At 43.0% G+C, this 144179-nt stretch overlaps 4 protein-coding genes across 4 annotated transcripts; 2 read left to right on the forward strand and 2 right to left on the reverse strand.

The window, feature by feature from the left end:
- Nucleotides 1-13996: 13996 nt before the first annotated feature.
- SARAF (store-operated calcium entry associated regulatory factor) lies at nucleotides 13997-38068 on the reverse strand. The gene is made up of 7 exons (XM_043454189.1): nucleotides 37923-38068; nucleotides 32788-33208; nucleotides 23207-23385; nucleotides 19228-19645; nucleotides 17233-17362; nucleotides 16047-16198; nucleotides 13997-14809 (listed from the first exon to the last, which is right to left on the reverse strand). Exons 2-7 carry the CDS (start codon nucleotides 32888-32890, stop codon nucleotides 14784-14786), a joined length of 1008 nt encoding a protein of 335 aa, XP_043310124.1. The 5' UTR covers nucleotides 32891-33208; nucleotides 37923-38068; the 3' UTR covers nucleotides 13997-14783.
- A 50-nt stretch (nucleotides 38069-38118) lies between these two features.
- On the forward strand, nucleotides 38119-47943 carry LEPROTL1 (leptin receptor overlapping transcript like 1). Its single transcript, XM_043454190.1, has 4 exons — nucleotides 38119-38511; nucleotides 44156-44231; nucleotides 46466-46652; nucleotides 47632-47943. Exons 1-4 carry the CDS (start codon nucleotides 38496-38498, stop codon nucleotides 47746-47748), a joined length of 396 nt encoding a protein of 131 aa, XP_043310125.1. The 5' UTR covers nucleotides 38119-38495; the 3' UTR covers nucleotides 47749-47943.
- A 15786-nt stretch (nucleotides 47944-63729) lies between these two features.
- On the reverse strand, nucleotides 63730-78038 carry MBOAT4 (membrane bound O-acyltransferase domain containing 4). The gene is made up of 4 exons (XM_043454365.1): nucleotides 77937-78038; nucleotides 72465-72637; nucleotides 68482-68706; nucleotides 63730-64693 (listed from the first exon to the last, which is right to left on the reverse strand). The coding sequence occupies exons 2-4, from the start codon at nucleotides 72584-72586 to the stop codon at nucleotides 63730-63732; spliced, it is 1311 nt and encodes a 436-aa protein (XP_043310300.1). The 5' UTR covers nucleotides 72587-72637; nucleotides 77937-78038.
- A 139-nt stretch (nucleotides 78039-78177) lies between these two features.
- On the forward strand, nucleotides 78178-98717 carry DCTN6 (dynactin subunit 6). The gene is made up of 7 exons (XM_043454366.1): nucleotides 78178-78297; nucleotides 82931-82995; nucleotides 92379-92484; nucleotides 93839-93927; nucleotides 95219-95266; nucleotides 96438-96580; nucleotides 98126-98717. The coding sequence occupies exons 1-7, from the start codon at nucleotides 78275-78277 to the stop codon at nucleotides 98222-98224; spliced, it is 573 nt and encodes a 190-aa protein (XP_043310301.1). The 5' UTR covers nucleotides 78178-78274; the 3' UTR covers nucleotides 98225-98717.
- The last annotated feature ends 45462 nt before the right edge of the window (nucleotides 98718-144179 follow it).

A 144179-nucleotide genomic window follows, 5' to 3' on the forward strand; every position in this document is an offset into this window, starting at 1 on the left:
AGCGAAGCCAAGATGCTGGAGGGAAAGAGAGAGGACACGGCTCAGAGCACTGGCCCCTGGCCACGTGGCCGTCTCAGAAGCTCACATTTGCATGGCTTCTTCCGGCCCTAACACCAGACCCCGTCAGCAGAGCGCCCAGAAAACAGGTGGCATGCGTGCGCGGCCTCTGGCGCATGCGCTGAACGCCCACCGCCGATGCAGCGACCCTTTCCTGGCAGGTTTCTTGGCACCTTCCAGCCCTTCCTGAGCCGGAGGCTCCCAGGAGCTGGCTTCCACCATCCAGGATCCGTCACTCACCCCCACAGGAACTGGGCGCTGCCTTTTCTGGGTCATGAAAGCCTCTGCCTACACCTCCCTACCCACAGCTCCTTCCAGATCACAGAGACACCAGGCCCAGGACAGACCCAGGTCATGGAGGCCTCCAGGAGGAAAATCGTCATCCCCGGCCCCTGAGCAGCAAATAGAAGATTCTGGAAACTTCTGGAACACAGGTCTCCAGGTCTAACCACGTACTGGTCCCACCCTGGACCAGTCAAATGATGCCCTATTTTCACAAAGGTCTTCTCACACCTGGAAGTTTGACTTGTTGTTGTTGTGTTGAAATGGCTACTGTTAGCTTTCAAATTTTAAATCACTGGAACTTTCTGAGCATGAAGTTGTTGACTGAAAAAATACAAAAATACATGCAACCTAAAAGTTGAGAGTTATAAAATATGTTTTATTTGGTGGAAATTTTTAGTCTAGGAGGCAGCATCTCATGTAACCCTGAGAGAACTACTCTGGGGCCAGGGGGCCACGGGGGTGGATGTTGGAGAGCCAGGATATGTAGAAGTTTTGCAATGAAGGGCAGGTATTCCGAACATCAAAAAGTGTTGCTGTAAATTAAAGAACACCAAATATCCCAAATTAAGGAATTTAGGGCTTTTCTATGTGTGGAAAAATGCAAGAGTTAGGGCTTTTCTATGTGCGGAGAAATACAAGAGTCTTGGCTCACTGAAATCCTTCCTTTGATATGCACTTCAGTTATCGGGGCCAGTTCCTTGTGTTTTTCACATCCTGAACTTCCTCGGGCCTCGCTGTAGGGAGTGGCTGCAGTTTGACGGCTGCTAGATGGAGGTATTCTTTCTTTGCTGAGTTCCCTCAGGCTCACCAGCTCACCTTCCCTGGGGGCTGCCAACTGCTGATGACTGTGACATCCTTTATTTACTGATATGACAGAAAATATTCCATCTTTCAAAGTCAAGTGCCTAACCTCAAGGCATCTATGTTCTCACAAGAGAATTCAGGTGAGCAGGTGTAGGTAATGTATGTGTAGCCGGTTTGTACAGCTCCGTGACATGAAAGACATTAAAAGTGCCAGTTTCTATATTTTAGTCAAGTGAAACCTATTAAGACTGTCCTTTCCAAAAGTGATGAAGACTCTAGTGTCTGTCCTTTCAGAAGGTCTTTCCATCTCCCATGAGCATAAGAAATCATGGCGCTTATGATTAAAAAAAAAATAAAACAGGCAGCTTCTGCTTATCACGCCAGGACACAGACGCTGCCTTGTTCCTTGTCCAGGCTACATGCTGGGTGTGTTCAGTGGCAAGCACTTTTAACCCTCCTTCGTGCCAATTCAACCATGAGGGAGAGTCCTCACTCAGCCCAGCAGCCACAGCCTTTGTATGTCTTTCCACCTCTGAGCTATTGAATTCAAGTGAGCTCAGCTCTTCCCACTTTATGAAACTCACAAGCCTCTTTCCAGCCCGGGGGGACTTAGCTTCTGCCTCCCCATCCTTCCAGGCCTCAGTTCAACAGCTGTTCCTGGCGTTCTACATTCCACAGCCCAGTCACAGCTTCTTCATAGCACAGATCAGTATCTGAAACCACTTGATTTATGGACTTTGTGTTGGTTTTCTGTGTTCTTTGGAAGAACGTAAATCCCCTGAGAGCCAAATCCTACTTTCTGGTATGTATCCAATGCCTGGGCTCTCCAGGTGGTTCAGCAGTAAAGGGCCCGTCAGCCAATGCAGGAGACGTGAGTTTGAGCCCTGGGTGGGGAAAATCCCCTGAAACAGGAAATGGCAACCCACTCCAGTATTCTTGCCAGGAGAATCCCATGGATAGAGGAGCCTGGCAGGCTGAAGTCCATGGGGTCACAGAAGAATCGGACATGACTGAGCAACTAAAACAAGAACAATCCATTGCCTAGAAAAGTGCCTGGCACATGTCAGTGACAGATATCTGTTGAATGAATAATGGAATATGCCAGGTCTCCAATCTCCTCCTTTCCTTATACCATCCGTCCAACATTCTTCTGCCAACAGACCCCTCCCCTAATGGATCTAGGTCTTTAAAAACAACATAACTTAGGAATAGAAAATGGAAAAGTGTTTTTCGTTCTTTCTAGCTCACTCCACAACAGAAGGAAACAAGTTATTAATTTTCCAATTACTATCACACACATGTATACACAGATGTATCGTTAATGTCAGGATTACTTTAAGGAAATAGTTGATTATAGTCTGAGCTGGACCACATCACAAAACTGATCTCAATTCAGTGATTTTTCAGAATGATGATTTGGGCTTAGTTTAAGGTTGTTTCTGCTTTTGCTTGGTACTCAACCACCCAATGAGCAGTGAAGTGAATATATACAAGAACAAAGCTATAGATGAGTAGACTACTTCCTCAATTCAGTTCAATCGCTCAGTCACGTCTGACTCTTTGTGACCCCATGGACTGCGGCATGCCAGGCCTCCCTGTCCATCACCAACTCCCGAAGTTTACTCAAACTCACGTCCATTGAGTCGGTGATGCCATCCACCCATCTCATCCTCTGTCATCCCCTTCTCTTCCCACCTTCAATCTTCCCCAGCATCAGGGTCTTTTCTAGTGAGTCAGTTCTTCACATCAGGTGGCCAAAGTATTGGAGTTTCAGCTTCAACATCAGCCCTTCCAATGAATATTCAGGACTGATTTCCTTTTAAGATGGACTAGTTGGATCTCCTTGCAGTCCAAGGGACTCTCAAGAGTCTTCTCCAACACCACAGTTCAAAAGCATCAATTCTTCGGCGCTCAGCTTTCTTTATAATCTAACTCTCACATCCACACATGACTACTGGAAAAACCATAGCCTTGACTAGATGGATCTTTGTTGGCAAAGTGATGTCTCTGCTTTTTAAAATGCTGTCTAGGATGATGACTACTTCCTGATTGCTCCTAATTCCACATGGAGAGGCTCCCAGAATTGAGTGGTTTCATCAGATCAAGTAGAGTAAGGAATCCACCAAACTGGAAGAGCCCAGAATCTCAGGTTGTCCGCTTTCATAGGAACTTCCTAAGCCATATGAGCAACTCCTGGATGCACAGAGGGACATACTGTCTGCTATCTCCAACAGAACCAGTGGGCCAGCTTCAGGTGTGGAGAACTAGGCTTGGTCACCACCCTCCATAGAAATTATGGTAGAAGATAGCTTAGTGTCATCAAAAAATAATAATAAATTATTGGGTTGAGTCTTCTTGTTTAGTCGGTAAGTCATGCCTGACTCTTTGCAACACCATGACCTGTAGCCCGCCAGGCCCTCCTGTCCATGGAATTTCCCAAGGAAGAATACTGGAGTGGGTTGCCATTACCTTCTCCAGTAGTTTAAACAAGGAGAGGATTGTACCATGGAAGACAGAAAGAAGAGGCTTTCAAGCCTATGAAATGGTTTTGTTTAAAGACTTGGAGGAGTGTCGAAATTGATCGTGCAGAGGGGAGTAACCCACAAAAGCAAGCCTGGCTCAAAAGCTGGCTGTAGGCAGGGTTTACATTGAGAGACTAGAGCCACCTGGTGGAGAATATTGAAAGCAACCAAGAAAAAGAAATCCACTGAAGGTTCTTAAGCAGAAAAGGAACTTGCTGAAGGATATTTAGACAGCCATGAGAATTCCTAGGAGGGGTAGAAAGCCAGCCACTGAAGCTAGGCGAGCAGGAACAACACCCAACCACATTGCAGAAACTTCTAGCCAGCCACCTTTGCTGTCTTGCTCGGTCTATGGCTCTCGACGCTAAACGTTCTAAAGCTCCACCATTGCTTCCCCCAAGAAACCAGCCATCTGTCACCATGCTAGTCAAAAGAGTAATTTCACCACGTAGTTGAACTCCTATGCACTCACCAAAACCCATGACTAGATTATATTTCTGTTGCTGTTAGGTGTGGTATGTGCCTGAGTTCTGGCCAATAGGATATATCAAGAAGCATACCACTTCCAAGAAGAGCCCGTAAAATCTTCCTGCAAATGGTTCTCTGTTGCTTCTTCGAGTTCCTGAGTTTCTGAGAGCCCATGTGGAAGTCTGCTCCACCAAGAACTCCAGCATCAGACTTTGTTATGAGAAGTAAGTGTATATTGGGTTTCAGTGCTGAGGATGAGGTTTTTTAACAGGAGCTACTGTTTTACCCTAAGGAAATCACTCAAATTGTTCACTTCTAAACAAAGTCTTCTATGGGACGAATCTAGGTTAGACACTGCACTCTCGTTACAAGAGAGCCTGACATGATTTTGTTTTCTGACATCATCCTTGTGTAAGAAGAATTCTGCATATGGACAGTTATCAAAATATAGAGAGAATTCTTAGAGCAGTGATAAATGAAGCAAGATCCCTACAGAAAAGAACAAACAGTAAATGAAACAATGGCCAGTAAATATGTGAAAGGATTGTCAGTTTCACTAGTCATCATGGAAATGCAAATTTATAACAAAAATAGACTACTTTATACACAATAGATTGCTTTTTTTTTTTTTTTTGGCCAATTTGCCACATGATTTGTAGGATTTTAGTGCCTCAATCAGATATTAAACCCAGTCCCACAACAGTGAAAACTCAGAGTCCTAATTGCTAGACCACCAGAAAATTTTGGCAAAATACTTAAAATTTTTCAGAACTTGGGTGATGATGTGGAGAAATGGCCCTTTCTTATCACCTTGGGCAAAATGTAAATTATTGCAACTGGTACAAAGAGCAAAAGTAGACATTATATAATATAGTTGAAGTTGTATGTGACAACACAACCCAGCAAGTCTGCTTCTAAATATTAGCTAATGGAGTGTCTCATACAAATGGATAAATGGTGTGGACCAGAAGTGACAAGTATTGCTTTTATTCACATCTCATTGGCCACAACTAGTCACATGAAAGAGAAAAGAGTATTCCTTCCACTTGTCCAGAAGGGGTTAGAAAACTGGAGATCACTTAGCACTAGAAATCTCTGCCAAGCTTTTTCAAAAAACGTCAATGTTGAAGTCTTTCTTGCATGAATCACCCATGAAAGCGTCAACTACAAATTGGCATACCAAGAGCATTGCCAACGACTGAACAACAAAGTCGTTTGCCATCTGCCTCTACAGAGATTGAACCCTATGCTGCGGTAGCCATTGACCTTCAACAACCCCTGAGGGACTTCCGGGTGGAGTGAGGCACTCGGTGCTCCAGGGAATCTGGTGGGACAGCTCTTTAGATAGTTGGATGTTTTTAGGAACAGACTTTATGATCTCAATCCTTGTATCCCCTCATATCTAGAGAAGCACTAAATCCCTTCATGGTGACATCAGATTCTCATGACTAACATGAAAACCTTTTGTAAAATGAGTATTGAACTCCCCCTTCACCAAAACCTTATATATTGACTTTCCCCCACTGCCGCTTTGGAGCAGTCTCTCAGAGCTATCTGAGATTCTGCCTTCCGGGCTGCAGTCTTCATTTTGCCCCAAATAAAACTAAACTCACAACTCTCAAGTTGTACATCTTTTTAACAAAAGCCTGACTACAATAATGAAGTAAAAAATTCAGTATCATCAGTCATTAAGTAAATGCGACTCAAAACCACACTGAGATGACACTTCACACCCAGTAGGACGGCTGTAATTTTAAAAAACTGGAACCCTCATACATTGTAGGTAGAAATGTAAAATGCTGCAGCCACTATGGAAAACAGTTTGGTGGCTCTTCAAAAAGTTAAGTCACCATACAACCAGCATATCTACTCCTAGGTATTACCTAACATCTGAGCCACCAGGAAAGCCCAGACAGTATGTAAGAGAGTTGAAATAAAAACTGTACAGTGTTTAGAGCAGCGTTCTTTAGAGCAGTTATTATAATGGCCAAAATTTTCCACCAAAAGGCAGAAGCAAATCGAATATCATTAACTAATGAATGGATAAGCAAAATGTGGCATATCCATACAACGGAATATTATTCTGCCATTAAAAGGCATGAAGTGCAGATCGTGCTACATGATAAGCCTTAAAACAACTGAAAGAAGCCAAGCACAAAAGACCACTTATTGTGTGATTCCATCTTTATGAAACGTCTGCGAGCGCTTAGTCGCTCAGTTGTGCCCGACTCTTTGCGACCCCATGGACTGTAGCCCACCAGGCTCCTCTGTCCATGGGATTCTCCAGGCAAAAATCCTGGAGTGGGTTGCCATGCCCTCCTCCAGGGGATCTTCCCAACACAGGATCAAACCCAGGTCTCCCACACTGCAGGCGGATTCTTTACCATCTGAGCCACCAGGGAAGTCCATACGAAACGTCTAGAACAGAGAAATTCACAGAAACAGAAGGACAATGAATGGTTGCAGAAAGCTGGTGGGAAGGGAAGACAGGAAGTGACTCTAATGAGCATAGAGTTTGTTTTTGCAAGGATGAAGTGGTCAGAGTTGGACAGTGGTGATGGTCAAAAAGCCTTGTGAATGTACTAAAAGCCACTGAATAATACACATTAAAATGCTTAAAACGGTGAATGTATGTATGTGAATTTTATCTCAATTTTTAAAATGTGTGTGTGTATGTGCACACACACAACTCAAGTGGCGCTAGTGGTAAAGAACCCACCTACCTATGCGGGAGACAAGAGACGTGAGTTCCAGTCTTTTTGCCTGGAGAGTCCCGTGGACAGAGGAGCCTGGCGGGCTACGGCTACAGTCCGTAGGATCGCAGAGTCGGACACTGCTGAAGTGACTTAGCACGCATGCACAACCCGTAGCACACACATGTACGTGCACGCGCCTACCATAGAATTAGGTTACTCAGGCTCTGGATAGTCTATAGTCTAGGCTGTATTTGACACTCAGCTCTACCAGGTAGGTGAATGAAAGCAAAACACTTAACCTCTCTAAGTCTCAGTTTCCTGTGTAAAAAATGGGGATGATGATAATGCCTGCCTCATAGAGTTGTCATGAGGATTAAATGAGCTAATGAAAGTAATGGGACTAGAACATTGTAAGCCCTCAGTAAAACATAACTAATAGTGCAAAACATAACTAAAAGCACAGATAATGATACCTGTACAGAGACAGAGAGAAAGAAAGACAAATAGACTGGGAAGAATGTGCTGATCAGCCCACAGGAACTTTCTTGTCTTGAAACTTTTACCAGTAGGACTTTTGTAATTTATCACACATTCTTTTTTAGATTTGCCTAGAATGACTCAGTCCCCTAAAGGCAAAGTACCTGATAAAATGACAAACGGAAGTCATTGAATTAAAATGTCAGGATCCTGTACACACACACACACACACACACACACACACACACACACACACCCCTTTGAGAGCTTGTCTGACATAACAAACTAGCTATGTTCCTATAAATCAGCAATGACTGAGGAAAGCTATTTATTGCAAAGGAAAGCAAATGTGAATTTTCACTGTTAGATGCATTCACCAAAATTACAGCTCCACATAACTTGCAGCTTCTTTGCTCATACAAGTCTTTCCAGAAAGTGAAAGTGAAAGTCGCTCAGTCATGTCCGATTCTTTGCGACCCCATGGACTATACAGTCCATAGAATTCTCCAGGCCAGAATACTGGAGTGGGTAGCCTGTCTCTTCTCCAGGGGATCTTCCCATCGAGCCGGCGTCTCCTGCATTGCAGGCGGATTCTTTACTAACTGATCTATCAGGGAATACCCACAAATCTTTCCAAGGCCAGCTCAAATCTCACCTCATTGAGCCTTTCCAATCACTCTGAAGAACTATACTTCCTCTTCCACTGAGCTTCTCAGTGAAAGGAAGGACCTGAGGAAGGAATGAAGGAAGGGAGGGAGGGGATGAGTTAAAGGCACTAATTCAAAAGCCTAATCTCCTACCATTACCTTTGCCTTCACATCATTTTCTCAAGTTCCTCCCTTCCCAAGACCAGAGTTCTTTGGCCTCATCAATGTCACCAACACACCGACACTTCCTAACATTTTATCAGTCATGTCCCTCCTCATTTAGCTGCAGTTCCAGAGTCTAACACTGCATTTGCAAACACCTTCAGTTCCTTAATCTTCTCCTTCCAAATCAAAACCCTAACTATGCATGGATCTGAGACCACCCACCACCTCTGGGCCTCAACCCGAAGCCCTAGTTATTGCTGGAGAAAACCCCCAGCTAGGCAGGATGCTACCAGGTCAAATTCATAGTGACCGAGCCCAAACTTACACTCAATGATGGAGCAAGTCTTCCGAACTTCCTGTGCTAAGCCCCTCTCCCGTTTTATGATTTCTTACCTCTCCCCTCCACTGAAACTCTGACTTCCTCCTTCTCTCCATTGTCCGCTGGTGCTCGTTCCCGAAGACTACAGAGCCCCCGTGCCTCATCCCTCGTATTTCAGCCACCAAGCCTCTATTCACAACTACTATCTTGTTCTTTCTATTACATAGAGAAGTGCCTTTCCCTTAGTGAAACTCATTTTTCTCCATGCGTACTCCGGACTGAAACTTCTCTCCACTCAGGGTCAGACTGTCCACCCAAGGTGTTCATCAGGCCATGTCTGAGTGATCATGGGGCAACCGACTCTGGTTTTTTCTTTTGTTTTTATCATGGAAGTTATCGCTGATGACTTATGTAATTTTTTAAAAGAAGAATTTAAGAGAAAGGTATGAGCCATTGTCTTCTGGGAGATGTGGTAATACCCACCCTGTCATTTGAATCAACATTCAGTCCCCATTCCATTTGAGAGAAGAAACAGATACTAAATCCTGCCAGCCACGAAGCTAGATGGGCCCAAGTCTTGAGGCAGTTTTATTTTTTCTATTTTTTTGGCCGTGCTGCACAACATGAGGGATCTTAGTTCCCTGCCTGACCAGGGATCGAATCCATCCCCCTGCAGTGGCGGTGAGGTATGTTAACTGGTTACTGGTCTCTTAACTACGGGAAGTCCCGAGGAGATCATATTAAGTGCGACTGAATATACTAACTCAGTCTCTCCCATGGCAGATTTGTCACTAATTGGGTTTCCCAGGTAGCACAGTGGTAAAGAATCCACCTGCCAATGCAGGAAACGCAAGAGACGCAGGTTTGATCCCTGGGTCAGGAAGATCCCCTGGAGGAGGAAATGGCAACCCACTCCGGTATTCTTGCCTGGAAAATTCCATGGACAGAGGAGCCTGGCGGGCTACAATCCATGAGGTCACAGAGTCGGACACAACTGAGTGAATGAGCACACAAACAATTTTCTAATTTACCTTAATCATAAAAACTGAGTCAGAGAGGTTACCTAATTGCCAGTCTCTGAAAGAGGAGGGAATTCAAAAGGACTCTGAGAGCATGTGAGGGGCTGGAGTGTGGGAGGGTTTACCTCCGCGGAGCCACTTCTCTTGTGTCTGTGAATCACACAGTCAAATTACAGAGCAAGTGACAGGAGCTCGGCTAGACTCCAGCGCCTGCTGTCAGGAGGTTATTCATCAGCCCTACGGCACTAGCTCTCTGTTTGGCCAGGGATGTTGGTTCTAATTAGGTACTGCTCCCCGTGGGCCACCTGGCAGGACCTTTATTCTCTCCACAATTATTAATCAGCTCTCCGGTGTTAACAAGATCAGATGGAGAAGTATGTAAATTCCGTCTCCATCCTTTGTCCCATCACCCGGCAGGCCACCTTACCAGCTCACTAATGAGGTCCCGGCCAACTAACTAGCAAGCTGGCCAGCTCCTGTTCCTAATGCTCACTTCCAAAACGGGATTTTTGAAATTTTGAATACGTAAGCCAATCCAACACACTGCGATATATAATCTTCCTGCAACTTTCTGATAAAACTTTAAACTAGGCCAAGTTAAAATCAAGTAACTAAATTACAATAAAATTGAAGAAATGCCTAGCAATTGAAGGATTAAGGGGGAACAAATTCAACACCTGGGGACTTTTCTGTCTGTCCCCAGAGAGGGAGCCCTCATCTGTATTCTATTATCAAAATTTCATCCTTCTGCTGTTTCTTCCTCTCATCATTTCAAAATAGAACTTATACTCTGAAGCAAGTATTAGATGGAACCTTACGAAATTACCAATTTTTGATGATTTTTGACCTACAATCATGGCAATTTCATACAGTTCAACACATAATGCATGAGACCTTGGAAGGGTTTTTGAAGGGGATTGAGTTTTTTGAGCATAAAAATAAATAATCATAGGAATAAAATAGAGAGCCCAGAAATAAACCCATGCATATATGGTCAATTTATCTACAAGGGAGGCAAGAATATACAATGAGGAAAAGATAGTTTCTTCCATAAATAATATTGGGAAAACTGGACTACATGTAGAAGAATGAAATTAGAATATTTTCTCATGCCATGTACAAAAGAAACTCAATATAAAGTCCTAAATGTAACACCTGAAACTATAAAACTAGAAGAAAATATAGGTTGTATTCTCTTTGACATCAGTCTTAACAATATTTTTTTGGATCTGTCTCCTCAGGTAAGGGAAACAAAAAACAAAAATAAATAATTGGACCTTGTCAAACTTAAAAGCTTTGGCACAGCAAGTGAAACCAATACTATAATATCCTATATATTAATACTAGTTATGTATATAGTTATCATATACATATAGATTGAATATATATACAATAGATTATAGTATCTATTAGATGGATAGATTGAGAGGTCTGAAATAGATATGACAAAATTTTGTCATTTGGATGGTAGATACAAGGATACTTGATAAACTTTTCTCCATACTTTTCTCATACTTGATATATTCTGTAATACATTTTAAAATGAATAACTATTCATGAGAAAATCTAAAACTGACCACAGAGGCTGAATTTGCTGCTTTGATCTCTGCCGATGCCTGACACAGGAGAGAGAACAAGGCATCCAGATGTTCCACAGTTTTTCACAAAATTTCCGTGACATCACTTGCAAGAAAACAGCCTAGCGCCTGGGGTGGGGAGGAAATCGAACTAAGGAAGATGGATATAGTATAAACCAAGGCAGAGATTCTCAGTCCTGTTTCCCCTACACCATATCTGAGAAAGAAAAGTCACATTTGAGACACTTTCAAGAAGAGGAACCCAGATGTTGTTTAATAGCTAAGATTAGCTATGGTTCATGAGCAGCATCATAATGTGTTGATTTGCCAGCTGTAAGTTCACTCTTCTCTTCCTTTGATCAGAGAGAACAAAACCCCGACCCAAGGTTTGAAAAAAATGAGGCATTGCCTTTGGATATCTGACCTTCTAACCCGATGGGACCAGAGGACCAGTCAGATTCCTGGCCTGGGGCGTGGCTTGTGAGCGCTGGTGATGCAGCCTCTGGGGCTTCCTGCCGGCTCCCCGTCTCCCCCAGCTGCGGTTCAGAGTCAGTCGTCACCCGAGCGGGGCACATTAGGGACTCTGAGAAAAGGCTGAAGGATTGAAAAGGATGCCACTCCCCTGTGCTGGGTCCAGCGGTTGACAGTGGCGGTTGGCAGTGGGGAAGGGGGAGGTGCGGCCAGAAGAGTTGTCCCGTCATCTTTCCTCTTCCTCTCACTACATCTTGTGCTGTCCTACCAACACAGTCTCATTAAACTCCCCCAAGGCTCACCCTTTCACAGAATGAAAAGAAAGAGGAGTGGCCGCGGCAGAAAGAAGTGAGGGACCCAGAACGGAAGGCACCACAGACAGGAGAGAAGGTCCCATGACTGGACCTTTTCCCCGCGGCCGTACAGTGAGCTGGGTCAGTGCAGGGTAGAGGACTGTCAGACAGACAAAGCTAGTAGATAGGGAAGAATACACAGGACAGTTGTTTCAAGATACTGATAAAAACTTTATAAAATGGAAATCACATAGCAACAAGGATTTACTGTAAAACACCGGGGACTATACTCAATACCTTGTAATAACCTACAATGGAAAATAAACACACATATATATACATACCTGAATCAGTTTGTTGTATACCTGAAACTAACACAATATTATAAATCAATTATACTTCAGTTTCTTTAAATGGAGGTTGGAATTCATACTTTAGATGATGCTTATATTTTTGGGCTTCCCTAGTGACTCAGACCAGGGCTCAGGTAAAGAATCTGCTAATGAGGGAGACTCGAGTTCCATCCCTGGATTGGGAAGATCCTCTGGAGATGGGAATGGCTACCCACTCCAGTATTGTTGCCTGGAGAATTCCATGGACAGAGGAGCCTGATTAACTATAGTCCATGGGGTCGCAGAGTAGGGACACAACTGAGTGACTGATACTTTCACTTTTCTTTCATATATTTTTAAGTGAAGCCAAATGAGGTGTCTTATTTTTAAAAAGCTTGTCCTATTGGAACTCAAAAACCTTAGTCAATAGATGTTTCTGATGTTCTTGAACAGGTGTTCATTAACTTGAGGAAATCTGGCCATTTAAGAATAGTGTGTGATTCTCCACACACCCTTCCCTTGTGACAGCCACAGCAGAACATGCCAGGAGGAGGCTCCAATCAACCAGAATCCCTGAGAAACTGTGATGAGCAGAAACCCCTACTTGTTTGATTTAAGCTAGTCGGACTTGGGAACTGTTTGTTACCAGTCCATCCTAAGGGATGCGAGCCATCAGCGTAGACTTAACTGAGTGACAGATGATGGTGGCTTGAGCCTGAGTGGCAACAGTGAGAAAGATGAGACGTCATCCGAATGTGGATGTACTTTCTTGTATAGAAAAGAATTAAGTCCTATGTGACTGAAAACGGGAGACCAGTGTCTCGGGTTCTAATAGGTCAGAAACATCTTGTGTGAAAAAACTGTAATATAAGCAAGCCTTATATTCTGGTAGCAGGCCGGGAGAAGCTTATCTCCTTAATAGGTCTACAGCAGGTTTACAGCCCACAAAATATTCAGTCACTGCCCACTAACTTTGTATAGTGGAGCATTACTGCCCTCTAGTGATGAAAAGAAAAAAAGACTTTAGGAAAAGCTAGGCAGTGGCAACCAATGCTGCCAATATACATTTTGAAGTTTTAGATTCTCTGTGCCATGACAGGTGACTTCTTAGTTTTTGATTAGGAGATACCATGAGCCATTCTATGTCAGAAAAAATACAACCTGGCATTGCTTTCCAAAGTTATCCAATCCAAAATTTTCAAGGAAGCAAGAAGCCTGGAGGAAGTTTAAAAAAGCAAGAATCCTGAAATCCACTGGTTAAGGTACAATGACTACTGTAGATACAAAAATTAGTAGTAGGCCACCTGATGCAAAGAGGCGACTCATTAGAAAAGACCCCAATGCTGGGCAAGATTGAAGGCGGGAGGAGAAGGGGACAACAGAGGATGAGATGGTTGGATGGCATCGCCGACTCGATGGGCATGAGTTTGAGCAAGCTCTGGGAGTTGGTGATGGACAGGGAAGCCTGGCGTGCTGCCGTCCATGGGGTCACAAAGAGTCGGACATGACTGAGCAACTGAACAACAAAAAATAAGGGGAGTTTAACCTTTAAAAATTGTGAGTCACTATACTGTATATCAACTGTTATCGCAATAAAAGAAAAAAAAAATTTTTTTAATTAGTGGCATATGTAGTGATAATAACAACACAAATCTGTTCCTGTATTCCACAGCAAAATAATGATGTTTAATGAGTATAACTGGGAATTCCTGAACTGAGGTTTTGTGTGTGACGGGTAGCTAAAGCAAGACTACCACAGGAAACTACTGTTTAGGGATAGAGGACTTCTGCATGAATCCCTTTTCCTTTGGGGAAAAAAGTAACACCGACTTGTGTCGAGGCTGATAGAAAGAACAAAACCCTGTTTTTATTTTTTCTGTCATTTTAATGTAAGATTGAAACACTGCTACACAACATTTGAGATTCCACAGAAAACTGCATGCTTCTGCTATTAGAAAACTTTGAAGCACTTGAACTTTCCTTCTTTAAAAAATGAACATGGAGGTTTCAAGCCTTTTTGTCAGCACAGTCATTCATGACAACCTTCTAGATACTTATTTTCTACCTTTTCCTAAAAAAAGGTAATTCTCATTTACCAGAACCCCACCCACCACTGACAGATTCAAAGCTCCTGAGCTCAGAAGTGATCAAAACATACATGTAAGTATAATTAGCAGTCCAAAGCTTGGTTTAAATGTTTGGAGAACAGCAAACACTCAATGATACATACCAAATAGCTTATTATCATTTCTATGATATAATGAATCAACAACTAAAACCACCTAAAACTGCAAATTTCTGATTCAGTGTCTACTGGTATAAAGCCTTCATTCTTATTCTTACAGCATCACAGGTTTTAGAAATAACACAATACATTCTTAGCATTCCACAGGAGTCATCACTTTCAAATACAATACACATCTGCGTGTTACACAAACATACAGTTGTCTTTTTGAATGACATAAGCATTCTGTCATATGTCAACTCTTAGCCTCAAATAACAGAATACAGAAAGCCACACAGGACAAAACACCACAGAACTTTTGCATATTCCCTTTCCGCAGCTGTTAGTAGGGAGCACGTTTTATAAGAGAAAGTGATGAAACATCAGAACTTTTGCATCCAGTGTTTGACCCCAACTTTTAACTTTCTCATCGTCTTCTGGTTCCACCATATCCTAGAAGGAGAAGGAAAATTTCATATTAGTTTTCTGAAATGCACTACAACTGCTTATAAAATGACAACAGTAATACACATTTACTGTCAGCAAATGAGTAAGAGATACGAGGGAAGAAGAGAAGCAGCTTGTGGCCCAGGGCTGTGCATGACACAGAGCATCCGCCCCGGCCCCCCAACAGCCCTTCCAGTCCTCCCATCAGCATCACAGTTGCTGTGAATAACTTTTAAGCAAGAAACCAAAGATGTGTTCTCTGGGGGCAGCCTGACATAGTACAGGCAATTCTCAAAGTCTAAGCCAAACAGCAGAAAGGCCACTGATGCCTAGGTCAGGCACTGCTGCCTCTCATGAGTCCAGTGGTAAACAGAAGTAACCTGGGGGACGGTTATGGACTTTTGATGGTAAATGTTACCTAGTCAACACGCATGCGAGCACTCACACACAGACTAACACGTTACAAGACCACAAGTGTTTCCATCTGTCCTCATTCTTTTTCAGACTTTCCTGTAAGTTATTTGCTAATGTTTATGATTTTCTTCATTTAAGAAGAAAAATTTCTTTTCTAATTGATATATATGGTTTCTTACAATTCTTGTTTCCATGGAGAATGAGTTTTCTACTCTCCTAATTTCAAGAATTATTCACTGTTCTCTAACTTCTACTCTCTGCGAAGAGAAGAAAAATCCAACCCAGCAATCTATTACTGCTTCATCATCCACTACCCCCATTCTGCTAATTAGCTGGATGCTTAACCCCAAGTAATTTTTTTATATATATCTCATTTCTGCTTCTTTACAAAATTTCCTCTTAGCAACTGCAATAAACATATTTTTGACAATAATGTAAATGGAAGAATGGCTCAATACATTTTTATTGAGCTTTACTGAACTGAAATGTTCAGCCTTCTACCTAGAAAATTCCCACTTTAGAGCTTAAAGGACCCCTAGAGATTTAACAGAATTAAATATAGATGGATACCAATGTTCAGGAAGGTTTAACTTAAAACCCTGACTAGCAGTAGAAGGGAATCTCTAAACCAAATTCCTGTTTGAGTTTTAAAGAAGAGAAGTGGAAGCAAAGAATGAATCTGAATTGTACTTTTATCGCAATTAATTATGCAATTAATATTTCTGGCAGGTATACCACCTAAACCATAACTGCTAAATATATAATCATCGTAAGGTCCAAATTACTTCTGTACTCTACTGAACATGAACTTACTGATTTTTGCTCTCACCTGATGCTGTTCTGGTTTTTGGCTCTGAGCTTGAACATGCTGAATAGCTTCCGGGGCCTCCCCGAAGTGGTGAGTAAGCCCGGCTATTCCACGTGCTGGTGTATGACGGAGGATAGGACGGGTACCACGAGTCTGAAAAGGGGGTTGCTGCTCTAGAAGGAAAAGAGCGGGGCAGGCATTTTCCTTGTGACTATGATTTTTAAATCCCTTCCTGTTCCTAAACTATCAGGAAACAATTTTTATCGAGTATTTTTTTCCATAGTGTTTCTGGTACATGAGGATTTGTTGTTGTTATTTAGTCGATAAGTTGTGTTCAACTCTTTGGTAAAGAATCTGCCTGCAATGCAGCAGAGTCCAGTTTGATTCCTGTGTCGGGAAGATCCCCTGGAGAAGGGATAGGCTACTCCAGTATTCTGGCCTGGAAAATTCCATGTACTATACAGTCCATGGGGTCGCAAAGAGTTGGACACGACTGAGCAACTTTCACTTCTCACTTTTTCACTTTGCGACCCCATGGACTGTAGTCCGCCAGGCCCCTCTGTCCGTGGGATTCTCCAGGCAGGAATACTGGAGCGGGTTGCCATGCCCTCCTCCAGGGGATCTTCCCAACCCAGCATCAAACCCACGTCTCCTGCACTGGAAGGTGGACTCCTTACCACTGAGCCACCAGGGAAGCCCATCATATGAGGATTAACATGAAATAAATATTGTTTTATATTTCTGCCCTTGTTATGGTCATTGCTATGAAGGATGAAAATGCCATGAACAAAGGCTCCTTTCTGAATTCACACTCAAATACAATATAAACTTAAACTACAGTTAACACTGAAGACATTTAAAAAAATGGGTCCCAAGCTGTTTCAACCCTTGCTTCTGTAATTCTCCAACTAACAAGAATACCAACTGTGCCCCAAATGCCGTGTTCTTTCCTGCCTTCTCAGACGTCAACATCTCTCTCCTATCTCATATCTGTAAGCATGACAGATGAAAGGAAACAAGACATTTAACACTGGTTGAAGCACAGACAGCATTCCTTCCCCACCCCCAGAGAATCTGATTTAACAGGGTCATGTCACCAGAATTTACTTCCTTAATAAATCTAGTCAAATTTACAAGACTAGTCAAATTTACAAGCCGCTAAAGAAAGGCTGAATTGAAGAGGAGCTAAGATGAATGCAAAGCCTACCTGTTGCTGCCAAACAAATATCCTAATATCCCTCCGGTTCCCAAGCCAGTCCAGAACCCGGGTCCTGAACGTTCGTGCCCTTGCTGTCCGGTGAAAGCATTGCCAAAACCAGCAGTTGCACCATGTGGTCCTGGAAATAAAAATGATTTTCTTATGTATCCTCTCTTAAACAAATCATCGCCTACAAAACTAAAGGTAAAATATGACATTTCAATTGCTTCATGTGTATGATTTAATAATAATACTTTGGTCTCAACTTATAAACAAGTTATATTCAAAAAATGTACTCAAAAATCATTCTTATAACTAAGGAGTGCCTCCCTTTCCCACACACATGGAGGACGAGGGATGTGTTTCAGGACAGTGGAAGGAGCTTTCTTCCTGAAAGGTCACATCCACCCTGCTCCAGATCAGCTACTGGAAGACGACCACACGTGTCAGTTACTTCCCTTCTACCTCGTGGGCATCTCCAGAGGCGCCAGGTGAGAGCCGCACCTGAGTGTCAAGCGGAGGATCCAAGTGGAGGGTATTTGTTAGTTGGGAAGTCAGGTCTTTAAAGAGACCCAAAAAATATCGTCTGTTCAGAGGAAGGTTTTCTTAAACTGCTGTGTGATATACATAAAAGAAGGCACGAATCCTACGTGTACAGTTCTTACAGATAATCCCGTGTGTAATACATTTGCATGTTCTACCCATGCGCGTAACCACCCCCCACATCAGTAAAACCTTTCCAGCACCCAGAGTCCCTCATGACAACTCCCACGCCAAAGAGAAGCCGACTCTGACTTCTCCCACTACACTTTGGTTTTACCCTGTCTTGAACTTTTTATAAACAGAATCATACAGAGACATTCTTCTGTGTCTGCTATATATTATGTCCATGAGAGTCGAACTTCACCACTGCATGTATCAGTTTTGTTTTCGTTTTTTCTAAATTTTTCTATAGTATTCTAATGTGTGAGGGAAAACAAAAAAAATTTGTCTCATCCTAATGTATACAGACACTCTATTTCCAGTTTTTGGCTGCTATGAATAAACTGCCCCGAGCATGCCTGTGCACATCTTTCTGTGCACACATGTGCATTTCCCTTAGGTGTGCATCTCGGAATGAAACTGCTGGGTCACTGGGTGACGTGTGTCTAGTTTCAATACATACTGACAGTTTTCCATAGTGTTTTATCATTTTAACCTCTTCCAGCAAGTTCCAGTTAACTACATCCTTGCCATTACTTGGTAGTCTGCGCTTTTAATGTCAGCCATTATGATTAAATGGTAGTTAATTAAGAGCTCGGGTTTTAATCTGCATTTTCCGGAAGATGAATGATGCTAAGCACCTTTTCAAATTTTTACTGGACATCTGGATATCTTCTTTTACTATTAAAAAAAAAAAAAAAAAGGTGTTCAAATCCTCTGTCCACTAAAAAAATTCAGTTGTCTGTCTTTTCTCTATATGGGAGTTCTTTATTGTAGACAAACGTCCTCTGTTGGAAATACGTTTTACAGATACCTTCTCCCAGTCTGTGGCCTGCCTTTTCACTCTCTTAAAGTTGTTTTTAGATGACTAGACATTCTTAATTTAATCTAACTTACCCATCTTTTCTTTTTGGCTGGTATTTTTTGTACTCAAAGACATTTTTGCCTATTGTGACAAATATTTTCCTATGTTTCCTTCTGGAAACCTAATTGTTGTACCTTTTATGTTGAACTCTGTAATATTTAATGAATAAAATTTTGTGTATGGTATGAAACAGAGTTCAAGGTTATTACCAAATCTAAACAAGTCTGACTAGGTAATTTATAATTTAATCACACATCCTTAAAATAGTAATCACAATTGACTTAAAAGAGAAAACCAAAGCAGTAAAAAAAGTCAAAAGTAAAAAATAAGAAGACAAATCTGCTTTGGTTTCCCAATGTGAGCATTTTTCTACTTCAGAAACCAGCACAGGTTTCTGACTTCTGACTTACTCACTGCCATTGCCTAGGAAAACATACCTGTGAACTCAGACTTAAAGCCTGCAGGAGGAGGCCCGGCTGAGTTGGTGAATCTCTGATAACGATCGGAATATGGAGGATACTCAGAATATGGTGGAGGTGACTCATGACCATCACTGAGGAAGAATTTATAAACTCCAAAGGCAATAGCAAGCAGCACCACGATGGTAACCACTCCACTGAGGTTACAAGACTCTGGGGAGTACAACTTATTATAATAGTTAGAGAATGAGTTAAAGCCATGCTCTTTTCCAGACTCTCTCAATTTCTTCAGGCCAAGTTCCGTGTAATCTAACTGATACTCCAAGCCACAGGAACCTCTAAGTACATACTGGTCTTCAGAGGATTCATAGCCTTCGCAGCTCACCACAGTTTTTCCAAATTTGTATGCGACATCTAAATCGGTCTTACATTCCCACTGTGACAAAAAAGTAGAAATAGGTTATTAGAATCATAAGATTTTTTTTTTCACTCAATATACATTATTTCGGCTGTATGAGTGAGTGAAAGCCTCTCAGTCGTGTCCGACTCTTTGAGACCCCATGGACTTCTCCATGGACCCCCTGGACTTCTCCAGGAGAGAATACTGGAGTGGGCAGCCTTTCCCTTCTTCAGGGGATCGCCCCAACCCAGGGATCAAACCCAGGTCTCCTGCATTGCAGGCGGATTCTTGACCAGTTGAGTCACAAGGGAAGCCCAAGAATACTGGAGTGGGTAGCCTATTCCTTCTCCAGCAGATCTTCCCGACCCAGGAATCAAACCAGGGTCTCCTGCATTGCAGGCAGATTCTTTACCAACTGAGCTATCAGGGAAGCCCAAACAATAAAATGAAGCAAGGGAATGATAAGCAAAATTCAGAATGAGTGTTTCTGTGCTGGGGGAGGGCAAACTAGGAGCTTCAGAGATATTGGTGATGTTCACGTTCTACTAAAGCTAGGTGGTGGGTACAGGAGTGCTCATTTATTACCATTCCTTATTTCTTACATATAAATGTGAAGAATTCTTTTGTACATATTAAGCCTTCCCTAATTTACAAATTTTAAGCAAATTTTTTAAAATGTCAACTTTTTAATCACTGTTGTTGAAGCAACTTTCTTTAAAAATAGAGGTTTTTTAAAAACATTTAAGGTTCAAAAATCAGCATCATATATGAGTACCTGGTAGCTCCATACAGCATTAGAGATAGTATATAATCTTCTGAGAAAAACTTTCCATACAAATTCTACAAAAACCATGAACTACCATTCCCAAGGTCCAATCCAAGAAGCAATGTGCTTAAAGCTTTTTCTAAAGATACTTAGAAAAACACAAAAAGAATCTATGTTAGCCTCAAATTTTCCAGCTTAAAAAAAAAGTCCAGGCGTAGTTTGAATTTTCTAACTATTTTCAGCTGAATGCTTCTCTAACAACTTTTTTAAAAACAGAAGCTAAAATAGATCTGCTTGGTTCTGTTGCTTTTCTCTTTTTTGGACAATATCTTCCTCTCTCAGACTTCAGGTACACTGTAACAGCTTTATTCATATACAATTCACATACTAGACACTCACCCGTCTCATTGGTCTGTGGTCTGTTCCCAGAGCTGTGCAGCCATCACCACAACCGATTCTGGAATGTTCTCATCACCCCCAAGAGAAACCTCATCTCCACGAGCAGTCACTCCATTTCCCTGCCAGTCTCCCAACTTTAGGCAACCACCAATCTGTCTGCAAGGATTCCCCTATTCTGAACATATCACATAAATGGAAATATACAGTATGTGGTCCTATGTGACTAGCTTCTTTCATTGGCAGAATGTTTTTAAGGTTCACACATGTAGCATGAATCAGCACTTCATTCCTTTTTGTGGCTCAGAAATCTTCCCTCGTATGGAAACACCCCATTTTGTTTATTCGTTCATCACCGAGGGACGCTGGGCTGCTCCTGCTTCTTGGCTTTTCTGTGAAAAACGCTGCTGCAAACATTTAGTATGTGGACACAAACGTGTGGACACACGTTTCCGGTTCTCTTGGGTGAACACCTACGAGTGGAATGACTGGGGCATACATGTTTTAAACTTTTGAGAAACTGCCAGTTTTTCTAAGTGGCTATTCCAGTTCACATTCCCAACAGCAGTGTATGAGCTTCTCACATCCTCACTGACATTTGTTATTGCGTCTTTTTGATGGCAGGCATCCTGTTGGGTATGAACTGGTATTTTACTGAGGTTTTAACTTCTATTTCCTTGAGAGCTAATGATGTGGAACATTTTTTTTCCACATGTTTATTGACCATCTGTATATCTTCTTTAGAGAAATGTCTAGTTAAATGCCTTATCCACTTTTAAATCTGGTTATCTATCTTCTGAGTTGTAACAGCTCTTCACATACTCTGGACACAAGTTCCTAATCAGATGTATGACTGCAAAAGCTTTCTCCTTTTGTGTACATCCTTTTCACTTTCTGGAAGACTAAAAGTTTTTAATTTGGATAATATAATATGTAATTTTTCTATTGTGCAGTTGCTACCACTACTCCATTTTTTAAATAATTTCATTTGAAGGAAGATTTAAAAGCTTGTTGATTTAGGTAAATAAGACAAACTCAATCTCTATTGGTATTTCATGTTAACTGTCATTTCCTTAATAGTATATACTAGAAGTGATTTAGGTAAATAAGACAAACTCAATCTCTATTGGTATTTCATGTTAACTGTCACTTCCTTAATAGTATATACTAGAAGTGGCTTTTAATTATTATATTTAAACTCTCAGAGTTAAAAAAAAAAAAAACTCTCAGAGTTAAAGGAGGCTCTCTCCCGCTACTAAACATAAATCAATGTATGATGGCATCTAGATTTCTTTGCTCTGCCATTCACTCCCTTCTCTATCTCTTCAGCTCTAAAAATCTTATCATTCCTTACTAACACAGCACATCACAGTTTTCCTCTTGAAGTCTTTCCCAATCCCCCCAACAACACATAACTTTACAATGCTTTGTTGGCACCTAGATGTAATGTGAGTGCTTGGCTCATCTTTTCTACCAGGAAGAGAGGTTCTCGGGGGCTGTGACTCCATTGTTCATTTTTGTACTATACTATTTAATATACGTCGAGTGAATGACTACTGATAGTATCTTTTTTCCATCAAGACTGAAAAGTAATACAAAAGTAATTTCAGCTTTAACCTGAAGATCCCATGGTTCAGTTAGCAAGACTATGAAAATGTATTGTGAAACAAGTATCACCAAGCAAATAAGAACTTTCTCCCTGAATTGCATAAACTTGGTTAAAGATTATACCAAATAAGACTATCACTCTGATGGAACAGTAAATTGTCAACACAAGTTTCTTGCAAGATGACCAACCACCTTAGGTCCTTTTTGAAAGCAGGTATGATACAAAGTAGAAATCTAATAGTACTGATTTAAACTGAATTCAGTTAATAAAATCTATTCCATTTCTAAAGGATAGTAAATTTTGGAACTTCAAGGAGATGGTCGAGCCTAAGAACAAAATACCTGAGACTTAAAGACAATAAACAGAGGCCAATGAAATGTTTTCATTCAGAACCATCCTCAGTTCAAAAACAACTTTAAAATAAACATTTGAAGCATAATAGCGACACATGTAACCCCACTACTTACAATCTACAATGCCTTAATAATCATCGTTATTTTCTAAGGGTAGGTTAATGACAGAAAAATAACAACCAGAAGAAATCTTCCCCCCACCCCCCAAGTATATGAAAAGTTTTAAGAACTTACTAATGTCTTAGAAAAAAGTTATAACATAAAAATTACAATGAATATTTCCAGGCTTTAAAAGCAATCCTTTTCTTTCGGAGAAGCTTTTTTCCAGAGAATGGATGACTGATTTATATTTATATAGTTTAGCATAACCTTAGATTTTCTACATGTGCTTGCCCAAAATACTGAACAACGTCTCAATAAACAGTTTTCTGAAAAAAATTCAATTTAGACTGGCATCGACATAACAATATTACCTGTACATCGTAACCATCCCAGCCTCTGTTCTGACACTGTATGACTTTAGGGGTGTAAGAGTCACATCCAGCTGTACCTCCCACGCATTTCAGCTGCGGGATGGGATCCAACCTCCGGGAAGTGGTATAGCGGTCATAGTAGAGGGTGAGAGCTTTTATGTCCCGCAACAATATTCTGTCTGAAACAGTAAGAACACAGATAAACAGACGGTAACTATTTTGTCCTATAAAAAAGAATCGTTCTAGTCAAACCCTTGTGGTAGGAAATACTTTCAAAAGTCAGAGTCCTGCCTTTTGAGGATGACCACGGAAGAGTAGACGAAGGAGTTTCCCAAATCCCAAAGCCATCACAACAACCTTCAGGTCTTTCGCACAAAATTCAGAAAGTCACACCTCTGAGGCCTCCCTTCATTTTAGGATGGATGCCCCCCTAAACGGCTTCTATACTGTAAGTTCTACATAATTTTTGCAAATCAGAGGCAAAAGTACATTACCCTGAAATACTGTACTACTGTATGACAACATCGATGGTTAATTTAAAAAGCAAAAAATATACACAAATGCTCCTGGAGCATATTTAATGACTTGAATGTCTGTCAAGAGGTAAATGGTTTAATACAATTTTGGCCTAGTCCCAAAATCTACGGCAGTTAAAATGAGTGAACTAGAATTCGTGTATCACAATAGAAACAGTAAAAACATCTCAAGCAAAATGCATGCTGTAGAATGTTTAGCAGGACAGCTTTACATGAACCTTGAAAACTGGCCACACAGCACTCCTTACTGTTAAAGTTGATACATGTATATAATAATGTATGAGAACCACACAGGACTGACTAAATAGAGTATCTCTGAGGAGAGAGGGAGATAAGAGACTTTAGCTCTCTAATGTTCTATTACTTTGCAGGTGGGAAGAGACTTGCTGCAAATACAGTAAAATGTGAAGATTCAATAAAACTGGGTGGTGAGGATATGGGATTTTCACTGTATACTTCTGTGTGCTTAAATATTTTAAATATTTCAAAATTTTAAAAAGTTAGAAACAGTTACATTATCTTACAAGTTAAAAACCACACTGACAAAGCAGTTTAAAAAGAAGACATCAAAACAAGGAAATTAAGTCCAGCACTGATGTACATGAATTAGTTCTGAAGTGTTACTAGACAATGAAAAATCTTCCTACTTATCATCTTTGGATTATGATGGAAGATACTGTGGATTGGTTCACTCAACATCCATTTTTCCCTCAAACTGGTGGTACTTCTTGCAAAGCTAAAAGACTCCTAAAACCTCTTAAAGCTACAGTTCCCGAAAGTGATCTCAGTTCTGGCAACTGGGGGGACTCAAGCAAGACCCAGAGGGCAGAGCCTCAACTCAGACCACGCTCGGGCTAGCAGGCAGCTATGGGGCTCAGGGTTTTTTTGACACTGTCCACTACCCCATAATTAGCTTTGTGGATGCCAGGAGGCTTGATGGAAGTACCTATTGATCACTGCTACAGATGAAGCAGGCATCACTTTCTACCATTTTGTTAGCACGCAATTCCCTATATCAACCTGTCAAATTGGCAGAATGTGCTGCCTCTCAAATTCCACTGAAAGTACAATAAACGAACTGTCTTGATGATGTGAATAAACAAGGTGAGGCAAAACAGGAAAGGAAATGGCAACAGAATTCTAGAAGGTGAAAGCAGACGGACTAGTGAAAGTCACTCAGTCGTGTCCAACTCTTTGCCACCCCATGACTATATATAGCCCATGGAATTCTCCAGGCCTGAATACTGGAGTGGGTAGCCTTTCCCTTCTTCAGGGGATCTTCCCAACCCTGGAATCGAACCCAGGTCTCCCGCATCGCAGGCGGATTCTCTACCAGCTGAGCCACCAGGGAAGCCCAAGAATTCTGGAGTGGGTCATCTATCCCTTCTCCAGCGGATCTTCTCAACCCAGGAATCAAACTGGAGTCTCCTGCATTGCAGGTAGATTCTTTACCAGCTGAGCTACCAGGGAAGCCCCGGACTAGCCGTTAGTCCTAAGTATAAGTCAAATGCCAAACGAGCAGGTGGGAAAACTGAGAACCAACCCGACACACACAATGCAATCCTTAAAAGGAACGGGAAATGGCAGTTCTTGAATAGCAGTCCACGGAAAGTACTCTTGAATAGCAGCCCGTGGAACCTTGAGACGAAGCTACATCCCTAGATAGTTTCCCCAAGTCGTGTATAGTTGTGAAATATACATATGTATTTTATAGTTTTTTAAAGTCTAAAAGTAACTCGTTTTCCCTTTAAAATAAGAGATCCACTCTTCCTCCAACTTGGTACTTCTATGATAACCAAAACTAGCAGCCTGGTAAGTAGCTTCTTGCTCACACAAACAGATACATATGCAGAGGCTGTTTTGATTCTTGTTTATTTTTATAAAATTGAATCATACAGTGCACATGAGTCTTCACATGATTTTCCACCTAATCATAGATATTCTCTGACATCAGCAAATACATATCCTATTTATATTTACCAAAAATAGCTTAATTAATTAGACTAAGCTGAGAATTATTGGCCATATTCTCTTAACAAAACTAAAAATAATATAAAATAATAACATATAAAACAATAGTAAAAAGACAGCCAAAAACCAGTATCAAAAGAAAGGAAAACTGGACCATAGCTAACAAAATATATATGTAATTAAACTTATGTGGTGGTTTAGTCACCAAGTTGTGTCCGACTCTTTGTGACCCCATGGACTATAGCCCACCAGGCTCCTCTGTCCATGGGATTCTCCACGCCAGAATACTGGAGTGGGCTGCCATTCCCTTCTCCAGGGGATCGTCCCCACCCAGAGATCGAACCTGGGTCTCCTGCATTGCAGGCAGATTCTTTACCAATTGAACTATCAGGGAAGCCCCAATTAAACCTATAGTAATAAAAACACTACCACAGGATTAGGAAAATTGATCATCCTGTGCACAATGTATAAAAATTAATCCCTGATGGTTAAACACTCACCATAAAACATACAACCAATTAAAAATACTGGAAGAAAGCCCAACAGAATATGTTTATGATCCTGGGATTAGAAAGATCTTAAGACACCAAAAGCAAGACGGACCAGTAAGACAGAGACTGTACTTCGCAAATCATGTTCAATCTATGAAAACCCAAGAATCCATAATAACACTCAGAGAGAAAGCCAAAAACTCATTTGTCTATACTTAAAGTGGCTACCAATCAATCACCTCCTTTGAAAATGAGTAATTAAGGATTTTAAATTAAATGTTTATCCTGACTCTCTAGCCAGAACTATAATCTGAAACAGTAGATAATCTCAACTTTACTGAAGAATATCAGTCAATAAAAGCAGAGGAAAGTAATAGGAAAATCATCATTTTACAACCCACTAAAGAACAGATTCAGATTCGGACTAATTAGTTTTAAAATCATTAAGCAAATGGATATCGGTATGGTGCCAAGTAACACTACAGGAGTGCTTTCTAGTCACAAGAGGGGGGAAATGTAACTTCACAAAGGAGAAACAGAGCCACTGTAATCCACTTGTCAAACTTAGCACTGCCGAAGGTAGAACAGAGCGTATTACACCATCTCCAGTGATGTAACCTCCCAAAGTATTTAATACGAATCTAATCAATCCCTTGAACCTAGCATTCAGTTTACTAGCTAAATCAATGCCATGAGAAAACAGAATCTAGAGGGTAGGATATTCTGAAGGACAACTGGCCCAATCCCTTCAGCAAAGCAGAGGCATGAAAAAAAGAGACCCTTCTATATTTTCAAAAGACTTAAGGGATAATTCAATCACACGCAATGCATGGTCCTAGACAGGGCCCAGGTTTGAACAAACTAGTTAAGACATTTCAGGGACAACTGTGGTATCTAAATATGAAATAAGTAATCAACTGGTATTAAGAAATTAGGCTTAATTTCCTTAGATGTAATGTTATTTTTACTATATAGGGAAAAGTTCATTTTAAAAAGGTTTATACTGAAGGATTTACTTATGGCCTGTAATTGATATTAAAATATTTCATCATTTTAAAAAAGAGAGGGTTGAAAGAAAAGAGAAATAAGATTAATAATTTTCCATCAAAACTTAAAGATACTTTCCCCAGAATTCCTCCAGTAGATTGACAAGATCACTTAGTGTCAAGAGATTCAAGTAAAATAAGTATTTGACTTTTCCAGTATGTATATGGAGAAAGACAAGGAGAAGAAAGAAGAGAACAGCTTTTGATAATCATCAAACACTGTCTGTCATGTTTGGTACAGAGAGTAAAAGAAATAACATTTTATTTAGAGCTGTTGAACCTACAAAATCCAAGAGAACTTTCCAAAAGACAACTCTGTTATATTAGGAGAATTTGACAAGACGGTTGGATATTTTGTCAGGTTTCCAAAAGACCAAAGCTCTTCTTATAACTGTAATGTCTAATTACAGATGAAAATTTAAAGCCTATCTCAAATTACTGACAAATTACTATATTTTTATATGACAAATTACATATATATACTATATATGTGTGTATAATTGCTATATACATCCATAAAATATCTAGAAACAAACTTAAGGTCAATATGTGATCTATATAAGAAAAATATATATATAAATAAAACCTAAATAAATTTAAGGCACTTGCAACCAAGAACCCAACTGGGCTTCTTTGGAACTAGAAAGAAATTATGTTAAAGGCTTGGGAAAATTAATGTCTATAAATAGTCAAAAAATTTTCTGAAAAAGAATACATTGCTTAAATAAGCTAAAAGGATAGACTATACAGTACAAGGAAATAGAGCCATTATTTTGTAACAACTTTAAATGGAAAACAATCTTAAAAAAAATACCAAACATATGTTGACACCTAAAAACAAACATTGTCAGTCAATACATCAATTAAAAAAAAAGAAGGCATTGCTTTACCAAGTGATAAAGCTTACTATAAAATTAAAATAAGCAAAATGGTATGAACAGTAACAGAAACAGACTAGTGAATCGTGAAACAAAAGAAAGTCTAGAAATAAATCCAGATATACGTGGAAATTCAATACAAGATAAAGTGGGCTTTTTAATTCAGTAGAAAAAGGATGCCTTCTTTAATAAATGTTTTGTCATAACTGACTATACAATTAGAATAGAACCCACCTACAGAAAGAGAGACAGAAATTTTCACTCAGTCGTGTCCAACTCTTTGTGATCCCACTGTAGCCCACCAGAATCTTTGTCTATGGAATTCTCCAGGCAAGGATACCAGAGTGGGTTGCCATTCCCTTCTCCAGGGGATCTTCCTGACCCAGGGACTGAACCCAGGTCTCCTACATTGCAGGCAGACTCTTTACCATTTGAGCCATCAGGGAAGCCCCAGAATAAAATCCACCTAAGACTATATAAAAACTTAATTCCATGTGAGCCAAAGATCTAAATTTCCCAGAGCTACACTAAAATAAACTATTGTATATTAAACCCATACTACCTCCTACTAAATAAAAAATTGTAACAATGAAAATGTTCAATGGTTTAAAAAATCAGAAAGTATTACCAAACTAAATAATAGGAATAATAAACTTGACTTTGTTGCACAAGGGTTGAGATAATGCAGAGAACACTGAACTAAATTCCCACCACCAGCTTGCAATATGACTTTGGCCATGTCACTTTACTTACCTGTATAGAAATTACCAGTAAAGAAAGATAAGATTAACCAAAAAACTGGCTGTGAAGCTTAGATATGATTTACTAAAATTATCTAACAGAGTTCTTGACACATAATAGGAGATCAAGTATAAAAAATATTAGCGTTCCCAGGTGGCACTAGTGGTAAAAAAAAAAAAAAAAAAAAACCTCTCCTGCCAACGCAGGAGACTTAAGAGACCCAGCAGGTTCGATCCTCGGGTTGGGAGGATCCCCTGGAGGAGGGCACAGCAACCCACTCGAGCATTCCTGCCTGGAAAATCCCCATGAACAGAGGAGCCTGGCAGGCTGCAGTCCATAGGGTGGCACAGAGTGGACAAGACTGAAGCAACTTAGCACGCACACACATCCCTATGGGTTTTCATCACCATAAACTCCACAGCATCTTTCCTCCTAGAGATCCTAAACGCCGCTACGTTTTGTGTCCCCCAAAATTCGTATGTGAAGCCCTAATCCCCAAGAGATGGCATTTGGAGACAGGGCCTTTGAGGGGCAATAAGTTTTATATGAGGTCATGAGTACTGAGCCCCAATGATGGGATCGGTGCCCTTCTAAGAATAGAAAGAGACCAGAGCTCCCATCTCCCCACCCCCGCTCTGTAATGTGAGAATGTTAACAAGACAGCCATCTGCAGAGCAGGACGAGGGGCTTCACCAGACACCAAATATGCTGGCACATTTATCTTGGACTTCTCAGCCTCCAGAATTTGAGGAATAAAAGCTGCTTACCACCCAGTCTATGGTATTTTGTTACAGAAGTTTCAACTAAGACAAGGTCTAAGAACAAAATGCTCACAACCTTACTCCACATCAGTCAAGGGTCACACAGAGTTCCCTGAAATCCAGACTCACAAATCGAAATTTACTCACAGGAGGTCTCAAGCTTAAGGTGAATAAAACCCCAAACCTGATTCTCCCACAATCCCACATCTCAGGAAATGGTAATTCCATCCTTCTAGCCACTCAGACCAAAAACCTTTTAGTCATCTTTGTCTTTTCTCTTCCTTCCACCCCTATGTCTAATCCAGCAGAATTATCTTGTCATTTCTACATTCAAAACAAGTAAGAAGCCAACCATTCTCATCAACTCTACGGCTTCTCCCGTGGCCCAAACCATCACCTCTCTTGAAACTTCACTGGCCTCCCAGCTTCCCCCCGACCCTCACCCACTATGGTCTGTTTTCCAAGGAGCAGACAGAATGAGCCTCTAAAATACTGGTCATATTAAATATATATATAAATACACACTCACACATATACACGCACATATGTGTGTTGTGTGTCCTGTTCTTTGTGACCCCATGGATTGTAGCCCACCAGGCTCCACTGTTCATGGGGATTCTCCAGGCAAGAATACTTAAGTGGATTGCCATGCCCTCCTCCAGGGGATCTTCCCAACCCAGGGATGGAACCTAGGTCTTCCACATTGCAGGAAGATTCTTTATCCTCTGAGACACCAGGAAGCCCATGAAGAATGGAGTGGGTAGCCTAACCCTTCTCCGGGGGATCCTCCTGACACGACCAGATAGAATAGAGTAGGATAAAATAAAATACAGGTCACAGCACATCTGTCCATTCAGATTTCTCATTAATTATCACCTTAAATGTGACTTCTTCCCTGACTAATGTATATTTTGAAACTCCCTGCTTCTACCTACACACTCTGTTCTCCGTATCCTATTTTTATCAATGTCCACACCACTATTGAGGCTTCCCCAGTGGTGCTAGTGGTAAAGAACTTGCCTGCCAATGCAGGTGATGCAAGTTCGATGCCTTGGGTCAGGAAGATCCCAGGAGAAGGAAGTGGCAACCCACTCCAGTATTCTTGCCTGGAAAATTCCACAGACAGAGGAGCCTGGGGGTCTACAGTCCATGGGGTTGCAGAGTCAGACACGACTGAGCAACTGAGTACACATATTTAAATAGTACCACTATTTACAATACAACACGATTTTTTACCTGATTTGTTTATTGTCTATTTCTCAACAGATGTAAACTCCTTCAGGGCAAAACACTGTTTGTTCACTGCTATGTATCCAACACCCAGAAGAATAACAAATACAAAGTAGCTCAATAAATAATTTTGAAAAATTTTAGGTACTCTCTTTAGAACTGGTACAATTTTTCTTTTCTGGGCATATTATTGCTTTGTTTTAGCTAAGGACAAAGTAAGTACATTCAAAGTCAAACAAAAGATAAACAGTTCCTCAAAAGAAAGTTAAGGCCAAGTAGTTAAGACTGTGTTTACTCTGAAAATATTTCAGTGCCTTTTGTTCCAGAACAATAGTTTTATAGAGCAGGCAGACTAAGAGCTACCAGGAAGCAGTTCACCATTGATTTAAATGTGGTTCCTGTTTTTCATTCCCTTGACTCATCTGTAAACCTCACTTCTTTATTTAAGAAAGGTTGAAGGTTCAACTAATTAATGTTTTAATCCAGTTTATAAATTATAAATCTGATCAAAGTCTCCTATCTATATAAAACTTTCTAGAAATACATATGTAAAATGTATAGACATTTAAATCCAACTTGACTTTTTAGTAAAACATCAACATCAAAAGAGTAGTCAAAGTCAAGTATTTACAATAACACCTCCTCTTTTTAGCATTTAAAAATAGTAATAAGAAGCTAAGAAAATAAATCTGTCCCTGAAGTTCAAAACACAGTCATTTCCTATCAGCAAATCACTACAGCAATACTGGTACACTTCCCATGCTTTAATACTCCGCAAAGCAAAAATGATGTTTTCATTGTTTGAAAATCACTTTTTACATCACTCCAATTTAACAGCATGCACCACTAATAGGAAAGACTGTGTGTATATATACACACATACATTATTAATTATATGGAATATTACGGTTCCCATAAAACGTCATTAGAAAATTCAAATAACACAGTGATATAAAATAATTTTCTTAAAAATCACTTATTATGTACCATCACCAAAATATAATATATATATTTTTTAATTCAGTGAGAAAAGCTGATGTAACGCAATGGACTTCACTGTAATAGTCAGAAGCAGCAGCATGAGTTGCGCTCACATAAACAGCACAGTCTATGTCTCTGCTAACCTTGAGAGCCCCCTGGACAGCAAGGATATCAAATCAATCCATCCTAAAAGAAATCAACCCTGATTATTCACTGGAAGGACTGATGCTGAAGCTGAAGCTGAAGCTCCAATACTCTGGCCACCTGATGCAAAGAGCCGACTCATTGAAACAGACCCTGATGCTGGGAAAGACTGAAGGCAGAAGGAGAAGGGGCAACAGAGGATAAGATGGTCGGATGCAACATCGACTCAATGGACATGAGCTTGAGCAAACTCAGGGAGATGGAAGAACAGGGAAGCCTGGCGTGCTGCAGTCCATGGGGTCACAAAGAGTCAGACACGACTGGGCGACTAAACAACAACAACAACAACAACAATCTACCTCCAATGTCTGCAGCCTGTCCGCTAAATGTGACTCAGACACTGCGGGTGCTGTGGCAACCGCCAGGTATAGCAACAGGCAGCCAAGACAAATGCCAGCGACGATGACGTCAGGGAGTCTTGACAACAAAGCAGGACGCGCAGGCGAGGGTCGAGCTTGCCACCCAGACTCGGGGGACAGGGGCTGTCGCCCGAGAAAGGAGAGGGTGGGCCAATTCCGGGCGTCCAGGGAGGGGAGAAGGAAATGGTAACCAAGCCAGGATCGACCCGCCCCGCCCACTCCCCATAGTCCACCCGTCCGGGAGGACGTCGGGGAAGCGCACGCGCGACAGGCAGGAGGACGGAAACGAGAAACTACGGCAGAAGGGCTCAAAGGGCGGCGAGCGGAGATGATCCTCCACTGGCTGAAGGCAGCGGGAAGGGGGGAGTGTGGGCGGCACTCACCGCGCTCGTCCCAGCACCGGGCTGTGCCCACGACCAGCAGGAGCAAAAGGAGGCTGGACGGAGCGCAGCGCCCGGTCGTTGCCAGCCCGCCGGCCGCCGCCATGGCGCTGAGCGAAGATGGCGCGCGGCAGCCGGGCACTCGCGGGCCAGAGCCGGGGCTGCAGGTGTCCACCCGCCGCTACGCACTGACGCCGGTGGCTCGGGCCGCCGACAAACGAAGGTCTGCCGCAGAGCCGCTGCCGCAAGACGGTCCGTGCGCCACTCTGACGTCACTACCGCTGCGCCGCGTGTGGGGACCAGAGTGGTCACCGTTGTGGGCGGGGCGTGGGCGGGGCGCCGTCATTGGGGCGGAGCCAAGGGCGGCCGCACAGGCTGTGAGCTGGGCTGAGGGCCGGCCACCTGAGGGTTCAACGCGAAGGTGCTGTGGTTGAAGAATGAAACCATTATTAGGCAAAGTCTTTGTGCTCTGCTATGCTTAATCGCTCAGTCGTGTCCGACTCTTTTCGAGTCTCTTTTGACTGTAGCCTGCGAGGTTTCTCTGTCCGTGGGGATTCTTCAAGCAAGAATACTGGAGTGGGTTGTCATGCCCTCCTCCAGGGGATCTTCCCAACCCAGGGATCAAACCCAGGTCTCCCGCATTACAGGCGGATTCTTTACCGTCTGAGCCACCAGGGAAGCCCAAGAATACGGGAGTGGGTAGCTCATCCCTTCTCCAGGAGATCTTCCCTATCTGGGAATGGAACCCGGGTCTCCTGCATGGCAGGCGGATTCTTTTACCAGCTGAGCTACTAGGGAAGCCCCAGGCAAAGTCTAACTGTAGTCAATTATGTATTTATAAAACCTCAATAACCTTCCCGACAGACGTTACTGTGTCTTACTCAACTTTATATCTTCAGCCCCTAGCATGGTATCTGGCGCAAGATTTGTGTTCCATTAAGTGTTAGTCGCACAGTCCGACTCTAAGACATCATTCAGTGGCTCAGTCGTGTCCAACTCTTTGCGACCCCATGGACTTCAGCACACCATGCTTATCTGTCCACCACCAACTCCCAGAGCTTGCTCAACCTCATGTCTATCAAGTCGGTGATGCCATCTAACCATTCAATCCTCCGTCATCCCTTTCTCCTCCTGCCTTCAATCTTTCCCAGAATCAGGGTCTTTTACAGTGAGTGCGACCCCATTACTGTTTGCTAAATACAGAGTGGATTTGAGACAGAGGTGGCGTGGAAATATAGTTTGGTTTCCGAAGCTCAGAACTTTTACATATTTCCTTCTACGTAGAGGCAGTGGCAATTTACAAGATATTTGGAGGAGAAACTACCACCTAAATAAAGAACCAGCCAGAGAAAACAGTTATGTGCATAGGCGTTATCTTTGAGGTTTGAGAGGCCTGGGTTTCTCTCCATTCATTCATTCCTTCAACAAACATAGGTTGAGTGCCTAATATGTATCTGGTGCTGTTTTAGGCTTAGAGGATACAGACAAGGTCCCTGTTCTCATAGAGTTTACACTGATAAGAAACAGGACAAAAGGAAATAATAAATTAATAAACAAAGATAACAGTGATAGTGCATTGATGAAAATAAAACAGTAATGCAATAGAGACTGGGGCTTCTCTGGTGGCTCAGCAGTAAAGAATCTGCCTGCCAATACAGGAGACCCAGGTTCACTCCCTAGGTCAGGAAGATCCCCTGGAGGAGGACATGGCAACCCACTCCAGTATTCTTGCCTGGGAAATCCCATGGACAGAGGAGCATGGCAGGCTACAGTCCATGGGGTCACAAAAGAGTCGGACACTTAACAACAGCACTAGAGACCTAGGAGGCAACTTCAGGGAGAGCCTTGCTGAGGAAGTGATTTTGAAGCTTTGAGACGGGAATGATGAGAAAATGCAAATATCAGGGAACAGCCTTCACCATATGGGGAATGGCAGATGCAAAAGCCCTAGCTTTGTGTTTTGAGGCACATCCTTCACTAATTTGATGAGTACCTTTCTATATTTAGCATCTACTAGTATCTAACAGTACCTGCAAGGCAGCGTTCTAGGCACTGGGGATATACAGTGAATAAAACAAAACTTGGAGGTTGGGAGAGGCAAACAAAGGCAGTGCAACTGAAGGAAAGTAGGTTTGGGAAAGAAAGGAACGAGAAGAGGCATAACAATGGTAGCATGGCGTAGGACCAAGCAGGACTGGAATAAAGATAACAGAGAATTCTAGTCTCCACATATTAGGCTTTTTTTGGGGGGATGGGGGTGAAGTAGAAAAGGACAGCTTTATTGCTTTGTCAGAAAAGGGGGACACAGCGAGCTCATGCCCTTAGAATCATCTGTCTCTCCACATGGTAGCTTTGAGGTGACTGTTAGGAACCCAGATAGACATGTTAAATAGACACTTGGACAGACAAGTCTAAATTTCCAAGCTAAGGTGAACTTTGTATTTATATTACCAAAATGAAAACAGTATTTAATGTCATAGGAAGAGATACAATTCATAGGGAGAGAATTTCGATATAGCAAAGACAGAGCGAAAGTGTGTTAGTCTCCACACAACTCTTTGCCATCCCATGGACTGTAGTCTGCCAGGCTCCTCTATCCATGGAATTGTCCAGGCAAGAATACTGCAGTGCAGTGCCATTCCCTTGTCCAGGGGAATCTTCCCAGCCCAGGGATTGAACCGGGGTCCCCTACATTTCAGGCAGATTACTTCCTCTGTGAGCCACCAGGGAAGCCCAACAAAGACACAGGCCCAGGACCAAATTAAGAGAATACGAACATTTGAACTTCTAGCATAAGATCCTGGAAAGAATCTGAAAAGCGATCTCTGGTGAGGTATAAGAAACAAACAGGAGAGTAGTGGTATGGCAGTTGAGAAAAAGAATGGTCACCAGTGTCCACTGTTGTTGAAAGGCTGGATCAAAAAGTGACCTTTGGATTTTGCAATGTAGAGGCCACTAATTACCCTAAAAGAATTTCTGTTATTTGAGGTCCCATCATTGGCCACATACACTTTTAGACAGTAGTAAACAAAACATAAAGGACTGACCTAATTTACATTCTAGTGGGAGAGACAGCCAACAAATAATATAGTTCAGATAAATAATAAGTGCCTTCAAGAAGGAAACAAGGTAATATGACGTGAAATGCTAAAATAAAGAGGATGTCCAGGAAAGGTTCTGAAGAGTTTTCATTCAAGCTGAGAGCTATATGATAAAAGGCAGTTTTTAAAAACATCTCTGATTCATAGCAATAGCAATATATGAAATCAATTTGGACCTTGATTCAAATAAACTATAAGAGACACTTATGCTCATAAGTGGAAATGTAAGCACTGACTAGATATATAACAATATTAAAGAATTATTGTTTAGGTGTGATAAATGTTCTGTAGTTTTGTTAAGAATCATTTTCAAAACATACTGAGCTATTAAAATCATATCTGGAATTTTCTTCAAAATAACCAAAATAACGTTGGGAAAAATACTATGGGAGGTAAAGGAAAGTGAATGTGAATATAGATAAAACAACATTGTGTGTTAACTGTTGAAGGTAGCTGATGGTACATGGGAGTTCATTAGACACTTCTGATTACTTACTATTTTATTACTTTTTTATATATTAAATTTTTTCTACAACAAAATATTTTTTTAAAACTTCTCTGAGATGTCTCTGACTTGATCTGTAAGAGTTAAGAATTCCAAGCTTACAAAAGTGTAGAGAGGATTAAATTAGATCAGTGTTTAAAGCAACAGATAAGTGTTTATAGCAGCTGCTCGATAAAAAATAGCTCTCTTCCTCTCATCCCCATCTTCGCAAGTTGATTTTGGAAGATAGGAAACTATCTGAATGAAAAGTTTTTGAAACTATAAATTTATGTAAGAATATTTAAAGGACATTTAAAGGATGTAATATTAATGCCTGAAGTGAAATGAAGTGTGGAAGTCACTCGGTCGTGTCCAACTCTTTGTGACCCCATGGACTGTAGCATGCCAGGCTCCTCTGTCCATGTAATTCTCCAGGCAAGAATACTGGAGAGGGTAGCCGTTCTCTCCTCCAGGGGATCTTCCCTCCCAGGGATCGAACCCAGGCCTCGGCATTGCAGGCAGATTCTTTACCATCTGAGCCACCAGGGAAGCCCTATTAATGCTTAGGATTCACTTGGAAAACTGATGAGAAGAAAACTCCTGACATTCCACCTTCTTCAGACAATTATTTTCAAGCTTTGCATAGGAAATCTTTGGGAAGCTGGTTAAAATTTCAGATTTCTGGGCTCTGTCCACAAAAGTTCTGAGCCAGAATGTCTGGAGTGGAACTTAGGAATGTGCATTTTTAAGAAGCATCCCAAAGAATTCTGTTTTAAGTGGTCTTTGAAATACATTTGGAAATACTGTTTTTAAGGTCTCAACTGACTCTAAACAACATCTGTTGTCCAAAAAAATAGTCCTTAGGGTAGCGCTTTTTTTTTTTTTCTTAAGCTGGAAACACTGGATCTCATGGAAAAAATCAGAGCATATTCACTTAGGATTTCCTCATGACCACGGATGCAAAAGAATATAGACCCCTCTAATCTGAAGAATAATCCCAGTTGCCCACTAATGTCATGGAGAACAAATGTCTGCAATGCCCAACCCTTTTGTATTCACAAAAGCAAATTAGGGAAGATGCACTTTACTCAGCCACCAGGGCTTGTGCCCCAAAAGGATTCCTAAATGTGCTCTTTCCCTTCCCCACCCCTGCAAACACTATCTTCTCCCCAGGATGGCTTTTCCCTTTTCTCTCCTACTTATGCACCTGTCCATCCTGCTGTTGTCCCTCAGGGAAATAGTTATCTGACGGATCTAAATCATACTTTCATTGGACTAGTTATCCACTTTCCTAGCAATTGTCCTTGTTGTTATTTTACACCTTTTCGTGTTTGTCTCACTAAACTGCAAGTTCCTTGAGGACAGAAACTGTATCTAGTTTTTAATCACTTCATACTTGGTAAATGTTCAATCGATTTGCAGGACGACTTAACTAAATGTATTTGTACCTCTGCTTTCTCCTTTTTTCCTAGCCCTAGTCAAAACCGACTCTCACAGACTCCCAAGAGCTCGAATTTGTATTAAATCCCGTTTGTATTTGTATTAAATCCCACCTGTTACTGGGTTCCGCCGCTCCTACTTCGGGAGGTGGGTCTCACCAGAACCCCGGTTCCGTGTCAGAAAGTGAGAAGCCAAGTGCAGGCCACCCAACTGGCCTTCCAGCTCCTTTATTACCAGATGGAGCGGAGAGAGAAGTGGGTGCGCTCTGAAGAAAGCTAAAGAATGCCCCCAAAGGCATCACACCACGCGTCCCAAGGGGACGGTTTCCAGTCGCGTTCCTTCTCCTCAAAGGATGTGGGAGGTTGCGGGATTGCCCTTTCGGGGCTTCGGGACGAAGCTGGTGTTTCCACCGCCCCCGAACCCGGACAGGGGCGGAAAGCCTCGGAGAGCACTGATCCCACAGCAGCGCAGCTGAGGAGGAAGGGGCTTGGAGCCACGGTGCCCAGCCCGGCGCGCCCCCCGCGTCCCCCGCGCCCCCGTCGCCCCCGCGCGAGCGCGAGCCGCCGGCGGAAGTGCTGCGTCGCGCACTTCCGGGTGTTGTCTGGCCGCCGCCGCCGCGCGTCTACGGTCTCCAGGCCGCCGCCGCCGCCGCCTCGGGTCCCGGAGGCAGGAGCGACGTCACCACCATGGCCGGCATCAAAGGTGGGCCTGGGGCGCTGAGCCCGGGCGGGCTGGGCCGCCGCCCCAAGAGAGGGGACGGGGGGCCCACGCGGGGCCCGCACGCCGTCTCCCGGGACCGGGCGCGCGCCGCGGGGCTCCCTGCGTTGGCGGCTGACTCCCGGCTCCCCCCGACCGCGACCCCCGCCTACGGTCTCCGGGCTGCGGTGGGCGCGGCGGCCTCCCGGAAAGGACTGGGCAGGGTTGGCGGCTCCCGCGTCAGCCCCCGCCCGGTGCTGAGCTCTGCCGCCTACCTCTCGCCCGTCGCCCCCCGGTGTGAAGAATTGAAGTGGCCCCGCCGGGCGTTCGGAGTCCCGCAGCCGCTCGGCTCCACACACACGCGTTTTGCAGGAGTTTGCATCCGAGGGCGAGGCGGCACGGTGTGGTTTTGAGGGGGTTGAGGAGGCCGCGAGAGATGCCAGTTATGGAAAATCGGTGTCATTTCCCATTTAAAGGCACAACTGCGATCTTTTCGGAAGCTGAGCCGAACCGAGCCCCCAGGAGTGCGCTGGAAGGGCTTTAGGGATGGTTCTTTCCCAGACGTCGGCGATCACGTCCGCGGCAGGACCCGGACTCTTGAGCTTCACGCTCCTAAAACGGATGCGTTTTGATTTGTGGTGTTGCTCTGACTAGGTAAAGCCCGTGAGCGACCCCAAAGGGCTCCTTTTCCCTCCTCCCTCCACAGTTGCACCTTGAGGCTTTTTCACATTTCAATGTTTTTATTAAGTTAGGTTTTTTTTTTAAGGTTAAAGTTTTTTTTATTAAAACTCAATGAAAAAGTTCTCGTTTTATTTGTCTATTTCCTTTAAAAAAGAAAGAAATGTTGCATTTTTTTTTTTCTCTAGGTGTTTGGTAGTTTTGTTAGAAAGGTTAGAAGCAAATAACCATCAACAACGTTTTCAACTTAATTCTTGACAACGAATTACATTGATTTCCTGACCTGCGGCTTTGTTTGAAGGGCAGGCAGGCAGGAAGTGAAGAACTTCAATAACAGTGTTTTTTCTGTTTTTTTTTTTCCTTTAAGGACAGCTTTTGCTGAGCTTCTTCCCCAGAGTCACTTGTTTACTGTTTCTTGTTTATTTATAATGTCTGGAAACATTTCCGGTAGAAAACTTTGTTAGTTGAGCAGTTGGGATAACTTTCCAGTCTCCTTTTGAACTATAACACACCTTTTCAAATACCTGTGTGAAAGGTAGTCATGGTAGAAATGTGTTTTTTAAGATGTTGCCAGTTTCCCAGTTCTTCCCCATTTCTGTACTGTCAGTTAATATAGGAGTCTCTCTCCCAGGAAAATAACTCTGTAATTATGGGCTGGGTGAGTATTAATCAGCAGAAAATATCTCAGACGGAATTGTACTTACACTTTTGGTTTCAGTACAGTTTTCTGATTGTTGTGATTGTTATCAGGATGTTTTCTTCCTGTTGACCTGTCTTTATATTAGGTTGATATAACTGAATCCTGGACTGACTTCTCAAGTCATTTGTCTATTACTTTGTTACATATTGGATTTTTCTGGTAACTCCCAGCTTAGGTCCCTTCTCCTACTGGAGTCTTTTTGTAATCACAGAAACAAAACCCAGTGTCTTGAGAGTTTAGATAATTGGCCTGTTCCACCCCTAACCTGGAGGCTTTGGGAGTAGAAACCAGACTCATCTAAGCTCTGCCTTCTGAATGTTGCATCACTTAATTACAGTGTAAAATTTTGCCGTGTTGATCTGTCATCTGGGACATCCGTTTATACATAGATGGCAAGATTTGTATATACCTCAGCCTGGTTGTTGATTCATAAGACTGGAGGAACTTTACACTTTGGAGAACTCTTTTTGAGCAGTTTATCTAACCCCATTGGTATTTATCTTATCCAATATGACCCAGAGGTGAGATGTCACACAAAGTAATCTTTTGATACCTGAATCATATCTCTTTTCAGTTCCTTGTTTGTTTTTTCTAATAGGTCATCATTAACTTTTTAAGAGCATACTAAAAAGAATTTAGACTCTTTTTTGATGATAAGAATGTAAGTAATTTTTCTCTGTCATAGAACAGTGTTAACCACAGCAACCAAGTTCTAAGGTTACTAACATCTTGGCCAAGATTATCACAAATCTGGTATGCTTTTTGAGATTTTTATGCCTGATTTAACTGGATTTTTTTTTTTTCCAGTTTCTTCCCTCCAATCAGAGGGCAGTTCTTGTCTGCAGCTCTCCCACCTGTTTCTCATCATTTTCAATATGGAAAGCAAAATAAGCTTACAAAATTTTGTGCTCACACGATACAGATAACAGTAGTTGCTTCCAGGAAAGGAAGGTTACTTTTCACTTAACTTTGTTCTGGGTACATGAATTGCCTATTGAAATATATATGTATAAGTGAGCGTAGGTGATTCTTTAAAGTAAAAAGGTTTCATTCCAACATACAACAGTTGTCACAAAAATCAAATAAACAACTTCCGAATAAGAGAGTAAAGAAAAAAAAAAAAGGATAAAGAATGTTAGCTTTAACCTGTGGGCTTTGTGACATCTTGTGTGGTCTCTCTGTTTCCTCCAGGTTTATAAGCTATAGTCTGCATAAGTGGCTTTTGTATAAATAAGGTGTTACTATAGTGACGAACTGAGCTGTTAGGCAATTACCTTGCAAAAAGCAGAGTTGGGTTTTTTTGTTTGTTTTTTTACTTCTTCAGCATGTCTTGTAACAAGTATCTTAGTGTTCAGAGAATTATTTGCATTTTAGATCTAGTACACCCCTTATTTTATAGAAGAAAGAACTGATGCTCAGATGACTTACACAGTCAGATAGTAAGTGGCTGGTAGGAGCTGGGCCCCAGTGCCTCTTGACTCTCACTTGCAACTCTTTCTGCCCAGCTGCACTGGGCTCTCTTCTCATGTCTTCTTTTTTCCATCTCCCCACCCTTTCTCTTTTCCTTCAGCCTACTTTCATTCATTCCACACATAATTATTATGGAGTGTTAAGAGCTGAGGCCTGAGAATCAGTAGAAAACCTCTGTTCTCTGCTCTTGTGGTGTGAACAGCTTAGAAGGAAAGACAAACAAATCTGTATAGCATTGCATAAACATTTATACTGAACCCTTTTCATGTCTGGTTGTCCAAATGTCATGGTAACTTGATAGCTTAAATGTATTCAAAATCGGTTACTCTACTAATCTTTGTTTACCAAGCGTGTATTTTATTTACACTTCAGTTTAAGGAAATTGTTAATTGATAATGACACATAAAATTATATTTTTTCTGAGAACAAACAAAAAACCTGGCTGCTATGATAAATGAGCACAGGGGAGGCACCCCAGAGCAAAGAGAGCCTCCACATGTGTGCCCCAGCCGGAAATGTCCCCCCACATAGCCACAAGGTTGATTTGCTTCTTCACTTCACGTAGATCTCTGCCCAGATGTCTCCTCATCAAAGACGGCTTCAAGACCGATATATCTAGAATAGCACTCCTATGCCCTTAGTTTTTTGTTTTTTTTTTAATAACATTTGACATTTGTTTACTTAAAAAAAAAAAAATCACTTTATTCTCCCACCAGAATGTAAGCATGAGAGCAAGAGTTTTCATTTCTCTTCATTGCCCTATCTCCAGTGTCAAGAACAGTGTGCAGCACTCAGGAGGCACTCCGTAGATATTTGCAGAGTGAAGGGATAAATAAACATAATAGGGGGAATAGGTCTAGTCAGGGGCTTTGTGAAAACTTCACCGAGGAAGAGGTAACTGGGCTGAGATCTAAAGGAAAAGCAGGAGCTCATGTGCCAGAAAGAGGCCAGAGCTGGGATAAGAATGCAAGCTCCTTAGTTGTTCACAGCCTTGCCTTGTTCGTTAACACCATCCCAGCACCTGTTAGGTATTTGACTCTCTGTAGACATTTCTTGAATGAAATGAGTGAATGAAAAAGTATCTGAGATAGAAAGGACAGCATGTGCAAAGGGCCTGTGGTTGAGAGAGCCGCTGACTTCCAGGGGAGGAAAGAAAGCCAGTACAGACGCAGAGGCCAAGGGGTGCAACCTGGGGTGAATGCATGTCCTCACAAGCAGGTAAGACCAGCTTCTGAGGACCTGTCTTAAACTGAACAAAACATGGTAAACTCAGTATTTACCTCACTGTTGACGTCACATTCCCTTGGAAACTTAAAGCTCCTCCTTTGCCACAAATTAAAGTGCAGATATTTTTATTTTTCTTTTCCTCATGCAACTGAAAATCTAATGGCATTAAGGACATAAATGTGTTCAGGGTTGACATGACGTACATCAGTGATCAGAATGAAAACTAAATCTGCTCAGCTCCCATGTCTGTGGGTGTCGTTGATTATGACCATTTTAATTCAGAGAAGTATATCTATTTCTGAGCAGCATTTAACCCCTTGAGTGTTAATTTTGGTTTGTATATGTTGGGTCTTGTCTTGCTAACTTGTAGACTTTTGACAGCTCTTTTGAATTTTAATGTTTCTGTTAAGGTTAATAGACTGCATCCTTGGACCAAAAAAGAAAGTTATTTTCTTAGCCACTATTAGTTGCAGAAATAGAGATTATGTGGAGCTCAAATTGATCATTTATTTCTTTGCTTAATTCTAGACTATTGATTAAGTATACTTTTTCAAGAACATTGTTTCTACTCACTGATATATGTGAAAACACTATAAAATATATGCTTTGTATAGGGGGGTGTGTATGTTGTGTGTGTGTGACCTCAGAAACTGTATTTCGCCTACAGAATGCATCTATGGCTTGTGATAATGTCTTAAAATGGTAATACAACTGAAGGATTGTACCTATGATCCTGAACATTTTCTGATGTGTAGCAGCTTAGGGGAAGAAATCTGACTGTAGTTTTGCAAGCTATTTAAAGATCTGTAGCAAAATTAATTGAGATTATTGACCATAGGTACCCTTGAACACTTTCATCTGTACACGCCAGGGGCGTATATCCAACAAGCAGGCGCTGATCAGGAGAGGTTTTCCCATAGATGAGACCTCTAAAGTCCAATAAAGCTGACTGCAGAGTTTCTCCACAGACTGCTTTTGAAAACTATAGAGATCTGTGGAGTAAATGTCATATTACACTGGGCTTCCCCCATGCCTCAGCAGTAAAGGATCCGCCTGCAATGCAGGAGACTCAGGTTCAATCCCTGGGTGGGGAAGATCCCCTGGAGAAGAGAATGGCAACCCACTCCAGTTTTCTTGCTGGAGAATCCCACAGACAGAGGAGCCTGGCAGGCTACAGTCCATGGGGTCACAAAGAGTTGGACACGACTTAGTGACTAAACTACAACAAATACCATACTAAAGGCTGGAGGAGCATTGATCTTCCAGGCTGGGATGGGACTCCTTTGAAATGGGACCATTAATTTGGGAATGTGGTAATGTGCTGGGCATCTGTCAGGGCTTTGAAAATCAGAATCACTGTATTTTGCTTTGAAGATGCCTCAAATAGCTTATTCTGAGACAAGATAACTCCAGCTTTTGAAGATGAGTCACTAATACATTTGCTTTTTTGGTGTGTTTTGTCTTGCTTTTTGTTTCTGGGATTTCAGGGAATATTCTGACTGCTAATAGTAATGTTAATAAAAATAAATGCTGATTTAATTGCTGTTTCTGTTTGACTTTTTATTTACTCTGCAGCTTTGATTAGCTTGTCCTTTGGAGGAGCAATTGGACTGATGTTTTTAATGCTTGGATGTGCCCTCCCAATATACAAGTATGTAACATTTTTGTTTTTTTGTGTTTAAGTGTAAAATTTTTCTACTTTTACCCACTGAGCCACCAGGGAAGCCCTAAGTGTAAAATTTTTCTGCTTTTAAAGTTAAAACACTTCTTTTTTTTTTTTTACTGCAATAGAAGTAAAACTGAGAAATGGTCATTTGCTAAGGATAAACTTTTAAGTCCTCACTTAAAATTTGTTTGAAAGTATCTTAGGACAGCAGCATGTAGAAAAGACTTTGATTGTTATTCCTTGACTACTGCTAAGTTTTTAATGGCCAGATAGTGAAATGGTAACTCATCACTACTGCTTCATCTGGAGAACCAATTGATTAAGTTATAGACACAAAAATGTAAAATGTCTTTTTCAACACAAACAAAAAACTGTAAACAAAAAAAAAAACTGTAAGCAGAGTCAAGACCAACTGACAAAAAAGTTACGTAAACAATTACTCTATAGGACAGAGAGAATTTTTTAAATCAATAGGATAAATTAGTAAGAAAAATATAGACAGCACAATAGAAAAACAAACAACAAATATGTAAAAAGGACTGCCGTTTGCTAATAAGAAAGAACATGAAAAGATACTCAACCTCACTCAAAATTAGGACTTCGCTAGTGGCTCAGTGATAAAGAATCCTCCTGCCAATGCAGGAGATCAGTGCCTGATCCAGGAAGACCCCACATGCTGCAGAGCAGCTAAGCCCACGTGCCACGGCTATTGAGCCTGTGCCCTGCAGCAAGAGAAGCCATGGCGCTCGAGAGTGGTCCCCAGCTGTCACGACTGGAGAAAGCCTGTGCGCCGCAAGGAAGACCCAGCACAGCCATAAATAAATAATTTTTTTTTAATCACATGGAATCAATTGGCAAAGGTAAAAGATACGACAGATAAGCATTGTCATGTACTCTGGGTGGAAGTTCAAACAGGTGCAGGTCTCCTGGGGGACCAGTTTGCCTGTAGCTCTCAAAATGTATCCTTCCACTTCTTAGAAATTACTCATACAAATCTACTTGCAGATGTTTACAAAGATATGTGTAGTCAGGGGAGAGTATGGATGTTCATGATGGCCTTGTTTATAATACCAACAACAGCAAGAAAACTGGAAGCATCCTAAAGGTCTAGCAAAAGAAAAATGATAAATTAGTACAACCACTGATGGAAATACTGGGTCGTCTTATAAGAGACGAGAAAGAGCTGTGGTTGCTAATCTGTTAAACAGGCAATCTTGTTAAATTTAAAAGTGCAGTGATTCATTTGTATCTCTGAAGTTTATCAATGTGGAAATCTGAAAGGACCCACACCAGTAGGAATGGGAAAGAGAAGACAGGGAAGACTTGGGCAACCTTGATTTTTCACTTTTTGTCCTTTTGTATTTTTTGCATGTGTTTTCCCTTAAACTTACGCCCATTTTTAATTTTTTGTTGTCCTCAAAATATTCAGCAAAATATTTTTAGAAGAAACGCATAGATAAATCTTTGCTTATCATGAGCCTTTAAGTACAAGCAAATCTGCATTATGATATGTATTTTATGGCAGTTTTAAAAGCCATCTATTTCATTTTAACATTTTATTTTGAAATGGTGATGGACTGTCAAGAAGTTGCAAAAATAGCACAAAGAAGTTCCCGGCACCCTTCACACATCTTCTCCCAGTGGTAATATCTTACATAAGTGTTTTATATTATCCAGACCAGGAAAGGACATGGCACAATACAATACCTAGATGATTTTTATTGTGATAAAGTTGACATTCTGATTGAAAGTCTTCAGTATTACTTTCAGTTCATTTTCTGTATGCAGCATTTTGGGAGTTCCTAGTGACCCAAGGAAGGTTTGGGGATGTTCCAGCTTCATGCCAAAGCAGGATTTTAGAAGTCAAGGGCATGAATCTTGAATTTTAAAAATTACTGTGTTAACAGTCCCATTTTTCATATGCCTTTTTATTCATAACCTAAAATAAAATATTTTTAATTTTGGGCCTTAATTCCCAACTGTTACAAATCATGAAGCATTTTCTTTTCATTTAAGAAATATTTAATCATTGTATCATAGCTGACTTTAGGAATACTGTGACTCAAAATGTTTCTCTTTTTCGGTGTTCAGCTTATATTTAAACTGTATCATATTTGTACCTTGCAGTATATTTTGGTCCTTTTTTTTAAAAAGAGTATATTCTGTATGTAGGAAAATGACAAAGCAAAAACTACATTAACTTATTTTTCCTTTTCTAGCCAATACTGGCCCCTCTTCGTTCTGTTCTTCTATATCCTCTCACCTATTCCATACTGCATAGCAAGAAGACTAGTAGACGACACGGATGCTATGAGTAACGCCTGTAAGGAACTCGCCATATTTCTGACAACAGGCATTGTGGTCTCAGCTTTTGGCCTTCCTATCGTATTTGCCAGAGCACATCTGGTAAGTGACAGCATTCTCCTACTCACGATTTTGCAGTACACTATGTTCAGTTTTTCTCAGAAAAAAAAAGTCTGTTAAATGACATGAAAAAGAGATGAGGAACATAGGAACCAAACGGTCAGAGAGAAGAATCTTACTTTTGTTGTTAATTGGCAAAAATACTGGAATGCATTGGCAGCAGCAGTTGGCATGTCAGTACTTCACTCTCAGAACTGGGTACCTGGGGACTTCCCTGGTGGTCCAGTGGTTAAGACTCCATGCTCCCGATACAGGGGCCCAGGTCCAGCGCCTGTTCAGGGAACTAGGATCCCACATAGCACGTGGTGCGGTCAAGAACGTAGATAGGTAACAACTGGGGACATGGACTTGCCCCGTGCTGCACAACCGCAGGCCTACCCTGTTACAGCTTAAAACACTGAAGACCCGAGGAAATCTCTGCAGGTGGAAAGGAACCAAAGAGGAGAAGAGACCTCCCTGACTCACCAGTCAGATTCGCTCCTCTGTGTCTGGGAAGATCGAGACGGCAAAGAAGACAGGCTGGCCACCCTTCCACACAGAGAGGGCAGTGACTCCCCCTGCCCCTTTAGTAGACCATACACGGGTACATTTGCATCTCTGATGCTCTAATATAATCTGCTCTCTAGGTAAAATGTTTAGATTCACTAAGGAAGATTTGAAGCAAACTTCTCTGAAAACAGAAAATGATAGAATTCCATGCTGCCTCTTCATAACCCAGAAGTCAAGCTTGCTTTTCAAAAATGATCGTCTTCCATGCCTTTCTGTCTCTTTAAAGGAATCACAGGTCTACAAGAACAGCCAGGTCTACAGGAAGAGCCATTACATGTTCAGTAGGGTCAGAGTCATTATTACATGTCTTTGTTTGGGATCGTGGTTGGCGTATAACTGGAACCTTGATCACTTTTCGTCTCCTTGTGTCTTTCATGTCTGTTAACTGAGCATTTCTGTCTTGCATCCGTAGATCGAGTGGGGAGCTTGTGCACTCGTCCTCACGGGAAACACCGTCATCTTTGCAACTATCCTGGGCTTTTTCTTGGTCTTTGGAAGCAATGATGACTTCAGCTGGCAGCAGTGGTGAAAGGAATCACTGAACTCTTGTCACATGGACTTCTTGTCATTTCTCAGCCGTCCGCGCACACAGGAGACAGGGCAGTGATGCTGAGCGGTGGAGCAGGCCTCTCGGGATGTCCCGGGTGCTCCCTTCTCACTGTATTGTAAGCATACTATTTTCACAGAGACTTGCTGAAGGATTAAACGGATTTTCTCTTTTGGAGGAGCTTGACTGATTTCACACTTATCTCTAGTATGCTTTTTGTGGTGTCCTGCTGAATTTGAAATATTTATGTGTTTTTCCTGTTCGGTTTTTTTTTTTTAATCAATATGCAATGTTAAACATTTTTTAAATGTAATAACCATTTACATTGGTTAGGCATTAGAGTTCTGCTAGCTATTACTGGGCTAAATACATTTTTTTTTCCTTAAAATTGTTTAACCTCCATTACTACACATAGTTATAAAAATAAATTTTTCAGTCAGTCAGGATGACACTCCCAATTTTATGCAAACATGCAGACCATTAGTATACCTTATAGACTATGTACTCAGTGCAAATCTAGCTGCATTTATACCTCAGAGGGGCCAAGTATTAATGCCGTGCCCTCCATAATAGTTGCTGGTTTTGCCAGAAAGCAGGTGTTTTGTGAATTGAAAATTGTTTTATGGAATTGTTGCAAAGGAGTGCTTTTATTCTCAGTTGCTCGAAGGACTTATGGTTAAAGGTAAGAGTGTAAAAACAGATTTTTGAGACATGGTTTTTATTTATGTTTATTATAGTTAGAGTGAGTTGCATGGCAGGAAGAAAGGAGGTTGAAATTCCATTTTTTAAAATTTTGTTTCTATTTATAAGTGAAATTTTTGATCTTTGAGGCTCTCATGTTTTGCATGGGTAGAGGGACACACGTGGAGCTGTGGCTGACACGGGAACGTGGATGCTCGCACCTACACACTGGAGTACCTCTGCCTGCCTCCTCCTTGTGGCCTAGTTTATACACTGTATATATTCAGTGAAATAAATTTTCCCATACAGTTTAGTGACACCTTAAATTAGAGCTGAGTGCTCTGCCATACATTCAGAGTGTCCCTGCCCCACACAGAAGGCCTTGAGGTGATTAACGAGTGACTTCTTAGTCTTGCCAGTCATATATTAACAACTCAAGATCTAGAACATGGGAATGGTAGTACTTATTCCCTCAGGTTATATCATACGTGATTTTAAAATACTAAAGACGAGTTTCCTGTGTACTTCTCAACATTTTTTTTCTTTCACCCTCAGAGATACGCTGTTTCCTTTTATAAATGGCCTTGATATGTGAATTCATGCAAAGCAGCCAAATCCAGCTATGTGGCAGCTTCAGACACAAACCTGACCCCCAGATTCCCAGTAACCAGTCATGATCAAGTTATCGTGGTCATTCGCCTCTCCCACAATGATCAATGTTTGTTTCAGGAGTTTTGAAAATCGTCCAGGTCTGACAGTGTTTTGCTATGGACATTCGTTTGTATGTTTCTTCAGTATACTTACTTAAAAATCTGTTTCGCCTTCAGATGAAACAGTAATCACGACAACTATCTCATTCTGTAAAGTTGATTTCTCCCAAAACACGGGAACAGATTGTGGGTTTGTTCAGCTTTCTACTAGAGATGCCTCAAGGCTTCTTTACCCAACCCAAGTTGTTACTTTGAGCCGTGAGATGGACAGCAGGATGAAACACCCACGTGTGGCTGTCACGTCTACCCACAAGCCAAAGGCGGCTTGCGGTGTCACGAGGTAGGCCTGAGGACAAAGGGACAGCTACTCACAGAGCAGGCAGCTGGGGGTAGAGTTGGGGACTCAGTGCCTGTGATCTACTCAGTTTTTCGTTTTGCCAAAAGTACAGTCTCTGGCCCTTCCCTGTTCTCTGTTCTAGAGTGCCAGTGCGGTGCACTGCTGCTGTCTTACTTACTTGGCCGTGGGCTCTTTCTCGCAGCTGCGGGTCTCTTCTGTATAATAATCGCCCTGGCAGCATTGTGTCTTTGACCTTGCACACTAGCTTGACATAGTGCTGTCTCTGATTTCTAGGCTAAAATTACTTGAGGGCTGAATTTTCCATAGAATATGCACTGACCCTGCATTGCCATTCTTCTATGGAAAGAGAACTTTTGATGATGAAACAATAAAGATTTTAAATATCTGCTTTAGTTTGTGGGTGTTTTTGAAATGAAAATGTACAACACACTTCAGTTGCTGAAGTGCATTATCCATTTTAAGAATGTGATATAAAGCAGGGAGGACATTAGTAGTTAATCTTGCAGAAGTTTCACTTCCAAAATAAAAGTGAAACTGTAGTAATAAATATTACAGTGAAGCCGTATGATATTGAGCTATAGTCAAAGGACTAGTAATTTGAAGGAGTAGAACTTTGACCTAACCTTTTAAAAAAACAGCCATAGGTTTTATTGACATAACAAGGCTCCTAACCATGTAATGTCAAGGTTGTACTTGTTCTTAATTTTCAGAACTCTTTTTTATGACTTCATGTATTATTATAATTTATTATTCATCATTAGAGCATTTTGCTTTTTGCAAACATTTCAAACAGGTAAATGTTAAAAAAAATATTGATCTGTGTTGTACAATGTGAACAGAGAAAAGTAGTGTTCTCTTTTATCAAAAATGAATCTTAGAAAGAATCATGTCCCAAATTGTCCTACTTATAATCTCATTATATGTTTAAAAAAATTCAAATCACAGGGTCTTAGAGTCTGCTTTAATATGATTTTGGGGAAATCAAATAATGAAGACCATAAAACTCCTTTTTCAATTATAGTTCTGTTTTCTTTTGTGTATTTAGAGGCAATACTAAAAGGAGAACTCATGAATTTTTTTATTTCAGTAGAATGGCTAATACTATAAAAGAAAAACTGTCGCAGTTTACAACCATAGGAACCATCAAATAGAATAAAATTTTATAGAACAAACAAGTGTTCCCATATGTATTTGTAAGAGCATTAATATTAGGTTGGCCAAAAAGTTTCGTTCTGGGTTTTCCGTAAGATGTTACCAAAAAAATAAATGAACTTTTGGGCCAACCCAATACTTTATAGGGCTTCCCCAGTGGCTCATCAGTAAAGAATCCACCTGCAAGGCAGGAGACATGGGTTTGAAGCCTCGGTCAGCAAGATCCCCTGGAATAGGAAATGGCACCCCACTCCAGTATTCTTGCCTTGGAAATCCCATGGACGGAGAGTGTGGTGGGCTACAGTCCATGGGGTCACAAAGAGTCATACACTACTTCGCAACTAAACAACAGTACTTTAGATTTATGGTTTGGCATTTAATATCAGAAATGTCTTTTTCTCTTGTCAAATCAATTTAATGTTTAATATTATGTAACTATAGTGTGGAATAAGTGTCAATGAACTTGTGTAGACTTATGAACTTCAAAAGGGCAGATGTTTTCCTGTAAGCTAGGTATACTTACATTGAACATTTGAAGATTGTTTCTAAAACTGTTCACAGCCGAACAATTTCTTAGAATTAAACTAAGTTGGATAGATTTTTCCTTATTTTCATCACGTTCCAAAACATAGGTAAGAATCAGCTCTAAAACCAAGTTATGAGTATGGCAGTGAAGAAGGATTTTAGTCTCCTAATGATTAAGAAAAGCTTAGTTTGAGAATTCCCTGGCAGTCCAGCGATTAGGACTCTGTGCTTTCACTGCAAGGCCGGGGTTCAAGTTCAATCCCTGGTCAGGGAACTAAGATCCAACAAGACAATTTGTGTGCCCCACCCCCCCAAAAAAAAATCCATCCTGGAAAAGTTCTTTGTTCCCTGTGAAACCTATGTACTACAGAACTGCATTCTAGATACTATTGGGGAACATGAAAAGATGAGGGCACGGGGTCCCTCTTGGAGCTAGAAGTCTAGTGGGCTAAGACACAAGAGTGGACCACAGGAAGCTGATCCTGCGCATGCCAAAGGAGAAGTATGTGGGTTCACCGGAAGAAACGATTAGGGAAGCAAAACTGAGGTGGCGGGAGTTCCCTACCCTGCTCTGGCCGGTCTGCTGGGGCAGGCAGGGTTGTGGGGCGGGTCTCCAGGGCAGCGTCCTGATCCTGGTTCTTCAGCTCCCTGGGGTGCAGGAGGCGGCAGGCACAGTAGCAGCAGTGACCACAGGGGCTTCTTGATTCCGACCCTGATCTCTGGGTCCCAGATACGACGGCCATGTGAGAGGTGGTGAGCCTTAGGGTATATTTTAAATGATCAAGCAGATCCGCTGATGAATTTGTGCGGGGGAACGAAGAGTCAAGGGTGGCTACCAAATTGTCAGTTGTGCATGTCAGGGGCTTGGGGGTGAAGAAGATGTAATGAGGTAGGGTTTGAAAAGTAAACAGCAGAGGTGGACACCGTGTCCCAACCACTGGTTCGTTACATTCATGTGTAACCTAGGAATATCATCATTTGCCTTGTTTAAAACCTTTACCAGACAAGACAGTACTATTGACCCTTTGACCTTGTAACTGCTTTGTCAGTTTCTTGAGGGGTGACGTGGTAGCACACATCTTGTCCTCGGGGTTACACTGGGCTCTGGAGTCAGACTGCCCGGCTCTAAGCTCTTCATTACACTAGATGTGTCACACCAGTGTGGTTTTTCTCCTTTCTGGGTCTCATCCACATCCGTAAACGGAGGGTGATCGTAGTAGTTACTTCGAGTAATACTAGTACAAGTAACTACAAGTAGTTACTTGTGGGGTTCAAGGATGACATGCAGAGGGCTCACAGCGGTTGTGCTTGTTCATCGTTAGCCATTATTACTGTTTCTCATAGCAGTTCTCTGTACTGCTCAGCAGTTCCTTCTTCTCACACAAGGAGACAAACTAAAAATCCAGTCTCTTTAGATTATATATTTGCAGACACCTCACTGTCAGCCTCCTAGTACCTCTTGGAAATACTGTTAACCTCCTTGTTCCCTATATATACTGTGTCACAGTACTTCAGGGAGATCAGGAGATCTTTTGACTCTAATAGACCCTGCCAGCTGCTGTGACACGTGCTTCCCGGGGATAAGGACATGTGATCCTACCGCCCCCTCCACTCCTGTCTTGGAACTGAGATGTGGTACACATTTTTTTTAAAAAAAGAATAGAGAAATACATTGCCAATGTTTTTAAAGCAAGAAGGGGAAGTCATGGTGGATGTGAAGCTAAGAGATCCCTGAGAAAATGAAACCATCGGGGGCTGAGTTGAAGAGAGAAGCTGCCGCCTGAAACACCAGTGGCAGGTGCGTGGGTGAACACTACCCTAATAGGTGGCAGTCCTGCTGGGGAGGCCCCGCAAGTGGTGGAACTGGGGGCCAGGACAGGCTTGGGCAACGTACAGAGAGGAGAGTCACAAGGGGATTACATGGGGTGCTGCAGTAGAAGCAGCCAGGCCAGCCGGTCCACCTACACCAGACACACACCCATGCCCGTCTCACACCCTCTAGGGTGGGGAGAACCTGTATCCTGCAGTAGGGAGAACGGGAACATCCAAGTCCAGGAGACCAGCCACCAAGAGGCCCTGCTTGGCGACACGTCTTTTTTGGCAGTGAACACACTGCACCTACCCTTAGGCAGGCTGCTCACACCAGAGCGCAGACGCTCCACCCAGGAGGTCTCAAAGGGGAGCTTCCAGGCAGGGATAACCAAACAGTTGAGGGGAGCCCAATGGAAGAAGACAAGTTCACAGAATTTACCTCCAGGGGAAGAGTCGACAGAACAAAAACACCATGCTTACAGTTCCAAGTACTGGAGCCATCCATTGGCCCAGAACATCTTGCCAAGTATCATACAAAATCGGGATGAAGTCAAGTCACAGAACATTTTACATTTCTTGCACCCAAACCCAATTAGAATTCCCCAGGACTGAACCCTGGAGAAAACACTTTTTCCTCAAGGCTCTTCTTCCTATAACAATAGATTTGACTCAAAGATACGATGAATACAGTAAACTTATTATTGATAAACTTTTTTCTACAATGTGTTCTCTCCCTGTGGCATCCTGTCCTGAGACTGAACCTAGAACCTGCCATCTGCTTGGGTGGAAAGAAGGGGAGAAGCATACCCCATCTCTTGCTTAAATTCCCACCTGGAACAATACATGGCCACGGTCAACATTTATTCATTCCACAGATGTTTAGAACCAGACATCAAAACCACAAAGTAAATGAAAGGTGAATAGGAAACTGGAAATAACATATATACACTACTATATGTAAGATAAACAACATGGTCCTACTGTATAGCACGGGGAACAGTACTCAGTATTTTTTAATAACCTATGTGGGAAAAGCGTCTGAAAAAGTATGTATATGTAAGCCAGTTTGCAGTACACCTGAAACTAATTAATACAACACTATAAATCAACCGTACTTCAATTTTTAAAAATAAATTTTTAGAAATTGTTGTTGGTTAGTCACTCTTTTGCAACCCCGTGGACTGTAAGCCTGCAAGGTTCCTCTGTGCATGAGATTTCCCAGGCAAGAGTACTGGAGTTGGTTGCCATTTCTTTTCCAAGTGGATCTTCCTGACCCAGCGGTTGAACTCACGTCTCCTGCATTGGCAAGTGAGTTCTTTATCACTGAGCAACCAGGGAAGCCCTAAAAAATATATCCTCCCTTAAAAAAGGAAGGTGAAGTGACAACAAACAGGTAAATATCTTGAAGTTCTCTACTATGTAAAGTGACTGTGATTATAGAGGAAGTAGGCAGAGACTAATAGGGGCTAGAGAATCTTAAACAGAGCTCATAAAGTAGCCATTCAAGCCTCCAACCTGTGTGACAGTTAACATTCTTACTTTTATGTTTTTCTTTTTCCAAAGTATTCCTGGAAATCCTAGGAATTCTTCCATGTTGCATAAACTAGTTTTGGTTGTCACTCGTACCTCAGCCAATCTCTAGCCCTGGGCTGGCTTCCACTTCTCTGCAGCCACCTTTTACCATCTTCTAATTGCTTTACAATCTGCAAATTTCTCCCTAAATCCTATACCCCAACCATGGATTTTTGTCCCCTTCTCTTGTGGCTCAGCTGGTGAAGAATCCACCTGCAATGCAGGAGACCTGGGTTCTATCCCTGGGTTGGGAAGATCCCCCAGAGAAGAGAACGGCTGCCCACTCCAGTATTCTGGCCTGGAGAGTCCCATGGACTGTGTAGTCCATGGGTTTGCAAAGAGCTGCACATGACTGAGCGAGTCTCACTTTCACTTTCACAACCATGGATAGGATCCTGCAAAGCACATCAAAAGCCCAGCTGTAACTTTACATTATTTTTTACTGAAGGCCTGAGGAAGAGAGGATTACTATATACCCTCCCCTCCCCCACTCCCACCCCCCACAAAAAGAAACCAACCATACTACTGGGCACTGGACTCTGGCTTCTAGAGTCTATTGGCCATGGGCTTGTTTGGAGGCTGCCCCGAGTCCTACCTCCCTGGTGCTGACCTGTCCCAAGTTGCTGGCACCATCTTACCTCCCCTAGATGGGAGGGATTCTTGGACAGGGTCCCCTTGCCTGGGTCCAGACCCCACCTCCAAAACACCACAAACAGCACAAATGCAACTTGGCCCCTAGAGAAGATAGGGTTACTCATCATTAAGCACATGATCCTTTCAATCCTTTTAATCCAAGAAGGAAGATTTTGTTTCATGTGGCCAAGAAGCTCATCAAAATGTTGCTTCTTCCACTGCACTGAACAAGTGCTGTTAAAATGAATTAAAAATTTATTGATAATGTCAAACACCAGTTTCCGCTACTTCTATCCATGAAGGTACTAAAATGTCAGGATTTGGTATCATCAGAACATCATGCATTCTGTATCAGAAAAACCTTGATTTGCCTATTGGCGTATTCATTAATGTTATGTGGTCAGGTTGTTAGTCACTCAGTCGAGTCCGACTCTTTGTGACCCTATGGACTGTAGCCTGCCAGGCTCCTCTGTCCATGGATTTCTCCAGGCAAGAATACTGGAGTGGGTTGCCATTCCCTTCTCCAGGGGATCTTCCCAACCCAGGGATTGAACCCAGGTCTCATGCATTGCAGACAGATTCTTTACCATCTGGGCCACTAGGGAAACTAATAGTTGATCATCAAACTGGGACCAGAGGTGTTGGGAAATACTCCTGTACCAGTCAGGGTAGGTTCAACTTGCTATAAGAAGAAACAATTGCCCAAATCTCAGGGTGAAACACAACAGAGGTTTATTTCTTACTCACTACATGTCCATAACAGGCTTCCCTGGTAGCTCAGCTGGTAAAGAATCTGCCTCAATGCATGAAGAACCCATTTTGATTCCTGGGTCAGAAAGATACTCTGGAAAAGGGATAACCTACCCACTCCAGTATTCTTGGGCTTCCCTGGTGGCTCAGATGGTAAAGAATCTGCCTGCAATTCAAGAGACCCAGGTTTGATTCCTGGGTTGGAAAGATCCACTGGCAAAGGGAACAGCTACCTACTCCAGTATTCTTGCCTGGAGAATTCCATGGACAGAGGAGCCTGGCGGGCTACAGTCCATGGGGTTGCAAAGAGCTGGATATGACTGAGCAACTTTCACACACACATGTCCATCACAGCTGGCTCTCCTCTGGCATTTTCTCTTGGGAGCCTGAGCTGACAGCTCTTGATAGAAGAGACCAAACATGGAGACCCACGTGGGGGTTCTTAGAATTTATGCCTGGGGGCACACCTGCTCCACCCACCCACTGACCAGAGCCTGGAGTGGGTGTCCAAGCCTGATCTTGAGCGTGGGTGAATTTCACTTAGTCGTGTCCGACTCTTCGTGACCCTGTGGACTGTAGCCTGCCAGGCTTTTCTGTCCATGGAATTCTCCAGACCGGAATGGAATGGATAGTCATTCCCTTCTCCAGGCGATCTTCCCAACCCAGGCATCAAACCCATCTCCCACATTGCAGGTGGATTCTTTACCATCTGAGCTACCAGGGAAGCCCAATCTCAAGAGTTGGGAAGTAAAATTCAGAAGCACAGACCAGCACCCGTCTTCTGACCACTCTTCCCTTATATCTCTTCTGTCCCTAAACCTCTTATCCTGTACTTTAATTTCTTTTTTGATTTAAGCACTCTGGATCTGGTGTTATTATGAATAACAGCATGATACCTAATAGCCAAAAATGAAGTGTCTGTTCTTCGGTGAAGCCTGTGTTCAAATTTTTTGCATAGTTTTATTGTTTTGGAAATAGGGACAGTTGAGAAAGGTCATATCAAAAATAATCACTGCCCCTTAACCCATCAGTGCTGAACCCAGAGATTAGAGGAGACCAAGTTTTCTGTACCGTCTGCTAATTTATAAAAACATGTAAAGAAGAATCTGTTGGAAGTGACTTGAATCTAATTAGAATTAGTCTAGTAGTTGACATTTTATTCAGGATAATTACTCATGATTGCCATTTATTCTTTTCTAGCAATTGGTCATTGCAATGCCCATGCCCATAATCTGCTGCTCTCTACCTTGCTCCCATGAATATGATCGTCAAATCTGTTCTTTCCCAGCCACTGAACCTGCTTCACCATCAACCTGTTCCTCACTGTTTGATCCCCTCCCCTTCACCCAGAGTTGGCAGGTTGGCTGCCAGGGTCTCTCAGGTAACCAAGAAAAGAGCTCATCGCCTGCAAGATGTCAGTCACCTGGGCTGAGTTGCATCCTTTGGGCAGAGGTAGAACTCGGCTTTCAAGATCTCCAAATTCTTGCCAGGACATACTCCTCAACACTTTCCATCTGGGCTTCCTTTTCGATAATTCTCACAGAACTGATGAATCAAAGATTGACGGATCAACAGGCTGGACATGTATGTGTGAATCCTACAATTTGCTTTTTAAAACTACATGGATAGAAAAAAGCAAGATCGGGATCATCACCTTTGGAGACATTGAACAATTGAGGTGGATCACTCAACCTGGTTGCCCGTTTAGAGCCACTGGCTGCCTTCTGGTCATGGCATCTGCCAGCAGATTAAAAGAATGCCAGCATGGGTGCATGGACACACATGCATCAGGGGGACAGGACTGCCCCGTGAGCCTAGTGGATCCAAAACAATAGGGCGAGAGGTGACCGCAAGTTTTCATGGAATATTTACTAAGGCAGTGTTATTTCAATAGACAAATAATGGCATCTATAGTTCCTTGGTCCTCTTAGGAAGGCAAAGTTCATAGCTTATTTTTGTTATTTTCTTAATTAAGATTTCAACTTGTGATGACAAATTTGACAAATTGAAATTATAATTGAGTAATCACCGTTTGGGTGTATAAAAATGGTGGCCACTGAGGATCTGATCTCGGACACCTCTCTGCCTCTCTGAGAAGATGAACCTTCTTTAAACTGTTTCAACCCAAGGACACCACCAGCTGTCTTCAGAACAACACCTGCCGGCTGCAACATTGTGATCTCGAGTCCTCCCCCTTGTAACTATGGAACCCTAAATGGCCCCAATCAGTTCTTACTCAACAAGTATCCTTAATTTTTGCCAGTTCCAATTGTAATTCTTAATAAAAAGTTCATCTAACTGTAACCTTGTGGGTTTTGCCCTTATAAACTCCCCTTCCTGTGATGCCAACATTCCACGCCTTTGAAGATAAGCTTGCCTTCACAGAGCCAGGGTCCTGCTGACTCACTGTGTACGTGCTAATCTGTAACCATCTGTTGAAACCTTGAAGAAGGGTCATGTTTGATGTAGGCTCTACGTTTTGACAAGATATAAAACTATAGTGAAAACCATGCTTCTCCAGAGCACTTTCTTCCTTACTGGAGACTGCCCTCCTGAGCTAGTCCTCAATCTGGTTCAAATAAAACCCTCTCCTACTCATTGTTACAGACTGTTTATTGACTGTGTCAACACGAGCATTCAGAGCTTTTCAGTTATGGCTTATCCCCTTTTTAGGGATTTCTTAACCACCAGAATCTCACAGGATGATGCTTTCAAACAAGATGAGGTCCCCTGTGGAGGGCTGTGGGGAGGATCTCTCAGGGCTCCTCCCAGGCCCTTCAGAGTAATTTGGCGGTTACCAAGGTAGGCGGCCAAAGCTTCCCTGGTAAAGCTCAGACGGTAAAGAATCCGCCTGCCAATGCAGAAACCTGGGTTTGATCCCTGGGTCAAGAAGATCCCCTGGAGAAGGGAATGGCAACCCACTCCAGTATTCTTGCTTGGTGAATCCCATGGTCAGAGGAATCTGTCTGGCTACAGTCCATGGGGTCGCAAAGTGTCAGACACAACTGATTGACTAACACACACACAGAGGGTGGGAGGCCAGTGAAGTGTATGCCCTCTAGGGGCTGACTCTACCATTTGTCCCACAGAATCTAATTCACTTGACCAGGGCTACTGCCCACAGGGCAGAGGCTACTGGCCATTTCCTTGCATTTTTAAAGGGTAAGCATGGTTTGTCAACATACAAGCCAGAAGGAGATAGAAAGTAGGGGTGGCCTGGGGGCCACTTCTAGATCAAACAAGAGGGAAAAAAAAAATCAAATCCAGTTCTGGCAGCAAGGTCAGAGCCATGAGGTTAATAACAAGAGAGGAGAGTGAGCAGGTGCTACCAGTCACGTGTCAAGGGCATTTGGGAGTCTGTGAGCTGGGTCTTGGGAGTGACAATCAGCAACTCAAGGAAAGAGAAACTAAAGTTGCCAAAGATCCAGTACTGAAAGAGCTGAGTCCTAACAAAGGAAACAAGGATGGGAGAGAAGACACAGTCTCTTTTCTCTGCCCTTCTGGGGATCCCAAGGATCTCCCCTGTAGACAGACAGTTCCAGAGTCCATGTCTCCTTAGAGTAATTCTCTCAAATTGCATTGTTCTTTTTTTTCATGTCTTTTTTTTTTTTTTCTTTTTTTCTTTATACTCTCCAGCTAAATGAAACCCTTTCTGGTAGATGCAAATAGAGAAAGAAGCAAGCAGATGTCCTGGTTTTAACCAATCAGAGGAGCAGAAATGACCCCTGGGAGAAAGGGAGATAGATTTGGAAAGACCAAGTTGCACTTTAAAATACTTCATTAACCAACTCCTTTTAAAACTGAACATTCTCTCATATACATTTCTCTAATTATTAAAAGCACTCAAAATTGTTGAAGTGTAGCATATATACAGAAACTTGCACGGATCTATTTTTGGTGTGTATCTTTGGTTTGTGTGTGTGTGTGTGTGTGTGTGTGTGTGTTGCATGGATATTAGGTGTATAGCTTGAAGGATTTTCATAAACTGGGGAACACATACATCCACGTAACCAACTCCCCAGGGATACCTCTAGAAAAAGCATTTATTTTTAATAGCTCTGAAAGAGGCCATCATAATTTGCTTAACCATTTTCCTCATGCTAAACATTTTTCTCTGTAATAAATAATGCTGCAATCATTAACTTTTCTCTGAGTTTATGAGACCACCAGCACCACCATCCCACTTGCTTATCTGGACTGATCCTTAAGATTGCCATTTCAGTGCTAGTGATGGTCTTAGATTTGTTATACCACTTTGAATAATTTTTATTGTGTATTATCAGTGGCAGTTCTGTATATTATTACTGTGTGGTTTGATAAATGCAACATGTATGAGAATCAAAAATTTAAATGATGTTAAAAAGTTGTAATAGACTATCAAATTTATACAGCAGTATTGTTTTTATTTTCCTTTTAAAAATCATTTTATTTATTTATTTTTGGCTATGCTAAGTCCTCATTGCTACACCGGCTTTTGCAGTGAGCAGGGGCTACTCTCTAGTTGTGTTCGGTGCCCAGGCTTCTCGTTGTGGTGGCTTTTCTTGTTGCGGAGCACAGGCTCTAGGCCTCTCGGGCTTCCATGGGTGCAGACCATGGGCTCACTAGTCGAAGCTCCCAGGCTTAGTTGTTCCACAGCATGTGGGATCTTCCCACATCAGGGATCAAATCTGTGTCTCTTGTATTGGCCGGTGGATTCTTTACCGCTAAGCCACTAGGGAAGTCCCTATTTTCCTTCTTAGTAACACCCCCTAGGCTGTCTACTGTATCCTCCTTGACTGTGCCCCATGCTGGAAACCCCATTTGTCCATGTTGCCTCGTCTGGGCTATTGAGTGTAGTGAGAGAAAGTATAGAACTGCGCTGGCCAAGGCCACGGCACATCATCCCATCTGTTTAAGGCACTAACGCTTGTTGCACTAAGTCCTGTGTGCTGAGGTCAGGAGCTGTTCGTTTGCCTTAATGACGGCAAGTGATACTGACATAACTTTCTAAGTGATCTATGTGTCTATATATATTGTAACTTCTTAGCATTACCTTTGTTAAATTGTAGACATTAAAAGCTTTTTGCAATTTTATATTTTGAGGATGAAAATGTTCTGTTTTGGAAGCTTAGATACCTGTAACAATTCTTTCTTTGGTGCGACAAACGTCATCCCGGGGTAAGCAGATGATTTTAAGCAGTACACAAACATTTCTCACTCAAGCAAGGATGTGATTCTTTTAGTGAGCTCGAGAGGAGAATAAAATTAGTACACCAAAGCCAATTTTTGCCAATGCCACCACTCGGAAACAAAGTTTTTTAAAGTAAGGTAAGTTAAAGTTGATTTGAAGAACAAAATAAATTAGATAATAATCCAGGTGGCCCACAGATGTGGTAGTGCCAGGAAAATGCTAGTTAAAATGACATTGCTTCACTGGAACTTGGAGGTCCTGACCTCTTTCTCTCAGTATATTTTAAATCCTAACAGAGGAAGAAACAGAGGAAGTTATACGCCAAGAAAAAGGAACAGACCCTCAAAGTTGTACTAAAACAGTGTTTACTTCTTGTTATAGGTCTCTTCATGGGATATATTTCATGAATCAGTTTTGTATTTAAGTAATTTAAATAATTTAAAGTATTTAATTATGTAAGTGATTATCTAGTCTGCTGGATTTTCAGTTTATTAACATATCTCTCTGAGATAATATCAGCCTTGTCATTTTTAGACCAAATTTTTCAAGTTCTTGGTGGTTTTGGTTTTTGTGGCTGTGCCACACGGCACGAGTGATCTTAGTTCCCTGATCAAGGATCAGACCCATGCCCCTGCATTAGAAGTTCAGAGTCTTAACCACTGGACCACCAGGGAAGTTTCAAGTTACTTGTGATCCTGTGACTGGCTGGGATCTGTGGCTGCCCTGCCCAGCACCCCAGGAGAACTTTGTACCATAAATCACTAGCCAGGAAAAGATAAAAATTCCAAGGATGATTTCCACTGAATATGTATTGCTTTTGCACTATTATAAAGTTGAAAAGTCATAAGCTGAACCATCGTAAGTTCGAGACCATCTGTAGATGCCATTTTCCATTTTGTTCACAGTACCTTATATTTTTTAAAATTTAGGTTTAATTGGAAGATAATTACTTTACAATGTTGTGTTAGTTTCTGCTGTACAACGAAGTGAATCAGCTATATGTATACATATAGCCGTATAACCTCAGATATGCGGATGACTCCACCCTTATGGCAGAAAGTGAAGAAGAACTAAACAGCCTCCTGATGAAAGTGAAAGACATGGGACAATAGACTGGTTCCAAATTGAGAAAGGAGTATGTGAAGGCTGCATGTTGTCACCCTGCTTATTTAACTTATATGCAGAGTACATCATGCAAACTGCTGGACTTGATAAAGCACAAGCTGAAATCAAGATTGTAGCGAGAAATATAAATAACCTCAGATATGCAGATGACACCACCTTTATGGCAGAAAGCATAAAGGAACTAAAGAGCCTCTTGATGAAAGTGAAAGAGGAGAGTGAAAAAGCTGGCTTAAAATTCAACATTCAAAAAACGAAGATCAGGCATCCGGTCCCATCACTTCATGGCAAATAGACCGGGAAACAATGGAAACAGTGAGAAACTTTATTTTCTTGGGCTCCAAAATCACTGCAGATGGTGACTGCAGCCATGAAATTAAAAGACACTTGCTAAAAGCTATGACCAACCTAGACAGCATATTTAAAAGCAGAGACATTACTTTGCCAACAAAGGTCCATCTAATCAAACTATGGTTTTTCCGGTAATCATGTATGGATGTGAGAGTTGGGCTATAAAGAAAGCTGAGTGCCAAAGAATTGATGCCTTTTAATTGTGTTGCTGGAGAAGACTCTTGAGAGTCCTTTGGACGGCAAGGAGATCAAACCAGTCCATCCTAAAGGAAATCAATCCGGTATGTTCATTGGAAGGACTGATGCTGAAGCTGAAACTCCAATACTTTGGCTACCTGATGCAAAGAACTGACTCATTGGAAAAGACGGAATGCTGGGAAAGATAGAAGGCGGGAGAAGAAGGTGACACAGAAGATGAGATGGTTGGATGGCATCACTGACTCAATGGACATGAGTGTGAGCAAGCTCTGGGAGTTTGTGATGGACAGGGAAACCTGGCGTGCTGCAGTCCATGTGGTGGCAAAGTCGGACACGACTGAACTGAACTGAACTGCTTCCTCTTGAGCCTCCCTTCCACCCCACCCCCACCCCTCAGGTTGTTACAGAACACTGGATTGATCTCCCTGTGTTATACAACAACTTCCCACACTGTCTAGTTTACATATGATGTATATGTTTCAGTGCTACTCTCTGGATCCATCCCACCCATTCCTTCCCTCTCTGTGCCCACAAGTCCATTCTCTATGTCTGTGTCCCTATTGCTGCCCCGCAGTAGGTTCATCAGTACCATTTTTCTAGATTCCATATATAAACATTAAAGTACCTTATGTTTTTATGTGTCATATTAAACCCAAACTTTGTTTCCGCACATAAACTGTAACCCCTAAGAGAAGAAATCATGTCTTTTTCCTTTCTGGATCCTCAGTATCAGCATCAATAATAGATCATTAAAGTAGATACACAGATTTCCATGTCAAGACATCAAGTATATACATCCATTACTTTTTTTTTTTTTTTAAAGACAACTTTTATCATGGAAAAGTGCAAATAGATGCACCATCAAAGTGCCATCTGGTACTTTCTAACGTCTGTTTCATGGGCGTATGAGAGGAAGGATGCGAAAGATGTCAGTTACATTTATGCCTTCTCTTTGCTAACAGGAGAAGCAAAATACAGTACACGGTGGGAAAGACACTGCTGTAAGAATTCCACAGCAGCCAGAGAGAGGAGAGGCTCCGGGCCTCCACCGCCAGCATTATGTAGGCGATGATGAGCTGGGTGTGGGCCCAGGCCAGGGCCCTGTAGAACAGCCGCAGGGGCCAGGAGCTGATGAACACGCTGGCGAAGGCGTGAATCAGGTAGTCGGCTTCCACCATGACAGCCCAGCAGAGGAAACCGAACACCTGTCCGGGGTGGAGACCGTGCCACCAGGCCGAGAAGACGAACGTCTGCAACAAGGGCCAGGTCCTGCGCTGCTGGAAAACCAGGCGTCGGAGCCACCGAGCCGTGCTCTGGTTCCACTTCCTGGCGAACAGGGCTATCCTGTGGGTCGTTTCCAGCGTCCAGATGTCCGCATCGGGGAGGAGTCCCTCCTCGCCCGGGCTGCGACCTAACTCAGATCCAAAGCCGGCCGCGCGGAGGAGGCAGTCATCCAGGAGCCAGTGGGAGTAGTAGGTGAGTTTGAAGAGGCCGGCCGTGGACCACAGCACGAAGACGCACTGCAGCTGCCCGCAGCCGCCGAGTCCAGCCCCCGCGCCCACCACCCGCGTGACGACCACCTTCAGACTCTCCAGTCCCAGGATCTGCAGCGCCCGCCAGGTCAGAGCCCAGAAAGAGTGCCTGGACCACGAACTGCTGGGCCCTTCAACTCGAGCCTGAAACCTCTGGAAGGAACACAGCGGGCCTCCTAGGAGGGCAGGGAAGAAGAGCAAGTAGCTGAGATAGGGAAGAGCCGCCCGCAGACGCTCAGACAAAGAATTCTTGTTACCGGCGCGTCCTGATGGTGCTACCACCTTCCCCTCACGAATGTCCAGAGACAGGGATGTGACCCTCTGGGTCAAGAGCATGAGGGAAGAGAGAGTGATGCAGAACCTGAAAGAGATAATTTTTTATTTTTTTTAAGTAAAACATTCCATAGTTTATTTTAGCCTCTTCCCCCCGGGGAAATGGGTGGCTCTAGACAATTGAGACCAATCTGAGACTCTCCTGGATATCCAGAGGGTTAAGACTCCACCTTCCAATGCAGGGGGCATGGGTTCAATCCCTCTTCAGGGAACTAAGATCCCACATGCCATGGGGGGAGGGGTGACCAACCTTTTTTTTTTTTTAATTTTTAAAAAGCACGTAAGACCAATCTAATAGTCTGCAGTGCTGCCCTCAAAGACTCTTGGCTTAATTCAGAGCCACAGGATCCTCTGAGCAGGATGGAAAGGTAAATGGAGAGATGAATCCTTAGAGAGGCAAATAAAAGAAAAACAAGGAATATTATGGGGGAAATATTGAATATATTATCTCTAAGAGTGGCTTATGAAGATCAGGATCAGGGAGAAATTTGCCGCAGAAGAAACAGAACCTTAGAAATGAAGAGACTCTCGGAAGCTGAAGATCTGGACTGTAAGATTCTGCAGGCTTTGTTATGCAGAGTGAAGTGAGTCAGAAAGAGAAAAATAAATGTGATATATTGATGCATGTATATGGAATATAGAAAAATGGTACCGATGAACCTATTTGCAGGGCAGGAACAGAGACACAGATGTAGAGGATGGTCTGTGGACGCAGTGGGGGAAGGAGAAGGTGGGATCAATTGAGAGAATAGCATTGACATATATACACTACCACGTGTGAAAAGAATCGCTAGTGGGAAGCTCTGTATAACACAGGGAGCTCAGCCTGGTGCTCTGTGACGACCTAGAGGAGTAGGTTAGGGGGGTGTGGGTGGGAGGGAGTCTCAAGAGGTAGGATGTATATGGAGAATCCCATGGACAGAGGAGCCTCATGGGCTGCAGTCCATGGGGTGACAAAGAGTCAGACACGGCTGAACAACTAATACTTTCACTTTTCATATATAGAGTTTTGACTGGTTTGAGTTGTTGTATGGCAGAAATCAACACAACATTGTAAAGCAGTTATCCTCCAATTAAAAAAATTTTTTAAACGAAAGATTCTGCAGGCTTTGGGATCTGAGCTGAGGAAGAGTGAGTCATGCTAGAGGTTCAGGGTGTGTGCTAAGTCATTAGCAATTCGAGGCGTGTTCCCAACCAGCCACCTGAGCTCTTGCTGCTTCACCCTCACAGTAGAGAAGATCCTGCTGGCAAGATTATCGTGGAGAAAATTAATGACAATTACAGTGTCACACTCGACAATCAGGATTGCTGTCCTGTAGGGGAGAAAATGGTTCTGTTTCCCAACCAATGCTGTTTCTGTGTCTGAGAACTGAAGGACAGCTGACCTCCTTACTTGACTTATCAAACAGTAAGCAAACCAGCCACTGAATGTCACTAACCCCTGTTCAGTCACCTTCTGTTAAGAGCTGAATGTGTCCCCCCCACCCTCAATTTGTACGTTGAAGTCTTAACCTCCAGCACCTCAGAATGTGGGTTTTTTTTTTCAATTTGTTTATTCGTTTTGGTTTTGGTATGGTTTTGGCTGCACCGCGTGGCACGTGGGATATTAGTTCCCCAACCAGGCGTGGAACCCGCGTCCCCTGCATTGGGAGCACAGAGTCTTAACCACTGGACCACCAGGGAAGTCCCTAGGATGTGTGTATTCGGAGCTAGGGTCTTCAAGGAGGTAATTAAGGTCAGATGAGGTCGTGAGGGTGGGCCCAAGTCCAAGGTGACTGGTCTCCTTAGAAAAAGAGATCAGGACACAGACACGCTGAGAGGGAAGACCATGGGAAAGCCCAGGGAGAAGCCTCTACCAGCCAAGGAGAGAGGCCTCAGGAGAAGCCGAACCTGCCAACACCTTGACCTTGGACTTCAGCCTCCAGAGGAAATAAACGTCTGTTGTTGAAGCCACCTGTCCGCAGCCCTCTGTGTGAGGCCCAGAGCATACGAACGCATCTTCCCACTTCAGCTCTGGCCCGGCCTCCTTCCCATCCAGCCAGATCCTGCTCCACTTGCTCCTCCAGCCCCCCAGGTCCTGGCTTCCTCCTGAAGCCCTAAGTCACCACATCCCAGTCAGGACTCCCCACTCCCTACCCGCCTGCCATCGGGCCTTCTCCTCAGAGAAGCAAGCTCTGGAGCCTTTGGTGAAAATAGAATAAAGAAAAGGATCCTGGGTGTAGAGGGATGGCAGAGTGCAGGAACCAACGGCAGCTAGAATCAGAGACGTGACCCTCCCCTCAATAGGTCACCACTCCAGTTCACCCCGAGACCGTGGAGCCAGGAGCAATAGCCCTCAGGATGGCAGAGGCGCCTGCTTCCCTCTAATCCTGCTGACCTCATTGGATCAGGAAAACATGCCCCTAGACCTCACTTGGCACCTGATTTTCTTTCCTGGATTGGGTGACTTCTCTTCTTCTAGGGGATGGAAGAGTCGTGTCTCAGTGAAAGTAAAACTCTTGCGGAGCAGGTGTGTGAAAATGCAGCGGAGGCTGACAGTCAGTTTGGACCGTCCCTGTCTTACTGAAAAACAGCAGGGAGGCTGCCAGCCGTGTGTCTAAACCACCTACGCTGAGGTGTGTGTCCTCTGCTTAGTCACCTGCAGGCCGGGGGACTGGGACTCCTGGTTCACCCTCTTTCTCGGGCACAATGACATTTACAGCTGGTGCCAGGCACTGTGCTACGTGGGAAGCACGTGGTAGTGACTAGGATGTTAGTCATACATTTACACTTACAGTAAGTCAGCTACATACGAACAAGTTCTGTTCAGAGAGAGCATTTGTGAGTCCAATTTGTTCGATAAGTCCAACAGAGTTAGCCTAGGTACTCAACTAACAGAATCAGCTATATAGTTCTGTACTAGAATGGTGGTGGTTTAGTCGCTAAGCCGTGTCTGGCTCTTTTCACCCCAGGCTACAGTCCATGGGATTCTCTAGGCAAGAATACTGGAGTGGGTTGCCATTTCCTTCCCCAGGGGATCTTCCTGACCCAGGAATCAAACCCGGGTCTCCTGCATTGCAGGCATGTTCTTTTACCAACTGAGCTACGAGGGATACCTCATACTAGAATAAGTTTATACAGTAAATCCCCTGCCTATGAACCTTTAAGTTGCGAACTTTCAAAGATGCGGACACACATGCCATTAACATCAGGTGTGAGTGAAATTGCGGCTTGCCCTCCATCTCCTGTTGCCGACGATCCTTCAGCTCTATCATCTCCCACCTCCTCTCCCTCCTCCTGGCAGTAACTCCACTTGCCTGTTTGCTCAGGGTCAGGCCCTGTGTGCTGGCTGTCAGACTGTACTTTTCAAGGGACTGTACCGTAATATTAAAAATGTTTGCTTTATTTTTTTGTATATTTTGGTTTTTATGTATTGTTTGCGTGACAATAAACCTATTACAGTATATATAGCTGATTGTATTAGTTGGGTACCTAACTTGGTTGGACTTATGAACAAATTGGACTTACAAACACGCTCTTGGAGTAGAACTCGTTCATGGGTAGCGGACTTACTGTATATTCATTACCTCTAACCTAAGAAGCTTGCAAGATAGGTGTTGTTATCTCCCAACACACACACACACACACACACACACACACATCCTTTATTTCAGAAAAAGACATGAAGGCTGAGAGAGGTTGACTGATTCACTCGAGATCACACTGCTGAGATGTGGAAGAATTCGGATTCAAACTCAACGCCCAGGTCCTCTCCACCATCTGGGTGGAAGCAAACCCTGGCGGGCTCGGTACCAGTGCAGGAACGGGCTGCTTTACCTTGTAGAAGGAGCTTCTTGCAGATAATACTCCGTATAGTGCAGACCCAGGTGGCACAGCGTCTGCCAGGTCATCTGAAAGAGGAAAGTCAGCCTGTGGACGTCCCGGGGGCCAAGCGAGTGGATGAGGACCACCGTGCCCAGGGCGGGGATGAAGACCAGTGCAGCAAAGGCACCCATAGCAGCCACGGCCAGGGCGCCGCCTCCCACCAGGAGGAACAGGTACCTGGAACACAGAGGACAGCCTGGCTTTGAGACCGCCTTCAAGCAGTGCGCAGAGGAGTCAGTCCCCATGGCAACCACCTGGGAAGCCCTATGGAGGTGGACCCCACTTCCCCCTAAAGAAGTCACAGTGGTGTAGGAGAGAAACACGGGAGACAGAGGCAGAGTGGATTTGTGAATTACTTCCTCGGGAGGCAAATCATGATTCCTGCCTGGGCACTCCTCTTTGATGTCCACCATAGCAGTGAGGACACTTGTCCCCAGCAGTCCTGTGGGGACAGGTCTGCAGTGCTTCCCGGTAGGGCCACACGCAGCCCTGTGCTTGCTGCCTGACCATAAAGCTCTGGGAATCCAGGCTTGAGGAGCTAGGAGGGCTCCAGATGTCATCTCAGCCAGATGGGTCTCTTCCCTTTGACATAGTCACACCGCCCTGGCCTTCAGAGGGAAGGTTGAGGGGAGGGGTAGGCTCAATGTCTCCCTTTTAAAATTTATTATTATTATTTTGCCACATGACATGTGGGATCTTAGTTCTCCAACCAGGGATTGAACCCATTCACCCTGTATTGGGAGCATTAATCACTGGACTGCCAGGGAAGTCCAATGCCTCTCTCTAATAAATGTTTGAAAATTCAATGACAAAGTCTTTCTGTATCATTTAGGAATTTTTGTCATCTGTGTACACAGTTTAGCCTACTCTCCAAATTCACACGAATAAAATCACACAGTATATCCTTATTCGAGTAAAGCTGCCACCATCCGTACAATATTTTGTTAAGTTTTGTTTTTTAATTTCTTGAAGTAGAGTTGACTTTCAATGTTTCAGGTGTATAGCAAAGTGATTCAGTTTGCACACACATATATCCTTTTTCAGATTTTTTCCATTATAGGTTGTTACAAGATACTGAATACAGTTCCCTGTGGTATAGAGTAGGTCCTTGTTGCGTATCTGTTTTGTATATAGTAGTGTGTATATGTCACTTCTAAACTTCTAATTCATCTCTCCTCCCCCGCCCCCAGCTATCCCCTTCAGTAATCGCAAGTTTATTTTCTGTGACTGTGAGTTTTTCTGTTGTGTAAATAACTTCCTTTGTATCATTCTTTTAGATTCCACGGGTAGGTGATATCATGTGATTCTTGTCATTATGTCTACCCTTAATCCACCCTGCTGTACTTCAAGGTCTCATGACTTAGCACTTTTTATAATGTTGTAAATACCCACATCAACATCGATGGTTTGGGAGCTTGCCTCCCTCGGAAGCCAGTGGATGACTCAAGGACCGGCAGAGGCCCTGGAGATTCCACATTAATGAAAACTCAGCTCTTCTTTCCACAGTATATGGAGGTTTGTTTGGTTTTTCCTTTTCATTGGTGCCAAGTTAATAAATCTGAACAAAAAGTTCAGAAGAAACCATCTGAAACAGGGACCGAGTAGTCAGGGACAGGAAAAATGAATGAACATGCCCCAGGGTGTGGATCGAGGCTCCTCGGCTCATGTGCTTGTGACAGACATGCCTTTGCAAAGACGTCTTCCTTTCTTGAGGGAGATGTAGGCTCCTCAGTGTGAGAGGCTCCATTCCACAGGCCCTGGCCCTTCCTGAACCTATGTGAGTCTATATGTGGGGTGCCTCCTCCCCCAGCCTACCCCTTTGAACACTGTGGCTCAAGCCTTTGCCATCTGGCCATCAAAAAATAAGGGAAAACACTTATTCACAAGTGAAACCTGAAGCAATTGCCCTGGGGATGTGAAAGCACTGTTAAGTCAGAAAAAGAAAAACAGATATTGTTTATTAACACGTGCACACGGAGTCTAGAAAAATGGTACTGATGAACTCATTTGCAGGGTAGGACTAGAGACTCAGGCATAGCGAACAGACTTGCAGACACAGAGCCGGGTGGGGAGGGTGGGGTGAACTGAGAGTAACCCTGACATGTTTACACCACCACGTGGAAAATGGGCAGCTAGTGGGAATCTGCTGAATAGCACAGGGAGTTCACCTCAATGCTCTGTGATGACCTGGAGGGGATGGGACGGTGGGGCTTGGGGAAGGGAGGGAGGTCCAAAAGGAAGGGGATATGTGTATACTTACAGTTGATTCATGCAGAAATAAAGACAGCACGGTAAAGCAGTTACACTCCAATTAAAAAATAATTTAAAGAAAGAAAACAATTTTCTACACGTGTACAATGCAAGATGCAGGATTTTTTGAGTGCTTATTTTATTCTGGGCATTGGGCCAATAATCCATTTATAAGAAATATCTTTATTTAATCCTTAAAATAATCCCATGAGGATTATTATTATTATTGTTGTTATTTCCATTTTACAGATAAAGGCCAAGTCTATTCACATATACAAGGACACTCAGGAAGAGAGGGCCCATGACTCATCAGGCTGACTCCAAAGCCAGAAATCTTAACCTGTGGGAATTAACTCTTATTCTTGCATTCATGTTGCTTTATTGTTTGTGTTTCTTCCTCAATAGGAAACTTTTTTTTTTTTTTACAACTGCTTCCTTCATCTCTGAAATAAAGGTAAAGAGTCACCAACTAGCTGTGTACATGTAATAGTCTACCATAGTTTAATCAAACTCAGCCATCCTGATCATTAGATATAGCCAGATTTTACATAAGAACTCCCAATATGTAAAGATCCAAATTTCAGAAATAAGTGAATTATTAGGAGGTAGAAATTTGGCAATGGACTTTAACTTTGCAAAAGGATATACCATAAAACTTTTTTATAAAATAGGGACTTAATGTATCGAGTTGATTGGTTATAAAACATCATTTTAATCATTATCAAATCTCTGATGTGAAAGTGACTCAGTCATGTCTGACTCTTTTCGACCCCATGAACTATACAGTCCATGGAATTCTCCAGGCCAGAATACTGGAGTCGGTAGCCTTTCCCTTCTCCAGGGGATCTTCCCAACCCAGGGATCGAACACAGGTCTCCCTTGTTGCAGTCGGATTCTTAACCAGCTGAGCCATGAGGGAAGCCGAAGAACAGTGGAGTGGGTAGCCTATCCCTTTTCCAGTGGATCTTCCCGACCCGTGAATTGAACTAGGGTCTGCTGCTTTGCAAGCAGATTGTTTACCAACTGAGCTATCAGAGAAGACCAACAAATCTCTAGTGGCCATAATCACTAGATCCCAGGTTGAGAGAAAACTAATCTAAGAAAATTGGTTTTGACTTAACTTCATTTCTCTGGGAAATCATACAAAGGCACTTAAAAAATCATATTTAATAAAATTTAATTTTATTGAAAATGAGAGAATTCCATGAAACTAAGACTGTTCAAGAACATCTGCAGTGCATGGTTGATTTATGCTGCTGCTGCTGCTGCTGCTAAGTCAATTCAGTCGTGTCGACTCTGTGCGACCCCATGGACTGCAGTCTACTAAGCTCCTCCATCCATGGGATTTTCCAGGCAAGAGTACTGGAGTGGGTTGCCATTGCCTTCTCCGATGGTTGATTTATAGATGCATCCATTTGGGGAAGTCTATATCACCCCAACATTCATCTCTCCCTGGTTTATTTTCACCCTTTTCCCTTTTAATGTGAATTTATCAAACTTAGCTGAGTCAGTGCAGACATGATGTCAATTTCCAATTCTGATTCACTCTATTAGACATATGCATAATTAAGCAATCAATAATCAGTGGCAGTGATGATAACTTAAAAACAACCAGTATTTAATATTTAATATTCACATGTGTACTCCAACCTAGACATAAGAGCAAAATTAGCCATCAAACCTACCTGGCCTGAGTGGAAAATGAATCCATAATGCAGAGATAATTAAACAGAAGTGCAAAAGGAAAAGCAGCTCCTTGATAAAGTGACACAGGATCACGGAAGAACAGCTGGAGCCAATCCATCATAAACTGGAACAAAAGATGCTGTCCTTCCTAGAGGCCTTAACTGATGCTTTCCTGAAAGAGAAGTCTCAACCAGGTTCTCTTTGATCTTTTTATATGGTTTAGGAACGGTGAGCAAAAGGCAAACAAAAGCACTGGAGATAAGCGGTATAAAAAGGTGGCTTTCTGATAAAGGGGACTCACTATAGAAACCAAAACGCATTTGGTGTTATATTACTTAACAAGGACATGTACAAAAGCATTGCTTTCAGAAGTTCTGGTTTTGTTTATATACTGCAGTATTTGCCTTTCCAGTCATCTGACTGTCATATTCTTTTCACTAAGTAAATGAAAAATCTCATTTTCCCATTGAGGACAGTTAACTCACTGGATTAGGAAGGGAGAGCAAGAACGTGAGCTGTGAGAAAGGGAGGCAGGTTCTCAAAGACTAGGAAGACTCTCCCAACCATTTCCTCCCTGGGCTCCTTATACTATTTCCTTATGCTCTATTCTTTTTTATAGTACTGGCCACCACCCCTTGTATATCTATTTCTGGATTAGTTTATTGCCCGTCTCCCTGCGAGCTCTACAGGGGAGGAAATCTGTTTTGTTTATTGCTGTATTCCCTGCATATAGAACAGTGCTAGACGTGTATGATGTGCTCAGTAAGTGCTTGTTAAAATTCCAAAGGTTTTAAGGAAGAAAAAATGTGGAAAGGAATATTTAAAGAGAAGCTTTTCTTTAGGGTGTGGACAAGCAATCCAAGAGACACTGCCTAGAAGCAAGACAAGAACAAGAAGCCTTGTGGCGAATTGAGGTCCATCTCCTGAGCCCAGAGCATTACCACTACGTCCCTGACCAGCCATTTTTCATCTCCGAAGGTACATGCAGGAGGAAGCAGCCTTAGATAAGAGACAGAGAAGTATAACCTGATATAACATCATCTTAAGGAGAAAAAAAATCTTAAAGGCAAGGACCACCTGTTAGTGAGCTACAGCTCTTCACAGAAGAGAAAGCATGAAAGGAAGCCTCCTGTTAGCTGGGGAACTCCGAGCAAATCACTTTATCTCTCTGAAACTGAAAGCCTTCATCTTAAAATTAGATACAATAATGCCAGTTATTCAGCAAAATTGTTCTGTTGTCTTCAAGAGAATTGTTATGAAGATTAGATATCGTATAGAAAAGCATGGAGGATAAACTGGTTGGTTGGATATAGTTGAAGGTAAACCAACTGATTAATAAAAATGAGCCCCATTAGGCTGCCAATTTATGACAGACCTGTGCCAAGTGCTGGGGATAGAACGATGAATACGATATGGCTCCTGCCCTCCAGTAGCTCTGAACTGACTAGGAAGAAGGAAAGGGCAACAAATACTTTCATTAAAGAACTGGCATACTGCAGTGAATAAATAAAGAAGCAATCATCTACAGAGATAAGGAATTTTTCAAATGCAAGGGAAGTAGAGAAGGGGGAATGCTTAAATTGGCTCGGGAAGGATGTTCCCAAACAGATAGTTTTTTCCAGGCCACAGATGGCACAAGACCCTAGACAAACACTAGAGCAATTAATGGGAGAAAAGGGCTCCCTAAGCAATGAATAAGCTCACATCATATTAAACATATTAAAATGCAACCACAACCCCCATTGAATATAGTTGCTAGGTTCAGAAGAATTGAGCTGCACTTATTTGGATAGGGAAAAGTTATGCTTTTTGTCATTGAATTAAGTATTTATGAATACCTACTTGTACTTTTCTTCTTGAATTTTGGAATCAGCACATTTTTACTTTCAGGTCTCAAACAATTTGTAGATTTCTCAAAAAGCTTATAGGCCCTAGACACTGTACCTAATGTTGATAAAACGGTCCTTCTTATAAGCATGCTCTTGCAATTAATTTTGCATCAGCTCAGGCTTTGCTGCCCAGCTCTTTGGTCAAACCAGTTTAAATATTGCAGCGAAGGTATTTTTAAGGTGCTATTAACATTTAAATCAATAGACTTTGAGTAAAACAAATCACCATCCAAAATGTGGGTGGGCCTCATCCAATCAGTTGAAGGTCTGAAGAGCAGAGACTGAGGCTCTCCCCCCAGAAAGAAATCCTGCCTCAAAGAAACCCTGCTTGAATTTCCCACATTTAGGTTTTGGGTATGAGATTGCAATATCAACTTTTCCCTGAGTTTCCAGCCTGGGGGTCTACTTCTACATGATCAAGTAAGTCAATACCTTAAAATTAATGTGTGTGTGTATGTATATTATTGTCCACCGCTTCTGTTTCTCTGGAGAACCCTGGCTGTTACTCTTGCCATGGAAGTCTTTTAAATTAATTTAGACATTGCTTAAAAGTGAATCGGTGTTTACCTGCTTGGAGACAACAGGATGTTCTAAATTCATCCATATATTTATTCAAGTTTTGTTTTGTTTTTTTAAGTATCAACTATGTGTCAGGTATTGTGGCCAGTATTGAGTAAAGAGTAGGGCCAAAGTGGGAATTCCCTGGTGGTCCAAGGGTTAGGATTCTGCACTTCAACTCCAGGGGGCATGGGTTCAATCCCTGGTCAGGGAACTAAGGTCCCGCATCAGTTAAAAGGCCTTGGGGCAGAGCTGGAGCTTCCCTGAAGAAATTCTACCCGTAGACAGTGGCTGCGATCCATGTGTGAGTGTTGCAATGTGCCCTGTAGGTTTCTTACCTGCCTAACCAACCCCCGCGATCACGTTAACCACTTCCTGCAATAAGCCTCTTCTTATATTATCTCCTAATGCTTTTGTTTCTGTGGTTAAACCCTGACTGATACACTGAACATGAGACTTAAACAGTCAGAAGAGGGGTGGGAGTAGAGGGCGGGTGGAAGCGGTTTGGGTCTGAATTCAACCTGGCTTCTTGGAGAATCAAAGTGTGATTATATTACTGAGAGTTGGGGTCCGGGTCCTCACCACTCAGAAGCCAGTAAACAGACCAGGCTGGTGGAAAGAAAAGTTTGCTTTATTTCGGATGCTGGCAACAAGGGTGGGGGTGGGGGGACAGATGTCTGTCCAAAGGTGGACTCCCCGCTCCACTGACAACCAGGAGGGCAAGAACGTTTATAGACTGAGGGAGGGGGCTACATGCAGAAACAGCACAGTCCACTCTGACGATCATCTTCAAGTTGGTCACTGGTGGTCTGACCAGCTTCATCTTGATTGTTTTAAATACAGTTAATCTTCACTAGCAATAACCTCAGATATGACACCACCCTTATGGCAGAAAGTGAAGAAGAACTAAAGAGCCTCTTGATGAAAGTGAAAGAGGAGAGTGAAAAAGTTGGCTTAATGCTCAACATTCAGAAAGCTAAGAGCATGGCATCCGGTCCCATCACTTCATGGCAAATAGATGGGGAAATAGTGTAAACAGTGGCTGACTATATTTTTCTGGGCTCCAAAATCACTGCAGATGGTGATTACAGCCATGAAATTAAAAGACGCTTACTCCTTGGAAGAAAAGTTATGACCAACCTAGACAGCATATTAAAAAGCAGAAACATTACTTTGCCAACAAAGGTCTGTCTAGTCAAGACTATGGTTTTTCCAGTGGTCATGTATGGATGTGAGAGTTGGACTATAAGGAAAGCTGAGCGCTGAAGAATTGATGCTTTTGAACTGTGGTGTTGGAGAAGACTCTTGAGAGACCCTTGGACTGCAAGGAGATCCAACCAGTCCATCCTAAAGGAGGTCAGTCCTGGGTATTCATTGGAAGGACTGATGTTGAAGCTGAAACTCCAATACTTTGGCCACCTGATGTGAAGAGCTGACTCATTTGAAAAGACCCTGATGCTGGGAAAGATTGAGGGCAGGAGAAGGGGATGACAGAGGATGAGACGGTTGGATGGCATCACCGACTCAATGGACATGGGTTTGGGTGGACTCCGGAAGTTGGTGATGGACAGGGAGGCCTGGCATGCTGCGGTACATGGGGTCGCAAAGAGTCGGACATGACTGAGCGACTGAACTGAACTGAACTGAATCTTCAGTTCCAGGGTCAGTTTGTTTCCATTTCTTTGAGGCCAGTTCTTTAAACTGTGGCAGCTTATGTCACGGCTACAGTCTGGTCATCATGTAGTTAGCATCTTCCACCTGGTGGGGGTTTCAGTGTCTGTAAGACAGCTCACAGCATATGGCTCAGAATATCATCCACAGCCCTTGCTGCTGCTGCTAAGTCACTTCAGTCGTGTCCGGCTCTGTGTGACCCCATCCTTGGGATTCTCCAGGCAAGAACACTGGAGTGGGTTGCCATTTTCTTCTCCAATGCATAAAAGTGAAAAGTGAAAGTGAAGTTGCTCAGTCAGGTCCAACTCTTCACGACCCCATGGACTGCAGCCTACCAGGCTCCTCCGTCCATGGGATTTTCCAGGGAAGAGTGCTGGAGTGGGGTGCCATTGCCTTCTCCCCATAGCCCTTGAGAAGGAACTAAATATCCCTGACTATGCTTAATGAGTACATCATTAGTATTTGGTCTCCTTTGACTGCTATCCTTTGTTTCCACATTTTCTCATTTCTCTGATTAAACTAATAAGTTTTGACTGAGATTTCAACAGACAAAAGGCAGGCAGAGGACATGGGGGAAGGCTCATAGGGTCCTGCTCCGTTTCAAAGAAGAGGAAGAGGAACATGAAATTAAAGAAGAGAGAAGTGGGCAGGGGCTGGATCAAGCCCAGAGATAGGTAATGGAAATGAGTTTGGATTTTAAAAGGAATAAGAAGTAAAAAAAATAGCTGAATTTGGTTTTTAAAGGGATGATTTTTAACTACAGAAGAATAGCCTGGATGGAAATGTGATTTTAGAGGTCAAGGGTAGAAGGTGCAGACTACACAGGGAGAGTTAGAGATAGTAAATGATGCAAACTGTAAGAAAGAGAGATAGGAGCAGCAGAGGTGAAAGTCGCTCAGTCGTGTCCTACTCTTTGTGACCCCACGGACTACACAGTCCATCGAATTCTCTAGGCCAGAATATTGGAGTGGCTAGCCTTTCCCTTCTCTAGGGGATCTTCCCAACCCAGGGATCGAACCCAGGTCTCTCGCATTGCAGGCAGATTCTTTACCACTGTGCCACCAAAGCTCTGTTCTGGACATTTTAGGTTTCATAAGACCTCGCAGCATTCAGGTCAAGTAGGCATTCGAATAATCAGGTGTGAAGCTTGGCAAGAAGGACAGAATTAGAGATTAACCTTAGAAAGAAATCAGGTAGAGGGTACTTAATTTACGGTGGGGGGTGGGGGGTGGGGGGTGGGGGGTGGGAACCAGCTTATATTGAAAGGGAAAGGGGCCCAGGTTTAGCAGGAGGATCCTTAAGGAACTTAACTGAGAATGAACAGTGGGGCTTAATGAAGTCACAATGACTTACGTTGGATCTGACTTAAGGGCTGTTTTAAATCCGAGTCCGCCGATCCTTTCACTGCACTAACAATCAGTTTGCGGCCAAAGACCGCCGCCTGGCTGGAGCCGGCTCACGCAGAACTGAAACCTCCACCGCGAGCCGGCCCCGCCCCCGCGAGCAGCGCCAAGGCCCCGCCCCTTCCCCGTCTTCTGTCAGGCTCCGCCCCTTCCCCGTCCTGACAGGCTCCGCCCCGTCCTGACAGGCTCCGCCCCTTCCCCGTCCTGCCAGGCTCCACAATCGCCCACAGAGATCATCGCTGTGCTCAGGCGGTTGTGTCGATCCAACTGGAAACAGAAGCCGAAACCATGGCGGAGAAGACTCAAAAGAGGTGGGTCGCTGTCTGAGAACCTGTCCTCTCCTCCCCGCAGGGGTGGAATCTGCTCTTGGACGCCAGTGGTGGGGACTTAGGTGGTGTCTTATTCTAGGCGCCCCGTTCCTAAGGCCCAGACCTGGCGTTCGCGGAGGGAGGAGGCGACGGGCTGGGGGTAGCGAGGGCCGAGAAAGGATGCGGAATGGGGTGGTGAAAGGTTCTGGTTCGTGGTCCCTCGGTGGCCTCGCTGGCCCGCGGCTACGCGCCCGCGCTGTCTCGGGCGGGCCTGCTGAGGATGCAGGGCGTCCCCGCCTCCTGGGACACAGAGGGACCCTCCCCTTTTCCGCGGCGCTCCTAACCCCTGTAGCTGTCCCGTGTCCCCATCGCCCACGGCCTCCGAGACCCTCCCCGTCCGTCGGAGGCGCTCCATGTATGTGTAGACGGACTCAAAGCGGGGGCCGCGCCTGGGCCAAAGCTAACTGCTTGGTAAACGCGTGGGGACAAGCCTCGGGGCTGCTGGGCGCTGTCAGTGGAAAGGGACAGCTGGGATGCAAGACAAGCTTCAGTTAAACCGTTTCCCAAAGCAGCAAAGTTGAGCACCCTCTGCTGACTCTTTTAGAAAATGAACACCGACAAGCCTTGTTTTGGGGGAGGGCATAAATTAACATTTAGGTTTTTCATCCATTTAGGTAAGTAATTGTAATCTTTTGCATAAGCTAAAGAGGAACAGATATGCTAGGAATATTATGCACAGTATATAGGAGTGTGCTGTGGAGATGCGGGTACTGTTGATATTTTATTAGTTAGGACTTCGGCTAAGTCTTACCTCAACTGCCTGCTCCCAGCTCCGCCCGGTCGCTCTCCGCGGTATTTGGACCACGTTTTAATTGGTCTAATGGTGAGTTTAATTATTCCTGCCTCACAAAGAAATATGCTGACTGTGACGCACACAACCTGGGGCGTCTTCCTTGGGCGTAAAATTGAAGACAGGGCATTTTTGAGTCTCTTCTGTTCTCACTTGCCCAGCTTGAGTTAAATGTTAGATAATACTTTTTTTCATTAAAAAAAAAATTCATAGCAAGAGGGAGGCTAAGGGAATAGAAAACTAGCATCGGAAATCATGTGTAAAATGAGCTGTTTATAGAGGTTAATTTATTTGTCCACGGCTTAATAAGATTTTTTTTTAAACACACAAACCCACCTGAAAGGAAAAGGATCGGAGAAAACGTGTTTCTAAATGGTGATAAATTTCAAGGGCAAAATCATAAAGCTGATACAAGAAAACTGTCCAAAATGACAGGATGTTTCCAGGAAACTTCCAGCTAACAAAAAAGGGATGATTGATGTTCGTGTTTTAGAGTATGGCTGAGCATGGACTCAAACTTTAGCATGGACTATTGCTGTACACCTTTAAGCCCTGCCCCTTTACCAGATAACAGTTGCCCAACTCTTTGTGACCCCATGGACTGTAGCCTGACAGGCTCCTCTATCTATGAAAGTTTTCAGGCAAGAATACTGGAGTGGGTTGCCATGCCAATTGGGGGGGGGGGGGTGCGGTCTTCCCAACCCAGGTATCGAACCTGCTTCTTTTGCATCTCCTGCATTGGGAGGCAGATTCTTTACCAGCAAACCACCTGGGAAGCTGGGTAACAGTTACTGGGCTCCTGCCATAAGCAATCAGAGAAGGCAATGGCAACCCACTCCAGTGTTCTTGCCTGGAGAATCCCAGGGACGGGGGAGTCTGGTGGGCTGCCGTCTTTGGGGTCGCACAGAGTCGGACACCACTGAAGTGACTTAGCCGTAGTAGCAGCAGCCATAAGCAATCAACTGTCAGTGAGCAACCATTAGCGGTCCTGCTCAACCATCCATGGGTGCTGCAGTGGCCCCTCCCACAAGCCGCCAGCTGTCAGTGAGAGACAGTGGTCCTCTCAGTCAGCAGAGCAGTGGTCTTCAGACCTCAGGCAGAGAGCCAGGTAAGAGGCAGATCCTGGGGACAGTTGGGGGCTGTTTCCTGCAGGGCTCCAGAGCCCGGGCCAAGGCCTCCCACTGGCCAGGCTCAGGCCTTGAGCAGCTGCAACCTCTCCCCCATCCCTGTGTCTGCAGCATAATGGCATCGGCGTCTGCATAGGGTGCAGTCTGCAGGACCCAGCCCCTGCCCTAAGGGTGGCTTGAAGAGCCTGAGGGTCTTTGGGGTCCTGGGCGCCTGTCTCCCTCAGCGATGACGGTTACGCAGGGTCTGGGGACAGGCCCTGATGGATGTCTGCCTCCTCTTAGCCAGGACCTGAACTTCGGAGGGTGACAGCTGGGCCTTGGGACCTGGCCCTTTCTCGTCAGAACAGAGAATAACCTTTATTTGGTAGAGATTTACAGGAACATCGTTACCTGACCATGAGCTGACCTCAAGAACAAAGGATCTGACCTAGGATGTTTGCAGTAACTAACCACGCCCCCACCCCAATTCCTAGAAAAGAACTGTGCTGAAAGCTTTCAGGGAGTTTAGGGGTTTTAAGGCATAAGCCACCCATCTCCTTGCCTGGCCCTGCAGTAAACCTTCCTCTGCTCCAAACTCTGACATTTTAGTATTGTTTGGCTGCTCTGTGAGTCACATGGACTTGTGTTTCGATATTATTACGACAGTGATGTCCAGGAATGAACTTTGCTTCAAGAAATTTCAAGGCCCTGGGCTTCAATTTCCTCATCTAGAAAATGAGGGGTTTGGAGCGTTTTCTGTTTTCTACTCCATGTCACTAAAGTTTTTCCTTCTCCTATTCAATAGAAAGGTTATATATTTATTTATTTTTGGCTATTCTGGGTCTTCATTGCTGTGTGGGACTTTCTCTGGTTGCAGAGAGTGGGGGCTACTCTCTAGTTGTGATGTGTGGGCTTCTCTTTGCGGCGGCTTCTCTTGTAGCAAGCCATGGGCTCTAGGCTGGGTAGTTGTGGTGCACAGGCTTAATTGCCCCGTGGCACGTGGAACCTTTTAATTTCAGAGATGCTTGTTCCTTGGAAGGAAAGCTATGACAAACCTAGGCAGCATATTAAAAAGCAGAGATACCACTTTGTCATCAAAGGTCTGTATAGCCAAGGCTACGGTTTTTCCAGTAGTCATGTATGGATGTGGGAGTTGGACCATAAAGAAGGCTGAACACCAAAGAATTGATGTTTTCAAACTGGTGCTGGAGAAGACTCTTCAGAGTCCCTTGGACCCCAAGGAGATAAAAACCAGTCAATCCTAAAGGAAATCAACCCTGAATATTCATTGGAGGACTGATGCTGAAGCTGAAGCTCCAGTACTTTGGTCACCTCAGGCAAAGAGCCAACTCCTTGGCATGGAGCTTGTGTTGGGAATGATTGAGGACAAGAGGAGAAGGGGGCAGCAGAGGATGAGATGGTTGAATAGCATCACTGACTCAGTGGATATGTGTTTGAGCAAACTATGGGAGATAGTGAAGGACAGGGAAGCCTGGCATGCTGCAATCCATGGGGTCAAACTTAATGACTGAACAACAGCAATGTGGAATCTTCCCAGACCAGGAATCTAACCCATATCCCCTGCATTGGCAGCCAGATTCTCAACCACTGGACCACCAGGGAAGTTCTGATGGATATTCTTTTTACTTAAAGCTTTAAAAATACTTTGTGATAGGAAGATTTGTTCACTTAAATTTATAGAAGAAAAATCCGTGCATGTCCTTTTTTAGTTTTACACATCAGTATGGAAGTGGTGATTTTTTTTTTAATATTTATTTTTGGTGTTACTCTGCATTTATATTAGGGAATATTTGGGTGGATTCTGGAATATGAATGATGAAGAAATATGTTAAAGAGTTGAAAAAAAAAAAAAAAAGAGTTGATACTCTGCTGACTCTCAGCTATATTTCTGATCTAGCACTCTCTTATAGCCCCAGATCTAGATATACTGGGTCTTTCTCCATAGGTACCTCAAACTGACTTCATCTAAAATTTAACCAAATAACTTCCATTTTTCATTTTCTTACTTTTCTATGTACTGATGTTTTTCAAATCTTCCAACAGATATGTCAAATGCCTCCTGATTTTTTTCCCAAGTGCTCATCACATAATCTTTCAAATTTTTTTCTTGTTTCCTAGAAATCTTCCCTTTGAAGTCCTCTGCCTTTGCCCTCTAAGACCACTGCACAGCGATTACCCTAATGTTCCCCTCTGTCCTTTTATGCTAGAGCCTCTGATTCTAGTCCCTGGCTTTGATTTTTTTGAGTTAACAATGTAGCTTGGAGATCATCCCAACTCTTTACACACAGGATTATTCATTCTTTCTTATGCTGTATATTAATTCATAGTATACCATAATGTATTAACCAGGTCTCTACTAATGAATACCTAGGTTGTTTTGAGCTTTTTGCTATTTAAAAACAATGTTGGTGTTAAGAGTCCAATGCCTCTTTTCCTCTCAAGCGTTTTAAGAAAACATGATACATTATTTTAGCTTCATGGATGGTATATCACCTGAGAAGTTTATACTATATTAAATCTTACAGTTTACTTTTCATCTTACAGTTTTATTTTTCTATCAGTTTGTTTTAACATTTCTGTGATTACAGTGTCAGGATAGCTTCTATAACAGTATTTTTAAACCTTACCCATGATGCATATTACTTTTTTCTTCCTGCAGTGTAAAGATCGCGCCTGGAGCAGTTGTGTGTGTAGAGAGTGAAATCAGAGGTGATGTCACTATAGGTAAGAAAATATCCTGTTAGTGTTGTCGCTCAAGAATTGGTGTTATTTAGTTTATTTCAGTGCTTGACAGTTCATTAGGTATTATTTTCTATGTTTGACTGAGGTCCTAATTTTATTGACAAAGCAATGTATTTCTCTAAGTGTTTAATATTTCTCAAATAATTTAGTGTGATGGAGTCTATATTTAAACTCCTGTCTGATAAACTAACATGGCAGCATAATAAAGTGATTTATTTGAGAGACATCTACTGTGTACCTACTATGTGCCAGGCCCTATGCTCACATCTGAGCTTGCACTCGGGACCCAGCACTGAATATAGCAGAGCTCACATTCTTCTGAGAGTGTAATCCAGAGTCTGACGGACTTGGGGTTAGCATCCTCACTCTTTATCTGCTGGATTGCCTCAGGCACATCACTTCGTCTCGCTCATTTTCCCCTTCTGTATCGTTGTGTGTGTCAGTGTTAGGGTCAGCAGTTTGCAGTGATAGTAAACCCAGTAGTAGCGTAGTGTACACAGAGTTGTAAACGCAGTGTAGTAAACCCAGAGGTCTAATCTCACATAACAAGCCTGAGGGTAGGCAGAGGTCTGCTCTCTCACATGACAAGCCTGCGGGTAGGCAGTTCACGTCCCGTCAGGTGATTGTCGGAGAGCCCCAGCCTCACAGGCCAGGACGTGAGTGTCTTGGGTAAGAAAGGAGAGGAGTGGAGACAAAAGGTGCACCTCCCAGTGGAGTCAGCTCGCCTTAAATAGTCTTCCTGAAGGTTCCACAACGCCCTCTGCCTTGGGCCTGGTCTCAAGGACGCCGCTAGCTGCGGAGAATGCTGGGAGATGTATTCTGAACCGGACACATTGCTGCCCCCGTATTGTGTTCTCTTACATAGGAAAAGGGAAGAATGGATATCCAGCGGCAGCAGCTTTTGTCACATGCAAAATAAGAATGCCTTCCTCAGAGCTTTTTGAAGGATTAAGTAAGAGAGTATTTATGAAAGTCACTGCCCAATACCTGACCTGTAGTAAGCACTCAATAAATGTTGGCTAGCTGCACTGTAAAATCAGTTTAGCCTTGCTTTAGAGGTTAAGTCCAGCGTTTAAACGAAATGAACAATGTAACATGTGGCAACCTGGGCTTCCCTGGTGGCTCAGTGGTAAAGAATCTGCCTGCAATGCAGGAGATGTGGGTTCAATCCCTGGGTGGGGAAGATCTCCTGGAGAAGAAAATGGCAACCCACTCCAGTATTCTTGCCTGGGAAATCCATGAACAGAGGAGGCTGGTGGGCTGCAGTACATTGGGTCGCAAAAGAGTTGGTTGCAACTTAGCGACTAAACAACAGTTTGCTTATGTGAACATGATTGAGTTCCCCCAAGTGCACATTTTAGCCACTAGATCTTTTCCATATGTTTTCACGGGACATGGTGCCCCAGTAGCTTTATTAACGTGAGCGCGCGTTTACGAGCCACTGGGTGTTCCCAGAGTAGAGCTTTCAGGAAACGAAGTACATGTTCAGAGAGAAAATGTGCCTTGTTCTCTTACACTAACAGTATCTGCAAAAGAAAAAAAATTTTTCTGTAACTTTAGTAAATCTGAGCCTCCAGCCACTTCAGGATCATATCTTATAAAACTAGTTACGATTGTGCCAGTATTATGGAGCATCATTAGGGATTTGCCCAGGTTGGATCTAATTAATTATTTTAAATTGACAGAATTTCAAAGTTTAGAAGGTGACTCTATTTCTTTTCAGTCCTGTATTAACTTTGTTAACTTTTAAACCACTTGCAAACTTTTTACGAGGAGAAATTAGCCACATGTTTCTGTTCCTCTGCGTTTTTATTCTAGTATTTTTATGGTTTTCATCATGATTCAAGGAATAACATCTAATATTAATTCGCAGGGTATTGTACAATTAGAAGGAAAGACTAAAATAATGATATTTCCCTCTCGTTTCTACTTCTTCCCTACTTTAAACAATGTGTTCAGTATCTGCCATGATACACATGTGGTACGGATATCTCTACAGGCGTAAGTGTACACACAGGTATACATATATGTTTGTGTGTGTGTTTCAGATTTGAAACAGCAGGTCCTGTTCTTGCAGAAGCTTCCCTAGAAGAGCAGTAAAGGCTTTATCCTGTGAAAAGAAGAGCTGGACCGCTGCGTAGGATTGGGGCCTGGGGATTTCAGGAATCAGCACTCACTTCACTGTTCTCTCTCTGTCTTTCATATCTTGGTGCTCTTCCCTCTTCTTTATCTCTCTTATCCTCCTACCTTCCTTGAACATTGAAATTATGTAAAGAAATGTGGTATTTAAATCTACTTTCCATATAAACTGATCACCGGCACCACTCTGGTGGTTAAAATATAAAATGATTATTCAACACAGATTTTCAGTGGTGGATTGTAGCATAAGAAATGATATATATTTTTTAAACTAGTGATTTTAATTTCATCATTGAATGGATCTAAGTTAATATTTTTTTGAGTTTATTTTTGACCCAGGTTTTTAAAACCAGAAAATTTGCTCACTTTACAGAAACATCTCAATTTTCAAAACTAAGGAAAAGATTCAGAGTGATACAGTTACCCAGTGTTCCATGTTCCATATATCTTATCTCATTTTCATTGTGCCTGTTTCTTATTCTTAATTTTATATATAAATATGGAAATTTTCCAGAGCTGATACTTAGTCATTTCTATCACTTTTGTATTTGGTGTAAAATAATCTCTAATCTTTTTGTACTATTGATTCCTTTTTCTGATGTAATATCTCAGATTAAAAAAAGCTCTTGGTAGATAAAAAGTTCAATCAAAGCAGAGAGTAGAGATAAGTTACCTGATTAAAACTCACTCTTCCTACCATGTTTTCTTTTTCCTTCTTTTTTGGGGGAGGGGTGTGGAATTTTCTTAGGGAAACTTTTATTTTTTATTTGTTAAAAAAATTTTATTGATGTATAGTTGATTTATGATGTGTGTTGTTAGTTTCTGCTGTACGGCAAAGTGAATCAGTTACACACATACATACACTCACCCTTTTTTAGAGTCTTTTCCCATATAGGCCATTACAGAGGATTGAGTAGAGTTTCCTATGCTATACAGTAGGTCCTTACTAATTATCTATTTTATATATAGTTGTGTGTCTATATCAACCCTAGTCTCCCAATTTGTCCCTCCCTCCCTCCCTCCCTGGTGACCATAAGTTTGTTTTCTATATCTGTGACTCCATTTCTGTTTTGTAAATAAGTTCATTTTTTTTAGATTCCACGTATCATATTATGTGATATTTGTCTTTCTCTCTGTCTGACTTGCTTTGCATACTATGATAATCTCTAGGTCCATCCATGTTGCTACACATGGCATTATTTCATTCTTTACGGTGGCTGAGAAATATTCCATTGTATATATGTATCACATCTTCTTTACCCATTCCTTTGTCGATGGGCTATTGTTTTTCAATTTAGGGCTGGTTTTGTTTTTGCTTAATTTATCAGAATAACTAATGTAAGTCTTCTCCTGTTACAGGATAGATATGGAGATTTCACGATGTTTTACATAACTTTCCATCCCCTCATCAGTTTTACCTTGCTATGTTTCAGTTAGTAGAACTTTAAATTTTCTGTTTTCCTAGAAAATCAAGTATTTGGTTTATCAAAGAAACTAGTCTGAAGCTTTGAAGTGTAGTCCTTAACCAGAAACGCTATGTCTGTGGCGCTGCTGGAACCTGACCTCTTTCATTAGAGTCTGCTAGGAAACAGACCTTGGGAAAAATAACAGTTCTCTCGTTAATTATAATTTGGGTAAATAAGGTTTCATCTTATTTACTATCAAGCCTGCTTTTTTTTTAAGCCTGCTTTTAATTAGACTGCCTTGATTTATGGCTTTTGCATTATTTTCTGAAAATTTTGCTTTAAAAGCTGAAGCACATTTTAGAAAGGTACGTCTGTGCAGTCATGTGGTCCTGTTACAGCGTGAAGGCAGACTCCTGGGGTTCGGACAACACCTAGGGACTCATGGTGTGAAGGCAGAACTCCTACAGTGACGGAGCTTTGTCATGGAAGCACTTTGTCCCACTTTGTTCTTTCCATTAGAGTTTTTAATACAGATCAGAAGCTTCCCTTTTATTGTGGAAATTTTTTTGAATTGAGGTAACATTGGTTTATAATATTACATAAGTTTCATATGTACAACATTATATGGAAATCTTTTTCAATAAGGCAAAACAGTGGCTTTGACTTGAGAAATCCATCGAATATAAAACAGTTGTTAAAAGTACTTCATCTTATAGGTCAAAGGAATTGTTTTCATTTTCAAGAGACCTTGTGGCTTTTGGAACTATTTATTGACATATGAAAATGTCCACAAAGATTGCTTTCTGTGGCAAAGATAGACAGGAAAAATACCCTTTACTAGCTGAAGGGAATGGAAATATGATGCAAGGAATGTCTTTCTGGCTAGGTTGCGTCAAGCCCAGCCAACCATTTAGAAAAATAATTCATCAGCCAGTAAGGCAGCTCCAACTCTAGACACATTTATCCAAACAAGGAGATAAGCCAAATAGGGTTTCAGCACATTTGGTAAGAAAATACACAAACTACCCTGCCAGAAACAGCGCCAAGAAAGTTCACGACAGCCTTTTAACAAAAACTTTCGATGGTGACAGATTTTTATTTTTAAAGCATTTTAACCCCAAGACCCTTGAGCTTGGTTTGAATTCAGACCATCCTAGGTGAAAGTGCCACTTGCATGCAGAGCAGTCTGGAGCAGACCGTGCTCACAGTTCAGCGTGCGGTTGCTGCCCGCGTCTTGCACGAGTACTGGGCTCCCAGGCCTTCTGGTGCCAGCCTCCAGCGCCGTGCAGAGACAAGGCCCCTGGTCAGGCGTCTCCTTTAAGAAGTTCACCAGACTTGAGTCTTAGCAGTCACGTATACTGCGGTTCATGTTGAAAAACTAACCTCTCTAGTCTCTGCCCCAAAAAGCCCTGCAAGAGGTTAAGGGGAGCTGTTTAGTTTGTCCCCCATGACCTTGATGTTACTTCACAATTCAGAGGAGATCACATTGCCAACATTCAGTGGCTCATGGAGAAAGCAAGGGAGTTCCGGAAAAATATCTACTTCTGCTTCATTGACTACATTGAAGCCTTTGACTATATGGATCCTAACAAACTGTGGAAAATTCTTAAGAGACAGAGAAGACCAGATCACCTTACCTGTCTGCTGAGAAACCTGTATGTGGGTCAAGAAGCAACAGTTAGAACCGAACACAGAACAACGGACTGGTTCCAAATTGGGAAAGGAGCATGTTAAGGCTGTATATTGTCACCCTGCTTATTTAACTTCTATGCAGAGTACATCATGCAAAATGCTGGGCTGGATGAAGCACAAGCTGGAATCAGGATTGCTGGGAGAAATATCGGCAACCTCAGATATGCAGGTGATACCGCTCTGTTGTCAGAAAGTGAAGAGGAGAGAGCCTGTTGTTGAGAGTGAAAAAGCTGGCTTGAAACTTAACATTAAAAAAACTAAGATCACAGCATCTGGTACCATCACTTCATGGCAGAGTTTATTTATTTGGGCTCCAAAATCAGTGCAGTGACTGCAGCCATGAAATTAAGATGCTTGCTCCTTGGAAGAAAAGCACGCTAGACAGTGTGTTAAAAATCAGAGACATAACTTTGCTGACAAAGGTCCACAGCAAAGCTATGGTTTTTCCAGTAGTTATGTACAGATGTGAGTTGGACCATAAGGCTGAGTGCTGAAGATTTGATGCTTTTGAACCCTGGTGCTAGAGAAGACTCTTGAGAGTCCCTTGGACAGCAAGGAGATCAAACCTGTCAATCCTAAAGGAAATCAACCCTGAATATTCATTGGAGGGCTGATGCTGAGGCTGAAGTTCCAATACTTTGGCCACCTGATGAGAAAAGCTGACTCATTGGAAAAGATGGTGATGCTGGGAAAGATTGAAGGCAAAAGGAGAAGGGAGTGGCAGAGGATGAGATGGTTAGATGGCATCACCGACTCAATGGATATGAGTTTGAGCAAACCCCAGGAGATAGCGAAGGACAGAGGAGCATGGCATTCTGCAGTGCGTGGGGTCTAAGAGTTGGACACGCCTTAAGGACTGAACAACGACAGTTTCACCTTTCAAGTCACTTCAGAACTCCAGGACTTGTAGTTTGGCAGCGTGACCACCAGGTGGAGCTGTTGTCTTCAACAGGTCTCATGGAAACTGCTCACTGGTCTCCTGTAATGCTTTGTATCCCAGGGAAGGCCCTCAGACTTAGAACCAGCTTTCCAGTTATTTACTAACACTCTTGTTAAGAGTGATAAGAAATAATAATAATAAAATACCCGGCTAACATAGCTCCAACATTATTTTTAAATGGGAAAAAATGAAAATATCAATTGTTTTCAAACCTGTACTTTAGAGGAACTTTTAAAGAAGCATAGGTCCCAGCGTAACCTTTGTCTTATCAGCCTTTTCTCACGTAGCTTTTTGCAAGACTGCTTGTCAAAAGCTGCAGCCTGAGGACCAGCAGAATATCTCGTGCCTCTGGGTCCTAATCTAGCTGTGGTAAAGGATCTGCTTTCTGTCACAGCCAGGATGACCTCTTCCTCCTGTCAGATCTTTAATGCCAGTATGGAAAATTTTTATTAATCTTTTCCACTGTCTCACAGAAAGGTAAAGAATTTCTTCCCTGTTTAAAAGGTTTCACCCTGTTACCTGAGTGTCAGGGGAATAAAGCAGTCCCTTTTCTTCTGTTTCTCAGACCAGAAAGAGTTATTTTGTTTTCTGTGATAAAGTTCTTAGCTCTTAGTGTCAGATAGTGATGAACCTCCCATTTTGAAGAACTATGGGCCAGACCCCACGATTTCCTTTCCAAATATAATCCACACTTCAACCTGGTGAGATAGGCTATCATAGACTTCATCTTTTTATAGATGAGAAAACTGAGGCATTTGAGAGGCTAAGCACACAGCTCTTAAGTGATAAAGGCCAGAGCCTGGACTTTCTAGACAAGGGATGTGGTTGCTGGCTGGGGCTCTAATTATAAAGAACTGAAAATAGAAAGATCGTGTCCCTTTATCATAGAATATCTTAACATAAAATATAAATCTGGCATTGTGCAAACCACAGCTTTAAATTGCTTCACACAGCTGGAAAGACCTATAAGAAATTTCTCATTTCAAAGGAATCCAGTGTTTGTTTCAGCATTGTTTTAGCACCTCTCCCCAGAAGTGGTAATTCTTCTAAATGCCTATTATTAAGGGATTGGTTAAATAAATCATGGTATATTAAAATGATGTGAAATAATATTCAACAATTAAAAAAAAAATGGGCTTATGTGGAAAAAATCACCATAACTTCTTAGGTGAAAAAGCAAATTATAGAATAAGTACCATTCCTTAGTTTTTGAAATTCATATTTTAGTATGTAAAATTCATATTTTTTCTCCTTTAAGTTGAACTTATCTTTTAACTTTCTAGGGAAATATATTTTATATGCAGTCATATTTACAGATTTTAAATATATACTAGTACTTAAGTCTGCAGTAATACTCCAAACTTTTAAGAATAGTTAACCTACAGGGAATGGGATCAGCAGGAGGAGAGAGGATCTTTCACTTTTGACTTTGATTGAGTTTTTTGGGATGAGCAGGTATTCCTTTTATAATTACGTGTATGTGTGTGTGTATTTATAATTATGTGTGTGTGTATTTATAATTATGTGTATGTGTATATTTATAATTGTGTGTGTGTGTATTTATAATTATGTGTGTGTGTATATTTATAATTATGTGTATGTGTGTATATTTTTTTACCAAAGGAGAAAGGTCACAGTCATGGTCACCTTGAGAAGCTTCCCAGGGATCTGAGTGACCCCATCTTCCATTCTGAAATCTCCTATCCTAAGCAGGAGCATTTGCCAGGAAAGTTTTACTTTAGCAGCTGAGGATTTAGGGAGCCAGAGGTGACACAAATAACAAAGCCAGCCTCTGTGTGTCCCCTGACCCCGCACCCATGTTGGGCCCCACCCTCTGTATCAGTCCCCAGCTCTTCATTGTTAGGGGAAAAAATAAGCTGTCCTGAGATTCTTTCCAATTCTCTGGGCACCAGGAACACCTCCTTATTTATTCTAATACATTTTTGAGTGAGCGTGTTAAGTCTTCCCGATTTTCAAGACAAACAAACCTCCAGAGGGCAAAAATAGCACCCATTCCTTTTTGTTTCCCTGTAACATACAGCCCTGCATCTTGCCTGTCACTAGCGGAGAGTGATTGTTGAATAAATTAGCAGTTTATTAGTACAGTTTGTTGGAACAGTTGAGTACTGAATTTCACGGACAGTGTCATCTTCGGCCTCCCTGCCTGCCTCGTGTCAGCGCTTCTGCCCACCCTGTCCTGCTGTCAGAGTCAGCTGCGTCCTGTATAAAGCAAAAACTTCCTGTCCTCGTGTTTACAGATAAGGATGGCCTTGATCTGCGTTGGTGGGGCACGTTGGGAGGGCATGCCTGCAGTGAGGTTATGTTTTCTCATCAGTGGCTTCATTATCACCCAAATGCTAGGCCTTAAGGTAAATCAGAGGAAGGGAATGATACAGTCCAGAACCAACGGCCATGTTTAGGCCATGCAGGGCCTCCTCCACCCTGGTGGTGAAGGGATGCGATGAGGGCCCTTCAAACCCCTCAGCGTGAGGCTGGAGTCACTGCCTCATCTCTCCCACTGCCAGAGTCCAGAAACCACGTGTGGCCCCTTTGTCTGCCTCCCTTTATCCTTTTCCACTGGTTAAAATCATATCCTCGACCAGACAGCAAGGGCTCTGCCTTCTTCCACTGAGTAGGCTTATAATAAGGATGGTGACAGAGTAGCAAAGGTCAGGTTAGTCTCCATGTTGTCGAACTCTCATTCCACCCGTATTTCATCATGTTCCCTTGATAAAAGGGCTAATCCTGTAATACACCAGCATGAGAAAGTGTTGCATGGTTCACCAGCATAAGCAAGTACCAATGTTGTAAGCAACGAGAGCCTTAGCTTTATGAGGGAAGAGAAGGAAAGGAATTAATTTCTATGCCAACTCTATGCCAAAATAGCATTGTCTACAAACAGTGTTTCATCTGATTCTTACAACAACCCTGCGGGACTGGTATCACCACCCCCATTTCACCACTGAGAGGACAGAGACTTCACAAGCGAGGGTGAGCTGGGACTATCCGGCTCCAAAGCCCTGTGCTGTCTCCCCTCTCCTGGGCTGGAGATTTGGCCCAAACTACAGTGATGGCCTTTGTAACGTGCCCCGTGGGGTACCTGGTACCTGCTTTAGGAAACGTTCCTCCCAACAGCCTCCTTGGAAGCTCGGCCTCCACAGGTAATTTCTTTTCCACCCATTTAACAGGACCCAGGACAGTGATCCACCCTAAAGCACGAATCATCGCAGAAGCCGGTCCGATAGTGATCGGTGAAGGTAACCTGATAGAGGAGCAGGCGCTCATCATAAACGCGTGAGTAGGCCGCTTACAGGTGCTTTGAACGAGCTGCTGCAGAGAGAGTCTCCATTAGTGTCAGCCATCTCTAGGGACCTTTTCCAGCTGACATCTGGGAAGCCCACTGTCTGAGAACCAGGAAGACACTAAAGATCTTTCCCAACACAAGTGCTTAGTAAGTGAGGACACTACAGACCAGAGGGGCAGAGAGACTTGTCCAAGGTGAAGCGGCTCATAGGTGGATGACTGGAATCTCCAACTCCGGGTCTGGGCATCTTCCCTTACGTGGGCCAGCCTCTTCTGTTCCTTAAGGAGACGTTTCCTGAGGACACCCCAGTGTCCCTGTGCTGCTCCCAGCCTTGAATTGTCTTCTGATTGGATGTTTTGATTCTGGCTGCCAAGTTATTACTCATGCCAGGCCACGTGAACTTCAGTCTGATGTGTATTTTCGTATGCCTTGTGGGGATAACAGAATTATATTTGAAAAACTGGAGGTCCTAGAGGCAATTTTTCAACTTTAAAGATTAAAAACAATTATAAGCTATTAGAACATGTATGATCTTAGTGAAGTAGACTGTAATACCTATGAAATTTTTACAAGCATCTGTAAAGCTAGATAAAATTTTGGCAGGAAATTCAAGCTTATACCTGATTTATAGCAACAGTGTATGGAATTTGTAGTAAAGACCTTGGGAAAATATTTAACTGTGATAAAGAGATTGATTTGTCTTAATGCTTACTTAGGCTTTGGGAGTTTCTTACTATATTAAACAGTTTCTTTTTAAAATATATTTTGGCACCTTTAGTGTAAGTCAATTAATAACAGCTATATTCTGCAGTAACTCAGCTGTCAGAGATAAAGCACCATTTTTAAATGGCTTCCTCCTCTTAGACTACAAACATTTTTTTGTTACAAATATTTCAGCTAACCACGTAACAGCATAAAATGATTATTTTACATGAATATCTGTTTACATTTCACAATCTTGAATGGTTATTAGGAATGGAAAATCTTCAAGTTAGGCATGATTTTGATTCCAGTTTAACCAGTTGAGAGTCCCAGCCAGCTTCTTTTCTACCTTGTCCTGGGAAAGGCCCCCTGGACTTTGAGTTTAAAAAATAAACAAAGGAAGACTGACCTTCTATACACACCTGTGATTTCTTTACATTTCAGTAGTTCTTTTTCAATTCAGAATCAGGTCTTCTCCAGCATAGAAGATAAATAATTCACTTGGATTAAGAAATTACTGAACATCATTACATATATTAAGCTTGATAGAGGTACAATTGAGAGAAAGAACCCAAATTCTGTAACAGGAGAATTGCTTATTGCATTATTGACTTTTTGATAATTTCTCTCTTCTTTTTATAGTCACCCTGATAATATCACTCCTGATGCAGAAGATCCAGACCCCAAACCTATGATCATTGGCACCAATAATGTGTTTGAAGTTGGCTGTTGTATCCTTTGCAATAATTTAAGAGAAGTCATTCCCATCTGTCTTTCAGTACCCGATCTCCTCTGTAGAAATTGTCATAAATTATCTACCAAATACTTTATGTATACATATATCTATATATATATACACACACATACACTTTATATATAATAGATAATTTAATTATATATGTGACCTATATTGTGTGTGTGTATGTGTGTGTATATAATTCTTATATATAAGAATTATATTTTTAGGACTAGGCCATCCATGTCTTGAAAAGACTTATTTACTGTATATCAAAAAAAACGATTCCCTCTCTTTCACTGAGTAACTTCAGAGCGTGAAGGAAGCGTGCTGTTTTCAGGCGTGCACGCGTGCACATGCACACACTCACCTCTAGGAACCGTCTGGCTTGTGTTGCTGCATCTTGTCAGCGGGTCCAGTGGCTGAGTGGCAGTGGACATGAAGCAGAGTAATCTTGGCTTCAATCCTGATTTAAGAACCACAGCTCTGTCCATTTGTGACTCCTGTGTAGTTTTAGGTTGACAGCGTGTTGTTGTCTTATACAAGGAAGTAGTGAATGGGCTGGAAATATTTCATTCTTAGATGTTTTTCTCCTGAGTGTTTCCATGCTTTTGCTGATTTCATGCTCTAAAAAGAGTAAAATGTTTTCATAATGTGAGTAAAATCTTTTCATAATGTGAGTAAAACATTATTTTATAAGAGAAACTATTAATACTTCAAGGAAAAAATCTAAAGGTTTAACAATAGCAAAATATTTAAATGAATTAAGCTTCAGTTATAAGATACACCATTAGAACCATTAAGCATCACTTAAAACTATGTTTTTAAGGATTCTGATGGTATGGAATAAGGCTTGCAAAGGTAGGTGAACTGAATGAAGCAAGCTACCAGCGGTTATACAGTTTGATTTCCAGTTATGTAAAGGGAATTATATATCTTTACATAAAGTGTGTCAAGCTGTTAACAGTGCCACCCTTACGTGATTGGGGGTTAGTTTTAATGTTCTTAATTATGAAAATATGTTTCTTAATTATGAAAATACTCATAAAATTGGGGTATAAAGTGCTCATTTCTTTAAAAATATAGAAGTCGTTTATTTATACCTCAAGATATTTCTGTTTAAAGAATTAAACTTTAGTTGCCGACTGCCCTGGGCAGGGAGTTCTGGTCAGCCCAGCCTGCGGGGCCCTCCCAGACCTCTCTCCACCCCACTGCAGGACAAGGAGAGTGAGTCAGAAAGAAAAAGATGAACATGTTCACAGTGTGTACTTAACTCTGGCTTACAGATTGCCAAGCCATGAAAATAGGAGACAATAATGTTATCGAGTCAAAAGGTAAGCTATGTTTGGAGCTATATTGTGAGAAGTGATTACCTCCTTTCTCTCTGTGGTGGTCTAGAAAACAGCCTAAGTGCAAACCATGACGAAGCCATGTGCTTAGAAGGACTACAGGCGTGGTTGGAAGCAGGCTAACATAGCCGTGAGATGAATTTTTTGCCTTTAAGGAACCTAATCTAATCATGTGTTTTATCCATTAAATTAAATTTCTAGCTGTGTACATTTAAGTCAGGATTGAGTTAAACCCTCAGGTGAAAGATTTGAAAAAGATTTCTACTAAAAGCTAGTGTCAGTGGTAATTTAGTTGATTCATGTTGTTGTTGAATTAAAGGAAAAAAAAAACAATTTCTCTAGTAGTTTGCTGTCTTTAATTTCAGGACTGTTTTCCCCTAACCCATTAGAAACAAATGTTTTGTTTCTAACATTTGGCGGGTGGATTCCTTACCACTGAGCCACCAGGGAAGCCCATGGCCTCTTTATTATTTTTTTAAAGTAATTAATTTTAATTGGAGGATAATTACTTTACACCATTGTGGTGGATTTTGCCATACGTCGACATGAATCAGCCATGGGTGCACATGTGTTCCCCCATTCTGAACCCCCCACACACCTCTCTCCTCACCGGCTTTGAGTGCCCTGCTTCATACAACAAACTTGCACTGGCCAAGACCTCTTTAGAATAGTGCCTTTCCTTTCTTAGTCTTGAATGGCATGAAAGAAGATTTTTTTTTTAAATAGACTTTTTGTTAACCTACTTAATGGTTTTTATTTAATTTGGATTACCAGTTACGATGATGATGAGTATCATTGTCATTTTCTATTTATTGTATATGTACCGTGTGTCAGACCTGTGCTTGACACTTGACATTTATTATCTCATTTATTCCTTATAGCACATTGTGAAGTAGGATGGGCTCCATTTTAGAGATAAACTCGCTGAGAGCACTTACAGGTCACACAGATCACAACAGAGCTCTGTTTTGAATCCACTTAATACTAGCCTGGTTCGTGCCTCTCTGCTGTACAAACTCTGGACTGAAGTACTTCTTTTAATATGTTCTTAAGGACAGTTTGTATTTTTATGCTTGCATTGTCTTAGGAAAAAAGCAGTGTTCTAGTCGTTGAGTCGTTGAATGCCTTATGTAGTAGTTCTCTGTCTTTCCTGCAGCGTATGTAGGCAGAAATGTGATACTGACAAGTGGGTGTATCATCGGGGCCTGCTGCAACCTGAACACGTTTGAAGTCATCCCTGAGAACACAGTAATCTATGGCGGAGACTGCCTTCGTCGAGTGCAGACTGAACGGCCACAGGTACTAGAACCTCTTTAGGAGGTGCCGTCCTTTCTAGGGCTGCTAATTTTCCCCAAATACCACATAAATGTTTTAATGGGGCAGCGAGTCTGTTACTTAAAAAGCAAATGATTAAAATAAAGCATCAGAGGAACATTCCTAAAACTACAGTTTATTTGTTGACTCAGTAGAATTATTGAGTCCTTCAGTTAATATCAGAAATATGTCCAAGATGACAGTGACACATTGAGTTTGGGAAGAGAACATCCAGGGATGTTACTTTTTTCTTACATGTTTTCACTGGTGCATTACAAACTATACTGATTTGCTCCTAAAATACCAACCTTCAAGGGTAAGAAATGAACCTACCAAATTACTGTACACCCAATTTGGGTCTACCTATCAGTTTACTGACATAGTTGGCTTGAAAATAAATGCAGCTTGTGAATATACAAGTATATTTAGATATTTTCCTGGCTTATGAGGAATTGTCCCCTCCTAATAACCAAGAATAATGGCATGTATGCATTTGGAGTTTCATGTTAGGGTAGGAAATAAGTATTGATAGAGCATTTGGGGCTTCCTTTGGACAGAAGGCATTCTGATTGAAGTTTTAACCTTACTGCTTGGCACACGCAGTCTATTTCCTTGGTTACACAGCCTCCTTTCCCTCCCCCAAAGAAAATGTTTGCAAGGCATTTAGCACTTTTGATTCTTAGCCATATTTTATCAGAAATTAACATGCCAGTTCTTTCTGGCTTATTCTAATTCTGTAATCTTTGACTTTTATTATTATAAGCAAGTATTACTATTCTCTGGACCAAAAAAGAAATAAGAACAAATCTAGTATTTTTTCACTTATCTTTCTGCATAACAGCAAAATGATTGAAGAGGGAGAAGTGAAGCTGGAGTTGGGTTAAGGGAGATTAGAATTAAGTGAGCAAGAATATCTGAAGTTTAATATGTAATGGTATGTATGCAACACTGTTTTCCATGTTTTACCAATTACAAGGATCACATAGAGATCCTTATTACAAATGATCCCCAGACTTTTTCAACCAAAGTGGTTAGGGCAAAGGGCCTAACAGTACACCAAGTGAATTTTACAGTGAGGCCAAGTGTGAGCAAAGCTGATATATGAAGAGTGAAGATCAGATGAGTGTCATAGCTGTGTGCTCTGTCACGTAGAAAGCAGTGTACTCATGTTGTCTACTATAATTGAAACTCTTTCACTTCTTAGAGGCCAAGATGAAATGTATAAAAAGCAAGGTTGAAAACTGATAAACATACATTTTTATATGCAAAAGTTTTATATTACCAAACTTAATGTATGTTCATTGTAAATTGAAAAAGCAGGAAAGCAAAATTAAGTCAGTGAACGGGATCTGCTGCAGGGGGCACAGGTTCAATCCCTGGTCAGGGAACTAAGATTTGGCATGCCTCAGTCCAAAAAAAAGAGATCAGTGAAAATCACCTGTAATTCCATGACTTAGTGATAATCATTTCTACTTGATGCTCTTAACTTTGCTTTCTGCTGGCCAGTTCTTAATTCTCTTATCTTTTTAGCCCCAGACACTACAGCTGGATTTCCTGATGAAAATCTTGCCAAACTACCATCACCTAAAGAAGACCATGAAAGGAAGCTCAACTCCAGTTAAGAACTAAGAACAATAGATGACATCAAGATGATATTTGTGTTTGACCAGTGTCTTTTTTTTTCTTTGTACCGGTGTCTTTTGAAACAGCCACATGTTTGTGCATTCATAACAGTCCACAAAACACCTGTTGACTTTATCTTGTAAAATTGAATTAGAGAAGAAAGTAATGGATTTTCATTGTAACTGTCCTCTATAATTTATATGAAGTGTATTATTTTCTGATGTCCTTGTCCCATTCTATAATTTACAGATTTTTTTGTTCTGTGTTGAGTGTTATATAAAATGTTGGCCATGAATTTTAGTTATGTAAAAGACTACCCATGATAAGAAAGAACATATTGTTATGTATTTATATTCTAACAGATACTAAACTAAATAAAAATGTTGATGACAGGACTTTTACTTTAATCAGTTTTTCTACTTGCATCAACTTTCCCAAAATAGCTCTTTTAATTTTTATTGTATACTAGTTAAATATTAAAGCTAATGTGTTTACCTTTTCCTTTTGTGAATTTGTGGCTGTCTAAAATTTCAGGTGAAATTTCAGCAGCTATTGAATTAATTTAGATTTCATTTTGTTCCCAAGAAAAATATTTTTTTTTTCTTTTTAGTAAAACAAAAAAGTAATCAGGGAAAGATGTATTCAGTAGAATATGAGGTCAAAAAGAATGGTGTCTAATGAAAATGACAAGTAAATGACCATTGAGTGGTATTCTTAGGTTTCTGAGTACAATGAAACTAGAAGAGATTTTGATATATTTACAAATATATTAAATTTTTGGCATATTACTAATCAATAATTATCAACCTTGGCATGATTCTGTTTACCTGATTACATAATAGGCAAAATATTGAGAATTTTATGTAATTCCAAGTTTTTTTTTTTAATAAATTCAAGTGCGTGCGTTTAACAGAACATAGTAACTTTTGAATTAGTAGATGTTGATTAATACTAAGACATTAAATGCTAAAATATTTTCTCTTGAAACATTTTTTTAATTGAAATACAGTTGAGTATGTTGTGTTAGTTTTCCACGCACAGCAGAATGATTCAGTTATGCATATAAGTGTATTCTTTTTCATATTCTAATCCATTATAAGTTATCACAAGGTTAATTTTTAATTGTGGATAGTAAAAAATCTATTTTTGAATTTCTGAAAATGACTGGTACAAATTAGCCTTTGTTCCAAATGTGAATTACTTTATTTTGATAAGAATATTCATGACTCAAGTTAGAAAAGTATACTGCTACATGTAGTGGTTTGAGAAGAGAAGAACATCACATAAATGTCCTGTTTTTGATAACTGCTGTCTATTCATTTTTCAACCCCTGGTGATCACCTTAGGATGTTGTTGATTACAAAAATTTCTAGGTAAAAGAGCGGAAATTACAAAACTACCCTTGCAGTCCTGTGCCAGTTCTGAATATTATCTCTGGCTAAGCTCTGATGTGCTCATAACTGCCCTGTGCTCCAAACTACGCAGGTAGTATGTGAAGACAGCAGCGGGATCCCTCCCGAGGAGTTGGTAATAAGGTATCCCCAGAGCATCAAACTATTAAATCATCATGTGAGAAGAGCCTCAACGTTTATCAGGTACACTGTGGCTTTTAACTGCTATTAACTCATTTGAGGAAAGAAAATGTTAACAGAAAATGTCGGTTTACCAGGAGTACAGAGAAAGAAAGTGTGACAGCGTGAACAGTGTTAACCCATGGAGGGGAGGTGCTGAATCCAAGAGATGTGAGCTGTTCGGTGACCAGAGGTGTTCTGTGCCTCAGGTCATATGTCTTGGGAAGACTGTACCTCTGGCCTTGCCACTTTGGCCTCTAATTGCAAGCTCAACCTAATTGCTGATTTGGCCTCTAAGCCATTGTTCAGAAAGAGGGGGAACTCAGAATGCCATTCTGCACACAGAATTTAGAGAAACTTTCTGATTTATACATCAGTGTCATGTGAACTTAGTTTGTGTAGTTCAGCCTCCATGTCTGTCCGTTTAGCCGATGAGTTTTGAATATTTTAATGAAATAGTTTATCTCCCTTCAGGACAAAGAATCAAAGACAGATTTTTGCAGTTCTTACTCTTGGGGCTTCTCCATAGCCAGGCTCCCAGCCTTCTAGTAAACAGTCTCTGCCTCACTGTGATTACTTTCAGCACTCAAGTGTTCTAGATTGAGAATGTTCTAGGTGATTATGCTAAGTAGTAGGACAGACCCTGACATACTGGTGACTGAAATAGAAGCGCCTGAGCAGGGAAAAGAAAGAAACCGTTTTATCACAGCAATTTGCAATAGATCTAGGGGTCAAGATGATGGGTTTTTACCAGGTGAAGTGTCAGGTCCTAAAAGGGTCTGTACCCTGCTGTCTTCTTCACTTTATCCTTTAACACACACCATAGTGGTTACCTATACAGTGTAGAAAGTTACCCTAAAATACAGCCGCTTAGAACAATGAACACGAGGCTTCTTCAGATCAAACCTAGGAGTGGCTCAGTGCCCCTCATGAGGTTTCCCTCAAGCCAGAAACTGCAGTCAAATGAAAGCTTAACTGGGGCTGGGGGCAGGGAAAGGGGCGTCCACCTCCAAGAAAGCCGTCTCACGTGGCGGGTGGCAGGAGCCTTCGGTTCCACCCACGTGAGCCTCTCACACGGCTGCTGAGTTGTCCTCAGGATGGGGCAGCTGGCTTCCTCGGCTTCCTCAGCTTCCTCCAGATGCAAGCAAGCACCTAGTCTCCAACATTACACACCACCACTTGCGCTTCAGTTTATCTGTTAGAAGCAGGTCACTGAGTCCATCTCACACTCAAGGGGGATGATTAGGCTCCGCCTTTTGAAGGAGCCAAGAATTGATGTTCTTGGAACATCCAAGAATTGATTTTCATATTCTAAAACTGCCAGCATACACAAACACACATCATTTCCACCTGGGTTCCTCCTAGTGCCCCGTCAGCATCTCTTAGGGGCCCCCACACTCTGGGGAAGCTTTAGGAAGGACTACTGTTATTAATGGGCACACCTATGACATCATTCAAGATTTCTTTTTTGTTTTTGGCCACACGTCCTGCGGGATCCCAGTTTCCCGACCAGGGATTGAACTAAGGCCCGCTGCAGTGAAAGCATGGAGTCGCAACCACTGGACCAGCTGGGAATTCCCTATTCAAGATCTTCATCTCCTTACCTTGTGTATACCCTGTCTTCTTAGACATTTAGATTACTTGTCCTAAGTTTAGCATGAATTTCATTAAGCCCCTGTTTAACCTGTCTGGGCTTCCCTGGTGGATCAGACAGTAAAGAAACCGCCCACAATGCAGAAGACCCAAATGATTCCTGGGTGGGGAACATCCCCTGGAGAAGGGCATGGTCACCCACTCCAGTATTCTAGCCTGGAGAATTCCATGGACACAGGGGCCTGGCAGGCACACCCCACGGGGTCACAAAGAGTCAGACATGACTGAGTGACTGATACTAACTTAACTTGTCTAGGCTTAGTAGAAAATATTAATAAAAATCTTGAAGTACTCCAGTACTCTTGCCTGGAAAATCCCATGGACGGAGGAGCCTGGTGGACTGCAGTCCATGGGGTGGCTAAGAGTTGGACACGACTGAGTGACTTCACTTTCACTTTTCACTTTCATGCATTGGAGAAGGCAATGGCAACCTACTCCAGTGTTCTTGCCTGGAGAATCCCAGGGACGGGGGAGCCTGGTGGGCTGCCGTCTATGGGGTCACACAGAGTCGGACACGACTGAAGCGACTTAGCAGCAAAGTCACTCAGCTAGTCAGTGGCATTTCAGCTCCAGAGTTCATAACCTTTACCCAACTCAGTGCTGCCATTAGGAAGGCTAGTAAAACCTTTTAAGATAGAGATTCTATAACTTGGTGAGCTTCCTGAATGCTAGTGGGAAAACAGCTGTGGATTTGCCTTGCTTGGTTTTTATCTCTCTTAAAAAATTTTAAACAGCCTGAGACAAAACAATAGGAATATTTTAAAAGAATTATTTGGTCTTCCCTCTGAATTCAATAAGAATTACTCAAAGAGGGATTAAGATTAAGACTACAAGTCATTCTGTCTAGAACTTTAAATTGCTTCTGCTTATTATTACTAATTAAGTGTGGTGGTAAATTGTGGTGGTATTTTTGTTGTTTTTACTTCTAAAAGTAATATAATTTCATTTTAGACATTAAGAGGGTAGAGAGGAAATACTTCTAATTCCATGGTTTACCCTCAAGCACCACCTCTTTTATCATTTTGCTGTCTAATTCTTAGTGTTCAACTCCTAATGAAGGTAAATGAAGATAATTTAATCTTAAAGGTTTATAATCCCACTGTAGACCTGCTGTTTTATCACAAGAGGGCACCAGGAAACAGGATCATTTTTTTCCCCCTTTTGGCTAGCAGATGGGTTCTCCTAGAGAATTTTATTATCCTTAGTAATCCAACCCATATTAAGGCTACTTTAGACTTAAGTGTTTTATTAAACTTAAACTAGGAACAGTTCCTCGCCTGCTTCCTTCAAAGGAAGATAGGTATATTTTATATTTTGGAGTATTTACCAGGGATAGAACCAGTGCCACTGCACACGTCCAGATGGGGGCTCAGGCACGGCACCCTCCCTCAGAGAAGCGTTGCTGGTCCCACTAGGGACCTATTAATAGCAAAGGAAGGTTGGCCAGATCTTTATTAACATCCTTTCTGAAAGAGTGTCTGCGGTAACTCCATGTGAGTTTGAGGGCTAAGTCTCTGAATTTAGATGTTCTGTCTCTTAAACCGACTCTGCTTTCCTATGGTTCAGACATTTGAACCAGTCTCTGTTCTCTGTGAAAAACGGTGAGGAAGGCCCACAAACTTTTTACAGCTAGTAAGTAGGCCAGTTCCTGATGGGCTAGTCACATTTCTCCCGGAGTTGTATGCTTTTCAAAGTCAGTCACTTGTTCCCAAACTTGTTTATGCAAGTTGAACTCAGTAATTACATAATTTAATGCAGTATTACCAAAACCAATCAAATATGAGTGTGAAGAGAGTTGTAATGTCTCTGAGATTACGTTGAATGCTTGAGAAAGACCTGGTATCAGGAAAATAAGGTGCTGTGGAATTAAGTGTGGACAGAACAAATGTGGAAGTTTGGGTGGGAGGAAAGGGTTGGCAAAATCTAGAATTCTGCCCTTGGTCTGCTCCACAAGTGTCTTGAGTCCTCACTGCGCTGAAACTAAAATTGACAAGGCTACTTGCTGTGCTAATGGATATCTTACGTGCCCCCCAATCAGACCCCATTCAGAGAAGAGGCCTTAGCCTGATATCAAAGGAATGATGGATGAATGAACTTGTATATGTTTTAAGTTAAAAATAAAGTTATAAGGATATTTATTATAATTTTGTGATTCTCCATTTTAACTTGCTTTTCTCTTCAACTTACTTTTCTCTTTAACTGGCCATTGACAGATCCTGATGACACAGGGGAGGAGAGGTTCCACAGTTTGATATAACCAGCGGCTGCCAACCGCACACGGGTACAGGTAGATGAATTATCTAGACCTCAGTGCTTACTAGTGATGTAAGTACTTTTTTTAAATCAGTAGCCTCATTTTTATAAAGATTACCCAAAAGTCCTTATTTCTGGGTTAGACATGCTTAATTTTTAATACAGTAGATTTTATAACTTAACTACCTGTAATGTGCCTAAGTCCATTATCTGAGGAGATGGTTTCAGATCTCTCAACTTATCCTGTAACTGTGCCTAAAGTATGTTTCTGTTTTACTTAAGGCTGGCATAATTGTATATTTAAGCAATATGTTGCTTAAATGCTTACAGCCCAGAAGGAAAGACTGTGACTTTTTATTTACTCCTGTAGTCAGTGAAACTCTGCCATCATGTTCAGTATATTTTTTTAATTGGGAAAAGAATGACCCACACCTGATCCCACACATCAGCTTTTACATTTTAACTTTATCATAATGTAATAAGAAAAATTAGAAAGCCCTTTACTTAATTATAGACAAATTATTAAAGTTAGTTTGTGCCGGATGACAGAAAATCAAATGCGTTTGAGTTTTGAATATTGAAATAAGGGGGAAAAGTCATACTGTAGTGTGACTGTTATGCTTAAATTACCTTCCTCTTTCTGCAGTATACAAAGGCCCCTTCCCTGTATTTCAAGCTTTATATAAAAGAGGAGCCGTATTAGATCAGGGGTAAGCATCTGTCTCCTCTTCCTCCTCCTCAGCAGATTCTCAAATTTTGTTCAGCTGTCCACCTAATCCACAAGTAAGCCTCAGACAGTCCATGCCAACAGTTTTTGGCCTTTCCCTGGCCCACAAGTGCACATGTAGCTTAGATTTGCTCAATTCAAACTCAGGGAAGAACTTATAGTCGGGAGGGAGATTTTCCTTCTACCACAGGATGTGTTTAGGGGAGTAGGCTGCATATTTGCTCCTGACAGCCCCCTTACCATAACAAGGGGAGGCAGCAGAATGGAAAGATAGGAAAAACATAGGCGCTTCAAGACATGGCTGAGCCTAACCTTAGGGCCTACCTAACCTTGAACTTGTTAGGAGAGAGAATACATTTTCTCACTGTCTTAGCTGAGGTTTCTATTACCTGCAGGAATTTTGTATCCTAACCGATACAAAATACAAAATTTTTCAAGAAAGCTTGTCTCAATTTTTTTTTTTTTGGGGGGGGGTGAAGGTAAGTGTAGCATTTATTTGCAGGACACAAATCCAGGAGAATGGACAACTCACACTCAAAAGAACTGAACTCCCTGATGCTTTGGAGCAAAGGTTTTTTTTTTAAGGCAGCATTAGGAGTAAGGATCACAGGTTTGTGATCAACTCATAGACATTCTTCTGATTGGTTGGTGGTGAGATAACAGGATGATGTTTTGGGAATCTTAATCATCAGTCTTCTGGTTCGAACCAGTCTGGGGTCTGCATGCTTGTGGTCAGTATGTAGTCAACATCCTCCACCGAGTGGCATGCATGCATGCGTGGGCTCAGTCGAGTCTGACTCTTTGTGACCTCCAAGCAAGAATACTGGAGGGGGTTGCTATTTCCTACTCCAGGAGATCTTCCCGACCAGGGATGGAACCCGTGTCTCTGCGTCTCCTGCACTGGCAGGCGGGTTCTTTTACTGCTGCACCACCTGGGAGGCCGCCACCTGTGAGGCTCTTAGTTTATGTCTGAAGCAAGGTCCTGGGTCAACACCCGCTGTGCACCACAGACAGCAGGCAGGACGTGGCAGGCTCCCTGCCTCAGTTTTTTGGTGGCCTGCTTTGTGGGATCAGCACGAGTCTGGTCCATCTATTGAGCAACCCAGCCCTGTCAGCTACTGCATGGTTGTAGGTTGAAGTGGGGCAAGAGTGGGTAAAGAGGCCAGAAAGAAACTTTGTTAGCAAGAGATGGTTGTATGTAGGCTTGGTATGTAACAATAAAGGTATGGACAAGAGGAAAAACTAAGGAGAGACTTATGAGATAAAAATGGAAAGATTCAGGGATGAACTAAAATAAATCTTGCTGGGGGGAGGCAGGTGGGGCAGAGACAAGATGCCAAGCATGACCCAGGGGTTTCCACTTTGCATAAGTAGATGCACTGTGGTCCATTCTGAGCTCCACAGAGCATAGAAAAAGGACAAGGTTGATGTGAAAGAGCAAGAATTTAGCGTTGGACTCCTGAGTTTGAGCTGCTTTTGAGATCCCCAGTGAAGATTTTTCCAGAGCAGTTTGAGGCATAATTTATCCTACAAAAAGAAAACCCCATACTCATTAGCAGTGCTTCCTCTTTAACTATGGCCACCACTAATCTATTTTCAGTCTCTATGGATTTGCCTGGTCTAGACATTTTACATAAATGAATTCATACAGTATGTGATCTTCAGTGACTGGCTTCTTTCATTTAGCATAATGTTTTCAAGGGTCATGGAAGTTATATCGTGTATTGATACTTCATTCTTTTTTATGGCTGAATAATATTCCAGCATATAGATGATACCTCATTTTGTTTATCCATTTATCTGTTGATGGACATTTGGGTTGTTGCTATTTTTTTTTTTTTTGCTATTATAAATAATGCTGGTATGAGTATGCACATGTTTTTTGTGTGACAAGTTTTAATTTCTCTTGTTCATACCTGGGAGTGGAAGTGGAATTGTTGGGTCATGTGGTAACTGTGTTTAGCTTTATTTTTTTTTTAGAGATCTTATAGGTTCTTTTTAAAAATTTTGCCTGAGATCAGCATGTACACACTTCTCTATATATTTATTGACATGTACACACTGCTTTATTTAGGCTGTGCTGGGTCCTTGCTGCTGCCCTTGAGTTTTCTCCAGTTGCAGAGAATGGGCTCTAGACACATGGGCTTCAGTGGCTGCGGCACAGGGGCTCATTATTTGTGGCTTGAGGGCTTAGTTGCTCGGCAGCATGTAGAATCTTCCCAGACCAGGGATCGAACCTGTGTCCCCTGCGTTGGCAGGAGGATTCTTACCCACTGTGCCACGAGAGAAGTCCTGTGCTTTTTGAGGAACTGCCAAAATGTTTTCCACCGTGGTTGCCCAGTTTACATTCCTACCACCAACAAACAAGGACTTCAGTTTTTCTACATCCTCACTAACACTTGGTAATATTTGTCTGTTTTATTTTAACCATTCTAGTGGGTGTGAAGTAGTGGCGTCTTATGGTTTTGCTTTGTATTTCTTTGATGGCTAATGATGTTCGGGGCACAAATCATGGTTTGTATGCAAAAAGTATTTTAGTAATTGAAAAAAGTATTTTCAATGTTGCAAAGTGGTTTTTTTTTTGTGTGTGTGTGTGTGTTTTTGGCTGTGCCCCATGTCATGTGGGATCTTAGTTTCCTGACCAAGGTTCAAACCCGCAGCCCCTGCATTGGAAGCGCGGTCTTAACCATTGGACCTCCTAGGAAGTCCCATTAGAAAGTATTTTGATAAAATATATATCCAGTAGTTTAACAGATAATAATAACTTCATTGAACAGTACCATTTGAGCCATCTGGTAATAAACTAAATTTACAGGGAAACAAGACTTTTATCCTTTACAAAGAAGCTTATAATATAATTGGGAGGTATAATGAAAACAACACATATGTAAGCCCATTTATTAAGGCTCAAATCAAAACACTAATTACCTAACTATTTAATCTGTGGTCCATGGATTATATGCAAAATGTGGGTTTTTTTCTGAAGAGAGGGTCTGTGACTTCCATGAGTTTCTTAAACAATTCTAACCATTAACACCCCCCAAAGCTAAAAATGACTGCTCTAAAGTTTTTATCAGGGAAAAATGACTAATGTATTCTTAATGTCTGCTTCCGTTTATGTTTCTTTCTCACTGTTAGTTCCTGATTAAGTTATGCATTTTGCTTTGGTTACCATTTTTTTCTAGTCCAGACTTTTTGGGTCACAAAGTAAAGACATCACTTCAAACTAGTTTAAGCAAAAAGGCTTTTATGGAAGGCTCTCGAGGTAGCTGATGGAATCCAAAGGCATCCAGCCTGCCTTGGGACCCACAGAGGACTGGCCCAGAAAGCTGGCAGCCAGCGCCCTTCGCTTGCGTTCTCTAATTGTCTGCTCGGCTGGTCGCTGAGCGAAGCAGCCACCTCTGCGGATGCGGGCCCCTGACCACGTGCCTGCCCTCACTCCCTAGTTTCCAGTCCTCCTCCACTGCCCTGCGGTGATGACTAGCATCTCACAGCCCCAGTGCAAAACTCTCAGGATTAGACTCTCAGTCCCACTGCTAGTCCCATCCGACTCTAGCCAGGAAGGCCGGATCCTGTGGACCAAGTGTGACTGCCCCTGGGTCTGAGCAGGGACAGCTCTCAGGAAAGGGGAGCAGAGGCCAAGGGACATCTGGTCTGTGTCTAATACTCCAGTCGACTGAAAATCAATTTGCTTGTCTGTTTACCTGACTTTCAGGATCTTTTCATTTATCCGAGTCTCTAGAATCTGAAATGAAACACCCTCATTTCCTGTGGAGAAGATAATTAAGAGAGAAAACACTGATCTTACTTTTAGATCCAAATCTCCATTATGTTATATTTATTGGAAACCAAGCCTTGAGTGATTTATGCCAGGTGATCCTGGCCACCATCACCATCACTGCCACACCCACCCTCACACTCACGAGCTGAAAAGACGTTGTTTAGTCGCTATTGTTGCTGTTCATCCACTCAGTGTCTGACTCTTTTCGACCTCATGGACCACAGCACACCAGACTTCCCTGTCCTTCACCATCTCCCAGAGCTTGCTCATGTCCAGCTCTTTGCAACCCCGTGGACTGTAGCCCACCAGGCTCCTCTGTCCATAGGATTTCCCAGAATGCCAGAGTGAGTTGCCATTTCTTTCTCCAGGGGATCTTACTGACCCAGGGATCAAACTCGCGTCTCCTGCATTGCAAGCGGATTCTTTACCACTGCTTCCTTGAATATTTAGCTTAAAAGTTGTCATGGTTGGCCTGTTTATTTTTATTAATCTGAAAGAGGTGGATCCCAACCTGTAGAACCACATATATATTTTATTTCACAAATCCTCTCCCATTTCCAAGAGTGCTATGACTTCTGTGTGTATGTGTATTTTTTTTAATGACTTTAAATGAATACTGCTTTGAAAATTAACTTTGAAAAAAAAAAAAAGAAAATTAATTTTGACTATTTTCCAGTATCTGGTAGGTTAATAAAGGATGTGGAAGCCACCGTGGGGAATCGATTCAATCCGATACACCCAGGAGACCCATGCCCCATTATCCATTCACAATAGTGGGTGGCTGCTGACACTCCCTTCAGCTTCCGATTCCAGCCAGAGTCTTGCTGTCATGGCCTTCACAGGAGGGTCATACTCAGATTAATGAAGAAGTCTGGAAACATCTTCTTAATGAAGAAGTCAGGTAACATCAGTTTGTTACCTGAAAACTGGGTTTTTCTCTTGACAGGTGTCAGGCCAGAAGACAAAACCAAGCCAAAGATCAGTAGAAGGAGAGATTTATTATTACTTGCAGCAAGTAAGAACACTAGGGATCTTTCCCAAAGCAGTGTCTCTCTGAAGAGCAAAACTGGGGAAGTCTTCAGCTAAAGGTACATACATACTCATGAAGGTCTTTGAGCAGAGGAAAATTCAGCATAGAATAGAAAATTCAGTATCGGATTGGAGCAAAGATCGACAGAGGCCCAAGCTTTAGTTGATTGAAGTCAGGAGGGTTGAGTCAGCACTTTTTCTGTCTTCCACATGGAAAGGAGCCTTAGTTCCTGCAGAACTCAAAGGTATATCAACATTATTATGTATATCCCTTGAGAAAGTGCTAGGACTCTGCTTTCTCATTTCACTATTGTTTGACTGCCTTTTCTCGGTTCCTGTATTCCTTTGTTCCCTTAGCATCGTTAATTACTGAGCCACGTTAAGGCAAACATTGTGGCTACTCTTAGAGCCCAAAATGACTTCTCTTATGTCGAGAAAGCCATTCCTGGTTCTCTTTCTCCAGAGCCTCCCTAAACTATCTGTTTTAAGCTCAAGGGTCCTCTACCTGGGCTGTACATCAGCCCCGCCCCCCATGCTAGAACTCACAGTCTCTGATGATTAAAAGCTTTCCACGTGACACACTACCCCCAGGTTTGAAGATACCACATTTGATGGAATTTTCAGACAAAATGTGTGGCATAAATTGCAAAACAGGGTGGGTTCCCCCCCCATATTTCAGTTTCATTATAAATATGTCCCATTTAGTACAATAGTTGGAAAAAAAGACACTGCCTCAACATGAGGAAATCACTGGTACTATTTAATTATACTTTCTACTGATTTTTTTCCTATCCATATTTTTAAATAACTGAGGCCCCAGTGTGAATACACAAAGACTATTTGGTTTTATTTTATACTACTAGACACTACAAAGAAGCATTTTTCCAGGTAAGGCAGGCAGTATGATTATCAGAAAGTGAATGAAAATCCTCCCATCACTTTAAGGTCCATCCCCCCCATCTACTCCTAGCCTCACTAGGTCAAAACAAGAACTCACCAAGGTGTACAATGTTAAAACACAAACGCCAACAGCAAGTCAGAACGTACTGGTTTTACTTCAGCCCCTCACCCCATAAGGGCCCTTTTGATAACAGAGCTCCATTTAGGGATACTGAGCTGCCTTCCGCTTCAGAGTCTCAGGGCCACTTGCTTTGATGTGCAGTTCACTTTAAGGTAACTGGAAGTTCCTGAGAGGATCTATAACTCAACAGCACAGGTTTTTGAGCCATGACCTGACCTGATGTCCCTTCCCTGCCTCTCCCAAAGGCAGCATGCGTGGGGCAGACAACGGGACCCCAGCCCCAGAGGGAGCATCCGTCCCTGCTTAACCACCACCTGAGTCACGGGAGGGAGCTGCCAGCTAGAGAAGGCTTCTCCTGCCCTCGAGTGAAGGTGGTGGTCGATCCTCTTGGAGTCCTTGTTAAGAGTCCTTGTCCCTGGGCAACTGCCCTCTCTGGAAATCTAAATTCTAAAAAAAAAAAAAAACCACCTAAATTCTCTTTGAATAGTTTCTATTTCAGTTAGGTTACTGTGCACAGTATTTTGCATAATTATGGAGGGCGACTCTGGGAGAAATGAAACAGCTTAGAGAAGTGATCAGATATATAACTGTACTTACAGGCACACACATATAGATTGTCCATAAAGTACAAGGGTAAAGATTATGTATATGCGAAAACACATTACATTATAAAAGAGAGTGAACTTCTAGACCACAATCCACCCCACCTGTCGCTTATGATCCACAGGCAGGTGTGGAAATGCCAGAGTCTGCCTCTGAAGCCCCACCAGACAATACAGATCTTCTTCATCTGCAGTGGGGTTACTTCCTGATACACCCATCATAAGTTGAAAATGCATTTAATACACCTAACCTACAGAACATCATATCTTAGCCTAGCCTACATTAAACATGCTCAGAATACTTCAGCTTGTGTGCTTAGTCGGGCTTCCCTGGTGACTCAGTTGGTCAAGAATCTGCCTGCAATGAGGGAGACCTGGGCTCAATCCCTGGATTGGGAAGATCCCCTGGAGGAGGGCATGGCAACCCACTCCAGTATTCTTACCTGGAGACTTCCCATGGATAGAGGAGCCTGATGGGCTACAGTCCATGGGGCTTCAAAGAATCAGACATTAAACACGCTCAGAACACTTATATTTGCTTACAGTTGGGCAAAATCCTACAACACAAAGCTTCTCATGTCATTCACTAACACTGTACTGAAAGAGGAAAATAGGGTGGTCGTGTGGGTCTAGACTGATTGTCAGTTACTAATTGTTCACCCACGTGATCACAGGGCTGACCAGGAGTGGAGGCTCGCTGCCCTCACCCAGCATCACCAGGGAGCATGCCGCTAGTCCAAGAAAAGATGAAAATTCAGAATTTGAAGTGCGGTTTCTACTTGCTGAATATCACTTTCACACCATCCTAAAGTTGAAAGATTGTAAGAAGAACTAAGCTGAGGACCCTAGTGTACACTTAGTAACAGAGGAAAGGCCCTGCAGGGCCCAGATCAAGGCTTTCCAACTTTGCATAAAAGAGCACTGTTTACAAAGTAGAAATGAGCAGAATAATTGAACAAGAACGGCTGGTGTCTTTCAGGAAAGCCATAAATTCTTTAGAATTTGAGACAAACTAAAACTCTAACAATCGATCACTCTAAAAAAGTCATTCCAAAAATGTATTTCATTCATCAGGATGTTGCCTTTTTCCGAAAGAAACTTGAAGTGGGTTAAGATAAAGATGTGTACACGTTAAGATGAACAGAGCAGACGTGAACAGGACAAGCGGGAAACTGAGGAAAAGGAGACAACCTGACCTCAAGAACTAGCTAACCTCTGTGACTGACGATCAGACTGGGCTTCGAGAGCTGGTATATAAGGCAGCTAACAGGAAACCTGAAACGTGGTAAGGGCTCATAAATGGCCAGTGTTATCATAATTGATAACCAGTATTACATTTCTGTTCTCAAATTCCCATTTTATTTATTTTTTAATTTAGATTTTCCTTTTTTTCCTTTTGGCTGTGTTGTGCAGCTTGCAGGATCTCAGTTCCTGGACCAGGGATTGAACCTGCACCATTGGCAGTGAAAGTGTAGATCCTAACCTCTGGATCGCCAGGGAATTCCCTCAAATACCCATTTTGTTTCACCACATGAAATTGAAGCTACATTCATTTTTAAGACTTTAATTCTGGAACAAAATGTCATTGGGTTGGAATCTTCTGGTACAGCCCCACACCGAGCTCCCTCTTGTGAATCAGGATCATCTGAACCTTGCATTTCAGCAAATAAAAAGGAATGATTAAACTAGCAATGTGCTTTTCCCATACATTTAGCTCTTCCATCTCTGACTAGAAAGTTTGGAGGCAATAAGGTCCCCAGTATTTTGGTTTGAAAAACATCTCTGTGTGATTCTTGTAGCCATGACAAGTAAGAAAAAAGGACTTCCCTGGTGACCCAGTGGCTAAGACTCCGAGCTCCCAAGGCAGAGGGCTCATGTTCAGTGCAGTCAAGGAACTAGATCCCACATGCCACAGCTAGAGATCCCCAAGCTGCAACGAAGATCCTGTGTGCCGCAGCTGAGACCAGAGCAGCCAAATAAATGCGTGCGCTCAGTCGTATCCAACTCTTTGTGGCCCCATGGACTGTAGTCCACCAGGCTCCTCTGTCCATGGGACTTTCCAGGCAAGAATACTGGAGCAGGTTGCTTTTTCCTACTCCAGGGGATCTTCCTGACCCAGGGATCAAACCTCATCTTTTATGTCTCCTGCATTGGGCGGCGGGTTCTTCACCATTAGCACCACCCGGGAAGCCCTTAAAAAAGGGGGGGAAGAAAGAATAATTTCAATTTTTCCCATCACATATAATGGAAGGTGTCAACTGGGACATGGAAGATGTCAACTGGGAGACTCTCAAAGAGTGTTTCCAGTGCAGGTCAGAGAGAGAGAATTGAACCAAACGGGATTTTTCTGTTATCCTTCACCTGGATCTGAGACGCTGGCCTCAAGGACCAGCTTGTATAGCCGATGGCCCCAGCGCAGTCCCTGCAGCTCCCAGAAATGTCTCTGTTGGGGTCTGGGGAGAGCGCCACACTTTGTACGGCAGACTGTCACTGGCACCAGGGGAAGACTAGCAGATTCCACCTGGGCATGAAGGCCTAGTCTCCCTTCATACGCCCTCCTTTGGCTCTTCCGTTTGCCTTCTGCCAGACCCTTAGGTGAGTCCATCCTGAGATTCACCTGAGATGATACCAGAAGGTGGATTATAAAAGCCTGTCCTCTCCCCAGGCGTCTAGCACAGTGCATGATGCATACACACTCAGTAAGTAAATGAGAACTGAACCTCGTCCAAACAAAAATGACCCCAGTGATTCAAGTTCAGTCCATAAGGGAAAAAAAAAAAACAAAAAACATCAAAAGAGGAGAAAGAGTTGTCAAAATAATATTGTCAAAATGAGATCCCCTAGATTTTCCCATGTATGAGTCCTCCTCCTTCAGTCACACTGGTTGGATGTCCCTTCATCTCTGTATTCATTCGAGCCTCCTTACCTGACCAGAAACCATCATCAGCTATTATCATTTAGTAATTCTATCTTAATGAGATTAACGAGATTGGAGGTGAGAGGAAGAAGAGCAGATGGAATATATTCTGAATTGATAAGATGAAGGGAATGTGGACATGAACAGTTTGCATCATTGATCAATTAGAAAATACCCATTTCCTGAAAAGAAAATGTGTGGGTTCAATGCTTCTTTGTTGTTGTTCTAGTCACTAAGTTGTGTCTGACTCCTTTGTGACCCCATGGACTGCCAGGCTTCTCTGTCCACAGGATTTCCCAGGCAAGAATACTGGAATAGGTTGCCATTTCCTTCCCCAGGGAATCTTCCCCATCCAGAGATCAAACCCATGTCTCCTGTGTTGGCAGGCGGATTCTTTACCACTGAGCCACCAGAGAAGCCCCAATGATTCTTTACTTTTTCTAAAAAAAAAAACCTGCATTTGCTTCCAATCCACCAAAGTGAATGCAATTTTCCTGGATTTATCTCAGGCTAAAAACTACCCTATCTCACTTCATTCATAGTTAAGAACCTATAAAAGCTACCTCCGTCCACTGGAATTTTTATTTAACCAAAGAAATGAACATTAATACTAACATATACATTGTTTACATTGTGATTATGCAAAGCAGAAAATGTAAGAGAGTAATTTGACTTGTGGAGTCTTTTCGTTGTTAAATTCTCTAACCCTGCCCCACCACAACCTCACATTAAAATCTTCAGAAGTGAATTTCAAACTTCATACAAATGTATTTTAAATTTGTTTGCACATATAGAACGTGATTTCAGGGTCTTTCCTGGTGGTCCAGTGGTTAAGACTTCCTCCAATGCAGGGGGTGCAGGTTTGATCCCTGGTTGGGGAGGTAAGATCCCACATGCCTCGGGGCCAAAAAAAAACAAAACATAAAACAGAAACAGTGTTGTAAAATTCCATAAAGACTTTTAAAAATTGTTCACATCAAAAAAGGAAATCTTTTTAAAAAAGAAACAAAACATGATTCCACTTGTGATGTGAACCTAGGTATACAAGCCTTTTATGGCATTATCAGGATTGTTGTTTAAGTAAAACTTCCAGCTGACATATGGTAGTTGTTAGAGGTGCTTAGCCGAGAAGGCAGCAGCAGGCGGCCGGGTTCAGAACACGCCACTCAGGTCCTCCGATGGCCACAGGAGAGCCTTTTTCCCTGATTGCTGAGTGTTGAGACCTCTACCAATCAGCCCAACACCCCATCTCTCAGCCAACAAGCAGCAGATTCTTAAGAAGCTTTTTTCTTGTTTTTCCCCTGGAATGTTTCCACCTCAAGATCAAAGCCATGCTTGGAAATATCACTGCATGGTATCTACACTGATTTTTTTTTTTTCTTTCAGTGCAAAACAAAAAGAGTGGAATTGGCCCAGTGGTCCAGAAGCTCTTATCCAGAGACAAGTGAAGGGAAGATATAGACCCTCCTTGCTTTACGTCTGATCCCAGAGGCTCGAGCCCCCAAAGGTCAAGATGGCGGCCTCCCTCAGAGCCCTGAAGTTAGCATGCAGGCGGGGGCACCAGAGTCCTGGTCACTTGGGGTGACCAGCCCCGTCACCCTCCTCCCCGCCCCGTTCTATTTAGTCCCACTCTGCCAGTCTCCCCTCATTGGCTTCACTGGTGAAACCTGCCTTTTAACCAGCCTGGTCCAGCCTGTGGCCGATTCCCAGCCTCTGCTCTCTGCTTGTCCTCTTCACACCCTAGTCTTCACGGCTACCACCTCCTCAGCTGCTCCCTAAACGCTGCTATTCCTTGGGTTTCTGTCTGGGAGTTCTACTTGAGTGATTTCACCCACACCCCTGGCCTCAGCCGCCTCACCTGGTAATTGTCTGCAGCCTGGATTTCCAACCTGGGCCTCTCCTGATATCCAAGCTCCAGCTGCCTTCTAGCAGGTTCCACTCAATGGCCCTCTAGCACTGCCTTCAACGTGTGCTCTCATCCGACCAGCCTCCCAGAAATGCCTCACGTGTAGGGGTCTGGAGCGAGTCCCACTTGACTCAGTCCCAGTTTATACAGGGGTTGGCACCCGTGCAGCACTGCAGACATTAGGAGATCTAGCAGATTCCACCTGGGCGCGAAGAACAAGTCTCTCTTCACACGTCCTCCTTGAGCTCTTCCTTTTCCCTTCTGCCAAATCCGTAGGCAATTCCATCCTGTCTCACCTGACACAGTACAGTGTCAGTCGCTCAGTCGTGTCCAACTCTTTGCGACCCCGTGGACTGTAACCCGCCAGGCCCCTCCGTCCATGGGATTCTCCAGGCAAGAGTACTGGAGTGGGTTGCCATTTCCTTCTCTAGGGGATCTTCCTGACCTGGAGACTAAACCCTGGTGTCCCACATTGCAGGCAGATTCTTTACTGTCTGAGCCACCAGAGAAAAGTCTTTTGATTCACCTGACATGACCAGTTTATAAAAGCATTAACCTCTCCTCAGGTATCCAAGTGCATGGTAGGGACCTATTCCCCCAAACCAGCAAGCTTTCTGTCATGCCTTACTCCTTCCTACACTGTCAGCAGCCAACAGAGCTCAATTCTACATCCTAAATATTTCAAGACTCTGTCCCTTTCTCTCCATCCCACCTCCTGAAGCAGGCTACATCACCTTCATCCTCTAAAAGCTTCCAGATTGCTTTTCATCACTCCCCTCTCTTCATGGCTCTCTAGTTATCTTTCTGAAAACACACAATCCACCGCTTCCGCACACATTCAATGACTTCCAGTTGCTTGTACTTTAGCAAAGCCCAGCCCCCGTGTGTGGTGCGCAGGGGCCTCTGCAGGCGACTATGCCAGCTGCCTTCTGGTCACTCCCCAATCCCCCCATCCCACTGGTCACGCTGTCTCGGCCTGCCAAACACCCACTCACCGTTTAAAAACTCAGTTCAGACACGAGAAGCCCCAGTCCCTGGGGCAGAGTCCCTGCAGCTCCCTGCGCCCCATGGGCCCGCGGACCTAACCTCCCGGGACTCGTGGCTGGGCTGTCCCTTCACCCACCACCAGCCCCACTCCCAGAGGCGGTGCTTTCAACAGGCCAGGTGCTCAAAAATGCCGTGCTTTTGATTCCACAAGAGTAAGAAAGCTGGAAAGCCACAGATCCGTTTCCTAAGAGTCTTGTTATGTTTGTATTCTCTTCCATCCCCGCAACAGATACTGTCTACATAAGAATCTAAGCTGGTGGGTACTTATTGAAGTGATTTCTAGAAGCAAAGAAGAAGCTCTCAATGTGGAAACCCTCACAGTGGAAGTCTGTTTGGGAGCTATCAGACACCCCGCCTGCCGCCACCCGGGGCTCAGTCAGTCTTTACCTGTACAACCCCGAGCCTGGCAGAGGAGGGGGGCAAGGAAAGGAGGGAGAAGAAAAACTAGAACCCCTAACAGTACTACTAACAACCCCTCATACGTGTTTAGATGAGCAATTCAGTTAAGCCAATAGAGAAGTAATGGTCTTAATCAACTGCAAAGAGCAAATGACATTACGTGGTGATCGGAATATGAACTCAGGGTAGGAAGGCTGGGGGGGCTCTGCTCCATCTCTGATCTGTCTCTTCCCCTCTCCTACTTTCGACTTCCCTGCTGTTTAAGGGGAGCCTTGCAGAGGCTGACTCATCAGAGGCTGGGGAGCTGCTGGGGAAAGGCTGGCAGGGGGCAGAGAGGACAGAGGGTGGTGAGGAGGAGACAGAAATGTCACTTGGGTTGTGGGACAGCGGGGCGGTCTGGGGCCTTCTGTCCACTGCTTTGTCCCCTGCTGGAATTCGGGCTCTGGTCGCCTCTCTCCTGGACTGTTTCCTTTGATGACTAAGCACAATGTCCCACTTCCACCCTCATTGCTCTGGTCCCCAGGCGGCCACCAGAGCAATGTCTCCAAGGGGCTAATCTAACCTTGTCTTTCCTCTGCTCCCCGGGGGCCCACTGTATTACAGGATTCAACTGTCTACTTCAGCCAACAACTCTGGGCCCCCCAGTCCTAACCCCTGTCCCCTCTCACCTCCCATTCCAGTTGATGGGTCTCAACTTGTTATCCGTCACCTCTGTACTGGCTCTGCCCTTCTCTTTGCTTGGAATCTCCTTTCAAGATTTAGGTCAGGTTTCTTGTCTTCAGGAAGGTTGTTGACCTGAAACAAATAGACTGCCAGTCATTTCTCCAACAAAGATGGATCAGCAGAGAATTGTGGAGGGGAGCAAAACTTGCCACCCTAGGGCTTCCCTGGTGGCTCAGATGGTAAAGAATCCACCTGCAATACAGGAGACCTGGGTTCAATCCCTAGGTTGGGAAGATCCCCTGGAGAAGGGGATGGCTACCCACTCCAGTATCCTTGTCTGGAGAATTCCACGGACAGAGGAGCCTGGTGGGCTACAGTCCGTGGGGTCTCAAAGAATCGGACACGATTGAGCGACTATCACAGACAACATGCCTCTCTGTCTTGGGGATTATTTCAAACTGAAAACAATCAAGGCCCAAAAAGCTCAGGAACTTCCACTAACTGCCTTAAAGAATTTGCCTAGAGATGTCTGTTCCTGGAATAGAGCTCCCTCAGAGACTTCAGCAGAAAGTACGGACCAGGGTGGGAGGGAAAACCCCTAGAGATCAGGATCCAATCTGGGTCCCATTGTCTCTGTAGGCCCAGCAGACAAACGTTTATTTACCAAACATTTGCATTTTCATCTCCTGGTGAATTGCCCTCCTCCCCTTTGAAGTCCTAAACCACAACGCCCAACATCCTCTTTTGCCTTTGGCTGTTCTAGGTGAGGGCTTGGCCCCATTTTCTTGACTTGCTGAGTTTTCCTGGGTCTCTCCCATGCAAACGTATTATTGAACTTTTGTTTGATTGTCTCTTGTTAATCTGTCTCATCTGCATTTTGTTCTTAGACCAGCCAGAAGACCCTGGCAGGTTAGACGAGAATTTCTTGCTCCCGCACAATTGCAATTTGGGGTCTGACCATGGTGGTGGGGGTGGGAAGGGCGAGTGGGGCAGAGGAAGGGGAGGGCTGAGGTAAACACAGAGTCTGTGGCTTTCCATTGGCTGAGCGCTTGCCAGGAAAGGAGGCTTTCTGCTTCCCCGTGGGCTCTGCGGTCATCACAGGGCCTGAGAGCTCCCCCTTCTGTTCTCTTACCTCCATTTAAAATAAATCAAGGGGGGACTTTCTTGACAGTCCCGCGGTTAAGACTCCACTTTTTGCTGCAGAGGGCACTAGTTTGCCCTGGTCAGGAAACTAAAATCCCACATGCTATGTGGCACGGCCAAAAAAAAAAAGGTTGGAAAAAAAAAGAAAAGAAATTGAGGTTTCTACTTAATTTTTACAACACACATATATATACATATAGACAAACACAGAGATAGATACATACGTTCATACACACACACACAGCATACCACACCACAGGTTGACACGGGGCTAGATCCCTTCCCTGAACTCTCCAAGCACCTCATGCTGACCTCTGCGACTGAACCAACCAGCTCTTACCTGCAAATCTGTCCTATCTCAGTGATAAACCCCTCCAGGTCAGAGACCGTGCCCCTCTCAACTTTGACACCCTGTGTTCCCCCACATTCTATCTGCATCATAATGGTGCCATCAATAAAGCTTTGCTAACTGAACCCAACAATAATTCTAAGGCAGGCTGGAGGAACTGGGAAATGGAATGGCTCCCAGGGTGACCAAATGTAAAATTGACTCCCCTCTCCGAGTCCCCGGGCAGACTGCAACTACCTTTCATGGCAATGGACAGTATCACCCCCCTCCCCCCAACCCTTCAAGTCTTATCCTTGCCCCTTAAAGCACACACAAAAATTGTACTCCTAAAACCCAGCCATTGGCTGTTGAATTCAAGGCCTTTCTCCAATCTGAGATATTCTGCAGAGTAAATTGAGTCAGTGCCATTTCTAGGCAGCCAAAAGGAAACAGAAAAGAGACTAGCTTAAAGCTTCATTCAGCACTCACTTAATTTCCCATTTATCTCCTTTATTAAGACCTTTTGAAGACAGAAACTACATCTGACTATTCTTTCAATTCCCCACAGCTCCTCGCAGGATGCTTTCAATACAAAAGGCAAAGTGTTGCCGGAGAAGACAGCAGAGGATGGACATGGGCCCTGTGGACCCATGCACATGGGTTTTCCAGAGGAGAAAAATAACACGTAACATGGAAATGTAATAAACACTTCAAAAGTATGTATCACCACCTGTGTCCATTGCAGGAACTCAGCTGTGTCTCTGTCTGTTCCACGGCAGTTTTTACACCCAGATCACCTGCTCATCTGGGTCACATCACGGCTCTGGGTGGACTCCCAGCTCTGTCACCCACCAGCTGTCCGCCCCGGGCTAGCCTCAGTGTCCTCACCTGTAGAGAGAAGATGACAGACCTCACGGGAGGGGGCACTGTCCCCGGTGGGGCGTGCTCTCCAACAGTCAGTATTTATCTTTCAAACTGCAGACTTTCGATTTTGCATTTTGTATTGGAGTATAACCAACTAACAATGTTGTGGTAGTTTCAAGTGAGCAGCAAAGGAACTCAGCCATACATAGACATGTGCCCCTTCTTCCCCAAACGCCTCTCCCATCCAGGCTGCACACAACATTGAGTAGAGTTCCCTGTGTTATCCAGTAGGTCCTTGTTGGTTATCCACTCTGAATATAGCAATGAAACAGTCACTATCTGATTGTTGTTATGTGGGTCCTCGGTATATCTGAAATGAGAGCAGAGATTCTGAATTAGAGGAGGACACTATTCAATCGTTGGTGGAAGTTTGGAGATTTGGAGAGTGTAATGGGAGAGATCACACCTGAATATTTCTAGAGCCAAACAACAAATCAGTAAAGAAAGTTGTTAAAACCTAAGACCAGTGCCTACATAGGGCACTTCTTTGGCGAAAGAAGGTGGGGGTGCGTCCAGCTGGGCCCAGCACGTGGGACAGGGGAGTGAGGGAGTGTCCGGCCACTGACAGAGGGTCAGCTCCCAAAGCTCCTTCAGGTCCCTGGTGGCCCTAAGTTCCCACCCGGAGAGGGGGAAGCAGCCCAGGAGATCCAGGGCTCAGGCGAACCTCAGCCTGGACCTCAGATGAATTTAACCTCTCAGGAGAAGGGGTCAACAACCACACAGAAGCCCTTTCCGGTGCTGGTGAAGCCTGGCCTTCTCTGAGGCTCCAGGACAGGCCAGAGGCTGACCCACCCCCCTCCATGGGACTGGCCGTCAAGCACAGGGGAACCAAGATGGAAACCTGGGGGTCCGTTGGAGGCCCAGGGTCCCTAAACCCACAGGAATTGGGGGCTGGGGGAGGGGCTTAAACTCTGTAATTCCTTCCCGCCTGAGCACTGACTCAGGAACTTTCACTGAGGGGTGAGCATCAGAGAAGTCAGTAGTCCCAGCTCTGAGCAGTTGGTGGAAGGAGTCAGGAAGACGGGATGCAAGCCACATCCAGCCGGATTCAAATATGTTGTGCTATCCTTCATTGACATTGGTCAACTTTTTCCCTCCCAGATGCATCCTTGTATCGAAGTACAGCTATCTACCTATGGGCACATATCGTTAATTTGTAGATATTTTTATTTTTAAATTTTTTTATTTATTTAGGCTGCATCATGTGGCTTGTAGGATCTAAGTTCCCCAACCAGGGATTTTTTTTTTTTTTAATTTTAATTGGAGAATGGTTGATTTGCAATGTTGTGTGTTTCAGGTGTACAACAAAGTAAGTCAGTTATATATATACATATATCCACACTGTTTTAGATTCTTTTCTCATATAGGCCATAACAGAGTACCAAGTAGAGTCCCTTGTGCTAGACAGCAAGTTCTTACTAGTTATCTATCATATATATATATAGTAGTGTGTATATGTCAATTCCAATCTTTCAATTTATCTCTCCTCACCTCCCTTATGCCCTGGTAGCCATAAGTTTATTTTCTACATCCATGACTCTACTTCTGTTTTGTAAATAATTTCATTTGTACCCCCTTTTCAGATTCCACATATAAGCGGTATCGTATTTGTCTTTCTGTGTCTAACTTACTTCATTCATTATGGCAATCTCTAGGCCCATCTGTGTTGTTGCCAGTGGCACTGTGTTGTTCTTTTTTATGGCTGAGTAATATTCCATTGTATGCAGGTATCACGTGTTCTTTATTCATTCCTCTGTGGACGGACATTTAGGTTGCTTCCGTGCCCTGGCTATTGTAAACAGTGCTACAATGAACACTGCAGTGCTTGACCAGGGAATATCCACGCCCTTGCCAGTGAGAACAGAGTCCTAACCACTGGACCACCAGGGAATTCCCTGCAGATATCTTTATAATAACATCACCCAGCATTTACACAGTGCTTTTTAGATTCCGAAGCACTTTCATGAAAACCGGCTCACTTGTTTCTTAGAAAAACTTGTGAGGTAGAAAAGGAGGTGATTTTTACCACCTGAGATATATTTTGAAGCCTGAGAGAATTTGAGATGTCACGCAACACATGATTTGGGTTTCAGAAGAAGGAATAGGAGTTTGCCAAGCATACCTGTAAGGCTGCTTTCTCCGGAAGTGGTGGTCATTTGCCCCATTATATGGATGCCAACCCATCTGCCCAGTCATTTTAATGCTGGACCAAAAAGCTGGGGAGACATACCACTTCCAGTAGAGTATCTTTGTGGGACCAGTGCCCTGGGACTTGCGTGTGACCTACCATCTCAGTTTTAACGTAACATCTTCCAAAGCAATTAAAAATACTTTACCCATGGGTTGACGTCGAATTCCCTTCTCTGTACCCAATTAAAAAATAATGATAACAGTCTTATTAGATCTAAAATAAGGCCAGATTAGAAACAGCCTGTTTAAAAATCAATAAACTTTTCTTAATCCTTGCAGTGGAAACAGAAAGAGGCTCCTCTCTGTCTTCCCTAAAAAGTCAGTATTTACACAAAGCATTGCGTTGCCGGATTCAGAGACGCGGAGCTGCCCGAGCTTTCACCCAGCGGCCTGCACCCCCTGAATCCTACAAGACTTATTTGGCTATAACTAATCTTAGCTCCAGGCTTGCTTACATTTTTGGGTGACCCTTTCGCCTGGAATGCTTCTCAGCGTTCTCGTTAGCACTGTCTTCCCAGCCCCGGCCCTCATATCCTTTTGTTGCTGTTACTTTCTGTCCTGCCATTAGTAATCTTGACTGCTCCCAGCAGCCGGCCCGGCGTGTTCCCCATCACGCTGACATCTGTTCCCGCACCAGACCCGGCCCGCCTCCTCCCCCCCTGCCCTGTCCCCATGGCCAGGCCCCTCTGCTGCCCTTCCTGGATGTTTGCACTTGGATTTCTGCTGTTGTTAATTATTTTTCCAATTATGAAACATACTTTATGCTTTTTGTATAAGACTATAAAGAAAGATATCAAGAAACCCCCCATCATCTACACTCAGAGTCAGACACTGCTATTTGTGGAGCATAATCCCTATTTAAAATAGATTTTATTCTATGTTTCATTCAGAAAGTAACGTAGGGAGTTGTCTGGGGGTCTGGCATTAGGATTCGGCCCTGTCACTGCCGTGGCCCTCGTTCAATCCCTGGTCAAGGAACTAAGATTCTGCAGGCCAAACGGTGTGGCCAAAATAAATAAAAACAAACCAAATAATTTTTTAAAAAGTAATCTATTCCATGCTATGATGTGATGAGAATGACACTTAACTTTTGTGATCTTCCCCTCCCGCCCCCCACAAATTCGTAACTCCAATCTAATCATGAGGGAAAACATAAACCCCAAGTGAGGGACCTTCTACAAATATCTGACCAGAACTCTCCAAAACTGTCAAGCTCATCAAAAACAAGGAAAGCCTAAGAAAGTGTCATAGTCTAAAGGAGCCCAGGGAGACACAGTCACTAATGTCACCTGGTGTCCTGAATGGACTCCTCTTGGAACAGGAAAAAGATAGTAGATAACACTTTAAAAGTCCCGTGAAAGAATAGGCATTGGCAGGATTCCCTGGTGGTCTAGTGGTTAAGACTCTGTGTTCCATTGCAGAGGGTGTGGGTTCAATCCCTGGTGGAGGAACTAAGATATTCACATGCCATAAAGCCAAAAACAGTTGACATTGGTTAACTAAAATTGTTCATTTGTTGTAACAAATGCAAGATGTTAATAATAGAGGAAACTGGGTACTGGATATATGGGAATTCTCTGTATTATCTTTACAACTTTTCTGTAAATCTAAACCCATTTTAAAATGTAAAGTTTATTTTTTCTTCCAGTTTTATTGAGATATAATTGACACTCAGCACTAAATAAGTTGAAAGTGTACAACATAATGATTTCACTCACATCATGAAATGATAATCACAGTAAGTTTAGTGATTATCCATCAACTCGTATAGATAGAAAAGAAAAAAATTTTCCTGGTGATGAGAACTCAGGATATACTCTCTTTAAAATGTTTATATAGAACAAATTTTCATATATAACATACAGCAGGGTTAATTATATGAATCATACTTTATATCCCAGGTACTTATTTATCATATAACTGGAAGTTTATATATCTTTTGAGCACTTGCCTCCAAGTTTCGGGAAAAAGTATTCAGGCAACACGGAAGTGTGTGAAACAAAAGGCAAGAGGTCTCTACCTCACCTCCCCACCTCACAGTTGGCACCATCCTTATTTTCTGGAAACGTTTCCTCTGTATCGTGTGGTCGAGCTCGGGCTGTGGTGCAGTTCTGAGTCCTGGCTTTTTTGTTTTGCGTTACAGTGTAAGCATTTTCCCATGTCCTTAAAATTCTTCTTAAAGACAATGCTATAGGTTGTATAACATTCAGTGCACTGTTTTCTTGCCTAAGGTAGCTGTGATCCACCCTTACGATCCCAGGAGATTTGCTTTCATTTTTGATGTTTTAGAAACTTTCCTCCTGCAAAGAACTGCTCCCCTGCTATCTCCAATCAATAAGGAAGACTGCAAAATCCTCATCCAGGCTTTCCTGGAGCCTCCAGAAAACTTGTTTAATCCAACATGTTTCAGCAGAGTTTAGGTGTCAAGTTTTTCCTTTCATGATCTCTTCCCTTGCCTTTATTTCTCACGATGGAGTATTTATAACCCAGTGGGTATAACTCAGGGGCTGTCAAGACGGATGATTAAAAAAAATGTGGGTTGTTTGAATGTGGACTGAGACTGTCGGTCTCATTAATGTACAGGGTAGCATCCTTCCCAAATTAGATTCACCTGGAACCCCAGAACAAGATGCTATTTCAAGGTAGGGTCTTTGCTCATGAATATGGTAAAATGAAGTCATGCTCATTAAGGATTAAGGTGGGAGTCCAGTCCAATCACTGGAGACCTTGAAAGAAGGCCACTGGAGACACACACTCTCCGAAGGAGAATGCCACGGGAGGGTGGAGACAGGTTGGAGGGATGTATCTAGAAGCCAAGGAATGCCAGGGGCCGCCGGCAGCCACCAGGAGAGAGGCAAGGGACGATGCTCCTCAGAGCCCCCAGGAAGGAACAAACCTGGCCGATACCTTTAGTTTGGACCTTGAGCCTCCGGAACAGTAAGATAATAAATTTCTGTCCTTTTAAGGCACCCTGGTGACGGCATTTTTTACAGCAGTGCTTGCAAACTAATTACAACAGGCTGTGGTCTCAGAGGGTCGTGGGTATAGGCAGAGCTCTGGCGCTTGAGCGGGGGAAGGGGTCATGATTCCCCCTGTGGGGACAGTGAGGTATCTGGGGATGGGTGGGTGGGGGAGAGCCACGGGGGTCACAGGCGTCAGGCATTGAACAAATGTCCCACTGAGCGCAGGTGTTTTGTGTCCATTCCCTTTCTCCACCATCCTCCCTGCCTCATGGCCGTTTCTTTCTGGTCAGACAGAAACAGGCCCACAAAGATCCCTTTTCTCCCTTACATCTGCGTCCAGAATATTTCTAGAAGACCTAAGCTGTTGTTTGCCAGGAGATGCCTTAATTACACAAAGCCTCGAGGGTGCAAACCGGTTCATTTCCAAGCTCTGGCCATGACAAAATAAATTACTTCAGCGCTTCGTTTCCTATTCACTGTTTATGGTGAATTTGCTTTGACAGCACACGCACACCTCAACAGCGACCTCTGTATGGATTTTTCGCTTTTTCCAAAATGATCTTAGATTACCCTCCTAAGGAGAATATTGTCACAAAACCTCCTTTAAAAGAGAGGTGCTGTATCTGCTGTAAAAGCTGATTGCTGATGGAGAGGTTCTCCTCAGATCAGAGGCTGAGGCCCAAGGTTGGTGAGCAAAGTGTGAGTGGGATGTTGTCGATAACGTTCAGTGCGCGAGACCTGGGGACGCCTCAGGGGTTCATGGAGTCATTGTCTTTAAGCGGCTAGAAGGTTCCAGGTCGTGAGGCAGGTATGTGGTGAGGGACTCCTTTCGTGGGGCTGGGCGCAGAGTGGTGCTGGAGAGCAGTCTTTTTTTTTTTAATGAAATAACATTTTATTGCTTCTTTTTTGTTTTATATTGTAGTAGTTTTTGCCATACATTGACATGAATCAGTCATGGGTTTACATGCATTCCCCATCCCGATCCCCCCTCCCGCCTCCCTCTCCACCCGATTCCTCTGGGTCTTCCCAGTACACCAGGCCCGAGCACTTGTCTCATGCATCTAGCCTGAGCTGGTGATCTGTTTCACCATAGATAATATACATGTTTCAATGCTGTTCTGGAGAGCAGAGTCTTAAAGGGTCTTAATGACTGTTCCTACGACTATGACAGCGGTCCCTAACCTTTTTGGCACCAGGGGTTGGTGTCATGGAAGACAATTTTTCCACGGGCCGGGAGTAGGGAGAGTGGTTTCGGGGTGATTCAAGCTCATTGCATTTATTGTGCACTTAATTATAACATCAACTCCACCTTAGATCACCAGGCATTGGATCCCGGAGGTTGGGGACCCCTGAACTATGGGGTCAGAGTGGCAAGAGGAAACAGTCACCCTAGACTACTGTGAATGAAACCTGGAAGGGAGGATGGGTTTGTGGGAGCTCCCGGGGTTCACTGCAGGCAGGAGGGCCACACCTCCCCAGAGGGGCCTTCATGTCCTCTGAAGGTCCCAGCGTCGCTTTCTGTGTGCTCATCTATTGCTGTGTAACCTCAGAACTGAGTGGCTTCGCACGACCAATGTCTGTTACCTTGGGGTTGATGTGGGTGTGGGATGCAGGAGTGGAGTGGCTGGCCACCAGGCTCTGAGCCCGGCAGCCTCCCACACGGGTGTGATTGTCTCCTTCACCCTCCCGACCTTCTGAGTGTGCGTCAGGGTGAGGTCGGGGCTGCGGAGGCCCCCCCGCCCCAGGGCAGTGCTAGGTCCAGGTGCAGATCCACTCCCCTCTCAGCTCTGCAGCCTCATTGCTCGGAGCCCTTGGAAAGCTAACAGGGCCTCCCACCCAACCCCAAGCCACCCAACCGTCCCCCAACCCCAGTGCTCACTGGCCCCAGGGCAGAAATTGACACTTTGCTCTAGACAGTAACCGGTCGGCCTTGTTACTGGTCACTCTGAACATTCATGGTCGGGTCTGCCAGTCTTCTGCATCAGGACGTTGTCAGCATGCAGTGAGGAATCTCTTGCTGTGGTGAGGAGGGAGGCGAGGGACGCGGCCAGGCATGGGGTCACAGAGCAGCGATGGGCTGAAGGTCCGGCCAATCTGATGAAGCAACCCTGGACCCCAGCGAGTCCAGCCCAGGAACAGTCTGGGATGATGCAAAAGGAACCAGACATTGACTGGGAAGCCTTCATCCTGGCTTCACTTCCTGCCAAGGTCTGGAAGCTTGGCCTGGTGAGCCAGGGCCAGCAGCTGGGAACAAGGACTCAGAAAAGCACCTTTTCGGTGCATGAGGGATGCGTAGCCATCAAAACAGATTACAACCCTTTGGCAGAAAACTCAGGCCCCTTCCTGCTGAAGCTGCCTGCTATTTGTAATTTAATTCACTGTAGGAGTCCTCCCACCCCATGCTCCCCCACAGCAAAAAAAAAAAAAAAAAGCCAACTCTGCACAGTCCAGGCAGCGACTCCTGCTTCCCGTAATGCTGAGTCCCTTTATTTTAGACACTCACGCAGCTGGGCTCTGATGGAGACTGGTGGAGGGAAGGCTGGTGCCTGGTTAGACAGACTTGGGTGGGGGATGGGGGTGGCCAGTTACCAGTTCATCAAGGGTTTTAAAAATCATCTCAAAAACGAGTTCTTTTGTCATTTGCAGAGGCCGGGAGAAGAGTTTTAAGGAAAGGGTGGGAGAAGGGATAGGATTGGGTAGGAGCCTCCAATGAACTGTTTTCCCTCCAAGGCTTAACCAACTGCCCGCTCTCCTCCACGCACAGACCCTCTCTGAAGGGCCTCATCATCTTACATCCATCTCCCTTCCTGTGATTCCCGAAGCACTTTTTATCTGGGCATTCATCTGAAGTTTAGTCATACGTTGTGTTAGAAATCTGTGGTGGCTTACAAAAAAAATGAAATTGAAAACTTTTTTTAAACTCAGGTATATTGTCACAGAGAAATGCACGGTCTTATCCAGTTGCTAAAAGGGACCAGAAAGTTTCTGAGTGTCCTTCCTGGAGGCAGAAGCTAAAGGGCAAAGGACCATTGCAGTGGCTGCAATGATCAGACTGGTGATCAGACTGGTTTTTAGGAATAGAACATCTTCTCTCGAAACAAAACTGAGAAAAATCTCCCCTGTGGGTCCAGCCAAAGACCTCAGTGTACCGTCTCATCTGAGAAAACGGCTAATCTCTTATGACAGTGTGGGCTTTTTGTTTGGTTTGGTTGTGGTTCCTTGTTTGTTTGTTTTTTTTTAAATCAAAATCACAAGCTGGCTCAAATAACTTACTCCTTTAATAGAAATGAGAAAGGCGTGTGTGTATGTGTGTGTGTGTGTATGTATTAGTCGCTCAGTCGTGTCTGACTCTGCAATCCCATTTACTGTAGCCCGCCAGGCTCCTCTGTCCATGGCATTCTCCAGGCAAGAATACTGGAGTGGGTTGCCATGTCTTTCTCCAGGGGGTCTTCTGAACCCAGGGATTGAACCCTGGTCTCCTGCATTGCAGGCAGATTCTTTACTGTCTGAGCCATCACGGAAGCCTGAGAAAAGCGTAAGCCAATGCAAATAGTCAAGAAAATAAGAAGGAGGCAGGAAAGGGCACAAGAGGCTTCCCCGCCCCGACAAGAACAGGCCATTTTACTAAGAAGTCGGCTGTTGTCCGTCCTTCCCAGCGGGGGCCGTGACTGGGCACCCTGCTGCATCTTCTCCTTAACCCCTTCTCCGTTTCTCTGGGGGTCACGAGGTCCCTTGTCCCTGTCTCCTGTTAGGGGCTCCTCCCAGGCCTGACTGTCACCAGCCTCTTCCTCTATGCTTAGGTCCTCAGGAAACGGTATGCTGGCCTCTGGTTGCGGAACCTCCACCCTTGTTTGGCTTGCTGTCTTGTTGCAGCTGGTGGATGACCTTGTAGTTTTATGTGCAGAAAAGCTCCTGTTGGGCTCCGGCCAGGCGAGTCACCCCTCAAAGAGGGGGTCCAGCCGGGCCATCAGACTCTTCAGGTGTCTCCCTGTCTGGGCCAGCTGTTATGTCAGCTGGACCAGCTGTTGAACAGGTATTTTTTATAACCTTATCAAGAGTAAAGGACAGAAACATTTAAAAAAAAAACCAAACCACCTAAAATTTCCACACCAAGAATCATGTCTAAAGTTTGCTGCCTCCCCACTACAGCACCCATCACAATGACTGGCCCAGAGTAGGTCCAAAATTTTCGTATTTGTCACAAGGTCGCTCTCCTCCCATTTGTAACTTTAAAAAGTGTTTAACGACCGCTTCTTCCCTGGAGTCAGCAGCCTGCGCTAGGCTGCAGGGTTCCAAGTGGCCAGCAGGTGTCGCCAGCTAACACGATTCTGAGATGCCAGAACACGCGAAATTCTTTTTCTCTGAAAACTTTCCATGGACCCTTAATGTGGGCCGTGTAAAGTCCAAATTCCTAACCAGGACATCCCAGGCCCTTCAGACTTAATCCAATTCAATTTTTATGGCCTTAGTTCTTAAGTGCTGGCATCCATTCAATCAATCAGGAAAGGCTTATTGAATTTTTGTTGTTTTTTTTTTTTTTAATCAGGTGCTTTGCTGGGGGCTGGAGATAAAAAGATGACAGAGATTTCATCTCTGCTTTGGAGAAGCTCTCTGCCTACTCCACCTCAGAAAGCAGCGTAGGGTTAAGCTGCTATGTTAAAGAGATATCTATCAACACACATACGCAGTGGCTTAAAGAAAATTAAATTTGCTTATTTCTACTCCTACTCCAAACTAAGGAACTTGGATTTTACTCTGCAAAGCCATTGCTTTGGAGGTACTTCCCAGTCCAAGAGACCAGAGACCAGAGTGGTTCAGACTGGTGGGTCAGCTTGGGTTCTGACTTCTTCTCATCCTGTTGTATGTCATCATCTGCAGGATGTTATCCTTAGTTCAGTTCAGTTCAGTTCAGTTCAGTCGCTCAGTCGAGTCCAACTCTGCAACCCCATGAGCTGCAGCACACCAGACCTCCCTCTCCATCACCAACTCCCAGAGTTTACTCAAACTCATGTCCATTGAGTTGGTGATGCCATCCAGCCATCTCAACCTCTGTCATCCCCTACTCCTCCCCTCTTCAATCTTTCCCAGCATCAGGATCTTTTCAAATGAGTTAGTTCTTTGCATCAAGTGGCCAAAGTATTGGAGTTTCAGCTTCAACATCAGTCCTTCCAATGAATATTCAGGACTGACTTCCTTTAGGATGGACTGGTAAGGATATTATCCTTAATTGCACAGTCAAAGCTGGGTCATAACCATATCCATGCTTCAACCTAAGAAAGGAAAAGGGAAAAAGAAGAGGGCGGGCAATTGCCTTTCAAGCAGCAAACACAGAAGTTGCACCTACCCTTTTATTCACATTCCAGGGCAGGGACCTAGTCCTGTGGCCACATCTAGCTGCAAGGAAGGCTGGGAAATGTAGTCTTTATCTAGGCAGCAACACACCCAACTAGCAATAACTTGCAACTACCAGTCTGGTCAAAAGCATCTCTTTTTTCATACAACCTAACTTTACTTTTCTTTAAACTTAAAGAAATTTTTTTTTTTTTCAGCAGAGCTCTGCGGCATGTGGTATCTTAGTTCCCTGATCAGGAATGGCACTGGAAGCTCAGAGTCTTAACCACTGGACTGCCAGGGAAGCCCCCAACCTAAATGGATTCGTAAAACAGTTTATGTATCTTCTACATTGCTGTCAATAGTAATTGTACTGTCAGGGTTTAGGAATGCCAGTTCATGGAAATTTGTGGTAACTAACAGCAGTTTACCATGCATGTTGCACATTCATGAGACGTACTTATTTCTGCCCAGCCGAAATGATAAAGTATGACCCCAATGACAACCGAGTTGATAAAATTCAATGAAATGAAACTTAAAATCCAGTTTGTTTTCTACTCAAGAAGATATGACATCTGAGTTAATCTCTTGAGACTGTTGGGGTGGGAAAGGAGGAAGAACATTCTAGAATGTGAACAGCATCTATAGAGACCTGTAGTCATAGAGAGGCCAGCTATACTGGTACATTGGTTATGGGGCGTGAGTATGTGTGTGGGAAAGGGAGGCAGGAGAGACAATGGGAAAATAGAACAGAATCAGATCGTGCTAAGCTTCCTACTCCAAACCAAGGAACTTGGATTTTACTCTGCAAAGCAGTTGTTTTGGAGGTACTTCCCAGTCCAAGAGCCACGCTCAGGTCCCAAGCTTTCCATCACTGCACGTGGGTGGGCTCCTGGCGGCCAGTGTATAGTATGTGACCCAACCGTCTGACTTGTGAGACCGTGCATGGAGATAATGTAGCAAGGGTGTGTGTGTGTGCCTGTTGTTTTGTTCTTATTGGAACTTACTTGTGTGTGTTATGAAATCAATAGGAACGATCCAGAAGCCAAAGGTTGAGAACAGGAGAGAGAAGATTTATGTTCCTCTGAAGGGCTCTTGGCCAAGATTCAAGGCAGGATTGAAGGACTTCGCTTTCATGGGAGGGTTGTCATCCCTGCCATAATGAGAGGACAAGAAAGAAAAAAGGCAGGCTTTCCGTTGGTGTTGGGAAGAAGAAGTGGCTCTTGTCCCAGCCATTTCTGTTTCTCTGTATGGTAGAAGCAAGATCACTTCCTGAGTGAGGACATCTGAGGAGAGTAGATTGGGTTCAAAACCGTGCTTGTGAGAGCGAGTGGACTGGCAGACCTAGTAGTGTTACTCAGTAGGTCATCAATTTATGCACGTATTCAGTCAATAAATGTTCATTGAGATCAAGCCGAATGGTAGGCAGTGGGAAGTGCACCGATGAGTAAAACACAGCAGCTGATGACAGGGCTGCCCTGTACCGTTGTGCAAGTTGTGCACTGCCCAAAGCTGCCAGTGAGGGAAGAGCCTAAATTGAAATCTGGTTCATGTATAACGAGGCAAGTCCTGCAGCAGATACGTGTGCCCAGAGTTAGTGCCTTTATCAAAGGGCCGGTGTGAAAGTCTGAGGATCTGGTTAAGGGCTAGTTTTGCAAGAGAGAATTCACTGTGGAGTCAGTGCTGTGATGAAGAGAAGGCTCTGAGAGCCCAGAGGGAAGCGTGACATGAACCAATGGAGAGTGAGCAGGGGCCTGGAGCCCCCAGAGAGCGCTCTGCGAAGCAGGCAGAGCAGGAGGGCGCGGAGTCATGAGCAGAGGCAAGGAAGCTCCGTTCACCATGTTTTTCTGTTTGAACAATTCTCCACTGCAGGCATGTTCTCTCCCCATCAGGGACACCTAATCAGAGCTGGTCGGCCCCACAGGCAGGGGGCACCAGGCCCCCCAAGTGTAGCGAAGCCTGGAGCGTTAAGATGCTGATTGGCAGCAGGCTTTCTCCTCACCCGGGGCGATGGGCCACCAGGGTGGGGTGGCCCATGTGGCAGTCCTACTCAGTAAGGAGTGTTTATTTTCACATCTAGGTTGTGTTGGTGAAGAACAGGGCCAGGAAGAGGACAGGACTGGGGTTTAGCCCTACGTCGCTTCTGACTCTGGAGGCCTTCTTTCCTTTCTGAAGCCAGGGGTTCTGCTCACAGAAGCCATGACGCCCTTGTGAGACCTCTAGCAAGCCATGTTCTGGGCTTCCCTGGTGGCTCAGATGGTAAAGAATTCGCCTGCAATGCGGGAGACCCTGGATCGATCCCTGGGTCGGGAAGATCCCCTGGAGAAGGGCACGGCAACCCACTCCAGTGTTCTTACCTGGAGAATTCCACGGACAGAGAAGCCTGGTGGGCTACAGTCCATGGGGCCGCAAAGAGTTGGACACGACTGATCGAGTAACACTGACTTTTTCTTAGAGAAATTAGTGCTGCTTACATGACAGTGAACACATTTATACTACAGCTTATGAGATATATATCATATATACATCATTCTATGGCCTTCCCAGTGGCTCAGCGGTAAAGAATCCACCTGCTGCAGAAGACCCAAGTTCAATCCAGAAAGTTCAGAAGACCCAAGTTCAAGTCCAGGAAGATCCCCTGGAGGAGAGCATGGCAACCCACTCCAGTATTCTTGCCTGGGAAATCCCATGGACAGAGGAGCCTGGCGGGCTACAGTCCATGGGGTCTCAAAGAGTTGGACACGACTGAGCAAGTAACACTTTGACTTTTTTCAAGCTGCATTTTAAATATTTATCAGTGACTTGTGATATTACATATATTCACTTCATGGAGTAAAAGCTCTCACCTATGTTATCCAGTCTGAGATGGAAGACAGCTCAGTGAGTGGACAAGGCCCGTGTCTCGGGGAAGGTGGCTGATTCAGCTGAGGGCACGGCTGTTTTCAGCGGCAGAACCAGGATGCAATCCCTGTCTGCCTGATTCAAAAGAACTGCTCTTATTTTTTACCCAGAGAAAGAGAAAGGTGGCTCCTGCTTTATAGTTATGAGAATCCAATGAGAAAATCAAGCTGCCCAGCAGAACTCTGCACAGTCTACATGTTCACTCCCAGAAACTCTTCACTGCCTTCTCTCTGTAATCAGAAGTGACCAGTCGCTGCTAAACCACAATGCTGAGAACACGGCTGGTCCCAGGCCACCGCGGCCTGCGTGTCACTCTGCTATCACATGGCGCCCGACTGACTTCTGCTTGGTGTTCTAAGATGGACTTCTTGGGGCACCGTGTTCCTCCTCTGGGTCTTTCCCCACTGTGGTGGTTTAATTGCTAAGCTGTGTCCAACTTTTGCAACCCCATGGACTGTAGCCCACCAGTCTCCTCTGTCCATGGGATTCTCCAGGCAAGAATACTGGAGTGGGTTGCCATTTCCTTCTGCAGGGGATCTTCCCGACCCAGGAATTGAACCCGGGTCTCCTGTAGTGCAGGCAGATTCTTTACCGACTGAGCTACTAGGCGCACAAAAGCTGCAAGAATGAGAAACAGCATGGTGGTCGTGGTGGGGCTCTAAGACCATCATCAATTCTTATAAAAAGAATAATCATTCTCTTTGAACGTGGTGCTTATCTGGGTACCCTGCCAAACTCACAGTCTGGGCCAGACACTGGGAATAAGTTAAGGGTGGGAAGAGCACCTCCTGACTCTCTAACCCACCAGCTGTAGGAAGTCTTTCTAGATCCAAGGGTTCTCAACCTCACCAGATCCAACTCCCCCCCTTTTTAATGAATACACTATATTATTATCATGAAGTAAAAAGGTAAACCACTATAACTTGCCTTTGATGGAGTATTGATGGGCAAGCACATAGGGAGCCTTCTGAGGTGTTGGAAATATTTTATGTATGGATTTGAGTGGTGATTACATGGCTATATTCATATATAAAAATTCATTAAACAAGGGATCTCTCTTTTATTTTTTTTATAAATGTAGGTGAATCTATAATTATGTCCATTAAAATTTAAATTATAAGTGAGATCCAGGTAAAAGTTTAACTGTGTGTTTTGCCATAATTATTTAAAAATGAGGTGTGCTTACACCTGTAAGATTGGCAGAAGTTGGGAAGTTTAATACTATTCAGTTTACAAGGATGTAGAGAAAAGGGAAACTCTTCAGTGCTGGTAGGAGCATACATTAGTACAGTGACTATGGAGGGCAGTGTTGTCTGGTAAGACTGAAAATGTGTGTGTCCAGCAATTCCGCTCCCACACGTGAATAGGGATGAATGTATGAGTCTGTTCTCTACATCTGGACCTCTATTCCTACCCTGCAAATAGGTACTTTCTAGATTCCATACATATGTGTTAATGGAGGATATTTGTTTTGCTCTTTCTGACTTACATGGGGGGAAGAAGGGGGGAATTGAGAGAGTCGCATTGACTATATACACTACCATCTGTAAGACAGATCGCTCGTGGGAAGCTGTGTATCTTAGCACAGGAGCTCAGCTCAACTCGGTGCCCTGTGATGACCTAGAGGGGTGGGATGGGGGTGGGAGGGAGGCTCAAGAGAAGAGGATATATGTATACTTAGAGCTGATTCACGTTGCTGTGCGGCAGAAACTAACACAACATTGTAAAGCAATTATATTCCAATTAAAAAAAATATGTATGAGACATTCTTTGGAATATTGGTAGTAATGGCACCATAATTAAAGCAAAGTGTTCATCAGTTTTTTTTGTAATTTAAAAATAAAAAATACCATGTAAAAGTCAACATGGAACAGGAAATATTACACTTGACTTTGAGAAACCGTGTAGTGTCCAATAAACACACACATACCATTATTAAGTAACTGTGGTTATTGAAGAACTAAATAAAAATATTGGGGTTTTTTTCTTTAAAAAAATCACATTTCCCCACTTCAATATTTTGAAGCAATTAGCCTCCAATTAAAATAAATTAATTAAAAAATCACATTTCCATGTTGCCTATCAAAAGTGTAACAGACAGATGATGTACTAGGCCATTAACACATTTCTACCTGTTAAAAGCCTTTAGAGAAGCAAGCAGGTTAAGTCATGCTTGGCGTTAGCTCAGTGATGGGGGTCAGTGTTTGCTGATAGGAAGCACAGTTCTCAGAACTCTGGAAGACACCTAGGAAGGCGCAGTCCTGAGGGGCCGGGGCAACTGTTGATAACTGCCCCCGCAGCACTCAAGAACCGAGGAAGTTAAGAGACGATGAGGCGCTGGCACAATCGTGGGAGCAGGAATTGAGCCCACCCACGGGGCAATGTGGTAGCCATCCCCCTGTATTCCTGGCCCCCGAGTGTTCATGCCCTTGTGTGGTCCCTTCCCACAGGGACTCACAGCTGGTCCTGGGGGCCAATAGGATATGGCAGAAACGATTTCATGTGGCCTTCGAGGCTAGATCACGAATGGTCCTGCAGATTTCACCGTGGTCTCCTTGGTCTCTAGGGAGGTCCCACCGCCATGTTTTCCGGACACTCCAGCAGCCCCAAGGAGGGGTCCACAGAGAGAGGAGCTGGGGCTCCCAGATGCCAGCTGCCAGCTGGGACCAACTTGGTTCAGTGTATGAGCCACAGTGAAAGCGAACCCTCTCACCAAATCGTGTACATTAATTATATTCTGCTTTTTGTATACGAATTATACCTCAATAGAGCTGAATATGAAAGAAAGAGAATCCTCTAGCCCCAGCCAAGCTTGCAAAGGACTGCAGGCCCAGTTGACATCTGACCGAAATAAGAAACCCTGAGCTAGAAAAACCCAACCAAACTGCTCCTGAATTCTTTGTGTATCTATAATAAGTGACCTGTAATAAAATTTTAACAAAAATTTTTTAAAACTTTATTAGAGTACAGTTGACTTACAATGTTGCATTAATTTCAGGTGTACAACAAAGTGCATCTGTTTTATATACACATATATATATATTTTTCACATTACTATCCCATGTAGGTTACTACAGATTATTGAGTAGAGTTCCCTGTGCTATACAGGAGGTCTTTTTTATCTATTTTATGTATAGCAGTGTGTATATGTTAATCCCAGTCTCCTAATTTGTCACTTCTCCCCATTTTTCCCCTTTGGTAACTGTAAGTTTGATTTTGACATCTGTGAATCAGTTTCTGTTTTGTAATTAAGTTCATTTACATAATTTTTATTAGATTCCACATATAAGTGATATTGTACTGTATCTGTCCTTCTCTGTCTGACTTGCTTCACTCAGTATGACAATCTGTAGGTCCATCCATGTTGCTATAAATGGCGTTATTTCATTCTTAATGCTTGAGTAATACACTGTATGCTTGAGTAATAGCCCACATGTACTGCATGTTTTTATCCGTTCCTCTGTCGATGTACATTTACGTTGCTTCCATGTCTTTAGTGCTGCAGTGAACTTTGGGGTGCATGAATCTTTTGGGATTATGGCTTTCTTTGGATATATGCCCAGGAGTGGGATTCTGAATTCTTTTCTCATTCAATTTATATCAACAAATAAACAAACCAAAAAAACCCAAAACAGTTTACTCATTTCCCCCATTCTCTACCCCTCACCTCTAGCAGCCACCAATCTTTTCCAAATATAAGTGAGATCATATGGTATCTGTCTTTGTCTGTCTGATTTATTTCACTCAGCATAATGCTTCAAAGTCCATTCATGTTGTCACAAATGGCAAGGTTTTCTTCTTTTATGGCTGAATAATATTTCACTATATACATATAGCACAATTTCTCTATCAGTAGACACTAAGATTATTTGGCTATTGCAAATAATGCTGCTGTGAAAATGGGAATGCATATATCTTTCTGAAATAGTGTTTTCATTTTCTTTAGATACATACCAAAGTGGAATTGTTGGATTATATGGTAGTGTTATTTTTTTTTTTTTTGGAGGAAACTCCATACTCCTAGTGGCTCCACCAGTTTTCACCCTCATCAACTGTCACAAGGGTCCCCTTTCCTCCGCATCCTCACCAACACTTGCTATTTCTAATCTTTTAGATAATAGCCATTCTAACACGTGTGAGGTAATACCACAGTGTGGTTTTGATTTGTGTCTCCCTGATGATTAATGATGTAGGGCATCTCTCATGTAATATATATTAGCAAACTGTGTGTAGTTTTTTGAAAAATATTGTTTCAGATCAACTGTCCATTTTTTTAATCAGATGGCTTATTTTTTGCTATTGAGTTATACGAATTCTTTATATATTTTGGACATTAGTGCCTTATCAGATATACAATTTGCAAACATTTTCTATTGTTCAGTATGTTGCATTTTCATTTTGCTGATGGTTTCCTTTGCTGTGCAGAAATGTTTTAGTTTGATGTAGTCCCACTTATTTATTTTTGCTTTTGGTGTATGTTGGTTTGGGGAATTTAAGAAAATATCCAATTACTAGCTGACCACTAAGCTAAATGAGCAAAGAATTCAGTGGCCACACATAACCAAAAATACAAACTCTACAGAACTAGTTCAGGAAAGCCACTAGGCAAGCAAATAGCAAAACAGAAAGAAAGAGAGAGAGAGAGGAGAAAAAATAATATCCTCCCCCTGGGGGAGGAGAATCTGATTTGCAGAGTTGCTGATTATATTTTTTTAAATGTCCAGTTTTTGACAAAAATTACAAGCTATGAAAAAAAAAACAGAAAAGTACAGGGCTTCCATGGTGGCTTAGTGATAAAGAATCTGCCTGCCAAGGCAGGGGACACGGGTTCAATTCCTGGCCTGGGAAGATCCCACATGCCATGGAGCAGCTAAGCCCCAACACAAGTATTGAGCCAGTGCTTGAGAGCCCAGGGGTCACAACTGCTGAGACCACGTGCTGCAGTTACTGACGTCCACGTGCTCTGGAGCCTGTGTCCTGCAACAAGAGAAGCCACTGAAGAGAGAAACCCGTGTATTGCAATTACAGAGAAGCTCCTGCTCACTGCAAGTGGAGAAAAGCCCTCACAGCAACAAAGACCCAGAACAGCCAAAAATAAATACACAAATTTTAAAAATGCATAAATCAAAATACATTTTTAAAAAGAAAAACGTGACCTATACACAGGAGGAAAAGCAGTTCATAAAAACTGTCCCTTGGATGTCTGTACATTCAAGACTGTTAGCAAACTCCAAGTGGATTAAACTCCAAGAGATCAACACCTAGACACATCATAATCCAACTGTTGAAAGCTAAAGGCAAACAGAGAATCTTGAACATAGCAAGGGAGAAGCAGCTCATCACAAAGAAAGGATCTTCAGTAAGATTAACAGATCATTTCTCATCAGAAGCCATGGAGACCAAAAGACAGTGAGTGACATGTTCAAGGTGTTGGGGCGAAAAAGACTGTCAACCAGGAATTCTATATTCAGCAAAACTATTCTTTAAAATGAAGGTGAAATGAAGACATTTATAGATATTTTTAAGCAAGAGCATTACTTGTTAGCGAACTTGCCTTGCAAGAAATACTCAAGGAGTTTCTCAAGCTGAAATAAAAGGACACCAAATAAAAAGACAGCAACTCTGATCTATACAAATAAAGAACACCATAGGTACATATAGGTAAATGTACCATTATACTTTTGTGTTCTCTGACCACAATGAAATGAAATTATCATGGCAGAAGGAAATTTGGAACATCCACAAATGCATAGAAATTAACCAACACTTTCCTTGGAATTTTCTGAGTGATAGGTATGAGAGGAGTGTCTTTTGTTATTCATAACAAGACCCTTTCAACCATACCTGAGTTATTCTACTGAGGTAACTCTTTTGGGTTCCTAGATAGCTGACCAACAGAGGAAGCAATCTTGCAATTAAAAGGTTGGAATTTTCAGTCCCAACCCCTGACTTCTGTGGAGACTGAGTTAATCGCCAAGGGCCAATGATTTAATCAATTATGCCAGGTGGCACTAGTGGTAAAGAATTTGCCTGCCAATGCAGGAGACATAAGAGATGTGGGTTCAATCCCTGAGTTGGGAAGATGCCCTGGAGGAGGGCATGGCATCTCACTCCAGTATTCTTGCCTGGAGAATCCCATGGACAGAGGAGCCTGGCGGGCTACAGTCCATGGGGTCACACAGAGTCAGATATGATTGAAGTGACTTAGCATTCACACGTACACGCCTATGTCATGAGACCTTCATCAAACCCCTATAAGTGCAGGGTTTGGAGAACTTCCAGGTTGGTGAACACATCAAAGTGCTAAGAGGTCGTGCTGGGGATGTATCTCTCATTTGGCTATTCCTCAGTTGTACCCTTGAGTTCCGTGAGTCATTCTAGCAAATTATTGAGCCTGAGGAGGCAGTGTGGGACCCCACCACCCAACTTTACGGCTGATTGGTTAGAAGTACGGGAGGGCTGGGCTTGCAGTTGGTCTTTGGGACTGAGCCTTTCTCCCATCAGGTCTGTGCTAATTTCAGGCAGTTGCTGTCAGAATCAACTTAAATTAGAGGAAACCCAGTTGGTGTCCAGAGAGTTAGAAAATTGGTTGTTGTGGGAAAACTCCTCACGTATTTGGTATCAGAAGTATTCTGAGTAAAAACAAATCGTAGTAGTAGGATTTAATATATCCATTATGTATTCCTGCTCACCAAGTCATCCCAAACTTAGTGGCTGAAAACAAAACCGCTTATAACTTCTCATGATGTTGTGGCTTGGCTGGGTGGTTTTTCTGCTGGTCTTGCCCAGACTCCATCAACATGCTGCATTCAGGGACTTCCCTGGTGGTCCAGTGGCTAAGACTCTGTGATCCCAATGCAGGGAGTGTGGGATCGACACCTGGTCAGGGAGGTAAGATCCTGCATGTATTGCAGTGTGGCCAACAAAAAAGAGAAACTGCCTCCAGCAGCTGGATTGGCTGGAGCTGGAAGGTCCCACTTGGTGGAGACAGCCAGGAAGCTGGGACCTCTCTTTTGGCATGTCAGCTGGATTTTGAGAGTGTAATCCCCAGTGTGCACATGCGTGTCAAGCCTCTGCTGTGTCACAGTTAGGTCCCATTAGCCAAGCAATTCATAAGGCTAAGTCCAGGGTCAGTGTGGGAAGACGCTACCCAAGGGCATAAATGCCATGAATACCAGTGGGCTTGAATCACTGGGAGCCATCCGTGTAACAGTCTGTAATTCTGTACACATTATTGCTATCTTGACAGCAGCCTGCCACCTAATTTTTCTTGTCACGTCTTTTTCAGATGAGGAATCTAAGGCCCAGTGAGGTCAAGTAACTTATAGTTGCCCAAGGGCTTCCCTGTTGGCTCAGATGGTAAAGAATCTGCCTGCCAATGCAGGAGACATGGGTTCAGTCCGTGAGTCAGAAAGATCCTCTGGAGAAGGGAATGGCAACCCACTCCAGTCTTCTTACCTGGAGAATCCTCATGGACAGAGGAGCCTGGCGGACTATGGTCCATGGGGTCACAGAATCAGATATAATGGAGCAACTAACATTTTCACTTTCCAGGTCCATAGCAATTAAATGGTGGGAAATTCTAATTTTTTATTCCAAAGTCTGTGACCTTCCACTGGATCACAGGCTCCTCTTGGGAGGACCTAGAATACGAGAAGGACCACAACTCATGAGAGAACTCCAATTCATGTTCATGTTTCAATGAGAAGCAAAGTGAGGTTTATTTTTGTTTGCCTGTTCATGGAGAAGATGCATGAGTCAGATAATATGGGCGGAGGAGATATTAAAATAGTTCAGTGTGACCTCGATGGCCAAGTCATCCCACGGTCTCAGTGGAACTGTCAAGGCTCCTCGGCTGTGGTCACTCAATATTTCATAGGCAATTCTCTGCTGTAGCTCCTTCCTGTATACTATTTGGTGTTCACCCTTTATTATGAGTTCTTCCTGGTCTGAGTCCCCACAACCTTTTACAGGATCTGAAGCACAGAAAACTCTGAACAAATGTTTGTTGAATGAATGAATGAGCAAGCAGAGGTTAGGGAGACCAAAAATGAACTCCACACGTTTCCAGGGACTCCAAGGAGAATCAATGATTCACCAGGGAGTGAGACATTAAATGTGATGAACAATGAATCATGTATTATCTGAAGAACAAGCAAGAGTTCATAGGAGCAGGTGTTTTGATCAAACAAATAGGTCAAAATTTGAGAACTTAAAGACTAATCTTAAAATTGATTTACACTTCTTCTTCTTCTTTTTTTTTTTTTTGATTTATGCTTCTAAGTAGCTTTGTCAGATTTCTCACTTAGAACATTTTTCTTTCATTTCAGCCGAATCTGCTTGCTTGTTCCATTTTGATTTGTTAATTTTTTTCTCCTATAGCTTTTTACCAACAATTTTGAAAGTCCCCAGAGAGGAGCCTGACTCAATAGCACAGCTTCTCTCCTCTTGCTTGTTCTGTTCCTTTCAGCCTTGATTTCAGGAATTTAAATTTTCTTCTCCAATTGAGAGTAAATTGTCCCAAAGAAAATTTGTTTTAAAACACAAGAGTTGGGAGGTTTTGTCTCCAGAGAGATTGAACCATAAAGGGTTTACCCCCAGTGAAGTAAAGGGGTCAGGCAACGATTCAATTAAAAAAAAAAAGACTTTTAAAAAGTGACTGATGTTCAGTCACTAAGTCATGTCTGACTCTGTGACCTCATGGATTGCAGCACGCCAGGCTTCCCTGTCCTTCACTGTCTCCCAGAGTTTGCTCAAATTCATGTCCATAGCTTTGGTGATGCCATCCAACCATTTCATCCTCTGCCCTCTACAACCCTCTTCTCCTTTTGCCTTCAATCTTTCCTAGCATGAGGGTTTTTGACAGAGTTGGCTCTTTCCATCAGGTGGCCAAAGTATTGGAGCTTCAGCAACAGTCCTTCCAATGAATATTCAGAGTTGATTTCCTTTAGGATTAAGTGGTTTAGTCTTGCAGTCTGAGGGACTCCCAAAAGTCTTCTCCAACACCACAGTTCAAAAGCATCAATTCTTCAGTGCTCAACCTTCTTTATGGTCCAACTCTCACATCCATACGTGACTACTGGAAAAACCACAGTTTTGACTATACAGACCTTTGTTGGCAAAGTGATGTCTCTGCTTTTTAATATGCTGTCTAGATTTGTCATAGCTTTCCTTCCAAGCAACAAGTGTTTTTTAATTTCATGGTTGCAGTCATGGTCTGCAGTGATTTTGGAGAAAATAAAATCTGTCACTGCTTCTACTTTTTCCCCATCTATTTGCCATAAAGTGATGGGACTGGATGCCATGATCTTCGTCTTTTGAATGTTGAGTTTTAAGCCAACTTTTCCACTCTTTTACCCTCATCAGGATGCTCTTCATTTCCTCTTCACTTTCTGCTATTATAGTGGTATCATCTGCATATCTGAAGTTGTTACTTTTAGAAAGTAAATGTATTAAAAAAAAAAGTAAGTGTAAGTCCACTCACTGAATTTGGCCCCCCAGCCATTTTCGAATGCTATGTTTGAGCAGTGTGGGTGGAGTTTGCTACAAAAAGAAAAAGGAACCTCCAGCAGAAAGGAGGGAAGGGCAGATTCACATGGACCATTTCTGAAAAGAACACTAAGATAAGAAGGGGTAATTTAACATCCAAGTGAAGGACAGAGGGAAAAGAAGTGTGTTTTGACCATTTCTTGTTTAGCTCGGTGGAGTGTGCTCACACAGACAGCTTGGCTTCCTTGGGTTCCCCAGACGTCCTGAGTAAAACTGGGGAGGGCTCCTGATCACCCGGGCCAGCTGTGGTGGCAGGAACCACTCCTGGTCCCAGATTTCCCTGACCTCCTTCTAGAATGTTCTGCGGCTTGAGTGGGTGTCTCCCTGGGACACTTGGGGCAGGGAGACAAGCCATGGTAAAGGCAGGGCTGGATGGTGTGAGATCTGGGAGGCCAGGCTAGAATTCCAGGACGCTGATTCAGATTTCAGCTTCTTTCTGGACTTGTCTTCACGCAAAGGAATGTCTCTGGCACAATTTCTGGCGACAGTCAGAGGCTTGTGGAACCAGAGCAGGCGCTCTTCACGTCAAGAGCTGATGCACAGCACGGTTTTTTCATTTTCCTTAAGAGCGTATGCGCTCAGTCTTGTCCGACTCCTGGCAACTCACCAGATTCGTCTGTCCCTGGAATTTTCCGGGCAAGAATACTGGAGCAGGTTGCCATTTCCTCCTCCAGGGGACCTTCCGACCCAGGGATCAAACCTGTGTCTCTTGTGTCTCCTGCATGGCAGGCAGATTCTTTACCACAGCAAACTTAGTTTAAAAGAGTGTCTATGTGCTCCATCTCAGTTGAGCAAGTGAGGCAGGTTATCATTGACCCGAGGTTAGACAAGACCCACCTAGGACTTCAAGGCGATCACACAGGAGGCAAAACCCAGACTAGAACCCAGGTCTTCAAGTCAATTATCCAAGAAGGTGCGCAGGGTACCCTAGGGTCCAATACCAGCCCTCCAAGGCCAGGTGGGCCCAGGATCCGCTAGATGGGCCAGTCCATCAGCCCGTCGCTGGCTCTGAGAACTCAATGTCTGGCCACATCCCTCACTCCTCTCCCAGCTGCCATGAGTG

Source organism: Cervus canadensis, chromosome 31 (assembly GCF_019320065.1).
Source record: "Cervus canadensis isolate Bull #8, Minnesota chromosome 31, ASM1932006v1, whole genome shotgun sequence".
In the NCBI taxonomy this organism is placed as follows: Eukaryota; Metazoa; Chordata; class Mammalia; order Artiodactyla; family Cervidae; genus Cervus; species Cervus canadensis.

Excerpts from the sequence above, each read along its gene's own strand:
- MBOAT4 (XM_043454365.1), bottom strand. The coding sequence starts at position 72,586 with ATGATGGATTGGCTCCAGCTGTTCTTCCGTGATCCTGTGTCACTTTAT. Across the intron at positions 68,707-72,464 it reads TCATTTTCCACTCAGGCCAG|GTACCTGTTCCTCCTGGTGG; the intron begins GTAGGTTTGATG and ends TCTGTGTTCCAG. Across the intron at positions 64,694-68,481 it reads CAAGAAGCTCCTTCTACAAG|GTTCTGCATCACTCTCTCTT; the intron begins GTAAAGCAGCCC and ends TATCTCTTTCAG.
- SARAF (XM_043454189.1), bottom strand. The coding sequence starts at position 32,890 with ATGGCGGCGGCCGGCGGGCTGGCAACGACCGGGCGCTGCGCTCCGTCC. Across the intron at positions 17,363-19,227 it reads CTTTAAGTCTGAGTTCACAG|GACCACATGGTGCAACTGCT; the intron begins GTATGTTTTCCT and ends TTTTATTTCCAG. Across the intron at positions 14,810-16,046 it reads AAAAACCAGAACAGCATCAG|GATATGGTGGAACCAGAAGA; the intron begins GTGAGAGCAAAA and ends TTCTCCTTCTAG.
- LEPROTL1 (XM_043454190.1), top strand. Across the intron at positions 44,232-46,465 it reads TGTGCCCTCCCAATATACAA|CCAATACTGGCCCCTCTTCG; the intron begins GTATGTAACATT and ends TTCCTTTTCTAG. Across the intron at positions 46,653-47,631 it reads TATTTGCCAGAGCACATCTG|ATCGAGTGGGGAGCTTGTGC; the intron begins GTAAGTGACAGC and ends TTGCATCCGTAG.
- DCTN6 (XM_043454366.1), top strand. The coding sequence starts at position 78,275 with ATGGCGGAGAAGACTCAAAAGAG. Across the intron at positions 92,485-93,838 it reads CAGGCGCTCATCATAAACGC|TCACCCTGATAATATCACTC; the intron begins GTGAGTAGGCCG and ends TTCTTTTTATAG. Across the intron at positions 95,267-96,437 it reads TAATGTTATCGAGTCAAAAG|CGTATGTAGGCAGAAATGTG; the intron begins GTAAGCTATGTT and ends TCTTTCCTGCAG.